Raw genomic sequence first — 144179 nt, 5'->3', positions numbered from 1 at the left:
TTGACAATTCCAGATTTAAATAAATAACAATCATCATGTGTGCACAACAAGAGCCAGTCTTTCCAGCCTTTACAGCGACAGACAGCAACCCAAGGCCACACTGGAGCAAATGGCTCACAAGACTTGAACTCCTAATGATGGCACTCGCTATCAATACACCCCGAAGAAAGAGAGCGTTACTCCTACACTCTGCTGCACCAAAAGTCGACAATCCCTTTAATACACTCAGAGACACTGGAACCGATAATGATTATGATGTTGCGATGCATTTTCTAACAAGATATTTTCAAGGAAGGGCAAATCCTCACACTGAAATTTATGTTTCAGGCAAGCAAAACAATATGGTGCGAGACTCTTGACCACTACATGATGAGACTCAGAAGGCTGAGAAAGAGGCAAATAACGTGACGACGAGATTCCCCTGAGAGACACACAGAACACAAGGACACGGAGGAAACCCAGAGAAAGGTCTGAGGCACGTCAAGGAAGACCAAGACAGAAATCACAATCACATTCAAACATCCAATCATTGCAGTGGTAAGGATCCTTATTACAAAACTTATCCTTCGAGAGGGAAGAAGTGTCAAGTCTGCAGAAAAATGGGACATTTCACTACAGTATGCTGATCGAAGCCTGCAGGAAACATTCATAGATTTAAATGCCAGAAGGAAGATTACATATTTGCAGCACGAGAGAAGATTTTTGTTGCTCGCGACCACAAGTCCCGACACGTGCCCATGTGTGATGTGTTCAGAGGCAATTCGACAATATCTGCAGTAATTGACTCGGAGCAATGATCAACATAATGGATGCTCCGACATTCTACAAGTAACAGAGAAAACAGAAACTGTAATTGAACAAGCTGATATCTAAAATCTTCTCCCTTGGATCAGATACTCCTCCACCAGTCCTAGGGATCATCCAAGTTACTTTTAAATCCTCCCAGGGGTCCACATGTTAGACTGAGTTCCATGTTGTAGAATCAAGCAAAGAAAATCTGCTCAGTTCCAAAACTATCAGCAAGTTGAAGCTGATTTCGATCAACATCACCAGAGGTCAGAACTACATTGTGAAAGAAGACAGTCTGAAGAAGGATCCACAATATATACAAAGACATCGGCAAAGTAAAATAGAAAACTTTATTTTAGTTTGTTCAGTTTGTTTCCACTGTGCCTACCCACTGTTTTTTTCATGTTTGTGATTGTGGCTGTTTAGTTTTTCAGTCCATTAACACACTATCTGCACTCATGCTTTGTCTTTCAGCACACCATTAACATATTGTTTGCCTTTTTCTGGTCAACTATTCTGTGGCCTTGTCCTATCTACACCTTCTCCTTTGTCATCTCTTGCCCCACCCCCGCTTTACTTGCTTATAATCTTTTACATTTCTAATATTTGCCAGTTCTGAAGAAGGGTCAGTGACCTGAAACGTTAACTCTGCTTCTCCCTCCACAGATGCTGCCAGACCTGCTGAGTCTTGTCAGCACTTCCAGTTTTTATTTCAGATTTCCAGCATCCGCAGTATTTTGCTTTTAAGAAATTTGATGAATCAGTTTCCTTATTTATTTCTGACAAATGATAGATTTGAGTTAGGTAAGGTACCAAGGGTTACAGAAACAAGCAGACAAATGGTGTTATATAAAGATCAGCAAATATCTAATTGAATGGTGGAACAGACTCGAAAGGCTGAATGTCCTCGTCAAGTTCCTATGTTTCTCTTCATTGTCCAAACCCCAAAAGTGAACGTCTTTGTTCTCTCCATAGACGTTGAATGAGCCATCGTGTGTTTCCAGTGTTTTGACTTGTTTAAAGGTCGGTTTTTGGGATGAGCAGATGGAATTTAAAACAGATATCCGGCTTCAAACTGCTATTAACCGAGGCCACGCCATTGTCGGATCATTTAATGACCACTCAAAATTCACATGAGACCAGTGTTAGTGTGCAGCTCTGAGAGGGGATTTCTGTACAGTCAGGGCAGGGAACAGCAGTGAGACCAATGTTAATGTGCAGCTATGAGAGGGGATTTCTGTACAGTCAGAGCAGGGAACAGCAGTGAGACCAATGTTAATGTGCAGCTATGAGAGGGGATTTCTGTACAGTCAGGGCAGGGAACAGCAGTGAGACCAATGTTAATGTGCAGCTATGAGAGGGGATTTCTGTACAGTCAGAGCAGAGAACAGCAGTGAGACCAGTGTTAATGGGCAGCTATGAGAGGGGATTTCTGTACAGTCAGAGCAGGGAACAGCAGTGAGACCAGTGTTAATGTGCAGCTATGAGAGGGGACTTCTGTCCAGTCAGAGCAGGGAACAGCAGTGAGACCAGTGTTAATGTGCAGCTATGAGAGGGGATTTCTGTACAGTCAGAGCAGGGAACAGCAGTGAGACCAGTGTTAATGTGCAGCTATGAGAGGGGATTTCTGTACCGTCAGGGAAGGGAACAGCAGTGAGACCAGTGTTAATGTGCAGCTATGAGAGGGGATTTATGTACCGTCAGGGCAGGGAACAGCAGTGAGACCAGTGTTAATGTGCAGCTATGAGAGGGGACTTTTGTACAGTCAGGGCAGGGAACAGCAGTGAGACCAGTGTTAATGTGCAGCTATGAGAGGGGATTTCTGTGCAGTCAGGGAATGGAGCAGCAGTGAGACCAGTGTTAATGTGCAGCGATGAGAGGGGATTTCTGTCCGGTCAGGGAATGAAACAGCAGTGAGACCAGTGTTAATGTGCAGTTATGAGAGGGGATTTCTGTACAGTCAGGGAATGAAACAGCAGTGAGACCAGTGTTAATGTGTAGCTATGAGAGGGGATTTCTGCACCATCAGGGCAGGGAAAAGCAGTGAGACCAGTGTTAATTTGCAGCTTTGAGAGGGGATTTCTGTACAGTCAGGGCGCGGAACAGCAGTGAGGGAGAGAAGCTGTCGGTATCTGGGCACGGTCTGAGTTTATAGAATAGTATCAAGAAAGAGCAATTATATTGGGACTGTGTTGTGTTCTCACTCACACACAGACAGTTACTCTCCCTCCCTCTGTCTTGCTCTCTCTCACAGACACATACCCAAATCTTTCTCTCTCTTGTGAACTCTGTCTCATACTCTTTCTCTCTGCCCATTTTCCAGTAGAAATAGAAAGCCTTCTACTAGTTTGGAGAATCTGGAGTTGTTCTTCTTTGGGAAGAGAAGGTTGAGATGAGATTTGATAGAGGTGTTCAAAATCATGAATGGTTTGGACAGAGTAGATAGGGAGAAACTATTCCCATTGGCAGAAGTGTCAAGAACCAGAGGGCACAGATTTAAGGTGAAAGGCCAAAGAACCAGAGGCAACATGAGGAAAAACTTTTTTATGCAGCGACTGGTTAGGATCTGGATTGCACTGCCTGACAGTGTGGTGGAGGCAGATTCAATCATGACTTTTTAAAGAGAATTTAATAATTATCTGAAGAAAAGAAAATGCAGGGTTACAGGCAAAGGCGGGGGAGTGTGACTAGCTGGCTTGTTCTTGCAGAGAGCTGGCATGGACACAAAGGGCTGAATGGCCTCCTTCTGTGCTGTAACCTGTCTATGATTCTATGACTCTTAGCCTAGAGATTACCAGTGCCTGTGAGTTCCTCAAATGTCTGCAGGTGGTGAACCAGCCCACAAACCAAGGATTGAAGCAGTAATTAAAGTTCAGAAATCCTAAGGTATCAGGATGTGGGAGGGACTATTGCTCTCAGTTTAAAGTACTGATTTCATTAATTGAATATCCTTAGTGTCCCAGCTCAGTGTAATTCTGAGCAATAATTGTCAGCAGGTTTTTGAAGTGACAATTAAATGAGGCCCTGTTGGTGGATGTTAAAGATTCCCCAGCGCTATTGAAAGAATCACAGGGAATTCTAGCACTGTCCTGACCAACATTCCTGACTCAGTAACATCACCTGAAACAGCTGAACACAAAGAACTAACTGAAGGGTCAAAGTGTAAGGGAGAAAAACCAAACCCGTGTCAACTTCACACAGGAACCCATCGACCATCAGAAAACACACTTCATGAGCCGCAATGTCTGATCATTGAGTCATAGGTATCTCCTCCTGCCTGGCTTCGTTCCGTGTGGGAATGGGAATTAGAATGTTTCAGCAACTCATGAAGGTATCCCCGGAGCAGTTGAAACAGCATTCCCTGTGTTTCAATACGAAATTCTGAGCTGAAATGAAGAAAAAACAGAAAATGCTGGTAATACTCAGCAGATCTGTCCATCACAGGACTGATACAAGCTCAATTCTCAATCCAAACAGTGAGAGATCCAAACACTGAGACAGAATAAGAACAGAGAGAGAAAAAACAGATTAACTGTGCTATGAGAGTAAAAGCAGGAAATGCTGGAAATACTCAGCAGGTCTGGCAGCATCTGTGTAGAGAGAGAAGCAGAGTTAACATTTCAAGTCAGTTACCCTTCATCACAGCTGACAAATATTATAAATGAAAAGGTTTTAAGCAAGTAAAGCTGGGGGTGGGGCAAGAGATAACAAAAGAGGTGTTGATTGGACAAGGTCACAGAGAATAACTGACCAGAAGGGCATGGAACAAAGGCGAACAGTGCTGAACAGTGCTCAATGGTGTGCTGAAAGAAAAAGCGTTAGTACAGAGAAGGTGTGAATTGACTGTAATGCACAAAGCACTCCGAGCACAAACATTAAACATTTTTTTTTTAAACAGAAACAATGGGTAGACACAGTAGAAACAAAGTAACCAAACTAAAAAAAAAACTGAAATGAAATAACCTAAGAAAAAAGAAAAAAGAAACAAAACTAAACATAAAAAAGTGTGTAGGGGGGGGGGGGGGGTGTGGGGGGTGGGGTCCGTCATGCTCTGAAATGATTGAATTTAATGTTCAGTCCGGCAGGTTGTAGCATGCCTAAGCACTGACCTGAAACGTTCACTCTGCTTCTCTCTCCACAGATGCTGCAGACCTGCTGAGTATTTCCAGCATCTGCAGTATTTTGCTTTTATGTTATGAGAGCACTTCTCCTGTTTTTGTAAACATATTTTAAATATGTAAGGTTGAATTATGGACACTGATTCATGTGGAATCTTGAGGAGATTCCTCCAGTCCTCTGGCATCATTCCCATATTCAAGGAGGATTGAAAGATTGTGGTTCGAGTCTCCGCTATTTCCAACCTTACCTCCCTCAGCAACCCAGGATGCAGCCCATTCAAACTGGGTGACATTTCTACTGTGAGCACTGCCAACCTTGTAATTGTCTCCTCTTTATCTATTTTCATTCCGTCCAATTTTCTCACTTCCTCCTCTTTTACTGTGACATTTGTAGCATTCGCTCATTTTGTGATGACAGATCAAATGTACTTAATTAGTACCTCAGCCACACCCTCTGCCTCCACAGGATCTCCTAATTGACCCACCCTTTCACTGCCTGTCCATATGTTGGTAAAAGACTTCAGTGCTCCCAGTTATGTGACCTGCTAATTTTTTCTCATACATTCTCTTGCTGATCTCATTTCCTTTTTCAGCTCTCCTCTGTACTTTCTGTATTCTGCTTGTTTCTCTACTGCATATGAATCCTCACATGATTTCGATATTAATGATTTTTGAACTATTTTGTTGAAGGATTGAGTTTTGTAAATTTCTCCCTAGCTCCCCTCATGGTCAGGCAGAAAGTTTAACTGCTGTGTTTTCAAACAGCAACAGCTTTATTTGAAAAGCCATTGGGACAGGATTCCGGGTTTTAATCCAGTCACAAATCTGGTTCTGATGTCTTGTGGCTCCAGCTGTCACATGACCTGTCAGAGGATTACCTCATAATTGACCCAGTCATGGAGCAGTGGGTTGATGTTTAAATTGCATCAAAATAATTTTCCAGAAGGTCAATTAAATTGAATCGATATATAAAAGGTAGGTTTTGTGAATTTGTGCTCCCAGTGGAAATTCCTGCAGTCTGCAGGTTATCAGATCCCAAATTCCCCACAGGAAGCTCTGTGCTCGGAGTCTGCATTCATTCTAACAACATTATACAGAATCATTTCATGGGGGACCCCAGTGTGAATTGTAGACAGGTGGGTCAGTTTTAACTTTCAAAGTAACACAGAAGCAAAATACTGCAGATACTGGAAATCTGAAATAAAAACAGAAAATGCTGGAAATACTCAGCAGGTCTGGCAGCACCTGTGGAGAGAGAAACAGAGTTAACGTTTCAGATTTGTGACCTTTCATCAGAACTGGGCTGAAATTGTTTGTGGAACAGACACGATGGGCCAAGTGGCCTCTTTCTGTGCCTTAAACTGTCTCTGACTCTGTGATTCCATGAGATTGTGGAATCAATTTCAGGGTCGATGTCATTGCACTCTGTAAGGATAGGAAGATGGAGATTATTAAGTACAGTGCAAGAATATAGATGCTTTTACATTATTTTAATCGAAATTGATTTAGATTTTGTGCTCATGAATCCTATCTTTTGATCACAATGACACTGATAACAATGGAAAAAGCAAGACTTGCATTTCACGACCACAGGACGTTGCAAAGCCTTTTACAGCCAATGAAGGACTTTCCAAGTGTAGTCACTGTAGTCATGTAGGAAACATGGTGGCCAATGTGCGCACAGCATCTCCCAGAAACAACAATGTGATAAAAACGAGATAATCTGTTTTTAAGTGATGTTGATTCAGGGTTAAACAATGACCAGCACCCCAGAAATAATTCCCCTTCTATTCTCTGAACTAGTGCCATGGTACCTTTAACATCCACCTGAGAGGGCAGAGGGATCCTCAGTTTTCTGTCTCACCTGAGAAACAGCATTTCTGATAGTGCAGCACTGCCTTAGTACTGTACTGGAGTATCAGCCATTTTTAAAGGGCTGTTAGTCCTACTGGAAAATATTTAAAGGAAGATTAAATGAAATGAAATAAATACATTGCTTTTGCCTCTCTCCCATCCCCCCAATAACAGTTAAATTAATTATTTGCCCTTCCCTCCCAAAACCTACCTTTACCATCTGACCTTCCGCCCAAAAGTGCACAAACTGTAAACTATAACCCTTCCCACCATCCCCTACACCCATGACATTAATTTGACTCCGTCCCCCCTCCCCCACACTGAGAAACTTACCTTCTCCCCCTTACCCACCAGTGTTGCACCTCATTTCCCCGGATGGGGCTCTGAAGGCACGGCAGTGCCGGCCACTGGGCTGAAGATCGCAGTGGGATATCAGGAAGTGATGGGATAATAATTAATGCAGGTTTGTGGTCCCGTTGCCGAGCGGTGGGGGTCCCCCACAAGGCCTCGCCGTCGCCGGCAATATCGAGCCAGGCCCTGCCGGCGTTGAGGTCCGTGGCGGGCCTCATCCGGGGCCATCTTCAGGCGGCCCCCACCCCCACCACAGATCTCGACGTCGAGGGCTCTATGGAATCCAGCCCATTATTCCTGTGAATCTCAACTCCACAAGGATTTGCCTGTTAATTGTAGAAAAATTAAAGCTCCATAACCTTTTGATAAAAGGAGGTTCAAATCCATTTCCAAACAAATGATAGTTCTCATTGTATCTAGAACATGTTTTCTTACATACAAACATCCCAATTAGGAGCAGGAGTAGACCACTCGGCCCCTCGAGTCTGCTCCACCATTCAATAAGATCATGATTGATCTGATTGTAACCTCAACTCCACACTCCCACCTGCCCCCGGTAACCTTTCACCCCCTTGTTTATCAAGAATCTACCTACCTCTATCTTAAAATATTTCAGAATTTCTGTCGTCCAGCAACTCTCACTTTATTTCCTGGATTTCACCTGAAAAATGTATTTCCACACTTTGGATATCCTGTACTTCATTAATGTTTTTGCTCTCTGGGGATTTCCCTTTAATTATATTCAGTGCTGGTATTTTACTGCCACACACTGACTGAAAGTGTCCCATCTTTCTTCAGGAAAAACACTCAGCTTCTTTGGCGAGGCAGTTTTCCCACTTGTGTCTCTCTCGGCCTGTTGGTTGCAGCTACCACTAGATGCTCTTGCCGTCTTTCTTGTCTTTTACCCCTAATTTTTCCTTTTGTTTTCTGAACAAATTCAATTGAGTCTGCAACTCTCGAGATCAGACTCTCCCTGTCCCCTCGAACAACGGATTGGTTAAACTTCCTAACCTCTGTTTGTCTGCTCAATTGAAACTCTTTCGTTAATGTGAGATCAGCCCTGGACTGTAGATGATCTGAAAGGGTGTTGTCTAATACCCCGAACACAATCCTGTCTCCATTCAGCTCTTCCCTTAAGTTGCGTTATTCACAATCCTCCGTGAGATTGGACAAGTCATTGATAAATGAATGAATGCTCTCCCCTTTCTGTTTTGTACGCTTATTAAATTCAAAGTGATTCCTGACAATGCAGAAGCCAGCCGACGTCATCAGAGTGCTCCAAGCTGCGCACATGCACAAACAGTCTCATGCGCTCTGAGATGCTGCGCATGCTCAGCCTACGTCTTCCAGGACGAAGTGGCGCATGCGCGGGAAAACTCTCTACCCCCCTCTCAGCCACTCACTCCAGACCGCTCACTGCCCGCTCCTCGCTACCCTGCTCCCCCGCCCTCCGGCCGCTTGCTACCCCCCACCCCTGCACTGCCCTCTCTCCGTCCACTCACGCCCCGCTTCCCCCCCCACGTCCCTCCAGACACTAGCTCTAAGCTATGCTGCCTCCCTCCTCTCGGCCTCTCGCTCCAACATTCGATCATTCTTCACCGCACCACCCGATAAAGCAAGGCGAGCCTCGAGGTGTGATGGGGCAATGTTGGATCGAGTGGCCGAGAGGAGGGAAGCTGCAGAGCCCATGGCCTGGAGTGTGAGCGGCCAGAGAGCAGGATGCAGGTGGTGGTGGGGGAAGCGGGGAGTGAGCAGTCAGAGAGTGGGATAGGGGGAAGCGTGGAATGATCGTCCGGAGAATGGGATGGCACTGTTTAGAGGGGATTTGAGGAAAAAATGTTTCACCTCGAGGGTGGTTGGAATCTGGAACACATTGCCTGAAGGAGTGGTAGAGGCAGGAACCCTCACAACATTTAAGAAGTATCTAGATGAGCACTCAAAACGCCACAGAATACAAGGCTACGGCCACGTGCTGGAAAATGGAATTAGAATAGATCGGTACTTGATGGCCGGCACGGACATGATGGCTGAAGGGCCTGTTTCTGTGCTGTTTCACTCTATGACTCTATGAAACCTCACTGAATTACAGAGGGTGTGCAGCACTGTCAGAGGTGCTGTCCTTCTGATGAGACTTCAAACAGCGCAACGTTCTCCGAGTATCAACCAAAACATGTCCATTGTGTAGATATGTGCCATATTTGCTTATGAAATGACAGTCACTGCTCCGAAAGTAATTCACTTTAGGTGAATTAAGATGACTTGGTACTATATAACTGGTGAATGCACAAGAAGGAGCGGGGGACTGTTGGGGGTGGGACGGAGGCGGCGATGGCAACCTTTGAGGGGATTTTTGGGTCGAAGTTGTTTTCTGTGATAAATTGAGTAGCTCCATCTTTCAGCCTGGCAGCTGCCTGAATGTCACAGTGACGTTTCAGTGGAAGAGGCTGCATTTGCGCATGTGCTAGTACAGCGTCAGCTGGTACTTGCGTTATCAGCAAATGCAGCGTTTTAATTTTGGCTCCACGATGACATTTTTTCCCTCAATTAAAATAGGTCTTGAGTGCCTTAATAACTTCTTCACACATAGCCTTCTGTTCTTCATGAGGATGTTGCCTGCACACTCCCTTCATTGCAGGCAATAGCGTACTGACCTGTTCCATGTCGGGCTTCTGCACGAGACCCGATGCAGTACGATACCTTGCAAACCTCTGGAACCATCTCGGCCACTCCTCGGAATGGTTCAGTCCAGTGACCTTTTCAAAGGTACAGGCAAAGATTTCTCCATCTTCGCTTTGGTTTACTGTGGCCCCCATATAATATTCTGATATCTGTCAAGGCTTAGTACAGAATTTATAAGAATCTGACGGTTAAAATAACCTGAGTTTACTCTGCACATCTTGCATTGAAGGTTTCATCTACAACTCTCCATGAGGTGCCGTACAGATTATATTACAGCACTTCCTGTGATGATGCACATAGTCTATTTATATAATCTGCCCAGGAACAACCCAATGTCCACTCTTATATTATTGTACAGATGTGAGAAAAGCTGAGGATGGGAATGGAACGTCTGAATGAAGATTTCATGATGCTGATGATGGAAATGAGGCTGATCTGTTCCCCATTCCACAATCCCTCTTTATTTCTGTGCATGTTTGTCGATGCTGTTTCAACCAAATTGAAAAAGAATCACAAATCCTCCTCTGGAGCCTCAGGTGTCCATTAAGCAAAGGCATGGTGGCCAAGTGGTAAGGCGTCAGTCTTGTAAACTGAAGATCACGGGTTCCATCCCCGTTCCTGCCTTGTGATTAGCTTCTCACTTTAAATGTGACGTTTCCAAAAAAGATGTCTGTTGCATTTGTGTCGGCCATCTGGAAATCAGTGTCATATTGCACTTTATCCTGGACACTGGGAAGGACATGAGGAGTAGCCACATGGTTCTTCGAGCCTTCTCTGCCATCAATAGAGTGAAAATAACTGAGGTCCAAGCACAGAACCTTATTACTGTGCATTTGCTTGATATTTAACAGAGCTATTCTATTAATCCCACATCCCGCACTCTCCCATTGCCCTGTTAGATTTTCCATGTCAGGTATATATCCAATTCCATTTAGAGTTACCATTGAATCTGCTTCCACTGACCTTTCAGGATTGCATTCCAGACCAGAACAACACACTGCTGAAAAAACAATCTCCTCATCACAGCTCTAATTCTTTTGTCAATTACTTTAAATGTGTTTCCTCTGGTTACTGACCCTTCTGTCACTGGCAACACTTTATCCTTCTTTACTCTATCAAAACTCTTCAGAATTCGCATTTCCTGCTGCCTTTGCCGATATAACAAGGCTGAGCACACATCACCAAAAGGAATATGATTGGCTCTGAATCACATTTATCCTTCCTGTCAATCTGATGTGGACCTTGTATTTTCCCGGAACCAAACAACCTGAGCAACAAGTGTGGGTTCCAGTGATTCCCACCGCTCTGAGAGAGAGAGGATGTGATAATGAGCCAGATAGAAGAAAGGAGTGAGATTGAGAGTAAAATAGCCCTGGTCTGTTTCTCCTAACCCCCGGCCCCCTACTTAAAATGGCATCATTTTCTCCTGCCTCTCCACATTCTAATCCATTGATTTATGCAATCCTTTCATCTGGAACATAGAACATAGAACAGTACAGCACAGTACAGGCCCGTTGGTCCACGATGTTGTGCCGAACCTTTAACCTCCTCTAAGATCAAAACTACCTACATACCCTTCATTCTACTATCATCCATGTACCTATCCAAGAGTCGCTTAAATGTCCCTAATGTATCTGCTTCTACTACCACCGCTGGCAGTGCATTACACGCACCCACCACTCTCTGTGTCAAGAACCTACCTCTGACATCTCCCCGAAACCTTCCTCCATCACCTTAAAATTATGCCACCTGGTAATAGCATTTTCCACCCTGGGAAAAAGTCCCTAGCTATCCACTCTATCTATGCCTCTCATCATCTTGTACCCCTCTATCAAGTCACCTCTCATCCTTCTTCATTCCAATGAGAAAAGCACTACCACCCTCAACCTTTCTTCGTAAAACATACCCTCCAGTCCAGGCAGCATCCTGGTAAATCTCCTCTGCACCCTCTCTAAAGCTTCCACATCCTTCCTATATTCCAAGTGTGGTCTAACCAGGGCTTTATAGAGCTGCAGCATAACCTCGCCGTTCGTAAACTCAATCCCCCTGTTAATGAAAACAACACACCATACGCCTTCTTAACAACCCTATCAACTTGGGTGGCAACTTTGAGCGATCTATGGACATGGACCCCAAGATCCCTCTGTTCCTCCACACTACCAAACATCCTGTCTTTAAGCCTGTATTCTGCATTCAAATTCGACCTTCCAAAATGAATCACTTCACACTTTTCCAGGTTGAACTCCATCTGTCCCTTTAATTCCTATTTCCTAATCCATTGATGTTTCACAATGCACTGAACAGTCCCAATCCATTGATATAACTCAGTCTATAGAATTTCCCTATCCACTGATATTTTCCAGTCCATTGACTTTCCCAATCCATTAATGGTTCCTGACCATTGACATTCCCAATCCATTTATATTGCCTGTGATTTCAAAGCAACTGTGGAATACAAATAGAATCAGTATTATCAGATACATCGAGACGAGGTGCAATAGCCAAGTGGACAGATGTTGGGTTTATAAAGAAAAAAGCACTGGCTCGATATTTGTCCAGTCGATCACTGGATCTGAACTCTCAACCTACTGTATTTCTGTGGGTCTGCTGACTTGTATATGTGAAGAACCATTGGATGTTTCTCAATCCTCTGACTTTTCTCATTCTTGTGCCATATTTGTTCCTTTGGGTTCACCAGTGAAGAAAATTATTCCCTATTACATTTGGTGAAGACTTTAATAACCTCACATCCTTGTGTCTCACCATCTCAGGTCAAACTCCCTGCAGAAACTTTAAACATTTAACTATTCTGCTGGAAACATTTTCAAGGGCGCAGCCATTCCTTCATTATGTTTCCTTCTTTGACATGTGATTGACAAATATGTGTGTAATGGAAAGAGAGAGAGTGAAAAAAAAGAGAGAGAGAGTGCGATAGAAAGTTAGAGGACCAGCTAAAGACAGATAGAGAGAGAGAGGAAGAGAGAGGTAAAGCGATAGACAGAGAGAGAGAGAGAGTGAGAAGGAGAGAGAGTCATTGAGTCATGGAGTCACGACACTACAGGAAGTCATTTTGCCCATCAAGCCCATGTAAATCAATCCATTCAGTCCCATTCCCCCGCTCTATCACCATCGCCCTGTAAGTTATCTAAACCTGTCATATTTATTATAATCTTGTACATGACTATCAAATCTCCCCTCAATCTCCTTTGCTGCAAGGAGAACAACCCCAGCTTCTCCAACCTAACCTCACAGCTAAAATCCCTCATGTCTGGAACCATTCTGATAAATCTCCTCCACCCTCTCAAGGACACTCACATCCCTCCAAAAGTGTGTTGACCAGAACTGGATGCAATTCTCTGGTTGTGGCCCAAATAGAAATTTATACAGGTTCAGCATAACTTGCCTACTTTTGTACTCAGTACCTCTATTTATGAAGCCCAAGATCCCATATGCTTTGCTAACTACTTTCTCAATGTGTCCTGCCACCTTCAAAGAACTATGCATATGAATCCCCAGGTTTTTATTCCTAAAAATATGCTTTATTCATATAAATCTGTAAAAAATGCATTATACAACAGTTCAAAACAGCACCAAGTTGACATTCCAAAAAGTGCAAAGGAAATCAGTTTTCTTCAATACAGGAGTGAGTTGCCTCACAACCCTTCCATTCCATTTTAACTTAACATGGACATTTTACAGCAAAACCATATCTGGTGTATACAGCACGAGGGGTTTCCAATGGGTCCAGCTGCCCAGTTTACTATGGCGGGGGGACCTTACACAGTGGTCTTTCCCCATTGAGCCTTTGCAGTGGCTACCCCACGCTTTAGTGCGTCCCTCAGCACGTAGTCCTGGACCTTGGAATGTGCCAGTCTGCAACACTCGGTCGTGAACAACTCTTTGCGCTGGAAGACCAGCAAGTTTAGGGCAGACCAAAGAGTGTCTATCACCAAATTGATGGTCCTCCAGCAGCAGTTGATGTTTGTCTCGGTGTGCATCCCTGGGAACAGCCCGTAGAGCACAGACTGCTGTGTTACACAGCTGCTTGGGATTAACCTCGACAAAAACCACTGCATCTCTTTCCTCACCTGCTTTGCAAAGACACATTCCAGAAGGAGGTGGGCAACTGTCTCTTCCCCACCTACTCAGCAGAGATGACATCTGTTATTGAAGCAAAAAGCAGAACCGACCTGATGTACAACATGAAACCAGCAGCCAGAACATTATATGACTTGAAATTAGCCAAGGCAATTGTGCATAAGACAGTGAGACACTGCGCAAATAAACACTGGACAAAATCACAAATGTAACAATGCTTTCAAAAGCAAATCTCCCGAGAATGCTCACACTCGTCAAGCAGAGGTGACTTTGCTGGCTCAGGCACGTTCGCAGGATGGAAGATGACACATTCCCAAGGGTATTCGGTATGCGGAGGTCGCCGGAGACAGAAGACCAGTTGGATGCCCAAAGCCCCACTTCAAGGATGCCTGCAAGCAGGACATGAAGGCCCGAAACATCGATTTTCACACATGGGAGACACTGGCCAACAACAGAGGGAAATGGTGATATTACCCCTGGACTGGTGTGTGCGTCACCATGACGATCAGTGACTACAGTAGCTTGACAGCAGGTGCCAACATGGAAAACAGCGACACCTGATAATCCCACCTCATATGTGTCACTTGTGGAAGAACCTGCCTCTCACAGATTGACCTCTTCAGCTATCGGACAAAGTGCACCATGGGAAACTATCCCATCACCAATGGATTTGCTGCAAGTCCATCATCTCACGTAGAAGGAAGGATGACGACGACGGCATCTACAACCAGGGCGGCCCATCGTGCCTGTGGCAGCTCTTTCATTTCCTTTCAACGATTTATCGAAATTCCCTTTTCAACCTTCCGATTGAGTCTCCTTCCACCATTCTCTCAGGCAATACATTCCAGACCAAAAACAACAACAACTTGTGTGTAAATTTATAGAGCACCTTTCACGTAATACAGCGTCCCATGGCACTTCACAGGAGTGTCGGAAAGCAAATTTGGACCCCAAGCCACACAAGACCGTATTAGAGCAGATGGTCAAAAGCTTGGTCACAGAAGTCGGTTTCCATGAGTGTTTTAAAGGAGGGAAGAGAGGTCGAGAGGTGGAGAGTTCAGGGAGGGAAATCTCGGGCTTCGGGCCTGGACAGCTGATGTCACAGCTGCCAGCGGTGGAGCGATAAAAATCAGCGATGCTCAAAAGAACAGAATTGGAGCAGGGCCGGAATCTCGGGGGGAGTGAACCAAATAAAATCCGGCCCTTTGTATCCCCCTCACAGCTGACATTCCCACTGAGCTTTTTATCATCAATCAATTTCGCTCTTGCAGTTCTATTTCACACCAAGAGATGTCAGTCTCATGCCATTTCACAGCAAGCTGCATCCAAGCTACTTTACTGCCAGTCGAATACTGTGTTGAGTGGACAAGGATGTGTGTGGTGTGCAGTGTGTGGTATGCAGCAAGGTTAGACTCAAACCAAAGAAGCTGCATCACTCCAAGCGGAAGGGCCGCCCGCGCATCAACACTGGCAGAATTTCTGATCCACAGCTGTTACGTAAGTTTCTAAATTCACTTGATAAATACCTTCAAAACACTCCGACAGGGGATGCAGAGACCAAGTGGGCCCACATCAGAGATGCCATTTATGACTCAGCTATGATCACCTATGGCAAACGTGTGAAGCAGAATGCAGACTGGTTTCAATCAAACTTTGAAGAGCTGGAACCTGTCATAGCCGCTAAGCGCATGGCACTGTTGAACTACAAGAAAGCCCCCAGCGAGTTAACTTCCGTAGCTCTTAAAGCAGCCAGAAGCGCTGCACAAAGAACAGCAAGGCACTGTGCAAATAACTACTGGCAACACCTATGCAGTCATATTCAGCTGGCCTCTGACACCGGAAACATCAGAGGAATGTATGTTGGCATTAAGAGGGCTTTTGGGCCAACCATCAAGAAGATCACGCCCCTCAAATCTAAATCAGGGGACATAATCACTGACCAACGGAAGTCAATGGACTGCTGGGTGGAGCACTACCTAGAACTGTACTCCAGGGAAAATGTTGTCACTGAGACCGCCCTCAATGCAGCCCAGTCTCTGCCAGTGATGGATGAGCTGGACGTGCAGCCAACAAAATCGGAACTCAGTGATGCCATTCATTCTCTAGCCAGCAGAAAAGCACCTGGGAAGCACAGAATTACCCTGAAATAATCAAGAGTACCAAGCCTGCTTTACTTCCAGCTCTCTACGGACTGCTTTGCCTGTGCTGGGACGAGGGGGCAGTACCACAGGACATGCGCGATGGCAATATCATCACCCTCTATAAGAACAAGGGTGACCGCGGTGACTGCAACAATTACCGTGGAATCTCCCTGTTCAGGATAGTGGGGAAAGTCTTCACTCGAGTCGCTTTAAACAGGCTCCAGAAGCTGGCTGAGCGTGTCTACCCTGAGGCACAGTGTAGCTCCCAAGCAGAGAGATCCAACATTGACATGCTGTTCTCCCTTTATCAGCTACAGGAGAAATGCCGTGAACAACAGATGCCCCTCTACGTTGCTTTCATTGATCTCACCAAAGCCTTTGACCTCGTCAGCAGACGTGATCTCTTCGGACTACGAGAAAAGATTGGATGTCCACCAAAGCTACTATGTATCATCACCTCATTCCATGACAATATGAAAGGCACAATTTAGCATAACGGCACCTCATCAGACCCATTTCATATCCTGAGTGGCATGAAACAGGGCTGTGTTCTCGCACCTACATTGTGTGGGGTCTTCTTCTCCCTGCTGCTCTCACATACGTTCAACCCTTCAGAAGAAGGAATTTTCCTCCACACAAGATCAGGTGGCAGGTTGCCTGTCTAAGAGCGAAGACCAAAGTACGGAAAGTCCTCATCAGGGAACTCCTCTTTGCTGACGATGCTGCATTAATATCTCACACTGAAGAGTGGCTGCAGAGTCTCATCGACAGGTTTGCGGCTGCCTGCAACGAATATGGCCTAACCATCAGCCTCAAGAAAAAGAACATCATGGGACAGGACGTCAGAAATGCTCCATCCATCAATATCGGTGACCACGCTCTGGAAGTGGTTCAAGAGTTCACCTACCTAGGCTCAACTATCACCAGTAACCTGTCTCTCGATGCAGAAATCAACAAGTGCATGGGAAAGGCTTCCACTGCTGTGTCCAGACTGGCCAAGAGAGTGTGGGAAAATGGCGCACTGACACGGAACACAAAAGTCCAAGTGTATCAAGCCTGTGACTAAGTACCTTGCTCTACGGCAGCGAGGCCTGGACAACGTATGTCAGCCAAGAGCGACGTCTCAATTCATTCCATCTTCGCAGCCTCCGGAGAATCCTTGGCATCAAGTGGCAGGACAGTATCTCCAACACATCCCCAGCATATGCACCCTACTGATCCGGTGGCACTTGAGATGGCTTGGCCATGTGAGCCACATGGAAGATGGCAGGATCCCCAAGGACACATTGTACAGCGAGCTCATCACTGGTATCAGACCCGCCGGCCGTCCATGTCTCCGCTTAAAAGACGTCTGCAAACGCGATATGAAGTCCTGTGACATTGATCACAAGTCGTGGGAGTCAGTTGCCAGTGATCGCCAGAGCTGGCGGGCAGCCATAAAGGTGGGGCTAAAGTGTGGCGAGTCAAAGAGACTTCGCAGTTGGCAGGAAAAAAGACAGAAGCGCAAGGGGAGAGCCAACTGTGTAACAGCCCTGACAACCAATTTTATCTGCAGCACCTGTGGAAGAGTCTATCACTCTAGAATTGGCCTTTATAGCCACTCCAGGCGCTGCTTCACAAACCACTGACCACCTCCAGGTGCTTCCCCATTGTCTCTCGAGACAAGGAGTCCAAAGAAGAAGATTCTTACACTTCTCTGAGATTTGCCTACATATTTTCTCCTCTATCTCTTCCTGTCTGTTTAGAGCCCTGCAGTACACTCCCAGCCAAGTGATTGTCCCCTTTTTGTTTTTAAGTTCTACCCATATGGCCTCATTTGAGGAATTTCTAAGATATCATCTCTGCCTACTGCAGTAATTGACTCCTTGATCAACAGTGCAATGCCACCTCCTCTTTTACCCCCTCACCTGTCTTGCCTGTAGATTCTGTACCCTGGAATACTGAGCTGCCAGTCCAGCCCCTCCCTCAACCATGTCTCTGTGATAGGAATAAGATCATAATCCCATGTGCTAATCATCGCTCTCAATTCATCTGCCTTGTTAGTAAGACTCCTTGCATTAAAATAGATGCAATCCAGCCTTGCATTTTTCACTTGTGCAATAACAGGTCTATATTTGCTCTGCCTTCCAGACTGACTCAATTTCTCTTTTAAATTGGACTGTGTTTAACCCCCTACTGTACCTCCACTCTGTATCCGACCCCCCTGCCAAATTAGTTTAACCCGCCCCCAACCCCCAAAACAGCACTGGCAAACCTCTCAGCAAGTATGTTGGTCCCGTTCCAGTTCAGGGACAACCCGTCCAACTTGTACAGGTAGGTCCCACATTTGCCAGTGGTCGAGGAAACTAAGGCCCTCCCTCCTGCACCATATCCTCAGCCAAGCATTCATCTGCTCTACTCTCTTCCTCCTATACTCATTAGCATGTGGCATTGGGAGTAATCCAGAGATTACAACCTTTGAGGTCCTGCTTTTTAATCTGCTGTCCAGCTCCCTAAATTCTGGTTGCAGGACCTCATCCCTCTTTCTACCTGTGTCATTGGTGCCAATGTGTACCATGACCGCTGACTGTTCACCCTCCCCCTTGTCCTGCAGCCACTCTGTGACATCCTTTACCCTAGCACCAGGGAGGCAACATACCATCCTGGAGTCACATTTGCAGCCACAGAAATGCCCATCTGTACCTCTTACGATAGAACCCCCTATCACTATAGCTCTTCTACTCCTTTTCCTCCCCTCTTGTGCAGCTGATCCACCTGTGGTGCCACAGACTTGGTTCTTGCTGCATTCCCGTGAAAAGCTATCTCCTCCAACAGTATTCAAAGTGGAAAATCTGTTAGAAAGCGAGATGGATCCAGGGGACTCCTTCACTACCTGCCCAGTTCTTCTACTCTGCCTGGTGGTCACCCATTCCCTTTCTACTTGAGCAGTCTTTACCTGCGGTGTGACCACCTCCCTATACGTGCTATCCACGATTATCTCAGCCTCGCGGATGCTCCACAGTATCTCCAGCCGCCGCTCCAGATCCGAAACGTGGATTTCGAGTTGCTGCAGCTGGAGACACTTCCTGCACACGTGTTCGCCCTGGACACTGGAAGTTTCCCTGACTTCCCACATTGCACAGGAGGATCACTCCACATTGCTGAGCTGCCCTGCCATGACTTACCCTAATTTATCCCCTTAAATTTCCCAAAAATTAAATTATTTACACTGGGGACCTTGATTCTCCCCCAAAAAGCACGACCTCCTTTATTGAAAAAACTGTAGACCTTTCCCTTTACTTTTAGTTACTTACCCAGCTATTTAGAGAAACTCCCTAACAGCAGATACTCACCAACCAATCACCTTGCAGCCTTGCTGTGACATCACTGCTCACTTTGTTTTCAAACTCCGGCGTGCCTGGGCAGCTCTCCGCTCCTCTCCCGGAAGGTGAGTGACTAGGCCGCGATCCTCAGGCTCAATTTATCGGCTGCACTCTCGATGTTCTCCCCACAGGTCCGCTCCTCTCCCGGAAGGTGAATGACTGGGCCGCGATCCTCAGGCTCAATGTATCGGCTCCACTGTCGGTGTTCTCCCCACAGGTCCAGACCTCTCCCGGAAGGTGAGTGACTGGGCCGCGATCCTTGGGCTCAATTTATTGCTTCTGCTCTCGGCGTTCTCCCCACAGGTCCACTCCTCTCTGCTCCGCTCCCGGAAGGAAAGTAAGTCTGGTATCTGTGACGGACAATGAGGAGAAACACAATATGAGGAGAGAGTGAAATACATTTTACTCTTTCGACGATATTATTTATTATTTTTCAGCTGTTTCCTGTTTCACAAATATTTTTGCGGGCTTTTCAAATTTGTGAATGGGTTTCAGCTCTGACAATTTGCCGCTGCCAATCTCCGCCCCATTTTCTCATTGCCCTTTGATGATCGGCAAAATAGCAGCTACCTGATTGGTGACATGAACCAGCCAATGAGATTCAGCAGACAGTAACCAATCAGAAGTAGCCGGACTGCATTCCTCCAGAAGGTAAAGCAGGGAAGTGCGGGAGGAATTCCTCACTCTTTGTGAAAGTATTTGTGAGATTGTGGAAATATCTGGAAGAGGAGCAGGGGAGAGACCATGATCCTGTCTCAGGTAAGTTTTTGAGTAAAATGGCTGTAACCAATTCTGTAACTTCAGGCCAGGGAGAGTGTAACACCGTTCGGGTGGCAGTGAAGGATAATGATGGAGATGCACCGGTTGATCGTACCTTCTTCATTAAGAAAATCCTTATTGATTGCTGTGGATTCCAAGCTGTAAACATCTTCTGCCTGCAGGACTTCCCCAGCTGTGGATATTTTGACGTGACGTTCAAGAACGTGGCGGATGCATCAAGTTCCTGAAGGTGTTCAAGGAGAAGGGAAACCAGGCGCCGCTGTCGATCCTCACAATGGAGCCGCTCTTCACACTGCCATCGCAACGTGACCGGGTGGTGAGAATCCACCTCTACAACCTCCATGTTCCTGTCGTGGATGTACTCACCTTCCTCACCAGGTATGTTGAGGTGGCCGGCGGCAGCACTGATGTCAAGGACCCATTTGCATTTGGACCAGCAAGCGTCAGGTCAAGGTGACCTTGAAGGTCAATGCCAACGGTGCCATTATCCATCCTCCCTCCAGCTTCACTTTCAGGGGAAGTCGAGGCTTCATGGTCTACGCGGAGCAGCCCAGAGTTTGTCGTACCTGCGGGAAATCTGGTCACGTGGCAGCTAACTGCAGCACAGTCGTTTGCAAGAACTGCAAGAAGGAAGGCCATCACACCAAGGACTGTAAACATTGTAAGTACTGCAACCTGTGAGGTGGGGCAGGCCCCCTCTACAAAACCTGCCCAAACGCTGCCTCAGATATGCTCAGGCAGCAAGGACCAAGGAAAGAGCGGGTTAAGGTACGGTGAACATGTCTGGTGCTGGGAGGGAAACAAGCAATCCTCCCCACAGCGACGAAAGTCTATCTGAGAAAGAGAAAAAAGGGGAGGCAGCTGCAACCAGAGACCCAACACCTACTCCGTGCCTGGAAACTCCTCCTCCACAGACAGAATTAATGGAGGAGGAGGCAGCAGATGGACAAACAGGTCAGTGGCAGGTGGTACAAAGGAAGACCACAAAGAAAAAACCTCCAAAAAAAGAACAGGTCACCACCCAAACCAGTGGCAAGAGGAGGCTACCGTCTGAGACAGACTACCGCAGCTCCTCCTCACTGGACGAGGAAGGGCCGGAACGATGGCACCTCCAAAAGAAGCAGCAGAACTCAAAGGAGCTGGAAGATAAAGCCCCCCAGCTCCGGGGCACTGGAAGCTGTGACACGCCCAGCGCACCCCAACCCAAAAGCATAGAACCCAAGGAGATGCTCAGTGCACCCCAGCTCCGGGAGACTGAGAGCAGCGAAGTGTCCTGCGCACTCGAGCTCCAGCTCCGGAAGTCAGGAACAGTGATGCCTTTGAGGAGGGACCGAGGGGAAAGACACCAACAGCAGAGGACAACCCAAGCCTTGCGGCCTACAAGACCCGCCCCCCACCTGCCGATGTCACCCCAGTGGAACAAAACCCTCATGAATAACCATGAGGGGTTTCTGGGCTCAACGAATGTGAAACAGCTTGCGTACACTATGGGTATGCAGGAACACACTCAAGGACTGGGACTAGCAAGGACACCTGGTGTGGTAAGCAACACCCAACTTTATAGTGGATATAAAGATTGCTTCGATTAACATGCATTGTGTTAAATCTACCACGTGATGTGTTTCAACCTTGGATGACTTTGCAAAGGTCAAAGCCGGCGTACTGTTTTGTCAGGAGTGTGGAATCCTGCACCGCAGCACTTACAGGCAATGGTCACGATGGTGATTCCATGGGACATTGATCTGGTCCAGGGGAAATGATTCCTGTTCCTCCGGCCTGGGGATTCTGCTGCGGGAAGGCAACTTAACCAACTCTGAAGTTAAGTTGCTGGTGGGCGGTCGCCTTCTCGCAGCAGATGTAATGTACAACAATGCTCCGCTCCAATTAAGCAACGTGTATGCTCGGTCCAATGCAGCGAGCAGCTGACCATCCTCCAGCAACTCCCACTGCTGCTGGCGACATCCAGGCCGGTCATTCTTGGAGGTGACTTCAACTGCATCATTGATGCAGCTGGACGATCTGGCAGTAACGACAGAAAACTGGACGCTCCGCACAGATTCTTAAAAAATGCCAAACTGCACAATGTCTTCAGCAAACCAGCAGACAGAGAGCAGCGGAGATACACCTGGTCAAGATCGGACGGGTCTGCCCGTTCCAGGATTGACTTCCTGTATGTGTCCCCTGCTTTCACGGTCAGATCCACCGATGTCAAGCCGGTGTTCTTCTCCGACCACTGCCTCTTGCTGGCTGACTGTCACTTACAGGATGACCAGCGGGTTGGCAGGGAGACATGGAAGCTGAATGCTACACTGCTAACCCAGAGAACATTGAGGAACTCAAAAGAGATTGAAAAAGTTGGAGAACAGTGAGACCCTCTTTGAGGATCTGGTGCACTGGTGGGAAGTGATCAAGGTGAAGATCAAGAGGTTCTTTATCTCCAAAAGTGTTCAGAGGGTGAGAGAGAGACAGAGGGAAATGTCCGCACTCCAGAAAAGAATGCAAAATCTGCTCCGGCTGCAGTCGATGGGGGTCGAGTTCAAGGAGGTGCTCCAAGAGGTGAAGAGCCAGCAGGCCTCGCTCTTTGCCACGGAGGCCTCCAAGATCATCTTCCGGTCCAGAGTCCGCTCCATTGAGCAGGATGAGAATTTCTCACTTTTCTTCTTCCAAAAGGTACACAGAGAGAGCTCTGTGATCAGCAGCCTGAAGGAAGAGGATGGCTCGGTCACAACTTCACACTCCGACATACTAAGGATTAGCAAATCCTTGAATGCTGGGCTGTAAGACGTGAAGTCTATGGACAGCACGTCCTCCCAGTCCTTCCTGTCATCTATCACAGAGGTCTTAGATGACAGCATGCAGGATAATCTGGACAAACCGCTAACTCTGCACAAGCTGACAAAGGCCATCAAGTCTTTTGAGACGAAGAAAACTCCCGGAAGCGACGGCTTACCAGTTGAGTTGTATTCCGCCCTGTGATACTGGGTTTGCCCAGACCTGCTGGAAGTATACGAGAGTATGCTCCTGGCCGGCAGCATGTCAGAATCCATGAGGAAAGGCATCATCACCCTCATCTACAAGCAGAAGGGGCAGAGGGCAGAAATCATAAATTGGCGGCCCATCTCACTGCTTAATGTAGACTACAAGATTCTGTCCAAAGTCATCGCCAGTCAAGTCAAGTCTGCTCTGGAGTTGGTGATTCACCCTGACCAGACCTGTACTGTACCCAGCAGGAAGATCTCTGATAGTGTCGTGCTACTCAGGGATACGATCGCCTACGTACGGGACAGGAGGGTGGACACCTGCCTCATCAGCCTGGACCAGGAGAAGGCTTTTGACAGGATATCGCACACATACATGATGGACGTTCTTTCCAAAATGGGGTTTGGGGAGGGAATCTGCAATTGGATCAAACTGCTCTACACAAACATCAGTAGTACAGTCCAAAAAATTGGGTGGTAATCAGAAAGTTTCCAATCAAATCTGGAGTCAGACAGGGCTGTCCTCTTTCCCCTGCCTTGTGTGTTTGCTGTATCGAACCCTTTGCTGAGTCTGTTAGGAAGGATGCGGGCATAAGAGGGGTGATAATCCCAGGCAGTGGAGTCACTCACGTGGATGATGTTGCTGTAGTCTGATCGGATCGGATCTGCTGTCCATTCACAGACTGATGAGCATCTGCGACCAGTTCGAACTGGATTCGGGAGCCAATGTTAACCATGGCAAGAGCGAGGCCATGTTCCTTGGGAACTGGGCTGACCGATCCTTTGTCACCTTCACTGTCAGGTCAGACTACCTGAAGGTGCTGGGGATATGGTTTGTAAGGGCCGGGACATGCACCAAAACCTGGGAGGAGCGAGTAGCCAGGGTACAACATAAACTGAGCATGTGGGAGCAGCGATCTCTCTCTATTATGGGTAAGAACCTGGTCATCAGGTGCAAGGTGCTCACGTTGTTGCTGTATGTGACGCACGTCTGGCCCATACCCCACTCCTGCGCTGTGGCGGTCACCCGAGCCATTTCCCGCTTTATCTGAAGACGCAAAATGGACAGGGACCGGAGGGACACGATGTTCAAACATCTGGATAAAGGCGAAAAAATGTACTCAACGTCGCCCTCAACCTGATGGCCACCTTAGTATGTGGCTGCATCAAGCTGTGCGGAGAGCCCCAGTATGCAAACGCCAAGTGTCACTACGTGCTGAGTTTCGATCTGACCCCGGTGTTGCGAAGCATGGATCTGGTCACATTGCCACGGAACGCTCCATCCAGTTGGATTGTGCGTTCGTGGAAATATTTGTGTGGAAAAACACCTTTGACCACCAATCCATCAGGCAGTGGTCTGCACGGAATGTCCTCAAGTATATTTTTGGAATAGAAAAGTCTGGAAGAGGAAAGACCGGCGGGAAAGCTCGGTCCAAGGCCAAGTCTCGCTCCTCCCGGGCTGGACTGCAGTTCCTGGTGGGCCGTGTACACAGGCTCCTGTGAAAGGGCAACTATGCTGAGCATGTGGGTGTCGGAGCCCCGGTCTATCTGGCTGCTGTGCTCGAGTATCTAACCGCTGAAATCCTCGAGTTGGCCAGTAACGCGGCCCAGGACAACAAGAAGACCCGCAACTACTTCAGACACCTACAACTGGCTGTCCAGAATGACGAGGAGCTCACCAAGCTGCTGGGAGGGGTGACCATCACTCAGGGCTGGGTGCTGCCTAATATCTAGGCCATGCTGCTGCCCAAGTAAACCAGCGCTCCGGGTACTAAAACCAAGTCAATCTGAAAGGATTTTATCAAATACCCAAAGGTTCTTTTCAGAGCCACCCACAGTATCATTCTTGTAAATCTCCTCTGTACTCTCTCCACAGCAATTATGTCCTTTCTGTAATGTGATGACCAGAACTGAACGCAACACTCCAGCTGTGGCCAAACCACCGTTTTAAACAGTTCTCGCATTACATCCCTGCCTTTGTCGACCAAGAAAGGAAAGCATTCCATATGCCTTCTTCACCACTCTATCTACCCGTCCTGTCACTTTCAGGGACCTGTGGACATGCACTCCAGAGTCTCTCACTTCGTCTACCCCTCTCAATATCTTCCCGTTTATTGTGTAATCCCTTGTTTTGTTTGCCCTGCCCAAATGCATCACCTCACACTTCTCCAGATTGAATTCCATTTGCCACTTTTCCGTCCACTCAACTAATCCATTCATATCATTCTGAAATCTACAGCTATCCTCCTCACTATCAATCACACGGCCAATTTTTGTGTCATCAGCAAATTTCCCAATCATAGCTCCCACATTTAATTCCAACTAATTAATATATCCCACAAACAGCAAGGGACCCAACACTGCGCCCTGTGGAATGCCACTGAAAACCGCTTTCCAATCGCAAAAACATCCGTTGACTACTATCCTTTGTTTCCTGCCACTGAGTCAATTTTGGATCCAACCTGCCACATTCCCCTGTAGCCCATGGGCTTTCATTTTACTGACCAGTCTGCCATGTGGGACCTTATCAAATGCCTTACTAAAATCAGTGTAAACCACATCCACCGCACTATCCTCATCAATGCTCCTTGTTACTTCCTCAAAAAACTCAATCAAGTTAGTCAGACATGACCGTCCCTTAACAAATCCATGCTGACTATCCCTGATTAATCAATGTCTTTCTAAGTGGTAGTTTATCCTCTCCCTCAGAATTGATTCTAATAATTTACCCACCACCGAGGTCAGACTGACCGGTCTATAATTATTTGGCCTATCCCTCACATCCTTTTTAAATAATTGTACAACGTTCGCAGACCTCCAATCCTCCGGCACCTCCCCCATATCCAGTGAGGATTTGAAGATGATCCTCAGCGCATCCACTATTTCCTCCCTGGCTTCCTTTAACAACCTCAGATGCAAACCATCTGGCCCTGGTGATTTATTCATTTTCAAGGATGTCAGACTCTCTAGTACTTCCACTCTCATTATGCTTATCGTATCTAATATTTCACACTCCTCTTCTTTTACTACAATGTCTGCATCATCCCTCTCCTTTGTGAAGGCAGAGACAAAAAACTCATTAAGAACCCCGCCCACATCTTCTGGATCCACACAGAAGTTCCCTTGTACATCTCTGATAGGCCGCACCATTTCCTTAGTTATCCTCTTGCTCTTAATGGACTGATAAAACATCTTTGGGTTTCCTTCAAGTAGTTGTATCCAGTCCACATCCACCAAATCACCTCTCAGTTTTGTAAAATTTGCCTTCCCCCAATTTCGAACTTTTACTTTTAGAGCTGCCCTGCCATTACTTAGCTTTACAAACTCATTATTGCTCGTGAAATAAGTGTAATAAGTAGAATAATTTACCAGTTACTCACCGATCAGCTTCTTCCCCTGTATCATGGAGGCTGAACAGGCAGAAAGGAAAAGAGAGACCTAAGAGCACCTCCTTCCCCTAGTCAGTGAAGTCCCTCACACATCAACTCACAGCTTTACACTCTGTCCAAACAGCACTTTCTAATTAGTAATTATTCATAAATTACACTAACTAAAACATTAGTAACCTGACCGATTAGAAGGTAGCTATTTGACGGTTTTTTTAACAAAGAGCTTTTTTCCCTATCCCAAAGGCTCTTTTCAGATCCACCCACAGTATCTGAAAGGGCTGATTACTGTCTGAAGTCTGCTGTACCCACTCCTCTGTCTATCCCTCTTCATTTAGAACAACCAGCGTCACCTTCCATTCCTTTCACCATCATGTGTTTAACTCGCTTCTCCTTTTAGACAGTCAGACATCAATGCAATAATGAAATGATCTGTGTCAGTGCTGGCCATTTCCCTGTCCTGATTTCAGACCCCACTCTCGACACTTGTTTCCCATTCCAGGACCTTCTTGTAATAATATTCAGCACCACCTGTTAGTCAGAAACTTGTCTCAATGAACCGATCCTTTTACTGAACTTCCAACTGCTGCTGTCTATTTCTCGAGGGAAAGAGCTGCTCACTGTGTAAGGATGTGAGGGGAATGTAACCCGGCTGCTGGTGAGAAGGTCCCGTCTTCTCAATCAAAAGCCTTTTAATTTACTTCAGTGATTCCCAGATTCCCAGCTGGTCTGTTGAGGATTTTGTTTTCACAGAAATATCTTGTTAAATACAAATCTGATTCCAGCACATCAGTAACAGGACAGAATGGGAATCTTTTAAAAGGATGAAGCAACTATTTCAGTGGCTTCTCACTGTCCCCCTGAAGCCTGTGTGAAGGGGAATTACCAATAGTCTGTAATTTATTACTTCCACACCGAGTTTGAGTTATTTGTCACGTGAAAGATTGCTGAACGGAGTCGTTGACTGTCAGTTACAGATGAGAAGTTGACAAAAATTGGCAAAATAAAGCTGTTCATAAAATAGCAACGTCAATTTGAGTCGGTAAAAGCAAAATTGTGTTTTAAAAGTTTATTTAAATCGCTACGGGAAAATAGATTTTTATGTACTTTTCCAGTTGATCACTTCTTTTCCATAGTGAAATTGGCGGCTTTCACAAATTCAAATATTCTGCCAGGTTGACAGGTTCAGCCAATGATTTTTTGTATTTTGTGCTTCGAGGTTCTCTGATTCAATCATTCATATGAGCTAATGGCCGTGTGGCCGAATGGATAAGGCGTCTGACTTCGATATATTTCATGATGCTATCAGGAAATTGCAGGTTCGAGTCCTACTGCAGTCATTTTGACCCAAAAGGGATAATGCAGGGCTTTGGGGATCGAGTCGGGGACTGAACAGATTGGAAACCCGACATGGATTTAATGGGGCAAATGGCCTCCTCATGTGCTGTCACTGACTTTATGAGAAGAGGGTGACCAATCAGAAGTGGGCTGGGGTGACAGCGGGTTCAACTGCAGGAATTCCAGGTCCCTGAATGACTGAGCTGAAACTGATCAGTTTCACTGCAGGGAACACCGTCTCGGGGGAAATAACATCACAAATAATTCCATTTGACTAATTATTCAATTATAAAACAATGGGCAGATGTGAAGGTGCGATGTTACTTTTCACTGTGAGGGGAGAATCCGCCATCTGGGTAAATCAGCAACTTTATATATATCGTCTGTACCTTTAGAAAAGAAACGATGAAAACTCTCCCCATAACCCTGGTGCGGTGGAAAGGCTCAATTCAGAGATTGGAATATAACGAGAGCACAACATAAATCATTAACTGATATTTCCGGCATAAAGCACACCCCAGCTCCCGTTCCCATGTCACTGCTGTCCCTATGAGGCGGTGGGTGGCTCTGAAAAGAGACTTTGTCTTGTGTTTCTGCAGGAACTGGTTCTCCAGTTTCCTCCCACAGCCAAAGACTTGCAGGTTGATCGGTAAATTGACCATTGTAAATTGCCCCTAGTGGAGATAGGTGGTAGGAGAATGGTGGGAATGTGGCAGGGAATATGGGATGAATGAAGGATTAGTATAAATGGGTGGTTGTTGGTGGGCACAGACTCGGTGGGCCGAGGGGCCTTTTTCAGTGCTGTATCTCTCTGTGACTCTAGAGCTGTGGATGCTCAATCATTGGGTATATTGAAGAGAGAGATCGATAGGTTTTTGGATACTAAGGGAATCAAGGGATCTGTGCTAGTGTGGTAAGATGGAGTTGATGTAAGAGATCAGCTGTGATCTTATTGAATGGCAGAGCTATTTCGATGGGCCGAATGGCCTACTCCTATTTTTTATGTAAAGTTCCATTCCTCTAAGGGAATATTTTATTTTCAAAAAGAGAAATACTGCCCACACTGTAAATCTGAATAATAACAGAAGATTCTGGAAACACTCAGCAGTTCCAACATTATCTGTGGAGAGAGGAAGGCAGGAGCAACGTTTCAGGTCTATAGAAGGGTCACAGAACTGGACCATTAACCCGAGCTTCTCATCTCCACAGTTGTTTCTGGACTGGCTGAGTGTTTTCAGTATTTTAGGCTTTTTCTTTCTGTATTTCATCCTTTTCCCATTTGACTATTTGCTGTGAAACTTTCAGCGTTGTGCTCAATTCTTTGTGTCGTTGTGTTTTCTTTATTTGAAGTAATGTAAATAGTATCCTGAAATGAATTTGCCAAATGGTTGGGCAAATTGTTACAACCAGTTTTTGAGCAAGTTCTCCACATACACGGTGAAGGATTCCTTCACATTTAGACATACAAGATAATCAGAGGGTTAGATAGGGTGGATAGTGAGAGTCTTTTTCCTCGGATGAGGATGGCAAACACGAGGGGACATAGCTTTAAGTTGAGGGGTGAAAGATATAGGACAGATGTCAGAGGTAGTTTCTTTACGCAGAGAGTAGTAGGGGCGTGGAACGCCCTGCCTGCAACAGTAGTAGACTCGCCAACTTTAAGGGCATTTAAGTGGTCATTGGATAGACATATGGATGTAAATGGAATAGTGTAGGTCAGATGATCGGCGCAACATCGAGGGCCGAAGGGCCTGTACTGCGCTGTAATATTCTAATTCTAATTCTAATTCTAATTCTAATTTGCGAAGACCATACAGGACTTGCATATCGATAGCAATGCCGTGTCCATGTGTTCATTTGACACTGCTCGCCTATTCACCAATGTACCGCTTCAGGAAGCCATAGATATTTGCACTGCAGAGCTATCTCATGGCGATCTAGACCCGTCACCATTGTGTGAATCCATATTCATTGAACTTATGAACTCGGCAACTTGCACAGTTGAGCTCAGTTTTATTGACACCATGTATCGCTGGTGTTGCCATGGGATCCCCTCTCAGCCCAGCTCTCATAAACATCTTTGTTGGATTCCATGACAAACCTGTTTTTAAGGGAATGACACCTAACCTCCGACCTCTTGCATATTTCCAATATGTAGTCGATACGTTTGCTATATTTGAATCCGCAGCTGCATGAAATAATTTCCTTGCACGTCTTCATGGGCTCCATCCTGCACTCAAATTCACCTTTGGAATGGATCTGTCAAATGAGCTCCCTTTCCTTGATGTACTAGTTGAGAAATCTGCTAAGGGGTTTTCTACCACGGTCTACCGCAAACCCACCTTCACTGGTCAATACACGCGTTGGAATTCTTACAGTTCCACGCGCTATAAGATTGGTTTTATCGACAACCTCATAAATAGGGCTGAGCCATTTGCTCACCATGCAAGCTTGATGCTGAAATAGGGCGTATCAAAGACATCCTGCATTACAGTGGCTCCACTGATCAGATCATTTCTCACTGTATATCACACAAACGTATAAACGGGCAGAAGGACGTCATTTTGAGCCCTGAAAAGTGCCCAGTCTCCCTCAAATTACCCTGGAAAGGTAATATATCCCCAGTATTTGAGTAACAGGTGAAGCGAGCTGTTTCCTGCTGTTACTATGCAGGAGCAACAAGTGTGGTGTTCACCACTAACAGGATGCTGCTGTCAAGCAAAAGAGACGTCCTGCCTATCACACAAATAAGTAACGTGATATATGAATTTCAATACCAGTGTGATGCTAGGTTTCTAGACCGTACATCCCAAAACTGGCGGATTGTATCAAATAACATGTCCCTTCCGCTGTTCGCAATGGGCCCTACCCAACCAACCCGTGCTTGCAAAACTCAAAACACAGTATCCAACATGAGATGTGATTCAACAATAGGACAACATTTGCGAAATAATTCTCAGTGTGCTAAGAATTACACTGACAACCAATTTTAGACTGTCAGTAGGGCTCGCAGTGAGGTGCACTGGTGTGTCCTGGAAGCTGCATATATTAATACACAGGGCCCTGTTCTTTGCAGACAGAAAGAACATGCACACATGTTGTACCAGTTTCAGCTAAACAAAATAAGTGACAGCCATTCACTGTCTCATTCCACAGGGCAATGCCTTGACCAATCAGAGTCAAGCTGCCTGGTTTAAATTTCAAACAAAGCTGGGCAGTTATCTGTCAGTTACCATAAACTGTTGCATTCTCAATGGCAATGCCTCTACCAATCAGAGTTCACTTGCCAACCAATCAGCACTCTCTTCTCATACAGAAGAAATTTGTTGTTTTCCCTTAAATTGGTATTCTTCTGGATTGCCCTGCTGAGTGCAAGACGAAAACAACTGGCTACCAAAGTTTGGACAACATGTCACTATTTTCATGAAATGATTACTTTTATTTTCAATATAAAAATATAAAGCAATATGAGTGTAACATTTACAGACGAATTTTATTACCTCACATTGCCTGATTCTTTCACACTGACAGACTATGTGAACTACTGTCCCGATTTTGCAGTTCTCACTTAGAGTTAGCAAATGTCAGCAATCTGTGATACAGTGCAGTTTACAGACCAGACCGTCAATCACAACATGCAATAATTGTTCAGCTTATGTTGGACTGGTGGGATTTAGAAATACTAGGAATTGAGATGAGCTGTTATTGCATTTAATTATTTGTTTCATGGGATGTGGACGTCGCCAGCCAGGCCAGCATTTATTGTCCATCCCTAATTGCCCATGAGAAGGTGGTGGTGAGCTTCCTTCTTGAACCACTGCAGTCCATGTGGGGTAGGTACACCCACAGTGCTATTAGGAAGGGAGTTCCAGGATTTTGACCCAGCGACAGTGAAGGAATGGCGATATAGTTCCAAGTCAGGATGATGTGTAGATTGGAGGAGAACTTTCAGGTGGTGGTGTTCCCATGCATCTGCTGTCCTTGTCCTTCTAGGCAGTAGAGGATGCAGGTTTGGAAGGTGCTGGCTGAGTAGCCTTGGTGCATTGTTGCAGTGCATCTTGTAGATGGTACACACTGCTGCCTCTGTACGTCAGTTGTGAAGGGAGTGAATGTTGTGGACGGGGTGCCAATCAAGCGTGTTGCTTTGTCCTTGATGGTGTCGAACTTCTTGAATGTTGTTGGAGCTGCACCCATCCGGGCAAGTGGATAGTATTCCATCACACTCCAGACTTGTGCCTTGTAAATGGTGGACAGGCTTGGGGAGTCAGGAGGTGAGGTACTCACCGCATGCTTCCTATCCTCTGACCAGCTCATGTAGTCACACTATTTTCAGGCTACTCCATTTCAATTTCTGGTCAATGGGAACCCCCAGGAAGTTGATAGTGGGGGATTCAGCGATCGTAATGCCGTTGAATGTCAATGGGAGATCGTTAGATTCTCTCTTGTTCGAGATGGTCATTGCCTGGCACTTGTGTGGCGCGAATGTTACTTGCCACTTATCAGCCCAAGCCTGGATATTGTCCAGGTCTTGCTGCATTTCTACATGGAGTGCTTCAGTATCTGAGGAGTCGTGAATGGTGCTAAATTTTGCAATCATCAGTGAACATCCCCACTTCTGACCTTATGATTGAAGGAAGGTCACTGATGAAGTAGTGAAGAAGGTTGGGCCGAGGATACTACCCTGAGGAACTCAAGCAGTAATGTCCTGGAGCTGAGATGATTGACCTCCAACAATCACAACCATTTTACTTTGTGCTAGGTACGATTCCAACCAGTGGAGAGTTTTCCTCTTGATTCCCATTGACTCCAGTTTTGCTCTGGCTCCTTGATGCCATACTCAGTCAAATGCTACCTTGATGTCAAGGGCAGACACTCTCACCTCACCTCTTGAGTTCAGCTCTTTTGTTCTTGTTTGAACCAAGGCTGCAATGAGGTCAGGAGCTGAATGGCCCTGGCGGAACCCAACTGAGCGTTACTGAACAGGTTATTGCAAAGCAATTGCCCCGTCAATGACATCTTCCATCATTATACTGATGATTGAGAGTAGACTGATGAGGCAGTAATTGGCTGGGTTGGATTTGTCCTGCTTTTTGTGTACAGGACATACCTGGGCAATTTTCCACATTGCCGGGTAGATGCCAGTATTGTACCTGTACTGGAACAGCTTGGCTAGGGGCGCGGCAAGTTCTGGAGCACAGGTCTTCAGTACTATTGCTGGAATATTGTCAGGGCCCGTAGCCTTTGCTGTATCCAGTGCCTTCAGTCGTTTCTTGATATCACGTTGAGTGAATCGAATTGGTTGAAGACTGGCATCTGTGATGCTGGGGACTTCAGAAGGAGGCCGAGATGGATCATCAACCCGGCACTTCTGGCTGCAGCTTGTTTCAAATTCTTCCTCCTTGTCTTTTGCACTGATGTGCTGGGCTCCCCCATCATTGAGGTTGGGGATATTTGTGGAGCCACCTCCTCCTGTTGGTTGTTTAATTGTCCACCACCATTCATCATTGGATGTGGCAGTGTGTAGATCTGATCCGTTGGTTATGGGATCACTTCGCCCTGTCTATTACATGCTGCTTCTGCTGTTTGGCATGAAAGTAGTCCTGGGCTGTAGCTTCATCAGGCTGACGCCTCACTTCAAGGTATGCCTGGTGCTGCTCCTGACATGCCCTCCTGCACTCTTCATTGAATTAGGGTTGATCCCCCAGCTTGTTGGTAATGTTAGAGTGGGGGAATATGCCGGGCCATGAGGTTATAGAATGTGGTTGACTGCAATTCTGCTGCTGCTAATGGTCCACTGCACCTCATGGATGCCCAGTTATACACTGCTACTTCTGTTCAAAATCTATTCCATTTAGCACAGTGGAAGTGGCACACAACACGATAGAGGGTATCCTCAATGTGAAGACGGGACATCATCTCCACAAGGACTGTGCAGTGGTCACTCCTACCAATACTGTCATGGACTGATGCATCTGCGGCAGGCAGATTGGTGAGGATGAGGCCAAGTATATTTTACCCTCTTGTTAGTTCCCTCACCACCTACTGCAGAACCAATCGAACAGCTATGTCCATTAGGACTCGGCCAGCATGGTCAGCAATGGTGCTACCGAGCCACTCATGGTGACGGACATTGAAATACCCCAGCCAGACTACATTCTGTATCCTTGCCACCCTCAGTGCTCCCTCCAAGTGGTGTTCATCAGTCTCTCGCTGTCTCTTGCTGGTTTGCTCAGTACCTTTCTCTGTCTGTTCCTTTCTGGGTCCTGATAATCTCTTCCTGGTTTTCTGGGTGTCTTTCACTGCCTGCCTCATTGTCGGTGCTGTTACTCTGTGTCCTTGTGTCATTGTGCTGTGAGGGTGAGTCTGTCAGCACGGCTGTTGCTGAGTCCGGGATTCTTGAGAAATCCGGCTGCAATCCTATTTTTATAAAAACATTGGGGAAATGAACATATTTCACTAATGGGCAGCTAAAATTGAAAGCAGCAGTTAGCAGAGTGGCGCAGCGGCAGCGTGTTGGGCCCATAACCCAAAGGTCAATAGATCGAAACCATTCTCTGCTACTTATGTTTGGTAATAATACAAACAATTCACTTTCAAAACATCAAGTATTTACCCAGAATAACAAGATGCTTCCAAAGGCACTCTGTTGCAATCAGCTTCTTCTTTCGAGTGAACACAACAATCATCAACAAATCACTTTTGCTCACACGAACGCAAGCTGCAAACACAGACCAGCGGAGTCTGTCCCACTTTGCCAACCCCTTCCTGCAGAGCCTCCTCTCCACCACCAGATGGTGATGTTGGCCACAATAAAACCAGGACAAATGGTCACAGTGAGGAGACGGTCAGTAACAGAAAATAAAACAATAACAGGGAAAACCTTTACACAACAACAGGGTACATCTTTACACAACAGAACACATATTTACACGCCAGGAAATACCTTTAGACAACAGGGAGAATACAATCATACAAATGCCTTGTTTCTCCATCTCAGTCTCATTGTCTCTCTCTCTGTTCCTCACTTTTGCTTCCTCACAGTCTATTGGTTTTCTGTGTGTTTTTCTCTCTGTCCCGTTGTAGATGGTGTTACTCAGCGTCCTTGTAACATTGTGTAGCCAGGCTGAGCCTCCCAACACCTGTGTTGCTGTAATAAAAACAGAAAATGCTGGAAATGCTCAGCTGGTCTGGCAGCATCTGTGCAGAGAGAAACAGTTAACAGTTCAGATCTGTTTCCTTAGCTCACATTAACTTTGTTTCTTTCTCCACAGATGCTGCCAGACCTGCTGACTATTTCAAGCATTTTCTGTTTATGTTTCAGATTTCCAGCATCCGCAGCATTTTGCTTTTGTACGTGTGTTGCTGTGTCTGGGACTGTTTGAGTGCAATGCTATTGCTTTATAAACAGCGTTGAAACAAACATTTATCTCACGAACACACAGCACTAATACACAGCTGGATATAAACAGCAGCCTGCAGCAGAGGGCGCAGTGGAAGTTTATTAACACAAATAATTCACCAACACTATATTTACTGCTATCCCCAATCACACCACGCTTCGTTTTAACACGTTTTACTCTTTATTTACATCAACTTCTTCCTTCCACTAAACACTTCAATTTGGAACACAGCTTCCAAATCACCTTTATTCACAAACCCAAACACACACCAGCCCAGACTTTCCCCTTTCTGTCAAACCATTCCTGCATCACTGCCTCTCCACCAACAGTTGTTGCTAGAATCATACAATCATAGAATGGCTACAGCACAGAAGGAGGCCATTCAGCCTGTCGAACCCGTGCTGGCTCTCTGTTAGAGCAACTCACCTCATTTCACTCCCCAGTCAGTTCAATTTTGGAGGTGGAAAAACTTCTCGAAAGACTAATTCGGGACTAAATTAATAGTCCCATGGATACATATGGGTTAACTCAAGAAAGCCAGCATGGATTTCTTAAGGGAAAATCATGTTTAACTGTCCTGCGGGAATTTTTTGATGAGGTAACAGAGAGGGATGATGAGGGCAATGCTGTTGATGTGCTGCACATGGACTTTCAAAAGGTCTGGCTGCATCTGAAAGGTCACTGACCTGAAACGTTAACTTTGCTTCTTTCTGTACAGATGCTGCCTGATCTGCTGAGTATTTCCAGCATTTCTTGTTTTAATTATGGCACAGAGTTCCCTTTTCAAACTTACAGAATTAACCACAATAATGTACTCTGAGACTCAAGTTAAATATCATCCCAATATTTACACACATTGTGAGTTTATAAGTTTCAGTATCAATTCCCATAGTGCATCCTGACATATACATTAGTTATAACATAACATAAGAACAGAAGAAATAGGAGCAGGAGTAGGCCATTCGGCCCCTCAAGCCTGCCCCGCCATTCAGTAAGATCATGGCTGATCTGCCCCAGACCTCAACTCCTCTTTCATGCCAGCTCCTCATAGCCCTCAACTCTCCAATATGTCAAAAATCTATTTGCATCCTCTTTAAATACTTTCAGTGATATCGCTTCCAATACTGTCTGGGGTAGAGAATTCCAGACATTCACTACCCTCTGAGAGAAGAAATTCCTTTGCATCTCAGTTTTAAATGAGTGTCCCGTTATTCTGTAACTATGTCGCCGAGTTTGAGATTCCCCCACTAGTGGAAACATCTTCTCAACATCTACCCTGTTAATAAAAACAAGAAATGCTGGAAATACTCAGCAGGTCTGGCAGCATCTGTGAAGAGAGAAGCAGAGTTAATGTTTCAGGTCTGAGACCCTTCTTCACCCGGTTAAGCCCCCTCAGAATCTTGTACGTTTCAAAAAGATCACCCCTCATTCTTCTAGGCATGAATGAATAACCTGTTTAGCCGTTCTTCATAAGTCAACCCCTTCCTCCCAGGAATCAGCTGAGTGAATCTCTTTTGAACTCCTCTATTGCCAGTACATCCTTTCTTAAGTCTAAATCTCAAGTGCGATATCAAATTGAGAGAATCTGAAAGATAGTATAACCTGAGATACAAACTGAGAATTCAGTTTAAAACTCACCCGGATTGTGAAACTAAAAGATACAATAACAATTCAATTTGTATTGACTGTGCTTTGGATCACATTCCAGCCCTCATACAGTATCAGACTGGAAGATACTGTAGCAATTCCATGAGTGCAGACTCAGCTCTACATTACAGAGCAGGGAACATATTTAAACAACCGGGAACACTTTTACACAAGACGGATCATATTTACACAACTGAGAAGATCTTTACCCAACAGGGAACCATTTTACACAATAACAGAGAACATCTTTACACAACAGCGAATGCAGTAACACAACAGAGAGCATATTACACAGCAGGAAATATCTTTAAAAGAACACAGGGAACATCTTTACACAACAGAGAACACAATTATATAAATCATCAGTCTTTCGCTGTCTCTTGCTGGTTTGCTAAGTACCTTTCTCTGTCTGTTCCCTTCTGAGTCCTGATAATCTCTTCCTGGTTTTCTGTGTTTCTTTCTCTGTCTGTTCCCTTCTGGGCCCTGATAATCTCTTCCTGGTTTTCTGTGTGTCTTTCTCTGTCTGTTCCCTTCTGGGTCCTGATAATCTCTTCCTGGATTGCTCAGTACCTTTCCCTGTCTGTTCCCTTCTGGGTCCTGATAATCTCTTCCTGGTTTTCTGTGTGTCTTTCTCTGCCTGCCTCATTGTCGGTGCTGTTACTCAGTGTCCTTGCGTCATTGTGCAGTGAGGGTGAGTCTGTCAGCACGTGTGTTGCTGAGTCCGGGATTCTTGAGAAATCCAACTACAATCCTATTTTTATAAAAACATTGGGGAAATGAACATATTTCACTAACGGGCAGCTGAAATTTAAAACAGCAGTTAACAGAGTGGCGCAGCGGCAGTGTGCTGGGCCCATAACCCAGAGGTAGATGGATCGAAACCATTTTCTGCTACTTATGTTTGGTAATAATACAAACAATTCACTTTCAAAACATCAAGTATTTACCTATAATAACAAGATGCTTCCAAAGGCACTCTATTGCAATCAGCTTTTTCCTTCTAGTGAACACAGCAATCATCAACAAATCACTTTTGCTCACACGAACACAAGCTGCAAACATGGACCAGCCGAGTCTCTCCCCCTTTGTCAACCCCTTCCTGCACAGCCTCCTCTCCACCACCAGATGGTGATGTTGGCCACAATAAAACCAGGACAAATGGTCACAGTGAGGAGACGGTCAGTAACAGAAAATAAAACAATAACAGGGAAAACCTTTACACAACAACAGGGTACATCTTTACACAACAGAAAACATATTTACACGCCAGGAAATACCTTTAGACAACAGGGAGAGTACAATCATACAAATGCCTTGTTTCTCCATCTCAGTCTCGTTGTCTATCTCTCTGTTCCTCACTTTTGCTTCCTCACAGTCTATTGGTTTTCGGTGTGTTTTTCTCTCTGTCCCGTTGTCGATGGTGTTACTCAGCGTCCTTGTAACATTGTGTAGCCAGGCTGAGCCTCCCAACCAACACCTGTGTTGCTGTAATAAAAACAGAAAATGCTGGAAATGCTCAGTAGGTCTGGCAGCATCGGTGCAGAGAGAAACAGTTAACAGTTCAGATCTGTTTCCTTAGCTCACATTAACTTTGTTCTCTCTCCACAGATGCTGCCAGACCTGCTGACTATTTCAAGCATTTTCTGTTTATGTTTCAGATTTCCAGCATCCGCAGTATTTTGCTTTTGTACGTGTGTTGCTGTGTCTGGGACTGTTTGAGTGCAGTGCTATTGCTTTGTAAACAGCGTTGAAACAAACATTTATCTCGCTAACAAAAAGCACTAATACACAGCTGGATATAAACAGCAGCCTGCAGCAGAGGGCGCAGTGGAAGTTTATTAACAGAAATAATTCACCAACACTATATTTACTGCTATCCCCAATCACACCACGCTTCGTTTTAACACGTTTTACTCTTTATTTACATCAACTTCTTCCTTCCACTAAACACTTCAATTTGGAACACAGCTTCCAAACCCTTTATTCACAAACTCGAACACACACCAGCCCAGACTTCCCCCTTTCTGTCAACCAATTCCTGCATCACTGCCTCTCCACCAACAGTTGTTGCTAGAATCATACAATCATAGAATGGCTACAGCACAGAAGGAGGCCATTCAGCCAGTCGAACCCGTGCTGGCTCTCTGTTAGAGCAACTCACCTCATTTCACTCCCCAGTCAGTTCAATTTTGGAGGTGGGAAAACTTCTCGAAAGAATAATTCGAGACAAAATTAATAGTCCCATGGACAAAAGTGGGTTAATTCAAGAAAGCCAGCATGGATTTCTTAAGGGAAAATCATGTTTAACTGTCCTGCGGGAGTTTTTTGATGAGGTAACAGAGAGGGTTGATGAGGGCAATGCTGTTGATGTGGTGTACAAGGACTTTCAAAAGGTCTGGCAGCATCTGAAAGGTCACTGACCTGAAACGTTAACTTTGCTTCTCTCTGTACAGATGCTGCCTGACCTGCTGAGTATTTCCAGCATTTCTTGTTTTCAGTATGGCACAGAGTTCCCTTTTCAAACTTTCAGAATTAACCACAATAATGTACTCTGAGATTCAAGTTAAATATCAGCCCAATATTTACACATATTATGAGTTGATAAGTTTCAGTATTAATTCCCATAGTGCATCCTGACATATACATTAGATATAACATAACATAAGAACAGAAGAAATAGGAGCAGGAGTAGGCCATTCGGCCCCTCAAGCCTGCCTCGCCATTCAGTAAGATCATGGCTGATCTGCCCCAGACCTCAACTCCTCTTTCATGCCAGCTCTTCATAGCCCTCAACTCTCCAATATGTCAAAAATCTATTTACATCCTCTTTAAATACTTTCAGTGATTTAGCCTCCAATACTGTCTGGGGTAGAGAATTCCAGACATTCACTACCCTCTGAGAGAAGAAATTCCTTTGCATCTCAGTTTTAAATGAGTGTCCCCTTATTCTGTAACTATGCCACCTAGTTTGAGATTCCCCCACGAGTGGAAACAGTTTCTCAGCATCTACCCTGTTAATAAAAACAAGAAATGCTGGAAATACTCAGCAGGTCTTCAGCATCTGTGAAGAGAGAAGCAGAGTTAATGTTTCAGGTCTGAGACCCTTCTTCACCCTGTTAAGCCCCCTCAGAATCTTGTAAGTTTCAAAAAGATCACCCCTCATTCTTCTGGACACGAATGAATAACCTGTTTAGCCGTTCTTCATAAGTCAACTCCTTCATCCCAGGAATCAGCTGAGTGAATCGCTTTTGAACTCCTCCAATGCCAGTACATCCTTTCTTAAGTCTAAATCTCAAGTGCGATATCAGATTTAGAGAATCTGAAAGATAGTATAACCTGAGATACAAACTGAGAATTCAGTTTAAGATTCACCCGGATTGTGAAACTAAAAGATACAATAGCAATTCAATTTGTATAGACTGTGCTTTGGATCACATTCCAGCCCTCATACAGTATCAGACTGGAAGATACTGTAGCAATTCCATTAGTGCAGACTCAGCTCTACATTACAGAGCAGGGAACATCTTTAAACAACCGGGAACACTTTTACACAAGACGGATCATATTTACACAACTGAGAAGATCTTCACCCAACAGGGAACCATTTTACACAATAACAGAGAACATCTTTACAGAACAGCGAATATAGTTACACAACAGAGAACATATTACACAGCAGGAAATATCTTTAAAAGAACACAGGGAACATCTTTACACAACAGAGAACACAATTACATCAATCATTGGTCTTTCGCTGTCTCTTGCTGGTTTGCTCAGTACCTTTCTCTGTCTGTTCCCTTCTCGGCCTGATCATCTCTTCCTGGTTTTCTGTGCGTCTTTCTCTGTCAGTTCCTTTCTGGGTCCTGATAATCTCTTCCTGTTTTTCTGTGTGTCTTTCTCTGTCTGTTCCTTTCTGAGTCCTGATAATCTCTTCCTGGTTTTCTGTGTGTCTTTCTCTGCCTGCCTCATTGTCGGTGCTGTTACTCAGTGTCCTTGTGTCATTGTGCAGTGAGGGTGAGTCCGTCAGCACGTGTGTTGCTGAGTCCGGGATTCTTGAAAAATCCGATTACAATCCTATTTTTATAAAAACATTGGGGAAATGAACATATTTCACTAACAGGCAGCTAAAATTTCGATTAGATTAGATTAGAGATACAGCACTGAAACAGGCCCTTCGGCCCACCGAGTCTGTGCCGAACATCAACCACCCATTGAAACTCATCCCACACTGATCCCATATTCCTACCAAACATCCCCACCTGTCCCTATATTTCCCCACCACCGACCTATACTAGTGACAATTTATAATGGCCAATTTACCTATCAACTTGCAAGTCTTTTGGCTTGTGGAAGGAAACCGGAGCACCCGGAGAAAACCCACGCAGACACAGGGAGAACTTGCAAACTCCACACAGGCAGTACCCGGAATCAAACCCTGGTCCCTGGAGCTGTGAGGCTGCGGTGCTAACTACTGCGCCACTGTGACACCCAACAACAGTTAGCAGAGTGGCGCAGCGGAAGCGTGCTGTGCACATAACCCAGAGGTCGATGGATCGAAACCATTTTCTGCTTTTTATGTTTGGCAAAAACACAAACAATTCACTTTCAAAACATCAAGTGTTTCCCCTTAATAACAAGATGCGCTCGATTGCAATCAGCTTATTCCTTCTCGAGAACACATCAATCAGTAACAAATCACTTTTGCTCACACGAACACAAACTGCAAACACGGACCAGCCGAGTCTCTCCCACTTTGTCAACCCCTTCCTGCAGAGCCTCCTCCCCACCACCAGATGGTGATGTTGGCCACAATAAAACCAGGACAAATGGTCACAGTGAGGAGACAGTCAGTAACAGAAAATAAAACAATAACAGGGAAAACCTTTACACAACAACAGTGTACATCTTTACACAACAGAAAACATATTTACACAACAGGAAATACCGTTACACAACAGGGAGAACACAATCATGCAAATGCCTTGTTTCTCCAACTCAGTTTCGTTGTCTGTCTTTCTCCGTTCCTCACCTTTATTTCCTCACAGTCGATTACTTTTCTGTGTGTTTTTCTCTCTGTCCCGTTGTCGATGGTGTTACTCAGCGTCCTTGTAACATTGCGTAGCCAGGCTGAGCCTCCCAAAACCTATGTTATTGAACATAGAACAGAGAACAGTACAGCACAGTGCAGGCCCTTCGGCCCACGATGTTGTGCCGAACCTTTAACATACTCTAAGATCAAAACTACCTAAATAACCTTCATTCTACTATCATCCATGTACCTATCCAAGAGACGCTTAAATGTCCCTAATGTATCTGCTTCTACTACCACCGCTGGCAGTGCATTCCACGCACCCACCACTCTCTGTGTGAAGAACCTCCCGTTGACATCTCCCCGAAACCTTCCTCCATCACCTTAAAATTATGCCCCCTGGTGATAGCCCTTTTCACCCTGGGAAAAAGTCTCTGGCTATCCACTCTATCTATGCCTCTCATCATTTTGTACCCCTCCATCAAGTCACATCTCATCCTTCTTCGTTCCAATGAGAAAAGCCCTAGCACCCTCAACCTTTCTTCGTAAGACATGCCCTCCAGTCCAGGCAGCATCCTGATAAATCTCCTCTGCACCCTCTCTAAAGCTTCCACATCCTTCCGATAATGAGACGACCAGAACTGAACACAATATCCCAAGTGTGGTCGAACCAGGGCTTTATAGAGCTGCAGCATAGCCTCTCGGCTCTTAAACTCAATCCCCCGGTTAATAAAAGCCAACACACCATACGCCTTCTTAACAACCCTATCAACTTGGGTGGCAACTTTGAGCGATCTATGGACATGGGCCACAAGATCCCTCTGTTCCTCCACACTACCAAGAATCCTGTCTTTTAGCCTGTATTCTGCATTCAAATTCAACCTTCCAAAATGAATCACTTCACACATTTCCAGGTTGAACTCCATCTGCCACTTCTCAGCCCAGCTCTGCATCCTGTCAATGTCCCGTTGCAACCTACAACAGCCTTCCACACTATCCACAACTCCAGCAACCTTCGTGTCATCGGCAAACTTGCTAACCCAGACTTCCACTTCCTCATCCAAGTCATTTAGAAAAATCACAAAGAGCAGAGGTCCCAGAACAGATCCCTGTGGAACACTACTGGTCACCGAGCTCCAGGCTGAATACTTTCCATCTACTACCACCCTCTGTCTTCTATGGGCCAGCCAATTCTGTATCCAGACAGCCAACTTTCCCTGTATCCCATGCCTCCTTACTTTCTGAATGAGCCTACCATGGGGAACCTTATCAAACGCCTTGCTGAAATCCATATACACCACATCCACTGCTCTTCCTTCATCAATGTGTTTTTTCACATCTTCAAAGAATTCAATAAGGCTTGTGAGGCATGTCCTGCCCCTCACAAAGCAATGCTGACTGTCTCTAATCAAACTATGCTTTCCCAACCAATCATAAATCCTGTCTCTCAGAATCCTCTCCAATAATATGCCCACTACCTACGTAAGACTGACTGGTCTATAATTCCCAGGGTTATCCCTATTCCCTTTCTTGAACAAGGGAATAACATTTGCCACCCTCCAAACATCTGGTACTACTCCAGTGGACAGTGAGGACGCAAAGATCATCGCCAAAGGCGCGGCAATCTCTTCCCTCGCTTCCCTTAATATCCTTGGGTATATCCCGTCTGGCCCCAGGGACTTATCTGTCCTCATGTCTTTCAAAATTTCCAGCACATCCTCCCTCTTAACATCAAACTGTTCGAGTATATCAGCCTGTTTCACTCTGTCCTCACAAATGACCAGGTCCCTCTCACTAGTGAATACTGAACCAAAGTATTCATTTAGGACCTCCCCTACCTCCTCCGACTCCAGGCACAAGTTCCCTCCACTATCGCTGATCGGCCCTATCCTCACTCTGGCCATCCTCTTGTTCCTCACATAAGTGTAGAACGCATTGGGATTTTCCTTAATCCTACCCGCCAACACTTTTTCATGTCCCCTTCTCGCTCTTCTAAGTCCATTCTTCAGTTCCTTCCTGGCTACCTTGTAACCCTCTAGAGCCCTGTCTGATCCTTGCTTCCTCAACCTTAAGTAAGCTTCCTTCTTCCTCTTGACTAGCTGTTCCACATTTCTTGTCATCCAAGGTTCCTTCACCCTACCATCCCTTCCTTGCCTCATCAGGACAAACCTATCCAGCAGTCGCAGCAAGTGCTCCCGAAACAACCTCCATATTTCTGTCGTGCATTTCCCTGAGAACATCTGTTCCTAATTTATGCACCCCAGTTCCTGCCTAATAGCATTGTAATTCCTCCTCCCCCAATTAAATATTTTCCCATCCCGTCTGCTCCTGTCCCTCTCCATGACTATACTAAAGATCCGGGAGTTGTGATCACTATCACCGAAATGTTCTCCCACCGAGAGATCTGTCACCTGGCCTGGTTCGTTGCCAAGCACCAAATCCAAGATAGCCTCCCCTCTAGTCGGCTTATCTACATATTGAGTCAGGAAACCTTCCTGGACACACCTGACAAAAACTGCTCCATCCAAACTATTTGCACGAAGGAGGTTCCAATCAATATTAGGGAAGTTGAAGTCACCCATGACAACAACCCTGTTACTTCTGCACCTTTCCAAAATCTGCCTCCCAATCTGTTCCTCCGTGTCTCTGTTGCTATTGGGGGGTCTATAGAAAACTCCCAATAAAGTGACTGCTCCTTTCCTGTTTCTGACTTCCACCCATAATGACTCAGTAGACAAACCCTCCTCGATGACCTCCCTTTCTGCAGCTGTGAAACTATCCCTGATTAACAATGCCGCTCCCCCACCTCTTATACCTCCCGCCCTATTCCTTTTGAAACATCCAAACCCGGGAACATCCAACATCCATTCCTGCCCCTGTGATATCCAAGTGTCCGTATTGGCCACAACATCGTAGCTCGAAGTACTGATCCATGCTCTAAGTTCATCACCCTTATTCCTGACACTTCTTGCATTAAAATAGACACACTTCAACCCATCATACTGGCTGCAACTTTGCCCTGTCAACTGTCTAACCTTCCACATAGACTCTCTGCACTCAGTATCTGCCTGATCAACAGCTACCCCATCCACTTATCCATAGCTCCGGTTCCCATCCCCCTGCCAAACTAGTTGAAACCCTCCCGAAGAGCTCTAGCAAACCTCCCGCCCAGGATAATGGTGCCCCTCCAGTTCAGATGCAACCCGTTCTTCTTGTGCAGGTTCCACCTTCCCCAGAAGGTATCCCAATGATCCACATAACTGAAGCCCTCTCTCCTACACCAGCTCTGTAGCCACGTGTTCAGCTGCACTCGCTCTCTGTTTCTAGCCTCACTAGCACGTGGCACCGGTATCAATCCTGAGATCACTACTCTGCTCGTCCTGCCTTTTAGCTTCCGACCTAACTCCTATATTTGCTTTTCAGGTCCTCATCCCTTTTCCTAGCTATGTCTTTGGTACCGATATGTACCACGACGTCTGGCTGCTCCCCCTCCCCGTTAAGAATCCTGTAGCCTCGATCCGAGACATCCCTGACCCTGGCACCCGGGAGGCAACATACCATCCGGGAGTCTCGTTCGCGACCACAGAATCTCCTATCTGTTCCTCTAACCATTGAATCTCCAACCACTATCGCTCTCCTATTCTCCACCCTTCCCTTCTGAGCCGCAGAGCCAGGCTCAGTGCCAGAGACCTGGCCGCTGTGGCTTTCCACAACCGTATCCAAAACGGTATACTTATTATTGAGGGGAACGGCTACAGGAGATCCCTGCACTGTGCGCCTATTCCCTTTCCCTCCCCTGACGGTCACCCAGCTACCTTTATCCTCTGACTTAGGTGTCAGTACTTCCCTATAACTGCTCTCTATCATCCCCTCTGCCTCCCGCATGACCCGAAGTTCATCCAGCTCCAGCTCCAGTTCCTTAACACGGTCTCTGAGGAGCTGGAGTTGGGTGCACTTCTCACAGGTGAAGTCAGCAGGGACACAAGTGGTGACCCTTACCTCCCACATCCTGCAAGAGGAGCATGCAACTGCCCTAGCTTCCATCCCCTCTGCTCGAAATTGACAACAGAGATTCAAAAAATATAAAGGAAAACCTTACCTTACCAAACCCTCCACACAAGAGTCCTTTTTTTTTGGTTGGAGGAGGAGGATGGGTGGGAGACACTACACGTGTAGTGTTTCGGGTTTAGCCACTGCCCGAATATATAAGTACACTTACCCAGCAGTCCCCGTGTGAGCGTCCACCGAATCGCCAGGTAAGTACTTTATAGTGAAACTTACCTTCCCGGCTGCTCCCTGGCTCGCACTATCACCGCTACTGCTGATCAAAGGTGTTACTGTAATAAAAGCAGAAAATGCTGGAAATGCTCAGTCGGTCTGGCAGCATCTGTGCAGAGAGAAACAGTTAACAGTTCAGGTCTGTTTCCTTAACTCGCATTAACTTTGTTTCTTTCTCCACAGATGCTGCCAGACCTGCTGATTATTTCAAGCATTTTCTGTTTATGTTTCAGATTTCCAGCATCTGCAGTATTTTGCTTTTGTACGTGTGTTGCTATGTCTGGGACTGTTTGAGTGCAATGCTATTGCTTTATAAACAGCGTTGAAACAAACATTTATCTAGTTAACACACAGCACTAATACACAGCTGGATATAAACAGCAGCCTGCAGCAGAGGGCGCAGTGGAAGTTTATTAACACAAATAATTCACCAACACTATATTTACTGCTATCCACAATCACACCACGCTTCATCTTAACACGTTTTATTCTTCATTGACATCAACTTCTTGCTTCCAATAAACACTTCAATTTGGAAAACAGCTTCAAAATCACCTTTATTCAAAAACCCGAACACAAGCTGCAAATTCTGCAAACACACACCAGCCCAGACTTTCCCCATTCTGTCCACCCATTCCTGCATCACTGCCTCTCCACCAACAGTTGCTGCTAGAATCATACAATCATAGAATGGCTACAGCACAGAAGGAGGCCATTCGGCCTGACGAACCCATGCTGGCTCTCTGCTAAAGCAACTCACCTCGTCTCACTCCCCAGTCAGTTCAATTTCGGTGGTGGGAAAACTTCTCGAAAGAATAATTCGGGACAAAATTAATAGTCCCATGGACAAATGTGGGTTAATACAGGAAAGACAGCATGGATTTCTTAAGGGAAAGTCATGTTTAACTGTCCTGCGGGAGTTTTTTGATGAGGTAACAGAGAGGGTTGATGAGGGCAATGCTGTTGATGTGGTGTACATGGACTTTCAAAAGGTCTGGCAGCATCTGAATGGTCACTGACCTGAAACATTAACTCTGTTTCTCTCTCCACAGATGCTGCCAGACCTGCTGAGTATTTCCAGAACGTTTTGTTTATATTTCAGATTTCTAGCATCTGCAGTATTTTGCTTTTATTGACTTTCAAAAGAAGTTTGATACAGTGCAACACAACAGACTTGTGAGCAGAGTTATAACTCATGGAATAAAAGGGACAGTAGTAACATGGATATGGAATTGGCTGAGTGACAGTAAACAAAGAGTAGTGAGCAATGGATGTTCTTCGGACTGGAGGAAGGTTTGTAGTGGAACTCCCCAGGAGTCAGTGTTGGGACCCTTGCCTTTCCTGATATATATTAATGACCAAGACCTGTGTGTACAGGGCAGAATTTCAACGTTTATGGATGATACGAAAATTGGAAGCATTGTGAACTGTAAGGATGATAGTGTAGAACTTCAAAAGGACATAGACAAGTTGGTGGAATGGGAGGACAGATGACAGGTGAAGTTCAATGCAGAGAATTGTGAATTGATTCATTTCGGTCGGAAGAACATGGAGTGACAATATAGAATAAAGGGTACAATTCGAAAGGGGGTGCAGGAGCAGAGGGACCTGGGGTTATATGTTATTGGTTGAGAGAGTGGTTAATGAAGCATACAGTATCCTCGGCTTTAGTGATAGAGGCACAGAGTACAAGAACAAGGAGGTCATGTTGAACTTATATCAGACACTAGCCTCAGCTGAAGTATTGTGTCCAGTTCTGGGTGCCACACTTTAGGAAAGATGTGAAGGTATTGGAGAGATTATGGAAAAGATTCATGAGAATGGTTCCAGGGATGAGGAACTTCAGTTATGAAGATAGATTGGAGAAGTTAGGACTGTTTCCCTTGGAGAAAAGAAGGCTAAGAGGAGATTTCATAGTGGTATTCAAAATGATGAGGGGTGTGGACAGAGTGGATAGGGAGAAACTGTTCCCACTTGTGAAAGGATCGAGAATGAGAGGGCACAGATTTAAAGTAATTGGTAAAAGAAGCAAAAGCGACATGAGGAAAAACTTTTTCACACAGCGAATGGTTAAAGTATGAACTGCCTGAGAATGTGATGGAGGCAGGTTTAATTGAAGCATTCATAGGGGAATTAGACTGTTATCTGAAAAGGAAGAATGTGCAGGATAATGGGGAGAGGACGGGGAAGTGACATGAGGTGAATTGCTCATTTGGAGAGTCAGTGCAGACACGATGGGCCAAATGGCCTCCTTCTGTGCAGTAACAATTTTGTGATTCTGTGATTCCAATATTCAAGTCATTTCTATATATGGTGGTCCTGACACTGACCCTTGTGGACATCACTGTTCACCATCTTCCATTCTGAAAAACAACCAACTTTCACAACTCGCTTTTCTTGATATTTCATCCATTTTTGAATCGAAGCAGATACTGACCCTCCTATTCCAGGAACCTCAGTTTTGTTACCCAGCCTTTCATGTGGTAGTTTGTCAAACGCTTTCTTAAATTCCACATAGACAACATCCATTGCTTTCCCTTCATCAACCTTTTCTGTTACTTCATCAAAAAAATTAGTTATGTTGGTGAAGAAGTGGAAAGGTGCTGAACCTCTCAGTTTTCGGGCGACCCAAACTAAGTTCAAACCCTGAATAATGAACCGATTGCCTAATTAGTTCTGTGAATAATACAATGATTTAATAGACAAAGTTTTGCAACATTCCTGCCCATAAATCTTGATAACAGAGTGTGTGTGGATCTCCTGACTCAGAATGTTTAATGGATACAGTCCTCAGATCCGACAAGGAACCCCTGAACATCCACAGTAAAGACAGTGTGGATGAGGAAATGTAAGAGCCGGGAGCTGAAACTCAGGGACGGCCGAGCTCTCCTGTCATTGAGCTTGTGTGTCTGCTCTGCTCGCCGCACTTCCGGCTCTACTTTGTTTCCAATGAAAAGATGAAAAGGGCCGTTCGGTTTTCCTCTCACTGACAGCGTGTTTCACTCGGGTTAATATAACCCGGGACTTTTGCTGCTGAAATGAATTCTGCAAGGTCCCAGCAAACACACCAGCTCCCTCCTTTCTCCCCTCTTCCTATCGGATTGTTTTACCAGGAGGGGCTCAATAATAACAAACCCCCTGCAGGGAATGACCGCAAATTGAGCATCTAAATGGGGCAAGTGGGCAGCTTTCTGGGTTCTAGGTTCCCCCTACCCCGCCCCTCCCTCCCTCCAGTCCAAGCCCCTCTTCATTTTCTTTGGGACTTTGATGAGGGTGAAATGGGGAAAGTTCCCATTGATGTTTGAATGCTGAATTGCTGCAAAGATCTGCGCACGCGCGACATAGCCCCGCCCCCAGTGTGACGTCACAATGAGGAGTGGAGCGCATGCGCAGTCTTGCCCCAACCCAGTCTGTGAGGCCATTCACTCAATGAGGGGAAGATGCTTTAACTCAGCTGCTAATGGAGACTTCCCGGGCCAGGGGGAAGGGAACAAACAGCATCTGCTTCCAGCAGCCACTGCTTTGGGAGCGTGTCCGCAGATGTGCTCAGAGATTAGCATTGAAGTTGAGGGGGAGTCGGGGAGTGTTTGTAACAGACACTGTGGAGCAGGAGCTGCTCCTGGAACATGGAGTGAGCCGGGGACACGGGGAAGGGAGAGTTCATTCTCGGACAGTATCTGTACAGGCTCAGGGAGACGCAATGGGAAGAAATCACTATTGAAAATCACTGACAATTTCACCACCCAAAGGAGAGGGAATTTTCCTGCTTTAGTTCCAGTCTCTCACTGTTTGTTGGATCGTGAACAGTGAGGGGAAAATAGCCGCAAAATAACGATGTGGACAGCTAGACAAAGAGCATTTATTGCAGACACCAGGTGAGAAGTGTGAAAGGCACATTTTAAATAGTGGCTGCTTGTTTTCCGTTGAAATAGAAATGTGACTGTGTAAAGGTCACTGCACGATCGGACAGTCCCAGTCATTGAGCAGTGCAGGGCTTGTGTTGTTTCTGAATGTCACAAACTTGTTGTAAATCCACTGCCCACACCTGGTAAACAGAAGCTGAATACTGCAGTACTGCAGTGGAGTCTGACACTGACACTGTTTGTGTTCCTGGTTTTCATTTTGTGATTGTTCATAATGATTATTATAGGGACGATTACATTGATCACTTTTGTATCTTCTACCTCACCAGTTCTTTCATTCCTGCAGGAAAATACATGAAGGAACCTGAATGGATGTGGTGATTCCTCGACATTCACTGATCCCAAAGTCGAGAGACACATTTTCAATCCAACAGTCAAACAGCAGCAGGAGAGACAGAACTTGTTTCCATTTCACTCCAATTCAGTTCAGCTGAAAGGTGGATACATCAATCGCAGTCCAAAAACAAACCCACTATCAGATCTGAATAAACTCTGTCACCATGGTCACATTTTAAATATAAAATCTGAAATAGAACAGACAAAATTTACATGATTGAAAGGTACAGAATGAAGGCAAAGAGGATTCAAAGGGGATTTGGACAGGGTAAGTGAATGGGCAAGAACATGGCAGATGGAATATAATGTGAATAAGTGTGAAGTTCTCCACTTTGGTAGAATAAACAGAAAGACAGAGTATTTCTTCAATGGTGAGAGGTTGGGAAGTGTTGATGTCCAAAGGGACCTGGGTGTCCTTGTTCATGAGACACTAAAAGCTAGTATGCAGGTGCAGCAATCAATTAAGAAGGCAAATGGTATGTTGGCTTCATTGAAAAGGGATTTGAGTACATGTGTAAAGATGTATTGCTTCAATTATATAAAGTCTAGCTGAGAGTGCACCTGGAGTATTCCGTACAATTTTGGTTTCCTTACCAAAGGAAGGATAGACTTGTCACAGAGGGAGTGCAACAGAGATTCACCAGACTAATCCCCGAGGATGGTGGGATTGTTGAAAGATGAGAGACTGCAGAAACTGGGCCTAAATTCTCGAGAGTTTTAAAGAATGAGAGGTGATCTCATTGAAACAGACAAAGTTCTTACAGGGTGTCACAGGGTAGATATGGATAGGATGTTTCCTCTGTCTAGTGAGTCTAGAACAAGGGGACACAGTCTCAGAATAAGGGCAGGCCATTTGAGACTGAGATGAGCAGGAATTTCTTTACTCAGAGGTTGGGAAATCTGTGGAATTCTTTATCCCCGAGGGCTGTGGAGCATCAATCATTGAACATATTCAGGATAGAAATCGATAGATTTCTAAATACTAACAAGATCAAGGGATATGGAGATAGCAGGAAAAATGGCGTAGAGGTAGATGATCAGTCACGATCTGTTTGAATATTGGAGCAGGCTCGATGGGCTGAATGGCCGAATGCCCCTATTTCCTATGATCCTATGAATCCCAATAATGTAAATCAGACGTTAGACCAAGTTATGCATTACATACCAGTTCAAAAATCCCACAGAGATTAAGACTGAAAGATACAGTATCAATTCCATTACTACAAAGTGAAGGACTTGGAGCTTGCAGACCAGCCCATGTATAAGATTGAAAGTTATATTTTCATTCACAATCGTTTTCACAGAGCTAAGTATTAAATACCAATCCACAACTTACACAGGACTACCAAATAAAACCTACAACTGTAAAATACAGTTAATCCATATTTTAAATTAAACACAAGGCAAATAAATATTGAGACATTAAGAGAGCGGGAAACAGTGAGAACAGAGTGGAGCATCAATTGCCCAGGAGACAGAGGGAGCAAGAGTTCACTCGGAGAGCAGGCAACAGTGAGAGCAGACATCAAAAAAGGCAAAGGATTACACAATTAACGGGAGAACACTGAATGGTGTAGAGGAAGAGAGGGACGTTGAAGTGAATGTCCACAGATCCCTGAAGGTAGCAGGTCTGGTCAATAAGGTGGCTCAGCAGGTATATGGAATCCTTTCCTTTATTAACTGAGGTATAGAATATAAGGGTGACCTGGTGTCCATGTCAATAAGTCACTGACAGCCCACATGCGGGTGCAGCAAGCAATTAGGAAGGCTAATAGTATGTTAGCCATTATCGCAAGAGGATTTGAGTACAGGAGTCGTGAATTCTTGCATCAATTGTTAAGAACCTTGGTTAGACTGCACTTGGAGTACTGTGTGCAGTTTCAGTCCCCTTACCTTCGGAAGGATATTATTGCCACAGAGGGAGTGCAACGAAGGTTCAACAGACTTGTTCTTGGGATGGTGGGACTGTTCTATGAAGAAAGATTGGGGAAACTGGGACGGTATTCTCTAGAGTTTTGAAGAATGAGAGGTGATAAGATGCAGCTAAGATGTTTTCCTTGGTTGGGGAGTCAAGAACCAGGGGACGCAATTTCAAAACAAGGGGGAAGCCACTGAGGACAGAGATGAGGAGAAATGTTGTTACTCAGAGGGTTGTGAATCTTTGGAATTCTGTTACCCAGAGGGCTGTGGAAGCTCAGTCATTGAGTATGTTTAGAGCAGACATTGACAGATTTCTAAATGCAAATGATAGGAGGGAATATGAGGAAAGTGTGGGGAAAAGGGCATTGAAGTGGATGATCAGCCACGATCATATTGAATGGCGGGACAGACTTGATGGGCTGAATGGCCGACTCCTGCTCCTATGTTCCTAACTCCACATGATCGGTGAGGCACAGCCTCAGGCCGACTTGGTGGGCGGTGCAAACAGATATCACTGCTTCTGATCTTCACCAGAACAGAGAGTGAGACAAATAGATTTGATTGGAATGTTGAATTTTGATTGGAATGATTAAAACAGCAGATTAAATTGGGATTCTCATCATTATATTGATCTGGGACAGAAAAGAGAAACTGATGGAAGAAAGAAGAAAAGAAAAAATGGAACTGTTCAGTTTTTTTCAGTTTTTTCACTCGCCCATCAAAGTTGGATTAAAAAAAGATGCAAATAACAGAGAATTTCACCAAAAAGGGAGATTAAATGCTTCTGAAACCTTGGATCGAAGGATGCCCCAACAGATCACATGTTTAACTGTCTCTTCACTGGGGGATTTCAATCAGTGAGCAATATTATTCTCTACTTTTATTTTGTTAAATGAAACCACTACTGTCACTTGGAGTTAATATCCCTGTATTCCGATTCCTGAATAATAAAATTGTGAGTTTCTCGATATTTTCTGGACAAAGTTCCTGCTGAAAGAGCAAAGAACTCTTATCTAATTTACACAATACTATATACACAGTCATCAAGCCTCCTAAACTAGCATCCTTGGTGCTGCTCTCTCTTCTCCCAAACCTCATCTCATGTGACTGTTACATCATCACTCTGACAGTGGGAAGGGTTGATCCCACTGTCTTCAGCATTAACCCATTACATTCTTATACTACACTGTCTGTCCAAAAAAATGGGTGGAGGGAACTTGATTTATCGAAACAGCAACAGCTGCCAGTTGAAAATCAACTCAATCCCATCAGAGATGGGATTGTTCCTGACTGACAAATATTCCAAACCTCAGATCAACCCTCCCTCTTGCGTCATTTCCCAGTCTCGGTTAAAAGCAACACATATCGACTCAAACACTCTAAAACATATAACCTGGTCACAGTTTCCTTCAGTGAGATTAATGTCGAGCTGTTTTCCAGGTTGAATGCAACGGTGAACAAATTTATGTCGAAGAAGTTGCCTTTGGAGTATCAGCACTGAATTTCTGTACAAGGACGAACAGCCATTCCAAATTCACATCCTTCACTAAGGCTGTTTTTTTCTGTGACTGAAATTCATCATGTAATTTGAATTCTGAGTTAAAGTTCACAAGACACAGATGTAAACATAGGTAAGGAAACTTCTAAAGCATGGTGCTACTGTGAATTAAGGCTCTGCTGGGAGTTGAACCCAGGATTTGTTGTTGGTTAGGCAGGTGCTTTAACCAATTAAGCTACAGAGCCAGAGCACAGATATGTGTGCAATTGAAATCAGAAGAGGGCACTATTTATTCTCATCCCATCTCTCCACAGGTCACAACATATTTTAACTTTTCCCACTTACTGAAACAGTCAATCATATACTCTATTTTTCCCAGTACTGAGAATTAATTTTTTTGGAAGAAAATACTTACATTCAATTGTTTCTGAAAGGTTACAGAACACAACATGTGAGTAATATTCCCCATGGCTTTCTCAGCACTGATGGATTGTGAAGCGGGAGACCGCCAGAAGCCCCACTGAGCTGCACTGACCCTGAGCTGAGAATGAAATGAGATAAAGTTCAATCTTTCACAGCGAGATGCTGCAGAGAGCTAAGACTCCCGAATCAAAGTGAGACTTTCTCATACTGTTGTTGAATTTCATGTCAAACACACCTTGTACTCTCTGCTAATGAAGCCTAAAAATAGGGAAAAACAGAATGGCACTCAAACTCACAACCCTGAGATTAAAAGTCTCATGTTCGACTGACTGAACTGTCACTTCTACTCTACCTCTGTTTGGATGGATGCAACTGTGTGCTCCAATGCAGGGGTGGCTTTCAAATCCTCCCATGGGTCCACATGTCAGACTGAGTTCCATGTTGTAGACTCAAGCAAAGGAAATCTGCTCACTTTCAAAACTATCAGTGAGTTGAAGCTGATTACGATCAACATCATCAGAGGTCAGAACTACCTGGTGAACGAAAATACCCTGAAGAAGGATCCACAATTATTCAAACACATCAAAAAAGTGAAAAACAAGAAAATCGATGAGTTAATCCAAACCAAACAACAGAAACACAGAAGAATTCCATTCCATACCAGATACTAGTCGTGTTGTTTTGTATCCAGCTCTCAGTTACTGCTCCACCTTCATACACATACTTGGTGATCTGTACATTTTGTTCATTTCAATTTTGTCGACAGGCTCTTTGAATCCAGTTCTCTGGTCGTCAAACAGGCTTCGTATGAAAGTCAATTCCGCTTTCTGTAAGGCTGCAACCAATCAATGACCTTCAACTAAAAACACAAATGAAAATGGGCTCGTCGGGCAGTTGAACCCGAGACCCCTCGCATGTTAGTCAATTGTACACCCAAAGCGAGAATCATGCCCCTAAACCAACAAGCCACTTACAGTATGTATTTTTTTAGCTCCTGTGGAAAAGCTGTTCTTCCATTTTTTTTCAGATCAAAGCAACATCCTGTAAATGCTGAAATCATAACAGAAAGTGTTGGAAATGTTCAGCAGCTCTGGCAGCAGCTGTGGAGAGAGAAACACAGTTAACATTTCAGGGTGTTCACCTTTTGTCTCAGCCATCCTTTCAGACTGCTTCTGTCCATCCAATCTCACTTTCTATTCTATCCACATTCGAACCATTCACTACGTAAATACATTTTTCATGAATTCCTCATTTCTTTTATGAATGACAATTTCATATTTCCAACCCTTGCTTCAGACACCAACACAAGTGGAATCATGTCTCCATCTACCCAATCAAACACCTTCACTATTTCCTCACATTGCAATGTTTCTTTAACCCTGACAGACTATGGAGTTTCAGCAGCTTGAGTGCCGTTCTTGTTTCCTGCCAGTGGATGTCACCTCACTCCAATACAGTGAAGTTTCCAAATCTGAGAGAGACACAACAGGAAATAATTGTTCACATTATAGTGAATGTGTGGGATTTAGTAACACTAGGAGTGGAGACGAGTTATTATTGCATTTTGTCAAAACAAACATAACTTATAATGTTGTGTTAAATCCGTCACTCTGTTGACTTGACTCTGCGAGTGACTTAGAGTCATCGAGTCATTGAGTCGTTTGTGGTATAGAAGGAGGCCATTCGCCCCGTCGAGTCCTGGCCGGCCCTCCAGGGAGCGATCCAGTCAGTCCCACTCGTCTGCTCGATCCCCGTAGCCCTGCAAAATTATTTCATTCAAGTGCCCATCCAAATTCCTTTTGTAATCATCGATTGTTTCCACTTCCTCCATCCTCATGGGCAGTGAGTTACAGATCATCACCAATCACTGTGTAAAAAGGTTCTTCCGCACATTCCCCCTGCATCTCTTGTCCAAAACCTTCAATCTGTGTCCCCTAGTCCTTGTACCAATAGTTAATGGAAACAATTTTTCCTTGCCAACTTATCTAAAACTGTCAGAGCCTTATACATCTCTATCAATTCTCCCCTCAATCTCCTTTGATACAGGCAGAACAACCCTAGCTTTTCCAGCCTAACCTTGAAACTATAATCCTCCATACCTGGAACCATTCTGGTAAATCTCCTCTGCATCCTCTCAAAGATCCGCACATTCTTTCTAAAGTGTGGTGAGCAGAACTGAACGCAACACTCCGATTGGGGCCGAATCAAAGCTTTATGAGTTTCAGCATAATTCCCCTGCTTTTGAACTCAATGCCTCTATTTATAAAGCCCAAGATCCTATATACTTTGCTAACCACTCTCGCAATATGTCTTGCCAACTTCAAATATTGATGGACTTGCACCCAAGTCCCTCTACTCCTGCACACTCTTCACAACTGGAGCATTGCGTATCTATTGCCTTTCCCTATCCCTTCTACTAAAATACATCACCTCACACTAGTCACTATTAAATTCCATCTGCCACCTGTCTGCCCATTATGCTAGCCTATCACTGTCCTGTTGCGAGCAGTTCATATCATCCTCACTGTTTGCCACTCATCCAGGTTTGATGTTATCGGCATATTTTGAGATTCTACTCTATATTTCAAGATCCAAGTCATTTATCTGGAGCAGAAAAAGCAGTGGTTCTCGCACTGACCCTTGGGGAGCACCACTGTCGACTGTCCTCCAGTCTGACAAAGAACCATTTACTACGACTCACTGTTTTCTATCCATAAACCAATTTTCTATCAAATTGGACACTGATCCTCCTATTCCATGAACCTCATTTTTGTTAACCACCCTTTTATGTGATACCTTATCAAATACTTTCATAAAATCCATATAAACAACATCCACTGCATTCCCTTCATCAACCTGCTCTGTTAGTTCATCAAAAAATGCAGTTAGATTAGTCAGCTATGAAACTTCCATTTATAAATTCATGCTCGCTCTCCTTAATTAACTCAAACCTCTCCAAGTGACTGTTGACTTTTTCCCTGTTTATTGTTTCTAAAACCTTACCCGCCACTACTGTTAATCTAACTGGCCTGTAGTTACCCGGACTGTGCTTACACCCTTTCTTGAATAAGGGTGCCATATTTGCCACTGTTAAATCCTCTGGCCCCTCCCCTGTTTCCAGGGAAGATTATAGCAAGCCCTTCCGTTATCTGCATCAGCATTTCCTTTTGCAATCTGGGATGTAAGACATCCGGACCAGGTGATTTACATACCCTAAACATAGCCAGACTTTTTAGTACCTCCCTCTCTCAATCTGTATCCTATCCATTGCCTCTACTCTCTCCGCTTCGACTGATAGTTTGTCAGATTCCACTTCCTTAGTGATCACTGATACAAAGTACTCATTAAGTATATTAACATTGCCCAGCACCTCTCAGCATATACTATCGTCTTTGTCCTTAATAAGGTCCCACTCCACCTCTTACTACCCACTTATTACTTATATACCGCTCAAGGACTTTTGGGTTGCCTTTCATGTTGACTGCCAGTCTCTTCTCATTGAAATAGAGGATAAGCTAAATATAGAATATATAAATATTTCACATCCTTGTGTGAGGTGGAACTTTTTATGCCGTGGGTGGTGGAAGCAGAGACAATCAATGATTTGAAAAGGAAATTGGATGGATACTTGAAGAAAAGAAACTTGCAGGAGGAAAGGGATCGAGCTGGTGAGTGGAACTGACTAGATTGCTCCGGGGAGAGCCAGCATGGACGTGATAGGCCAAACGACCACCTTCTATGCTGTGAATGACTCTGTGTTGTTTCTCAAATCCAATCCACTGGTGCTTGGTAAATAATTTCAAAGTAAATTGTGCAATTGGAAAAATCAGAACCAAAGCATGGGACGCATAAAGAACTGAAATTGCTGAAACCCGGGATCGGACAAGGGGCCTTTAGATCTTCAATCTAACACTCCCTCAACTGAGCTATTTCAGTCCCACATTGCTAATGTCTTTGTGTCCTTGTTTTGGAAGAAAATACATACATTCAATTGTTTCCGAAAGGTTACAGAACACAACATGTGAGTAATATTCCCCATTGCTTTCTCAGTACTGATGGATTGTGAAGTGGGAGACAGCCAGAAGTCCCACTGAGCTGCACTGACCCCGAGCTGAAAATGAAATGAGATAAAGTTCAATCATTCACAGCAGAGTTAAGAGTCCCGAATGAAAGTGAGACTTGCTCATACTGTTGTTGACTTTCATTTCAAACACTCCTTGTAATCTCTGCTAATGAAGCCGAAAAAAACGGAAACACTAAATAGCACTCAAACTCACAACCCTGAGATTAAACGTCCCATGATCGACAGACTGAACTGTCACTTCTACTCTACCTCTGTTTGGATGGATGCAACTGTATGCTGCAATGCAAGGGCAGCTTTCAAATCCTCCCATGGGTCCACATGTCAGATTGAATTCCATGTTATAGACTCAAGCAAAGGAAATCTGCTCAGTTCCAAAACTATCAGCGAATTGAAGCTGATTACGATCAACATCATCAGAGGTCAGAACTACCTGGTGAAAGAAGACACCCTGAAGAAGGATCCACAATTATTCAAAGGCATCGACAAAGTGAAAAACAAGAAAATCGATGAGGCAATCCAAGCCAAACAGAAACACAGAAGAATTCCATTCCAGACCAGAACACAGTACTGTTGCTTTTGGAGCTAGGTCTCAGTTAATGCTAGAACATGGCTCCCTGACTGACCCTAACCCGACGGGTCCCGATGACATGTGTCGGGTTTGGGTCGCTCCTCCGGGTTCAGCATTTGGGTTCAGCATTCGGGCTCGGGTCAGGCCGGGCTGGGTCAGACACACTCGAACACTCTAAATGCCTTGTGTTATAATTGTGTTAGTGAAACACCGGAAACCGCAGATCTTTTGAAGTGTACTTCCTACTCTGCTTGGTATTTCAACTTCCTGTGTACTATTCAATAAACAGTTTTTTGTGTACATTGTAGCAGAACTCAGCCCCAGGGACATAATTATCCAGTTAGCCCTTTCTTGCCCTTTCCTGATTCGAGGGGTGTTGAAGGTCTTTGCCATTTTAATCTTAATGAAATATTTACAATGTAATCAGTTGCTGCACTGTTGTGTAATAAGATCTTTTTAATGAGTTCTATTTTTCATTGACACAAATTTAACCTTTTTATGTTTTGGTTTATTTCTTGGTTTTCCTTCGTGCTTTGTATTCTTGGTGACAAAAGCAGTTGAACAGCTTCAATCTGCATTAATAGCAACTTCACCCTTTTCTTTAATTGCACAGTTTGCAAATGAATTGACTGCATCCCGTTAGGGGTTGGCAAGACTTCTTATGCCTGCCTCAAAACGTATTGTATTGAATAAAGATTGTAAAGTAAAGGACGCTTGTAAGGTAAATAGAGAGATTTAAAGGGGAAAGACAATCAATTATGCTCTGAATTTGGAATATATTTAATCAATTAAGTGTCAGACTTGATAAATCGCTGCTTTTAGTTAAATGTGGCCTCAGTGTTTATGGATAATTAATGAAATTAAGAGGCATTTTTATATACAAAGCTGGGCATTAGTATTTAATAGTTGATATATAATTTTGAATATATTTTAATTTCTTTATTCATTTGACACTGCTAAATACGAAGCAGTCTAAAATCAGTTAATTTTTTTTTTGGTAAAATCTGACTTACCAGATCAAAATATTAAATCAAGGGAGACATTTGAAAGATTACGGAACCAGTAATCCAGAGGCCTGGACTCAAGATCCAGTGACAGCCAGGACGTCAGGGTGGGAAACACTCTGCACTAGTCTGCAGTGAGCGATTCCATCGAAGGTAGAGCACAATCTCTTTAATATAAGAATGTATATTTTATAATAATTAATCACTCAAGACCTTACTGGTCTCTGCATCTCAGCTGCTCTCTTGATAAACTTGCAGCAAGTATTTCAACCTGTAAAGCAGGAGTCTAGGGAATGTATAATGATATTTTCTAGCCTTCGGGCAATATTTTAATCAATACAGTGTGGGACAACCTGTCTGGGCTCAACTCCATGAGTTTCTCTTTAACTAGTGACCTAACAATCACTAACTTCTATGGTAACAATCTTCAGCTCATCACCTCCGGTACGTAGCTCGAATCTTAATGTACATTGAAACAACCTTTCAAGTCCAGTTACAGTTTTTGTTGCTTATCTGCACAAGTGAAAAAGTGAAAAAGGGAAGCAGGTTTAACTGAACATTCTGGTGGTCGGTTCGGGCACCGGAAAAAAATGAAAGGACTCGGACCAGGTGGGATGTGGCGCTGTCAGGCTTGGGTCAGGTTTCATTTGCAGACCTGAGCTGGCCTTTAGTTACTGCTGCAACTTTATTTTCCCACTTGACGATTTGCATATTTTGTTCATTTCAATGTTGTCGACAAGCTCTTTGAACCCAGTTCCCCGGCCCTCAAGCAGGCTCAGTATGGAAAACGATTCCGCTTTCTGGAAGGCTGAAACCAATCGATGACTTTCAACTAAAAATAGCAACAGAGGAGAGGTCATTTAGGATTCGAACTCAGGACCTCTTACACATTAATCATTTATACACCCAAAGCAAGAATCATACCCCTAGACCAACGAGCCACTGTTGGCTAAGTTTTTATTCGCTCCTGTGGAATTTCACTGGCACGCGCAGCCGATCATCCATTTTTTCCGATCAAAGCAACATCCTGCAAAGCTGAAATAAAAACAGAAAGTGCAGGAAATGCTCAGCACCTCGGGCAGCATCTGTGGAGAGAGAAACAGAGTTAACATTTCAGGGTTTTCACCTTTTGTTTGAGCCATCTTTTCAGACTGCTTCTGTCCATCCAATCTCACTTTTTATTCTATCCACATTCAAAAGGTGGTGCAGTGGTGAGCACTGCAGTCTCACAACTCCAATGACCCAGGTTTATTTCTGAGTACTGCTTGCGTGGAGTTTGGAAGTAGTGGCACTTTATCAAACGCATTCGTAAAATCCAAATAAACAACACCCACTGCATTCCCTTCATCAACTTTCTCAGATTGTTTATCAAAACATGCAGTTAGATTTGTCAAGCATGAACTTCCATTTATAAATCCATGCCCACTCTCCTTAATTAACTCAAACCTCTCCAAATGACTTGATTTTTTTCCCTGACCTGTTGGTCTCGTGCTGACAGCAAGCTCACCATAGAGCATGTATTTGGCAATGTGACCGTCATTCATTTGACCCAGTCAATAGAGCCACCACTGACTCAAGAGGGCAAACATGCTGCGGATCCCTGCACGCTGGTGTACTTCCGCATTCGGCACTCTGTCCTGCCAGGAGATGCCCAATATCCATCTGAGGCAGTGGAGGTGGAAGCTGTTCAGCTGCTTTTCTTGGCTTGCATAAGTTGTTGATGCTTCTCTGCTATAAAGGAGGGTGCTGAGAACACAAGCCAAGGACACGTGGAGCTTTGTATTTATGGTCAGTTTGCTGTCGGTTTACACTTGTCTTCTCAACTTTGACATGACAGCTGCAGCATTGGCAATCCTGGTGCTGATTTCAGTATCAAGGGACAGATTGCTGGTGATTGTTGATCCAAGGTATGTGAAGCTGTTGACAACCTCCAAAGTGATGTTGTCGATATTGATGGAAGGTGGAGTCTCGACATCCTGGCGCATAATTTTCATCTTCCTGAGGCTGATCGTCAGTCCAAACTCCTTGCAGGCCAGGGAGAACCGATATACAAGCTGCTGTAAGTGAACTTCATTATGGGATGTCAGCACAGCGTCATCAGCAAACAGCAACTCACAAACTAGGAATTTACCCACTTTGGTCTTGGCGCACAGTCTTGCCAAGTTGAACAGCTTGTCGTCAGCTCTGATGTGCAGGTGCACACCCCCATCTGAGTACAGAAAGCGTACAATAGCAGCATGGAGAAGAATACACCAATTATAAAGGATGTGATAAGTAGACAGTTAGAAAATAATGATTTGATTGGGCAGAGTCAACATAGATTTATGAAAAGAAAAACAGGTTTGAAAAACCTGTTGAGTTTTTTGAGGATGTTACCTGTAGAACAGATAAAGGAGAACCTGTGGATGTGTGGTATTTGCATTTTCCTTTGGTAAGGTCCCACACAGGAGGTCAGTAAACAAAGTTAGGGCATGTAGGATTGGGGATAATATACTGGTATGGATTGAGAATTGGTTAACAGACCGAAAACAGAGAGCAGGAATAACGTGTCCTTCTCAGGATGGCAGGCTGTTACTATTGGGGTTTTGCAAGGATCAGTGTTGGAGCCACAGCTGTTAACAACCTATATAAATGATTTGGATGTGGGGATTAAATGTAATATTTCCAAGTTTGCAGATGACACAAAGCTCAGTGAAGTGTGAGTTGTGAGGAGGATGCAGAGAGGCTTGCAGGGGACCTGGAGCAGCTCAGTGAATGGGCAAGAACATGGAATATAATGTGAATAAGTGTGAAGTTATCCACTTTGGTGGAATAAACAGAAAGACAGAGTATTTCTTAAATGGTGAGAGGTCGGGAAGTGTTGATGTCCAAAGGGACCTGGGTGTCCTTGTTCCTGAGACACTAAAAGCTCTTGTGCAGGTGCAGCAATCAATTAGGAAGGCAAATAGTATGTTGGCCTTCACACGAGGGGTCATGAGTACAATTGTATAGAGCCTTGGTGAAACCGCGCTGGAGTATTGTGTATAGTATGGTTTCCTCATCTCAGGAAGGATATACTTGCCATAGAGGGAGTGAAACAGAGGGTCACCAGACTAATCCCTGGGATGGTTGGATTGTCTTATGGGGAAACTGGGCCTGTATTCCTTAAAGTTTCGAAGAATGAGAGGTGATCTCATTGAAACTGACACAATTCTTACAGGGTGTGACAGTGTGGATGTAGACAGGATGTTTGCCCTGGTTGGTGAGTCTAAAACCATGGGACATAGTCTCAGAATAAGGAGTAGGCCATTTAAAACTGAGGTAGGGTTGAATTTCTACACTCAGACGGTGGTGAATCATTGGAGTTCTGTACCCCAGAGAGCTGTGGCAGCTCAATCATTGAGCATGTTCAAGACAGAAATTGATAGAAATCTTGTTACTCATGACATCAAGGGATATGGAGATAGCAGGGGAAAGGGGCATTGAGGTAGAGAATCAGCCATGATCGAATTGAATGGGAGAGCAGGCTCAACGGGCTGAATGGTCTCCTTCTATGTTCCTCTGTTCCTAAGAGAGTTGGCGCCAGCGCGCAGCCCTGCTTTACCCCACTGCTGATCTTGAAAGTGTCTGATGTTGCTCCATTGTAACTGATGGAACTGTGCATGTTCTCGTGGAAAGAAGAAATGATGCCCAAGTGTTCAGGAGGGCAGGCAATGTTCCATCGCAGTTTGAAGAGTCTGTCTCTGCTAACAAGTTCAAAGGCCTTGGTGATGTCGATCAACATATGTATGCTTCTGTGGTGCAATGGCTAGCGTGTTGGATTTCTAAATACTGGTTAGAAAATATTTAAAGGTTGTGGGTTCAAATCCCACCAGAGTCAGATTTTGGACCAGAGACAGAGGAACACGACGGAACAGAGAGTTAAGAAATGCGTCAAAAGCACAGACTCTGAGACAGAGCAAGAGAGAGAGAAGCACAGCAGGAGTGACATCACAATGGAGAGTGAGAGCAGGGAAACAGAGAGCTGCTGGGGTGAGTTTACAGGATTTGGTTCTTGCTTCGGTGCAGTGGAAGGAGCTGTTTGGTGAGGATCTGGTAAGCTGTGACATCACAGGCAGGTAGTTGATTGGTTTGGAAGAAGCTACCTGTTTGATGAGTGTCTGGTAAGTGATTAAGGTCCATTTTAGTCCTAACGTTTAAAATAGTAAACAAACTAGTAGTAAGCTTAATAAAATATGCAGTAAAATAAATAATTGAATAAAATATTTAAGTAGTTAATTGAAATACGTTAAGGATGACAGGACAGGTGATGTGTCACAGCTGCAGCATGTGGGAGTTCCTGGATGCCAGTGTGATCCAGGGCAAACACGGCTTCAGTAGGTGTTTGCGGCTCAAAGAGGGAGAAAAAAGGAATGTAGTGGTAGTAGGGGACAGTATAGTAAGGTGGATTGACTCTGTTCTCTGCAGCAAAGAGCAAGCGTCCAGACGGCTGTGTTGCATGCCGGTGTTAGGTTTAAGGACATCTGCTCAGGGCTGGAGTGAAGCATACAATGGGAGGGGGATGATCCAGTCATCGTGGTCCATGTCGGTACCAACGACATAGGCAGGACAAGGATAGAGGTTCTGCAAAGTCAGTATGAGGAACTAGGCACCAAATTAAGAAGCAGAACCTCAAAGGTAATCATCTCTGGATTATTACCTGAGCCATGTGCAAATTGGCAGAGGACAAATAAGATTAGAGAAATTTATGCACAGCTCAAAGACTGGTGTGGTAGTAGTGGGTTCTGGTTCATGGGGCATTGGCACCAGTACTGGGGAAAGAGGTGGTTGTACCGTTGGGACGGTCTGCACCTGAACCGTGCTGGGACTGGTGTTCTAGCGAACCACATAACTAGGGAAATAGAGACAGTTTTAAACTGAATAGTGGGGGCAAGGAATCAAATTTGGGAAGATATGGTGAATCAAGGAGTAGAGACAAGGCAAGAGAGAAAGGTATAAATATGGGAAATGATAAAGAGACTGTGACAGGAAGGGACAGAAGGTACAAATTAAAGAGTAAATCAACAAATAAGGCGAGAGGTGACAACAATAATAAAAGGACAAAACTAAATGCTCTGTATCTGAATGCATGGAGCATTCAAAACAAAACAAATGAACTGACAGCACAAATAGAATAAATAAGTACGATCTGATAGTCATTACAGAGACATGGCTGCAGGGCGACATAGATTGGGATGTGAATATTGGAGGTTACATGGCATTTTGGAAGGACAGGAAGCTAGGAAAAGGTGGCGGGGTAGCTCTGTTAATTAATGATGGTATTAGCGCAATAGAGAGGGATGACCTGAGTTCTGGAGATCACGATGTCGAAGCAGTTTGGGCAGAGATGAGAAATCATAAAGGCAAGAAGTCACTTGTGGGAGAGGTGTACAGGCCACCTAACATTAACCACATTGTAGGATGGGGTATAAAGGAAGAAATAATGGCAGCTTGTCAGAAAGGTACAGCGATAATTATGGGGGGCTTTAATCGACATATAGACTGGAAAATTCAGATGGGCAGAGGTAGCCTACATGAGGAGTACATAGAATGTTTTTGGGATAATTTCTTGGAACAATACATTCTGGAGCCAACCAGAGACCAGGCTATACTACACCTGGCATTGTGCAACGAGATAGGATTAATTAATGATCTCATAGTTAAGGTGCCTCTAGGTAGTAGCAATCATAATATGATTGAATTTTACATTCAGTTTGAGGGAGAGAAGAGTGGGTCCCAGACTAGTATTTTAAACATAAATAAGGGCCTTTTGGCTAAGATCAAGTGTAGTATCTGTTCTTATCAGTGCTTATTTGGAAGAGAAGAAACCATGATCAGTGGCTTTTGATGCTGAGTAATCTTTGAGTAAAATGGCTATAACCAATCTTTGCGCTTCAGGCCAGGGAGTGCGGAACACCGTTCGGGTGGTGGTGAAGGACAAGGAAGGAGATGCACTGGTCGATCGCACCTTCTTCATCAAGAAAGTTCTCATCGATTGCTGTGGATTTCAAGCTTCGGACATCTTCTGCCTGCAGGATTTCCCCAGCAGTGGGTATTTCGACGTGACGTTCAAGAATGTGGCGGGATGCATCAAGTTCCTGAAGGCGTTCAAGGAGAAAGGGGACCGGGCGCCGCTGTCGATCCTCACAGTGGAGGCACTCTTCACAACGTGACCGGGTGGTGACGATTCACCTCTACAACCCCCATGTTCCGGTGGTGGATGTACTCACCTTTCTCGCCAGGTACGTCGAGGTGGCCGGCAGCAGCACTGATGTCAAGGACCCCTTTGGGATTTGGACCAGCAAGCGTCAGGTCAAGGTGACTTTGAAGGTCGATGCCAGTGGAGCCATCATCCATCCTCCCTCCAGCTTCGCTATCGGGGGAGGTCGAGGCTTCTTGGTCTACGCTGGGCAGCCCAGATTTTGCTGCACCTGTGGCAAATCTGGTCACGTGGCAGCTAACTGCAGCACGGTTGTTTGTAAGAACTGCAAGGAGGAAGGCCATCAGACCAAGGACTGTAAGCAGACTAAGTGTTGCAACTTGTGCGGTGTGGCAGGCCATCTCTACAATACCTGCCCCAAACGCTGCCTCAGTTATGCTCAGGCGGCAAGGTCCAAGGAAAGGCCGGGAGAAGATTCAACGAAGGCGTCCGGTGCTGGAAAGGAGACAAGCAACCTTCTCTGCAGTGAGGAACTTCTACCTGAGAAGGAGAAGAAAGGGGAGGCGGCTGAATCCAGCGACCCAGCACCTACCCTGCACCCGGAAACCCCTCCTCCACAGACAGAATCAATGGAGGAGGAGGCAGCAGATGGACAAACCGGTCAGTGGCAAGTGGTACAAAGGAAAACCACAAAAAAAGACCTCCGAGAGCGGAACAGGCCGCCACCCAAACCAGTGGCAAGAGGATACTACCATCTGAGACAGACTACAACAGCTCCTCTTCACTGGATGAGGAAGTGCTGGAACGACGGCCCCTTCAAAAGAAGCGGCAGAACTCCAAGGAGCTGGAAGATAAAGCCCCCCAGCCCCCGGACACAGGAGGCTGTGATGGGCCTGGCGAGCCCCAACCCCAAAGCGCCAACCAGAACGACATGGCCAGCGGATCCCAGCTCCGGGACACCGGGAGCAAAGACACGTCTGGCGCACCTCAGCTCCGGGACACCGGGAGCAGTGATGTTTTCGAGGAGGAACAAAGGGGAACAGCAGAGAACAAACCAATACTTGCTCCCTACAAGACCCTCCCCCCACCGATGTCACCCCAGCAGAACAAATGTGAAACAGCTTGCGCACACGATGGGTATGCAGGAATATCCCGAAGGACTTGGACTAGCAAGGGCAAATGGTATGGGAAGCAACAAACAACTTTTAAAAAATGGGTATAAGAATTGCTTCCATTAGCATGCACAGCATTTAATCCACTGCGCGATGTGTTTCAACCTTGGATTACCTTGCCAAGGTCAAAGCCGACCTACTGTTTCTGCACGAGTGTGGAATACCACACCTCAGCACCTACAGACAATGTCGCGATGATGGTCCCACGGGTCTTCGATCTGGTCAGGGGGTAATGATTGCCATTTCTCCGGCCTGGGTATTCTGCTGCGGGGAGGTAACTTCACCATCTCCGAAGTTAAGGAGGTGGTGGGCGGCCGCCTCCTCGTAGCAGATGTAATCTACAACAACGCTCCGCTCCGGTTGATCAACGTGTACGCCCGGTACAATGCAGCAAACAGCTGACCGTCTTCCAGCAGCGCCCCCTACTGCTGGCGACATCCATGCCGGTCATCCTAGGCGGTGACTTCAACTGCAGCATTGATGCAGCCGGACGATCGGCAGAGACGACAGCAAACTGGACGCCAAGTCCAGATTCCTAATAGAAACAGTTAAAGATGCCAAACTGCACGACGTCTTCAGCAAACCTGCAGACGGAGCACAGCATAGAAACACCTGGTCAAGATCGGACCGGTCTGCCCGTTCCAGCATTGACTTCCTGTTTGTGTCCCGCACTGTCATGGTCGGATCCACCGACGTCAAGCCGGTGTTCTTCTCCGACCACTGCCTCTTACTGGCTGACTTTCACTTACAGGATGACCAGCGGGTTGGCAGAGGGACGTGGAAGCTCAATGCTACACTGCCAACCCCAGAGAACGTTGAGGAACTCAAAAGGGATTACAAAGGTTGGAGGACCGTGAAACCCCTCCTGAGTCTCCAGTTCACTGGTGGGAAGCGATCAAGGAGTACATCAAGAGGTTCTTCATCCACAAAGGTGTTCAGAGGGTGAGAGAGAGAGGAAAATGTCCCGACTCCAGAAAAGTATGCAAAATCTGCTCCGGCTGCAGTCAATGGGGGTCGAGGTAAAGGAGGACCTCCAAGAGGTGAAGAGCCAGCAGGCCTCGCTCTTTGCCAAGGAGGCCTCCAAGATCATCTTCCGGTCCAGAGTCCGCTCCATTGAGCAGGATGAGATGTGCCCGTGTTACTTCTTCCAAAAGGTACACAGAGAGAGCTCTGTGATCAGCAGCCTGAAGGAAGAAGATGGCTCTGTGACGGCTTTGCAGTCCGACATACTAAGGATCAGCAAATCATTTTATGCTGGGCTGTATGACGGGAAGCCCACAGACAGCAGAGCCTCCCAGTCCTTCCTGTCATCGAACACAGAGGTCTTAGATAACAGCAGGAGGGAGAGACTAGACAAGCCGCAAACTCTGGACGAGCTGACAAAGGCCGTCGCGTCCTTCGAGACAAGTAAAACTCCCAGAAGCGACGGCTACCAGTTGAGTTGTATTCGGCCCTGTGGGACTGGGTCGGCCCAGACCTGCTGGAAGTATACGAGAGTATGCTCCTGGCCGGCAGCATGTCAGACTCCATGAGGAAAGGCAGCATCACCCTCATCTACAAGCGGAAGGGGGAGAGGGCAGAAATGAGAAATTGGCGGCCCATCTCACTGCTTAATGTTGACTACAAGATTCTGTACAAAGTCATAGCCAGCCGATTCAAGTCTGCTCTGGAGTTGGTGATCCACCCTGATCAGACCTGTAATGTACCCGGCAGGAAGATCTCTGATAGTCCCGCGCTACTCAGGGATACGATCGCCTATGTACGGGACAGGAGGGTGGACACCTGCCTCATCAGCCTGGACCAGGAGAAGGCTTTTGACAGGATATTGCACACATACATGATGGACGTGCTTTCCAAAATGGGGTTTGGGGAGGGAATCTGCAATTGGATCAAACTGCTCTCCACAAACATCAGTAGCGCAGTTTCAGTCAATGGGTGGGAATTGGAAAGTTTCCCGATCCAATCTGGAGTCAGACAGGGCTGTCCTCTCTCCCCGGTCTTGTTTGTTTGCTGTATTGAACCCTTTGCTGAGTCTATTAGGATGGATGCGAGCATTAGAGGGGTGACAATCCCAGGCAGTGGATGCACTCAGGTTAAAAGCTCCCTGAACATGGATGACGTCGCCGTCTTCTGCTCGGATCCGCTGTCCATGCGCAGACTGATGAGCATCTGCGACCAGTTCGAACTGGCCTCGGGAGCCAAAGTTAACCAAGGCAAGAGCGAGGCAATGTTCTTTGGGAACTGGGCTGACCGATCCTTTATCCCCTTCACCGTTAGGTCAGACTACCTGGAGGTTCTGGGGATATGGTTCGGAAGGGCCAGGGCATGCACCAAAACCAGGGAGGAGCGAGTAGCCAGGGTACAACACAAGCTGAGAATGTGGGGGCAGCAATTCTCTCCATTATGGGTAAGAACCTGGTCATCAGGTGCGAGGCACTCACGTTGTTGTTGTACGTGGCGCAGGTCTGGCCCATACCCCACTCCTGCGCTGTGGCAGTCACCAAGCCATTTTCCGCTTCATCTGGGGATCTAAAATGGACCGTGTCCGGAGGGACACGATGTTCAAACCTCTGGATAAGGGTGGGAAAAATGTACCCAACGTGGCCCTCATCCTGATGACCACCTTCGTGTGCGGCTGCATCAAGCTGTGTGTAGACCTAAAGTACGCAAACTCCAAGTGTCACTACGTGCTGAGATTCTATCTGTCCCTGGTGTTGCGAAGGATGGGCCTGGTCACACTGCCGCAGAACGCTCCATCCAGTTGGACTGTGCCCAACCACCTATCCTTCGTGGAGCAGTTTCTGCGGGATAACACCTTGGACCACCGATCCATCAGGCAGTGGCCCTCAAGGCCCTCCGGGAAAATGAGACGGTGGATCCTGTCGGATGGTTCCTCGAGCAGACTGCCAAAGTCATTTGGCGGAATGTCTCATCACCAGAACTTTCAAACAAGCACCAAGATGTAGCTTGGCTGGTGGTGAGAAGACCCCTCCCCGTCAGATCCTTCCTGCACGCCCGAAGTCTCACCCACTCCGCACAATGCCCTCACGGTGGATGTTTTGAGGAAGGGACAGTTGCCCACCTCGTCCTGGAATGTGTCTTTGCAAAGCAGGTGTGGAAAGAGATGCAGTGGTTTTTGTCGAGGTTCATCCCAAGCAGCTCTGTAACACAGGAGTCTGTGCTCTACGGACTGTGCCCAGGGACGCACACCGAGATAAACATCAACTGCTGCTTGAAGACTATCAATTCGGTGAAAGACGCCCTTTGGTCTGCCCGAAACTTGCTGGTCTTCCAGCGCAAAGAGTTGTCCACGACTGAATGTTGCAGAATGGCACATTCCAAGATCCAGGTCTACGTGCTGAGGGACGCACTAAAGCTTGGGGCAGCTGCAGCAAAGGCTCAATGGGGAAAGACCACAGTGTAAGGTCCCCCCACCATGCTGAACCGAGGGGCTAGATCCATGGGAAACCCCTTGAACTGTATCGGGAAAATGTTTTTTCCTGTAAACTGTAAAAATGTATCTGGCACGACAAATGTGAAATGGAAGGGTTGTGAGGCAACTCATGATTGTATTGAAGCAAACGGACCTCCTTTCCACTGTTTGTAATTTTTGACTTGGTGCTGTTTGAAACTGGTGATGTAGTTTTTACAGATTTTTATGAATAAAGTATATTTTGGAAATAAAAAAAAAGTTCAGAGAAGTTTCACTTCAGAGAAGGCTGATTCCTAGGATGAGGGGTTTGTCTTATGAGGAAAGGTTGAGCAGGTTGGGCCTGTACTCATTGGAGTTTAGAAGAATGAGAGGTGATCTTATTGAAACATATATGATCCTGAAGGGGCTTGACAGGGCAGATGCTGAGAGAATGTTTCCTCTCATGGGGGAATGTAGAAATAGGGGACACAGTTTCATATTCAGGTGATTCCAATTGAAGGTGGTGATGAGGAGGAATTTATTCTCTCAGAAGGTCATTAGCGTTTGGAATTCTCTTTCCCAGCGAGCAGTGGAGGCTGGGTCAATTAATATATTCAAGGCTGAGTTGGACAGATTTTTGATTGACAAGAGAACCAAGGGTTATTGGGGGGCAGGAAAGTGGAGTAAAGACCACGATAAGATCAGCCATGATTTTTTTGAATGGCGGAGCAGGCTCAAGGGGCTGAATGGCCTACTGCTGTTCCTACTTCTTATGTTCTTATACCTACACAGACAGTCCTTTTTCACAGATAATCTAAAACAAATGATATTTTAATTACTCTTGCACACAATCCTCTCCGACTGAAACATATTTCATTCACCTGACTTCATTCTCCAAACCTAGATCCAGTACCATCTCCTTCCCCATTGGATTGGAAACATACTGATTCAGAAAGTTCTCTTACACACATTCCAGGAATTCTTCTCCCTCTTTGCCCTTCACACAGTTATTTTCCCAGCCTGTATTCGGATAATTGAAATCCCCATTAGCATTACTCAGAGGTTCTTGCATCTTTCGACAATTTGCCTGCAAATTTGCTCCTCTGTCCACTTCCTACTATGTAGTGGCCTGGATATACACTGAGCAGTGGAATAACTCCTCTGTTGATGCATTATTCTAAACAAATAGATTCTACCTTTCAACCCTCAAGTACATTTTCTCTTCCTAGTGCTCTAACAGTATCTTTGATCAATACAGCTGCACCCACACAATCCTCTGCCTATTTTTCTTCTCTATCTTTCTTGAACACATCACAGTGAGGAATATTAAGTTCCCATTCCTCCCCTTGTTTGATCCATGTCTCCGTTGTTGCCACTGGATCACAATCCCATGTGGCTGCTTGTACCTGCAGCTCACCAATTCTATTTACCATGCTGCAAGTATTTACAAACATGCACTCTAAACCTATCTCAGTCTGCCTTGCATTTGTCTCTTGTTTGAGTCTTGTGTTTCTGAACTATTCTATATTCTAATGCTGTTTGTTTCTCTCAGTCCTCGGTGCACCTTGTATTTATCCTCTAATGCTTCATCCTTGTGCCCCTACCCCAGCCAAATTTGTATAAATCCTTTCACAAAGCATTAGTTAAAGTGACAGCGAGGACATTTGTCCTGTCCATTTTGTGCAGGTCACATCAACACCAGACGTGGTGACAAAGTTCCTGGAAGCTGTAGTCCTGCCTCATCCACCATTTCTCCAGCCATGCATTAACCTGTATTATCCTACTATTCCTATACTCACTAATACACATGGGAGTAATCCAAATATTATAACCTTTGTGGTCTTGCTCTTTAACTTCCTTCCCAGCTCCTAAAACTCTGATTGTAGGATCTCAATCCTTTTCTTACCTATGTCATTGGTTCCAAAATAGACCACGACTTCTGACTGTTCTTCTTCCCCATTGAACATATTTTGAAGCCTGAAAACTGATTTCAGAATCTCACACTTGGTGCCACTGCCAAGCGGCCGGTGGGGGTGGTGGGGAGGTGAGCGGGGTGGGGGGGGCGGGGAAGCTGCACCGAGGTCCCCCCACTGCTGGTAATATGTGGCGGGCCTTTCCCGAAGTCGGGGGTTGAGGCGGGCCTCTTCCCGCAGAATTTTATGGCCCCCTCCTGCCGTGACCCATGACAACGAGAGGCTGGTAAAATGCAGCCCAATATGGTCAGCAACAATGGCGGTTCTTGCTGCCCTCTTCTGGTCATTGGCTGATTTACATGCAAAGTTTCTGTAAAATGAATGTGACGTGGATATATTGCCAGGACAGGGGAGGATCACCTTGAGATGTTTTTAGGAAAAAGCAGAGCAGTTGGACTAATTGGAGAACACAGCCAAAGATACAGCACTGGCATGATGGGCCAAATGGTCTTTGTTCACTATTCTGTGACTCGATGAACATTTCCCATCCTAATTTCACATTTTCTACAACTGCAGCATTTGGCTTTGTCAAGGTCTGGTGTGTAGACTTTTCCCAGAACTGCAAATAGTACCTCGTGACAATATAAACTGTCAGTTTGTGAATGTGGGTGTCACATTTCTATACAAAATGAGAGTTGAAGTTATGACGGTGTCAGTTATAAATGTATTTTCATTATGTTTCTAATCTGTAATATGTTATACATATCTATGATTGAAACTGTGCTCCTGTAAATGGTGCGTTTTATTAATCATTCATTGGATGTGGACATCGTTTACAAGGCCAACATTTACTGCCCATCCTGACTTGCCCTTGAGATGCTGGTGCTGAACCGGCTTCCTGAACAGCTGCAGCCCGTGTGGATTTGCAGTTTTTCTTGTAGTTGTTCATTTGAAACAGATGGACGGTATGCTCGGGCATTTCAGAGAGCAGTAAAGAGTTAACTACATTGCTGTGAGTTTGAAGTCACACATGGGCCAGACCAGGTGAGGAGAACAGATTTCCTGTCCTAAGAACATTAGTGAACCAATACTCCAGTTGTTTCATTGTCACCATTACTGATACAAGCTATTTATTGCTGATTTATTTCATTAACTGAACTTATATTCTGCAACTGTGGTGATGGGATTTGAAATCACTGTCACCAGATTACTGATGGGATTTGAAATCACTGTCACCAGATTATTGCTGAAATTTGAAATCACTGTCACCAGATTACTGATGGGATTTGAAATCACTGTCACCAGATTATTGCTGGGATTTGAAATCACTGTCACCAGATTACTGATGGGATTTGAAATCACTGTCACCAGGTTATTGCTGGGATTTGAAATCACTGTCACCAGATTATTGCTGGGATTTGAAATCACTGTCACCAGATTATTGCTGGGATTTGAAATCACTGTCACCAGATTATTGCTGGGATTTGAAATCACTGTCACCAGATTACTGATGGGATTTGAAATCACTGTCACCAGATTATTGCTGGGATTTGAAATCACTGTCACCAGATTATTGCTGGGATTTGAAATCACTGTCACCAGATTACTGATGGGAGTTGAAATCACTGTCAGAAGATTATTGCTGGGATTTGAAATCACTGTCACCAGATTAGCGATGGGATTTGAAATCACTGTCAGCAGATTATTGCTGGGATTTGAAATCACTGTCACCAGATTATTAGTCCAGGCCTCTGGATTACTAGTGCAGTAAATATAACCACTATTTTACTGTAGCCAGGGGTGCATCAATGGGCTCATTATGAATAAATGTGTGTGTCTGAGTTTGTGGTTTTGGAATATATTTGTGTGTATCTTTGTGTATAAATGTACTTCGGTGTTATTAATAAATAAAACAGAAATAAATAAACAAATAATTTTTTTGAACAAGTCAATTCAACCTGAATAAATAATAGATTCGTGCAAATAAGCATGTAAGCAGTATTTAACATAAGAAATCAAAAAAGTTCGAGTTTAACATGGGTGAAAGGAAGAGCAAATGTAACAGGGCTTTAAGGTGATAAACTCATAGAATCAGTGACTGGTTACAGCACAGAAGGAGGCCATTCAGCCTATCGTGTCAATGCTAGCTCTCTGCAACAGCAACTCACCTAGTCCCACTCCCCTGCCTTTTCTACATTGCCCTGCAAATTTTTCTCCTCAGATAATTATCCAATTCTCTTTTGAAGGCCTCGATTGAACCTGCCTCCGCCGCACTCTCAGGCAGTGCATTCCAGATCCTAACCACTCGCTGCTTAAAATAGTTTTTCCTCATGTTGCCATTGATTCTTTAGCCAATCATCTTAAATCGGTGTCCTTTGGTTGTTGATCCTTCCAGCAATGGGAACAGTTTCTCCCTATCTACTCTGTACAGACACAAGAACACAAGAACATCAGTAGTATGAGAAATGGTCCATTTTCCTGCTGCTTTTTCGATTGCCTCACCTCAATAACCACAATAACAATCATCTCCTTGGGTTTCAGGGTTTATTGAATGAACTTGCAGTCCTGACACAGTGTGAATCCACAGAAGTCATCGATAAGGTCCATCTACTGCCCCGTGACATGGTGTAGCTAGCTCTATTCTGTCAATGAAAGTAATTCGCATTGGCATTACATACTATATTGCTTGCTTGCTATCTAATGCATTTTGCTGCTCTCCATTGATGTTTGTATGCTACTTTATTTATAGGGAGAAATATGTTTTAAATCAGACTGTGTTTTGAAGGCATCAGATTGGCTATACAATTTATATACAGATTAATTGCCCCCATGTCCATGGCTGAGTCAATAATTTTGTACAAATGTCCATGGTGCAACATCAACATGTCAGTGCCTATCCCTGCACAGATAAGAGGGGCTCTCTCTTCATTTAGGGCGGGGGGAGGGGGAATGGCTTTCCCAGAAGACATAAATCTCAAAGAACACATCCATTTGGAGCTTTGACTGAACTGAACTGCACAGAATGTTGTGAGATAACAATCCAGTTCCTTTTCCCACTCTCTTGGGGCTTGAGGAAAAAATGTTCTTTAAAACAAAGAAAGAAATGCACTGGACACATTCAACTGGAGAAACGGGATCAAAATTCTTTGCCGCTGTTTGTTGTTCCACCTCCCCTAAAGGTTTAATGGGTGTATGTGGCGTGGCAATGGAATGATGGAAACTCGGAAACCCCAAGGTAGATTTGCCCAGATTTGTGCTGAGCTGATGTACCACATTTAGTCTCAGTGTCCTTAGTTTAAGAATGGGAAAACGTAGCCAGGATTCCTCCTCCTAATAGCAATTCAGTGACTTGATGTCAATTACACAGGTATGGACCTGAGGCAAGGGAGAGATTAAGCTCAACTTGTGATGTGCTCCACAGTCAAGCTGCCTGTCAACAATGGCTCTCTCAGCTCACACATGAATAATGTTCTAGAGGGCTGACCGAACCCATGGATCATAATCCCAGTGAGGACTCAACAACCAGAGGAGGAGAAAAAGTTAAAAAAAAACAATGATTGGATAAAACAATTGAAATGCTGTTTGTAAAGTTATATATAATGCAATAGCTCATGCTGCAACAAAACAACATGATGTGGGTTTGAACCCGTAAGTGCCCAGCAGTAGTATTCTCCATCTACTGACTAGGAGGCTCCTCAGTGAAAGTGAAATTGGAGTATCAGCCTAGGACATGAAGGCTAGTGCCAGTTATTTTAGCAAACCAAGACACACAGGATCAACTGGTAGAAAGCAAAATTAGGACTGATGTCAGGTGTTCCGTACACAAATAGTGATCGCCATGTGGAAAAGACTTCCAGATAGGGCAGTGAAGATAAAAAAGCTTGGCAACATTGAAGAAACAGTCGGAGAGTGTGGGAGTGAGGGATGCAGTTCTTTCTGCATCAATGAGCTGGCTGCGAGGTTTGCAAGTGTCACTCGGGAGGGTTTACACTAGTGTGGCATGGGGGTGGGAACCAGAGCAGTAGGACAGCAAGTGAAATAAATGAAGAGTAACTAGTATATAAGGCCAGGAAGGCTAAGAGGAAGAGCAGGGAGGGAGATGTTGCGGAGAACAGCGGGACTGGTGGTCTGAAGTGCATTTGTTTCAATGCCAGAAGTATAACAGAAAGCAGATGAACTTAGAGCTTGGATTAGTACTTGGAACGATGATGTTGTTGCTTTTACAGAGACTTGGTTGAGGGAAGGACAGGATTGGCAGCTAAATGTTCCAGGCTTCAGAAGCTTCAGGCGGGATAGAGGGGGATGTAAAAGGGGTGGGGTAGTTGAATTACATTAAGGAGAATATCACAGCTGTACTGCGGGAGGACACCTCGGAGGGGTCATGCAGCGAGGCAATATGGGTGGAGCTCAGGAATAGGAAGGGTGCAGTCACGATGTTGGGGGTTTACGACAGGCCTCCCAAAAACCAGCAGATATGTAGACAGATTTTGGAAAGATGTAAAGGTAACAGGGTTGTCGTGGTGGGTGATTTTAACTTCCCCTATATTGACTGGGACTCACTTAGTGCTAGGGGTTTGGATGGGGCAGAATTTGTAAGGAGCATCCAGGACGGCTTCTTGAAACAATATGTAGATAGTCCAACGAGGGATGGGGCCGTACTGGACCTGGTATTGGGGAATGTGCCCGGCCAGGTGATCAAAGTTTCAGTAGGGGCGCATTTCGGGAACAGTGACCATAATTCCATAAGTTTTAAGGTACTTATGGATAAGAATAAGAGTAGTCCTCGGGTGAAGGTGCTAAATTGAGGGAAGGATAATTATAACAATATTAGGCAAGAACTGAAGAATTTAGATTGGGGGCGGCTGTTTGAGGGTAAATCAACATCTGGTATGTGGGAGTCTTTCAAACGTCAGTTGATTAGAATCCAGGACCAGCATGTTCCTGTGAGGAAGAGGATACGTTTGGCAAGTTTCGGGAACCTTGGATAACACGGGATATTGTGAGCCTCGTCAAAAAGAAAAAGGAAGCATTTGTAAGGGCTGGAAGGCAAGGAACAGACGAATCCCTTGAGGAATATAAAGACAGTAGGAAGGAACTTAAGCAAGGAGTCAGGAGGGCTAAAAGTGGTTATGAGAAGTCATTGGCAAACAGGATTAAGGAAAATCCTAAGGCTTTTTACACGTATATAAAGAGCAAGAGGGTAACCAAGGAAAGGGTTGGCCCACTCAAGGACAGAGAAGGGAATCTATGTGTGGAGCCAGAGGAAATGGGCGAGGTACTAAATGGGTACGTTGCATCAGTATTCACCAAGGAGAAGGACTTGGTGGATGATGAGCCGAGGGAAGGGAGTGTAGATAGCCTCAGTCATCTCATTATCAAAAAGGAGGAGGTGTTGGTGTCTTGCAAAGCATTAAGGTAGATAAATCCCCAGGGCCTGATGGGATCTATCCCAAAATACTGAGGGAGGCAAGGGAAGAAATTGCTGGGGCCTTGACAGAAATCTTTGCATCCTCATTGGCTACAGGTGGGGTCCCAGAGGACTGGAGAATAGCCAATGTTGTTCCTTTGTTAAGAAGGGTAGCAAGGATAATCCAGGAAATTATAGGCCGGTGAGCCTTACGTCAGTGGTAGGGAAATTATTAGAGAGGATTCTTCGGGGCAGGATTTATTCCCATTTGGAAACAAACGAACTGATTAGCGAGAGGCAGCACGGTTTTGTGAAGGGGAGGCCGTGTCTCACTAATTTGATTGAGTTTTTTGAGGAAGTGACAAAGATGATTGATGAAGGAAGGGCAGTGGATGTTATTTATATGGACTTCAGTAAAGCCTTTGACAAGGTCCCTCATGGCAGACAGATACAACAGGTGAAGTCACACGGGATCAGAGGGGAGCAGGCAAGATGGATACAGAACTGGCTCGGTCATAGAAGACAGAGGGTAGCAGTGGAAGGGTGCTTTTCTGAATGAAGGGCTGTGACTAGTGGTGTTCCGCAGGGATCAGTGCTGGGACCTTTGCTGTTTGCAGTATATATAAATAATTTGGAGGAAAATGTAGCTGGTCTGATTAGTAAGTTTGCGGACGACACAAAGATTGGTGGAGCTGCGGACAGTGATGAGGATTGTCAGAGGATACAGCAGGATATAGATCGATTGGAGACTTGGGCGGAGAAAATGCAGATGGAGTTTAATTCGGACAATTGTGAGGTAATGCATTTTGGAAGGTCTAATGCAGGAGGGAAGTATACAGTAAATGGCAGAACCCTTAGGAGTATTGACAGGCAGAGAGATCTGCGCGTACAGGTCAACAGGTCACTGAAAGTGGCAACGCAAGTGGATAAGGTAGTCAAGAAGGCATACGGCATGCTTGCCTTCATCGGTTGGGGCATAGAGTACAAAAATAGGCAAGTCATGCTGCAGCTGTGCAGAACTTTAGTTAGGCCACAGAATTCTGGTCACCACACTACCAGAAGGATGTGGAGGCTTTGGAGAGGGTACAGTAGAGGTTTATCAGGATGTTGCCTGGTCTGGAGGGAATTAGCTATGAGGAGAGGTTGGATAAACTCGGAATGTTTTCACTGGAACGACGGAGGTGGAGGGGCGACATGATAGAGGTTTACAAAGTTATAAACGACATGGACAGAGTGGATATTCAGAAGCTTTTTCCCAGGGTGGAAGAGTCAGTTACTAGGGGACATAGGTTTAAGATGAGAGGGGCAAAGTTTAGAGGGGATGTGCGAGGGTGGTGAGTGCCTGGAACTTGCTGCCAGGGGAGGTGGTGGAAGCAGGTACCATAGAGACGTTTAATAGGCATCTTGACAAATACATGAATAGGATGGGAATAGAGGGATATGGGCCCCGGAAGTGCAGAAGGTTTTAGTTTAGCCAGGCATCAAGATCGGCGCAGGCTTGGAGGGCCGAATGGCCTGTTCCTGTGCTGCACTGTTCTTTGTTCTTTGTTCCTGTGAATAGGCCAGATGGCATTCCTCAGAATCCCAATGTTTATAACCTGTAAGGCTGAATAGCTACATGTCTGGGGATAGGTTATCTGTTTGCTTTGTAGCCTGAGTGAAGTGGCTTGCATTGGCAAAACAACCAATGGAAAAGAGATAACTCACCTACATGAGACTCCCTCTCATGCAGAGTGACAAGGTTACGATAAGCACGGTGAGGACACAGAACTGCGAGCTCAAGGTACAGCTAACAGATCTCCAAAATAGATTTGTCAAACCTGTATGTATTTTACATCACCTCTTTGTAAAACCCTAGATCTTATTCACAAATGTGTTGCTGAATCTATTTCACTAATCCTCACATCAACTGGAGCCATTATGAAGTCCTTGTGGTCAAAATCCTGAAGTTCCCTCTTACATTTTGGGTGTATTTAGACTGCATTTTCGATCAGTGTGAAGTAGTTTCAGCTTTGCACTGACACTTTTATTGTGTTCATTCAGAGGTAATGTAAGATCCATCTTCGAAAAGGGTGACAGAACTAAGCCGAATAATTGCCGCCCAGTTAATTTAACATCTATGTTAGTTGAGTGAGTTTGTTCAAGACTGAGATTGGTGGAGTGTTGGACACGAATGGAAACAAGGGAAATGGGGATAGGGTGGGAAAAGGGTTGAGGTGGAAGATCAACCATGAACTTATTGGATGGTGGAGAGGCTCGAGTGGCCGTACAATCTACACCCGCTCCTATTTCTTATTTTCTAGGTCAATGTTTAGAATCTTTAATGATAAAATTACGAAATATCCAAGTGAGAAAATAATTAGAAGCAGAAACACTGGTTTCATAAAGGAAAATCGTGCTCGACAAAACCCAATAGAGTTCTTTCGAAGTGACAGATAATGGTGGCCGTGTGTACAGGGACATTCGGAATGCCTTGGAAAAGTTAGTAGAGAGGAGACCATTGGAGAAGATTAACACTTTTGGAATTAGGGGAAGGGGATGAAATGGGATTAAAAACTGGTTCTGAGGGAGGGGAGAGTAGGAGTTAAGGGCAGTTTCTCCGTGGGGATGGAAGTGGGGAGCAGTGCCCCACACGGTTCTGTTCTAGTGCTGCTAATTTGTAGTGTGTAAGGTCACTTGTGCACTTGGCGAGGAGTGAATTATGGTGCGGGGCATGGGGAAGGTGCAAAAAGGCCATCTTTAAGAAAAGGAGTCTGGCCTCAAAGGTCGGGGCAGAAACACTTGTGACACCATGCAGTCACATTGACTACCTCGTATGCATGGGTTTGGCCTGTGTTGACAGCCTGAGCAATAAGGGAATAATTTTTTTTCTGCAGAATGTAACATTTGTTTCGATTTAGGTTGAGTTGAAGAATGACGGATTTTATGCAATTGAGAAACTGCTTGTTTCTCTTATGGATTTTGTTGAACCCAGACTGAGCCAGAACACTTCAATAACCTGAAACATTCTCAGCACAGTAACTTTTTATTCATGTGATTGTATTTTTTACTCCCCAGATCTAGAAGACAGCAGCTTGACAGATGATATTGAGTCTTCAAGCACTTCACTGAGCTGCTGTGCTTCCAGCAGAGGCTCTGCAGCAAGAGCAGGCTTGCCTTCCGAAGACTGCACTACTAAACAGACCATACAACTTACCGAAGAAATCCAGAACCCACAAGTCAAACAGAACTCATCCCTGACCTTTTGTAAATGTATTCACTTTCTCTACAAGCTTGAAAAAACATGAGATAATCAAGATTAGAGCCGTCCGACAATCTGATCCATTCAAGCACGGGGAATAAGAGTTTTTGGGGAGTGGGAGATGTTTGTAAATAGTTAAGGATCTAAAGGCTAAATGTGTTGATGAGCAACATTGTGGTCGAACGCGAGGAATTTTGAGACCAGAGAAGCATTGGTTCTTAAAAACACCAGCGTTCATCTAGCATGACCTCTAATAATGCCTCATCAAAAAGATGACTATAATTCATAACCGAGTTCTTTAACTTCTGTAAACAGCTGCTTTGAAACTGTTTACAAACATAATCAATTATATTGTGGATTTTTAAAAACCCAGTGTAATAAGTTCCTCTCCTTCCCAGAGATTTAAGTTATTATAATTCTCAAATGACATTAATCGGATTGTCCCAATCAGTAGCCATTTGACCTGTCTGCTTTTGTAGACTAATTACACTCTATCCTCAAGGCTCAATGGGAACTCAGTGCATTTGTGTAAAAACCAGACAGGGAATTGTGAAAATAAACTAAATCTGTGTTTTTTAAGCTGCTGAAAACAAATTGCACGTTTTATTTTGGAAAGGCATTTTGTCAAGTTCTCCCAATGGTCTAGTGGTAAAGGCACTGCCGTTCACCTGACATTCAACCATATGAACCAGAGGATCTCAGGCTTGATTCCCACTCTTGGTTGAGTTAGCTAATTTCAACTAGAGATGCTGTCGGGGCTGCTGCAGTTACCTTAGTCACCACTTGAGCCATGTAGGTTTGGTGCTCCGAAGTCGGAGATGATAAAGGGGGTGCAGAAGGGAACGGTGGCCTCATTCCCTGTCTCTGTTCAAGTTTTGGAGCTGGGAGATCCACCAAACACCACCAGGTTTCATCAATTTCTGTCTCCGCTGGGCAAGCTAATATTGTCACTTGCTGTCCTTCCATCCTCTTCGCAACCACTCACAAGCACTCTGGTGAGCAGATTGTTGAGGTATTTGCTGTTTGCTTCTCTCATTGCAGTGTGTCAGGGGCCTGGAGAACATGACCTTTGGAGATGTTGGTTGGTTTTGGAGGGTGCTGGACTCAATCATTAACCAGTTGAGGAATAAGCAGAACAAAGAGATGCAAATGCTTGAGGTGCTGTCATACATGATTCAGTTGAGAGCAAATACTAATCCACCCTTTGTCGATACAATCCTCAGCAGAATTCAGTCACTCTTTGAGGGAAGGTGTGAGAAAGTACAGGTGGAAATGTTCCAATGTGTTGGGAAACTTGACCAAGTGGAATCTGAGGGTGAAGATCTTTCTTCTACCAACAGGTCCATTCCAAACTGGTTCACTTATTGTTGCACTTGGATGGAAAGAGTGAGGAGATCATCAGATCTTGTAGGTCAACACTGTGGATGATCTTGCCAATTACTGGATCTGCCGAGGCTTCCTCATAGATATCTAGAGGAGCCCAATGGGAGTTACATGGACTTCCTCAGATACCTATCACAGCAGTTAGTTTAAGATGCTTCGAAACCTGTGGAGCTTTTATCACTTCTCCAAGGAAGACAGTCACAGTGACTGCCTGACAGTGTTGGATCTTAAGGATGTGAGAAGCCAGCTGCTCCACAATACCAGGCAGACCGGGACCAGCATATTCCACCATTGCTCTGGCAGCAGAACAACCCCTTTGTTGAATTTTCAGAGGTTCATCATCTGTTCCCATCCTTCATTTCTTTCCATGTATTCAGCTCCGACTCTATAATTGTCTGATTCAAAGGGATCTTTAGTGTCTCCACACTATTGACACACAGCTCCCTACTTATAGATGTTTGAAATTTAGCTGTGAATTCTCTCTGCTGTGATTCACTCTCAGAAGCAAAACCATTGATCAGTGAAAGATCAATTCCTATACCATGGATTGTGAGTTATTCTTCAATAATGAGCAGGAGCAGCTCCGAGAACACGCAGTGACCTTTTCAACTTTACTCCTGCAGCAGCTGGAACGTGTCTGACCCGCCCGGTGGGTTACCTGGTGGACGAGCTGTGTAATGAACTGCTGCTGTCCCCCACCAGAATGAAACCTAAAGACACAGACCTCGATCCTCCTCCACCTCCTCCTCTTCAGAACAACAAACTGATCATTCTTTCAACATGACCTACACATTTGTAAATGTATGGATTGTAATTAAATAAATATTCTGTTGTGTTATTGTAACTATTGGTGAATCTTCAAACCCATTCAGGGAGGCAGTATTCCTGACACAGAGCAGCAGTGAGCAGGAGGAACTGGGGATAACATTGAGGAGAAATCTGTCTCTCCCCGGGGGTGACAGAAGCAGGAGGTCTCAGCTGAGGATTCCAAGAGCAAGATCTCCGAGGCCCCGGCTGGTAAAGGTCAATGATTGATGAGCATTGGTCTCACACACAGGCTGTGGAGACAGTCTCTTCTCTCCTGGTGCAGATGACGGGACAATTAGAGGAGTCCAGAACTCACACCGACAACACAATGAGGGAGGCAACACAAGAAGTGAGGAAAACCCTGGGCACTGGCCGTCCGGGAGATTAATGTAGCTGCCAACCAGAGATTAAGAGGAGGGTAGAAGAGGTCTGGTCACTTCTACAGTGACAACAGTTACTGCTTCCATAGCTGGCATTCTGACAACGTAGCATTGACTGCTCAGAAACTGCAGTTTCATCATCATTGCCATAACTCCTGGTAAATCCGTACTCCAGAATTAGCCCACTGTGTGTTCACATTTAGCCATTTCTGCCCCGTCGCTCCAGTCATTTGATTCTGATGGGTGCACTGTCACAAAATGATCAGAGTTACAGAGGCTCAGAGAGGGAAATCATGGCAGAAATCCCAGTGGTCACTTCTGGTGTGGAGTTTTGCTGTGGGGCCGTGTCCCACTTCACTTGCCAGACCAGCTCCCAGAAGTGGGTGGTTTTCGGAAGGAAATTCCAGTTGGTGATTTTGGGATATGGGTGCTGTGATAATAAGACTCGCCTGTTTGAAATCTGGTTTTCACACAACATTCTGATGACCATAATTTGAAATTGCCTGGAGGCATGCAAGCAGAAAGCTGCAGTTCATCACTCGAGTGCTGATGCGAAGCAATGTTCTTGGTGCAGTATAAGTGGGTTCCACACACACATTTCCACTGAAGGTGTGAAGTGTGCTGTCTGACACACAACAGCATGTTTCAGGATCACTCAGGCACTGAGGGAACGAAGGCACAGGTTCACAGATACAGTACTGGAGGTCTTGATGGAGGAGGTCCAAAGGAGGAGGAATGTCCTGTACTTACAGAGGGGAAGGAGTCCACCTCCCTCTCCTGTCTCTCCTGTCCTTCTCTCCTGCCGCGGCTGGTGCGGCTCAGCCTGGCCTCGTGTCCTCCTCCCATTTCTCCCGCAGACCGAGCAAGAAGTCAATGACCAAACGCTCCCTTTCTCCTGCTGATTCCTATAAAGTTTCCAATAAGGTGGAGTAACACAGCACTTACTCTTCATAGGTGAAATCCTCAGAGTATTTCCCGAATAAATGCTGACAGAGTGTTGGTGAAGTCTTGACAAAGTTTCCCAGAAAGTCTCCCAACGTGTTTCAAATGTCCTCTTCAAACCTCCAGCAGTAAGTGAACAGTAAAAGGTGATTAATCTTTAAATAGCACTTGAAATCCTCAGCGATGACTTGTTTACTTCTGTCACTGTCAGGAGACGATGTGAGTTCAAGAGCCAGCCACCAAAATGATGAACTGAGCAAGATGTCGATGACTAAAAACACTCCCTTTGTCCTGGTGACTCTGATAGGGAGGGGTCGACCCAACTCACAATCTCACTGATTTCACACAAATCATAAACTGCAGGACTGTCTGTGAAATTAACCTCCAATGTAGCATTCAAAATAAAATATGAATTCATAATTTAATAGTTTGTTTTAAAACTCCTCTGTGGTCACTGTGAAACAAAACTACTTCACTTTCTTTATGTGATGATGTGATCTTCCAAAAGGAAATTGAAACAGTCCTTGTTCAGGAGTGAGAATTCTTCTGGTCACTGGCTGCAGAGTTAAAGGTGCCAACAATAGCTTCCTCTCTTGCGGATTTCCACTGCAATCACAGTTTCATAGAACAAGGAAAGTGTTTACCAGCATATATCAGCAGTATGGAATTCTGTTGTGTATACAGGAAAGGGAGGTGGGAACAGGACAGGCACATGGGATTAGGACGACTGCTCATGTGGAGGATGATCACCAGTAATCTATCAGAGATCAGATTACACCAGAGAGACTCCAAAAGAGAAACTGGTGTTGAATTTGTAAGGCTTGCTTTGTGGAATGCTTTAGTGTTTGATGAGAATGTTGAACCAGTGAAATTTTGCAGCTGTGGGATGACAGTTACCTGAATAGATATTATAATATTTATTGCAACATTAAGGTACCATGTGAACTGAGTGTAACAACGTTAGCAGCATCCAATCATGCAGCTGTGAAATATCTGCAAATGTTGCTATTTATGTCGTGAGACAAATTGAAAAGTGTTTAATTTCTCTGCGATTTAAGTAGACATCTAGTCACTGGACCCAGAACCCTGAAGTGGAAGAAAATCATTCTCGTTCTCGAGGGACTGCCTAAGAAGAAGAAGAAGAAGAAGAAGAATGGAATAAAGTAACACCCTGACAGTTCATTAACTGTCTGTATGGAACCTTGCAGAATTTGGAAGACAGGCAGAAAAGTCAAAGTCACTGTCTTGGTCCCAAGTCCTCCACTCTTCCAATATTGCATATTTACATCTCTATAAAGGAGATGGCTTTTTGGTAAAGGAGCAGAATTCCTGCTGTGTATTTGTGTGTGGTCCTGGGTTCAAATCATACATAAGCCCTCATTTCGCCAGTAACATTAGAACTTGCAAGTGAAGTATTTAATACTTTTTCCCATGCGAATTGTGAAATTTACAATAGTCTGCTTCAAAAGAGGTTGAACCTCTATTGAAAAAGGGAGTGAAGGAAAGACCGAGTAATTACAGGCCAGTCAGACTAACCTCAGTCATGGCCCAATAACTGGAACCTATTCTGAGAGACAGAATAAACTGTCAGTTCGAAAAGCACAGGTTAATCAAGGACAGTCAGCATGGATTTTTAAGCGAAGATCTTGTTTGACCAACTTGATGGAATTTTTTGAAGATGTAACAAGGAAGATAAATGAGGGTAGTGCAGCTGACGTGTCCTACATGGATGTTAGCAAGGCATTTGGCAAGGTCCCAAATGGCAGACTGGTTAAAAAAATAAAAATCCATGGGATCCAGGGAAATGCAGTAAGGTGGATACAAAATTAGCTCTGTGGCAGGAAACAAAGGGTAATTGTTGACGGGTGTTTTAGCGACTGGAGGGCTGTTTCCAGTGGTGTTCTGCAGGGCTCAGTACAAGGTCCCCTGCTTTTTGTGGTACATATTAGCGATTTGGAAGTCAATGTAGGGGGCATGATCAAGACCTTTGCAGACGACACAAAGATTGGCCATGATGTAGATAATGAGGAGGATAGCTGTCGGCTGCAGGAAGATATTGATGGTTTACTCAGGTGGGCAGAAAAGTGGCAAATGGAATTCAACCTGGAGAAGTGTGAGGTGATGCATTTGGGGAGGTCAAACAAGGCAACAGAATACACGATACTGAGAAGTATAGAGGAAGCGAGAGATCTTGGATTGAATGTCCACAGATCCCTGAAGATGGCAGTACAGGTCGATAAAGTGGTTAAGAAGGCAGATGGACTCCTTTCCTTTGTTAGCCGAGGTATAGAATACAAGAGCAGCGAGCTTATGCTGCAACTGTATAACTCATTGGTTAGGCTACAACTTGAGTTCTGTGTGCAGTTCTGGACACCTCATTACAGAAAGGATGCAATTGCACCAGAGAAGGTACAGAGGAGATTTACAAGGATGTTGCCAGGACTGGAAAAATGCAGCTATGAGGAAAGACTGGATAGGCTGGGGCTGTTCTCCTTGGAACAGAGAAGGCTGAGAGGAGATCCGATTGAAATGTACAAAATTTTGAGCGGTCTAAATAGAGTGGAAGCGCAGGGTCTATTCACATCAGCAGAGAGGTCAGTGACGAGGGGGCATAGATTTAAAGTGATTGGTAGAAAAATTAGAGGGGAGACGAGGAAAAACCTTTTCACCCAGAGGATGGTGTGGGTGTGGAACTCACTGCCTGAAAGGGTGGTTGAGACAGAAACCCTCAACTCATCCAAAAGGAGTCTGGATAATCACCTCAAGTGCCGTAATCTGCAGGGCTACGGACCAAATGCTGGAAGGTGGGATTAGAACAGGTGGATCATTTTTCAGCCGCCACAGACATGATGGGCCAAGTGGCCTCTTTCTGTGCGCTCAACTTTCTATGATTCTGTGATTCTTAACTCACTCCAGCATCTTGCTTATTGATTTTCTTGTTTTTCTTGTTTTTCACTTTGTCGATGCCTTTGAATAATTGTGGATCCTTCTTCAGGGTGCCTTCTTTCACCAGGTAGTTCTGACCTCTGATGATGTTGATCGTAATCAGCTTCAATTCGCTGATCGTTCTGGAACTGAGCAGATTTCCTTTGCTTGAGTCGACAACATGGAACTCAGTCTGACATGTGGACCCATGGGAGGATTTGAATGCCACCCCTGCGTTGGAGTTGCATCCATCCAATAAGAGAGCGAGTAGAAATGACAGTTCTGTCAGTCGAACATGAGACTTTTAATGGCAGGGTTGTGAGTTTGAGTGCCATTCTGTTTTTCCCTTCTTTAAGGCTTCACGAGCAAAGAGTACAGGGAGTGTTTGAAAATGAGCAAGTCTCGCTTTGATTCAGGAATCTTACCTCTCTGCAGCATCTAACTATGAAAGATTGAATTTTATCTCATTTCATTCTCAGCTCGGGGTCTGTGCGGCTCAGTGGCACTTCTGGCTGTCTCCCGCTTCACAATCCATCAGTACTGACAAAGCAATGGGGAATATTACTCACATGTTGTGTTCTTTAATTTTTTGGAAAACTTGAATGTATGTATTTTCTTCCAAAACAAGGACACCAAGCCACTGTTAATGTAGGGCTGAAGTAGCTCAGTTGGGAGAGCGTTAGACTGAATATCTAAAGGTCCCTGATTCAATCCTGGGTTTCAGCAATTCCGCTTCCTTATGCGTCCCTTGCCTTGGTTCTGATTTTCCAGTTGCACAATTTACTTTGAAATTATTTACCAAGCCCCAGTGGATTGAATTTGAGAAACAACACAGAGTCATTTACAGCATAGAAGGTGGTCGTTTAGCCGATCACGTCCATCCTGGCTCTTCCCGGAGCAATCAAGTCAGTTCCACTCACCAGCTCGATCCCTTTCCTCCTTCAAGTTTCTTTCCTTCAAGTATCTATCCAATTTCCTTTTCAAATCATTGATTGTCTCTGCTTCCACCACACTCGTGGGCCCAGTCATTACCACCCACAACATAAAAAAGTTCCACCTCATCAAGGATGGGAAATACTTATATCTTCTATATTTGCTTATTCTCTATTTCCATGAGAATAGACTGGCAGTCAGCATGAAAGTGAACCCAAAAATCTTCGAGCAGCATGTAATGATAAGTGGGTAGTAAGAGGTTGAGTAGGGCCTATTCGGGACAAAAAGGATAACATAAGCTTCGAGGTGCAGGGCAATGTTAATCTACTTAATGAGTACTTTGCATCAGTGATCACTAAGGAAGTGGAATTGGACAAAATATCAGTCGAAGTGAAGAGAGTGGAGGCAATGGAGAGAGTACAAATTGAGAGAGGGAGGTACTAAAAAGGCTGGCTGTGCTTCGGGTAGATAAATCACCTGGTCCGGATGGCTGACATCCCAGGTTGCGAAAGGAAATGCGGATGCAGATAACGGAAGGGCTTGCTATAATCTTCCAATCTTCCCTGGATACGGGGGAGGTGCCAGAGGATTAAACAGTGGCAAATGTGACACCCTTATTCAAGAAAGGGTGTAAGGACAGTCTGGGTAACTACAGGCCAGTTAGATTAACAGCAGTGGTGGGTAAGGTTTTAGAAAGAATAATTAGGGTAAAAAATCAACAGTCTCTTGGAGAGGTTTGAGTTAATTAAGGAGAGTGAGCATGGATTTATAAATGGAAGTTCATGCTTGACGAATCGAACTGTATTTTTTGATGAACTAACAGAGCAGGTTGATGAAGGGAATGCAGTGGATGTTGTTACTATGGATTTTAAGGAAGCGTTTGACAAGGTACCACATGAAAGGGCGGTTAACAAAATTGAGGTTCATGCGATCGGAGGGTCAATGTCCAATTGGATGGAAAATTGGTTTAAGGACAGAAAACAGCGAGTCTTATGAAATGGTTCTTTGTCAGACTGGAGGTTAGTCGACAGTGGTGTTCCCCAAGGGTCAGTGCTAGAACCACTGCTTTTTTTGCTAAAGGTAAGTAACTGGGATCTTGGAATACAGAGTAGAATCTCAAAATATGCCGATGACACCAAACTTGGAGGAGTGGCAAACAGTGAGGATGATATGAACTGCCTGCAACAGGACAGTGATAGGCGAGCAGAATGGGCAGACAGGTGGCAGATGGAATTTAATAGTGACAAGTGTGACGTGATGTATGTTGGCAGAAGGAATAGGGAGAGGCAAAGAACAAAGAACAAAGAAAATTACAGGACAGGAACAGGCCCTTCGACCCTCCAAGCCTACGCCGATCCAAATCCTCTCTCTAGACCTGTCGCCTATTTTCGAAGGGTCTGTGTCTCTTTACTTCCTGCCCATTCATTTATCTGTCTAGATACATCTTAAAAGACGCTATCGTGCCCGCGTCTACCACCTCCGCTGGCAATGCGTTCCATGCACCCTCTGCGTAAAGAACTTTCCACGCATATCCTCCCTAAACTTTTCCCCTTTCACTTTGAACTCGTGTCCCCTTGTAATTGAATCTCACACTCTGGGAAAAAGCTTCTTGCTATCCACCCTGTCTATACCTCTCATTATTTTGTACACCTCAATCAGGTCCTCCCTCAACCTCCGTCTTTCTAATGAAAATAATACTAATCTACTCAAACTCTCTTCATAGCCAGCGCCCTCCATACCAGGCAACATCCTGGTGAACCTCCTCTGCACCCTCTCCAAAGCATCCACATCCTTGTGGTAATGTGGCGACCACAACTGCACGCAGTATTCCAAATTTGGCCGAACCAAAGTCCTATACAGCTGTAACATGACCTGCCAACTCTTGTACTCAATATCCCGTCTGATGAAGGAAAGCATGCCGTATGCCTTCTTGACCACTCTATTGACCTGCGTTGCCACATTCAGGGAACAATGGACCTGAACTCCCAAATCTCTCTGTACATCAATTTTCCCCAGGACTTTTCCATTTACTGTATTGTTCACTCTTGAATTGGATCTTCCAAAATGCATCACCTCGCATTTGCCCTGATAGAACTCCATCTGCCATTTCTCTGCCCAACTCTCCAATCTATTTATATTCTGCTGTATTCTCTGACAGTCCCCTTCACTATCTGCTACTCCACCAATCTTAGTGTCGTCTGCAAACTTGCTGATCAGACCACCGATACTTTCCTCCAAATTATTTATGTATATCACAAACAACAGTGTTCCCAGCACGGATCCCTGTGGAACACCACTGGTCAATAATCTCCATTTTGAGAAACTCCCTTCCACTGCTACTCTCTGTCTCCTGTTGCCCAGCCAGTTCTTCATCCATCTCGCTAGTACACCTTGAACCCCATGCTCCTTCACTTTCTCCATCAGCCTGCCATGGGGAACCTTATCAAACGCTTTACTGAAGTCCATGTACACGACATCTACAGCACTTCCCTCATCAATCAACTTTGTCACTTCCTCAAAGAATTCTATTAAGTTGGTAAGACAAGACCTTCCCTGCACAAAACCATGTTGCCTATCACTGATAAGCCCTTTTTCTTCCAGATGGGAATAGATCCTATCCCTCAGTATCTTCTCCAGCAGCTTCCCTACCACTGACGTCAGGCTCACCGGTCTATAATTACCTGGATTATCCCTGCTACCCTTCTTAAACAAGGGGACAACATTAGCAATTCTCCAGTCCTCTGGGACCTCACCTATGTTGAAGGATGTTGCAAAGATATCTGTTAAGGCCCCAACTATTTCCTCTCTCGCTTCCCTCAGTAACCTGGGATAGATCCCATCCGGACCTGGGGACTTGTCCACCTTAATGCGTTTCAGAATACCCAACAGTTCCTCCCTCCTCATGCCGACTTTACCTAGAGTAATCAAACATCTGTCCCTGTCCTCAACATCCGTCACGTCCCTCTCCTCGGTGAATACCGATGCAAAGTACTCATTTAGAATCTGACCCATTTTCTCTGACTCCACGCATAACTTTCCTCCTTTGTCCTTGAGTGGGTCAATCCTTTCTCTAGTTACCCTCTTGCTCCTTATATATGAATAAAAGGCTTTGGGATTTTCCTTAACCCTGTTTGCTAAAGATATTTCATGACCCCTTTTAGCCCTCTTAATTCCTCGTTTCAGATTGCGCCTACAATCCCGATATTCTTTCAAAGCTTCGTCTTTCTTCAGCCGCCTAGACCTTATGTATTCTTCCTTTTTCCTCTTAGCTAGTCTCACAATTACACCTGTCATCCATGGTTCCCTAATCTTGCCATTTCTACCCCTCATTTTCACAGGAACATGTCTCTCCTGCACGCTAATCAACCTCTCTTTAAAGGCGTCCCACATATCAAATGTGGATTTACCTTCAAACAGCTGCTCCCAATCTACATTCCCCAGCTCCTGCCGAATTTTGATATAGTTGGACTTGCCCCAATTTAGCACTCTTCCTTTAGGACCACTCTCAACTTTGTCCATGAGTATTCTAAAACTTATGGAATTGTGATCACTATTCCCAAAGTAGGCCCCTACTGAAACTTCAACCACCTGGCCAGTCTCATTCCCCAACACCAGGTCCAGTATGGTCCCTTCCCGAGTTGGACTATTTACATACTGCTCTGGAAAACCCTCCTGGATGCTCCCCACAAATTCTGCTCCATCTCGACCTCTAACACTAAGTGAATCCCAGTCAATGTTGGGAAAATTAAAATCTCCTATCACCACCACCCTGTTGTTCCTACAGCTTTCCATAATATATATACTTAATGGCACAGTTCTAAAGAGTGTGCTGGAATAGAGGGACTTGGGGTTCATGTGCATCAATCTTTGAATGTGGCAAGACATATTGCGAGAGTGGTTAGCAAAGCATATGGGAACTTCGGATTTATAAATAGAGGCATTGAGTACAAAAGCAGGGAAGTTCTGCTGAACCATTTTAAAACGCTGGTTGGGCCCCAATTGGAGTGTTGCTTCCAGTTCTGCTCAGCAGACTTTAGAAAGAATGTGAGGGTCCTTGAGAGGATGCAGAGGCAATTTACCAGAATGGATCCAGGGATGGGGGATTTTAGTTACAAGGTTAGGTTGGAAAAGCTAGGATTATTCTGCCTATATCAAAGGAGATTGAGTGGAGAATTGATAGAGGTGTATAACACCTCTGGAGAACAGGCCATCCTAGTCTGGGTACTGTGTAATGAGTAAGGATTAGTTAACAATCTTGTTGTGTGGGGTCCCTTGGGGAAGTGCGCCCATAATATGATAAAATTCTTCATTAAGATGGAGAGTGAGAGAGTTGATTCCGAGATTAGGGTCCTTAATCTAAACAAAGGAAACTATGAAGGTATGAGGCGGGAGTTGGCTATGATAGATTGGGGAACATTGCTTAAAGGGTTGACAGTGGATCGGCAATGGCTAGCATTTAAAGAGCGCTTGGATGAATTATAACAATTGTTCATTCCTGTCTGTGCAAAAGTAAAAGAGGAAGGGTGGCTCAACTGTGGCTTACAAAAGAAATTAGGGAAAGTATTAGATCCAAGGAGGAGAAATATAAAATGGCCAGAAACAGCAGCAAACCTGAAGATTGTGAGCAGTTTGGAATTTAGCAGAGGAGGACAAAAGGATTGATTAAGAAGGGGGAAATAGAGTATGAGAGTAAGCGAGCAGAGAACATAAAAATTGACTGTAAAAGCTTCTATAGATATGTGTAGAGAAAAAGATTAGTGAAGACAAATGTGGGTCCCTTACAGTCAGAAACGGGGGAATTTATAATGGGGAACAAAGAAATGGCGGACCAATTAAATACATACTTTGGTTCTGTCTTCACAAAGGAGGATACAAATTACCTCCCAGAAATGTTGGGGAACATAGGGTCTAGTGAGAAGGAGGAATTGTATGAAATCAATATTAGTAAGGAATGTTTGGGAAATTGATGGGATTAAAGGCCGATAAATCACCAGGGCCTGATAATCTACATCACAGAGTACTTAAGGAAGTGGCCCCTGAAATAGCAGATTCATTTCTGGACTTTTTTCAAAATTCTATCGACTCTGGAACAGTTCCAACGGATTGGAGGGTAGTTCATGTAACTCCACTAATTAAAAAAAGAGGCAGAAAGAAAACAGCGAATTATCTACCGGTTAGCCTGACATCAGTCGTGGGGAAAATGCTGGAGTCCATTATAAAAGATGTAATAGCAGAGTGCAATAATAACTCGTCTCCACTCCTAGTATTTCTAAATCCCACACATTCACTATAATGTGAACAATTATTTCCTGTTGTGTCTCTCTCAGATTTGTAAACTTCATTGTATTGGGGTGAGGTGACATCTACTGGCGGGAAGCGAGAACTGCAATCAGCAGCAGAAACTCCACAGTCTGTCAGGGTGAAAGAAACATTGCAATGTGAGGATACAGCGAAGTGGTTTGATTGGGTAGATGGAGACATGATTCCACTTGTGGTGGTGTCTGAAGCAAAGGCCAGAAATACAAAATTGTCAATAATAAAAGAAATGAGGAATTCATGAACAATGTAGTTACGTAGTGAATGGTGAGAACGTGGATGGAATAGAAAGTGAGATTGGATGGACAGAAGCAGTCTGAAAGGATGGCTGAAACAAAAGGTGAGTGCCCTGAAACGTTAACTGTGTTTCTCTCAGCACAGATGCTGCCAGAGCTGCTGAACAGTTCCAGCACTTTCTGTTTTTATTTCCACATTTGCAGGATGTCGCTTTGATCTGAAAAAAAATGGAACATTGGCTGGGGGGTTCCAGTGAAATTCCACAGCAGCTAATAAATCCTGAGCTGTCAGTGGCTTGTTGGTCTCTGGGTATGCTTCTCGCTTCGGGCGTATGGTTGACGAACATGCGCGAGATCCCGGGTTCAAGTCCCCGACGAGCCCTGGTCTGCTGGCATTTTCCGATTAAGGTTATCTATTGGTTTCAGCCTTGCAGAAGGTGGCATTGACTTCCATACGGAGCTGGCTTGAGGACCAGACAACTGGATTCAAAGAGCTTGTCGACAAAATTGAAATGAACTAAATGGACAGATAGCCACGTGGGAATATAAAGTTGTTGCAGTAATTGAGACCTGACTCCAAAAACAACAGGACTGGGTTCTGGACTGGAATGGAATGGAATTCTTCATTGTTTCTGTTGTTTGACTGGCATTGAATCATCGATTTTCTTGTTTTTCACTTTGTCGATGCCTTTGACTAATTGTGGATCCTTCTTCAGAGTGTCTTCTTTCACCAGGTAGTTCTGACCTCTGATGACGTTGATTGTAATCAGCTTCAATTCGCTGATAGTTTTGGAAGTGGGCAGATTTCCTTTGCTTGAGTCTACAACATGGAACTCAGTCTGACACGTGGACCCATGGGAGGATTTGAATGCCACCACTGCGTTGGAGTTGCATCCATCCAATAAGAGAGCGAGTAGAAATGACAGTTCTGTCAGTCGAACATGAGACTTTTAATGGCAGGGTTGTGAGTTTGAGTGCCATTCTGTTTTTCCCTTTTTTAAGGCTTCATGAGCAGAGAGTACAGCGAGTGTTTGAAATGAGCAAGTCTCGCTTTGATTCAGGACCCTTATCGCTCTGCAGCATCTCACAATGAAAGATTGAATTTTATCTCATTTCATTCTCAGCTCGGGGTCTGTGCGGCTCAGTGGCACTTCTGGCTGTCTCCCGCTTCACAATCCATCAGTACTGACAAAGCAATGGGGAATATTACTCACATGTTGTGTTCTTTAATTTTTTGGAAAACTTGAATGTATGTATTTTCTTCCAAAACAAGAACACCAAGACATTGTTACTGTGCGGCTAAAATAGCTCAGATGGGAGATTGTGAGACTGAAAATTTAAAGGTCCCCAGTTCAATCCTGGGTTTCAGCAATTTCGCTTCCTTATGCGTCCGTCGCCTTGGTTCTGATTTTCTAGTTGCACAATTTACTTTGAAATTATTTACCAAGAACCAGTGGATTGGATTTGAGAAACAACACAGAGTCATTTACAGCACAGAAGGTGGTCGTTTAGCCTATCACGTCCATGCTGGCTCTCCCCGGAGCAATCAAGTCAGTTCCACTCACCAGCTCGATCCCTTTCGTTCTTCAAGTTTCTTTCCTTCAAGTATCCATCCAATTTCCTTTTCAAATCATTGATTGTCTCTGTTTCCACCACACTCGTGGGCCAAGACATTACCACCCACAACATAAAAAAGTTCCACCTCATCAAGGATGGGAAATACTTATATCTTCTATATTTGCTTATTCTCTATTTCTATGAGCATAGAATGGCAGACAACATGAAAGGAAACCCAACATTCTTCGAGCAGCATGTAAATGATAAGTGGGTAGTAAGAGGTTGAGTAGGGCCTATTAGGGACAAAAAGAATAATATATGCTTCGAGGTGCAGGGCAATGTTAATCTACTGAATGAGTACTTTTTATCAGTGATCACTAAGGAAGTGGAATTGGCCAAAATATCAGTAGAAGTGAAGAGAGTAGAGGCAATGGATAGGGTACAAATTGAGAGAGGGAGGTACTAAAAAGGCTGGCTGTGCTTCGGGTAGATAAATCACCTGGTCCGGATGGCTTGCATCCCAGGTTGCGAAAGGAACTGCGGATGCAGATAATGGAAGGGTTCGGTATAATCTTCCAATCTTCCCTGGATACGGGGGAGGTCCCAGAGGAAAAATAGTGGCAAATGCGACGCCGCTACTCAGAAAGTGTGTAAGGACAGTCCGGCTAACTACAGGCCAGTTAGATTAACAGCAGTGGTGGGTAAGGTTTTTGAAAGAATAATCAGGGTAAAAAATCAACAGTCACTTGGAGAGGTTTGAGTTAATTAAGTAGAGTGAGCAGGATTTATAAATGGAAGTTCATGCTTGACTAATCTAATTGCATTTTTTGATGAACTAACAGAGCAGGTTGATGAAGGGAATGCAGTGGATGTTGTTTATATAGATTTTAAGGAAGCGTTTGACAAGGTACCACATAAAAGGGCGGTTAACAAAATTGAGGTTCGTGGTATAGGAGGGTCAATGTCCAATTGGATAGAAAATTGGTTTTAGGACAGAAAACAGCGAGTCTTATGAAATGGTTCTTTGTCAGACTGGAGGTTAGTCGACAGTGGTGTTCCCCAAGGGTCAGTGCGAGAACCACTGCTTTTTTGCCAAAGATAAATGACTTGGATCTTGGAATATTGAGTAGAATCTCAAAATCTCCCGATGACAACAAACTTGGAGGAGTGGCAAACAGTGAAGATGATATGAACTGCCTGCAACAGGACAATGATAGGCTAGCAGAATGGGCAGACAGGTGGCAGATGGGATTTAACAGTGATAAGTGTGAGGTGATGTATTTTGGCATAAGGAATAGGGAGAGGCAATATATACTTAATGGCACAGTTCAAAAGAGTGTGCTGGAATAGATGGATTTGGTGCGCATGTGCATCAATCTTTGAAGGTGGCAAGACATATTGCGAGAGTGGTTAGCAAAGCATATGGGATCTTGGGCTTTATTATTAGAGGCATTGAGTACAAAGCAGGAAAGTTATGCTGAACCATTATAAAGCTCTGGTCAGGCCCCAATTGGCGTGTTGCTTCCAGTTCTGCTCAGCAGACTTTAGAAAGAATGTGAGGGTCCTTGAGAGGATGCAGAGGAAATTCACCAGAATGGATCCAGGGATGGAGGATTTTAGTTACAAGGTTAGGTTGGAAAAGCTAGGGCTGTTCTGCCTGTATCAAATGAGAGTTAGGGGAGAATTTATAGATGTGTTTTAGGCTGTGACAGTTTTAAATAAGTTGGCAAGGAAACATTGTTCCCATTAACTATTGGTACAAGGACCAGGGGACACAGACTGAAGCTTTTGGAGAGGAGGTACAGGGGGGAATGTGCGCAAGAACTTTTTTACACTGATTGGTGATGATCTGTAACTCGCTGCCCACGAGGGCGGTGGAAATGGAGACAATCGATGATTACAAAAGGTATCTGAATGGGTACATGAAGGAAATAATTTTACAGGGCAATGGGGATCGAGCAGACAAGTAATAACTCGTCTCCACTCCTAGTATTTCTAAATCCCACACATTCAATATAATGTGAACAATTCTTTCCTGTTGTTTCTCTCTCAGATTTGTAAACTTCACTGCATTGGAGTGAAGTGACATCTACTGGCAAGAAACAAGAACTGCTGTGATGAGATCAGCCATGATTGCATTGAATGGCAGAGCAGGCTCGAGTGGCTGACTTGCCGACTCCGGCTCCTCGTTCTTATGTTCATAGAATCATACAGCACAGAAGGAGGCCATTCGGCCCCTTTGTGCCTCTGCTGACTCTCTAACAAAAAGATGCAAGTAGTCCAACCCCCTGCCTATTTCCCCATAATCCTGGAGAATTTCACTTTGAAATATTTGTCCAATTCCTTTATGAACGTTATAATTGAATCTGTTTCCACCACCCTGTCAGACAATTCATTCCAAATCCGAATCAGTTACTGGGTAAAAAGATCTCTCCTCACCTCCCCTTGACATTTTTGGCCAATTATTTTAAATCTGTGTCCTCTGGTTACTGACCCCCAGGACATTGGAAACAGTTTCTTCCTCTCTACCCTATGAAAATCCTTCATGATTCTGAAAACCTCTATTAAATCTTCCCTTAACCTTCTCTACTCTGAAGAGAACAATCCCAGCTTCACCAGCCTGTCCAGAGAACTGACACCCCGCATCTCTTGGATCATTCTAGTAAATCCCCTCTGAATTTTCTCAGAAGCTTTGATGTCCTTTCTAAAGCCTGGTGCCCAGAACTGGACACATTACTCGAGCTGAGATCGAGCCAGCGACGCCCACATCCCACCAACGAATAAAAAAACGCTTCCTAACCAGTCCCCAATTCTGAAGCAATTATGGACGCTCCCGGCCCAGTCCCCAAATCTTATTCATTTAGAGACGCTCCCTGACCAGTACCCAAATGTTATGCATTTAGAGACGCTCCCTGCCCAGTCCCTAATTCTTATCCATTTATAGACGCCGTTTCGGGAAGCCTCACCGGGAAAAGCTTCACCGCCGCCATCTGCAGGGATACAGATGGGATTGTTCCTTCTTATTGTGGTCCTGAGGCACTGCTCCAGCTGTGTGAGCCCGCAAAGGGCGCGGTCTTCTCGCACTTTGTGAATATCCCGCTCCAACTCCGAACCCGTAGCTCCAGCTGCTGACAGAGCTGTCTCTACTGCGCCTGCGCGCCCCACTTCTGTCACAGATCGGGCGGATTCTAGGCCGCTGAGCATTCTGGGTACCACACCTGTCATTAATGCTATTCTTTCAGCTGATCGGTTTTATTTCGGACATTTCATGACCTGGTATCGTCGTGAATGTTTTCGTTTATCCCTGTCAATGCCTGGGAGGATAGAGTCAGCTTCATTTTGTAGCCATGAGTTTCTGGTGTGAGAAAGTGGTGTTTAACTCAGTATATTTCAGTTTTTGGTCTGTGACTGTGGGTATTATTCAGTACCTGTTTGTTTCTGCTATTGCTATGTGAGTTTCACCACATATCTTTCAACAACTTGCTTGTGGGCATCAGCTTTTGTCTATATCTATCAGTTTCTGAGAAGTGAGAAAGCGTTTGATTCTATCCCTATCAGTTTCTGTTACATGCATGTGTCTTTAATCTGCACCTCCTCTGAGTGTGTCCTCTTCTCTGTACTTGTAGGTGAGTATGTGTTTTGCTTTGTATCTCTCAGTCCTTGAAGTTTGAGCCTGGGTTTGTACCTAATTTTCTTTGTACCTTGCAGCTGGGATATGAAAGAAAGATTTTTACACGTTACCTGCCAACTGCTGCTAAGTGACTGTGGGTTTCACACTGTATCTGTCAATTTCTGGTCTGGAAATGCGAAGTTTACTGTGCACCTGTCAGTTTCTAGTCTAGGACTGATTGGTTTTACTCTGTCCCTAGCATTCGCTGGTCTGTTAGTGTGGGGTTTACATTGTACCTGTGAGTTTCTTGTATGTGAGTGTTGATTTCACTCTGAAAAGAATCATAGATCATAGAATAGTTACAGAACAAAAGGAAGCCATTCAGCTCATTGTGCTTGTGCTGCTTCTCTGCACGAGCAACTCAGCTCATGCCACAGACTCATGTATTCGATGAAGACATGCAACTTTTTTCACTTCAGATAATTATCTTATACCATTTTGAAAGCCATGGTTGAATCAGCCTCCATCACACTCTCAAGCAGTGCATTTCAGATCTTAACCACTCGCTGTGCAAAAGATGTTTTTCCTCATGTTGCCTTTGGTTCTTTTGCCATTCACCTTAAATCGGAGTCCTCTGGTTACAGAGCCGTGAATAATATTCCCCATTGCTTTCTCAGCACTGATGGATTGTGTAGCGGGAGACAGCCAGAAGTCCCACTAAGCCGCACTGACCCCGAGCTGGGATTGAAATGAGATGAAGTTCAATCGTTCACAGCGAGATGCTGCAGAGACCCGAATCAAAGTGAGACTTTCTCATACTTTTGCTGAATATCATTTCAAACATTCCTTGTACTCTCTGCTAATGAAGCCTTAAAGAAGGGAAAAACAAAATGGCACTCCAACTCACCACCCTGAAATTAAAAGTTTAATGTTCGACTGACTGAACTGTCACTTCTACTCGGTCTCTTATTGGATGGATTCAACTGTATTCTTCAAAGCAGTGGTGGCTTTCAAAACCTCCCATGAGTCCACATGTCAGACTGAGTTCCATGTTGTAGACTCAAGCAAAGGAAATCTGCTCAGTTCCAAAACTATCAGTGAGTTGAAGCTCATTACGATCATCATCATCAGAGGTCAGAACTACCTGGTGAAAGAAAACAACCTGAAGAAGTTTCCACAATTATTCAAAGGCATCAACAAAGTGAAAAACAAGAAAATGAATGAGTTAATGCAAGCCAAACAACAGAAATGGGAAAGGTTTCCTTTCCATACCAGAACCCAGTTCTGTTGTTTTTTGGAGCCAGGCTTCAGTTAAAGTTACAACTTTATATTCCTACTTGGCTCTCTGTACATTTCATTCATTCCAATTTTGTCGACAAGCTCTTTGAATCCAGCCCTCTGGTCCTCAATCAGGCTCCATATAGAAATCAATTCCGCCTTCTGCAAGGCTGAAACCAATCGATGACCTTAAACTAAAAACGCCAACAAAGAAGGGCTTGTCCAGGATTTGAACCCAGGATCTCTCACACATTAATTAATCACTCACCCTAAGCAAGAATCATACCCCTGGATCAACATGCCACTGATATCAGAACTTCCTTTTAGCTTGTGTGTAATTTCACTGGCAGCCAAAGCCGATCATCCATTTTTTTTCAGAGCAAAGCAACATCCTGCAAATTCTGAAATAAAAACAGAATGTGCTTTAAATGTTCAGAAACTCTGGCAGCATCTGTGGAAAGAGAAACAGAGTTAACCTTTCAGGTTGTTTACCTTTTGTTTGAGCCATCCTTTCACACTGCTTCTGTCCACCCAATCTCACTTTCTATTCTGTCTAGATTGCACCCACTCACTACCTAAATTCATTTATCATGAATTCCTCATATCTTTTATTAATGACAATTTTATATTTCTGGCCTTTGCTTTGGACTCCACCACAAGTGGAATCATGTCTCCATCAACCCAATCAAACCCATTCACTATTTCCTCACATTGCAATGTTTCTTTCACCCTGACAGACTGTGGAGTATCTGCTGCTTCGTTGCAGTTCTTGCTTCCTGCCAGTAGATGTCACCTCACTCCAGTACAGTGAAGTTTACAAATCTGAGAGCCACACAACAAGAAGTAATTGTTCACGTGACAGTGAACAGGTCCCTCCATTCCTGCACGCTCTTTCGAACTGTGCCATTAAGTATATATTGCCTCTCCCTATTTCTTCTGCCAAAATGCATCACCTCACACTAGTCACTATTAAATTCCATCTGCCACCTGTCTGCCCCTTCTGCGTGCCTATCATTGTCCTGTTGCAGGTGGTTCATTTCATCCTCACTGTTTGCCACTCCTCCAAGTTTGGTTTTATCGGCATATTTTGAGATTCTGCTCTATATTCCAAGATCCAAGTCATGTATCTGTAGCAAAAAAAAGCAGTGGTTCCAACAGTGACCCTTGGGGTAGAGCACTGTATTCTGTACAATTTTGGTTTCCTTATTTTATATTTATTTAGAGATACAGCACTGAAACAGGCCCTTCAGCCCACCGAGTCTGTGCTGACCAAAAACCACCCATTTATACTAGCCCGACAGTAATCCCATATTCCCTACCACCTACCTGCAATAGGAGCAATTTACAACAGCCAATTTACCTATCACCTGCAAGTCTCTGGCTGCGGGAGGAAACCAAAGCACCCAGCAAAAACCCACATGGTCACAGGGAGAAGTTGCAAACTCTGCACAGGCAGTAGCCAGAATCAAACCTAGGTTTTTGGAGCTGTGAGGTTGCAGTGCTAACCACTGTGCCGCCCATGACAATGCCACTACGCCATCACCTCCCCTTATCTAAGGAAGGATAGACTTGTCACAGAGGGAATGCAATTGAGATTCACCAGACTAATCCCCTTATGATGAGAGACTGCAGAAACTGGGCCCAAATTCTCTGGAGTTTCAAAGAATGAGAGGTGATCTCATTGAAACTTACAAAATTGTTACAGGGTGTGACAGGGTAGATATGGATAGAATGTTCCCTCTGTCTAGTGAGTCTGGAAGAAGGGGACACAGTCTCAGAATAAGGATAGGCCATTTGAGACTGAGATGAGCAGGAATTTCTTTACTCAGAGGGTGGGAAATCTGTGGAATTCTTTATCCCCGAGGGCTGTGGAGGCTCAATCACTGAACATATTCAAGACAGAAATCAATAGATTTCTAAATACTACCGGGATCAAGGGATATGGCGATAGCAGGGAAAAATGGCAAAGAGGGATATGATCAGCCACGATCTGTTTGAATGGCAGAGCAGGCTCAATGGGCTGATTGGCCTAATGCCCCTATTTCCTATGATCCTATGAATCCCAATAATGTACATCAGACGTTAGACCGAGCTATGCATTACATACCAGTTCAAAAATCCCACAGAGATTAAGACTGAAAGATACAGTTTCAATTCCATTACTACAAAGTGAAGGACTTGGAGATTGCAGACAAGCCCATGTATAAGATTGAAAGTTACGTTTTCATTCACAATCGTTTTCACAGAGCTAAATATTGAATACCAATCCACAACTTGTACAGGACTACCAAATAAAACCTACAACTGTAAAATACAGTTAATCCATATTTTGAATTAACCACAACGCAAACAAATATTGATACATTAAGAGAGCGGGAAACAGTGAGAGCAGAGTGGAGCATAAAGAGCCCGGGGTGGGGAGAGAGAGAGAGCAAGCAAGGGTTCACTCAGAGAGCAGGAAACGGTGAAAGCGGAGTGGACAGGAGTCCAAGCATGCTGGAGTTTGGAAACAAAGTGAATAGTGACATCACAGGAAAGCTGCAAGGTGACTGGTTGTGATTAACGGCTGTTCGGGAGTAACAGTAAATAGTTAGTACACCACTGTTAGGGTGGGTGTGTAAATGGCTGGGTTATAGCATTTCAACAACAGGCAGAATAAAAAGAGTATAAATTAAGTATTAATGATAAGGGACAAGTGAATCGTTGGTGAGTTTTTTGGAGTAAGGTTTATCTTAACTAGTGAACTGTATTGATTTTTAGTGGGATTTATCAGTACTAGTAAAGTTTTATTTATAATTCGAAGGTGTTGTAGTACTGTTAAGGTTTTTTTTAGCAGTAGTAAAGGTTCAACTAATGGCAGGGGTGTTTCAACCTTGAGAGTGCACCTCCTGTGATATGTGGGAGCTCCAGGATGCTTCCACTATCTTAGAGAACCATTTGTGCCAGGAAGTGCTCTCAATTGTGGCAGCTTGAGCTCTGGGTTTTGGAACTTGAGTGGCAGCTGGTGACACTGCAGTGCATTCGTGAGAAGAGAGCTACATGGATAGCACGTTTATAGATGTGGTCACCCCACAGCTTAAGAGTATGCAGGGAGAGAGGGAATGGGTGATCACCAGGCAGTCAAAAAGAATCGAGTAGGTAGTACAGGACACCCTGACTGCATGACACTCTCCAACGGGTATTCAGTTCTGAATATGGAGGACAGTGATGCTTCCCTGGGGAGTGCAGCCAGAGCCAAGTCCATGGCACCATGGGTGACTCAGCTGCAAAGGGAGGTACAAGGAAGACTGGAAAAGCCATAGTGATAGGTGATTCAATAGTCAAGGGAACAATCAGGCATTTCTGTAGTCGCAGACATGAATCCAGGAATGGTATGTTGCCTCCCTGGTGCCAGGATCAAGGATGTCATTGAGCAGTTACAGAGCATCCTGAAAGGGGAGGGTGAGCAGTTGTGGTCCACATTGGAACCAACAACATAGGGAGAAATAAGGATGTTGTCCTGCAGTCAGAATTTGGGGAGTGAGGTAAGAAATTTGCAAACGGGACATCAAAAGTAATAATCTCCAGATTGCTCCCAGTGCCAAGCGCAAGTGAGTTCAGGAATAGAAGGATAAGACAGATGAATGTGTGGCTGGAAAGATGGTCCAGGAGGAATGGCATTAGATTCTTGGGACTGGTCGGACGGGTTGCACCTGAACAGAGCTGGGACGGAGTTCCTTGCGGGGCATTTTGCTCGTGCTTTTGGGGAGGGTTTAAACTAGTTTGCCAGGGGGGTGGGGACTGGAAGGTAGAGTCAGATGGGACAAAATCAGAAATGAAAATGGAAGGCAGAAAATTAATTGATGAGTCTGGAAGACTGAGGAAACAAAGTTTAGAAAATTAAAAATGTGTTTGGCAGTGCTCAAGTGTATCTATTTCAATGCAAGGAGTGTAGCAAATAAAGCAGATGAGCTGAGGACAGATAGACAGGTGGCAGCATGATATCATAGCTCTGAGAGAAACATGGCTTAAGGAGGGACAGGAATGGCAGCTCAACAATGTGGCAATTTTTGTCAAAGCAACAGTACGGCAGCAATAGAAAGGGATTTTAACCACCCAAACATTAACTGAGATAGTTTTAGTGTGAAAGGAATTGAGGGAGCAGAATTCTTGTGATGCATTCAGGAGAAATATTTTAGCGAATATGTAGCAAGTCCAACAAGAGAGGGTGCAGTTTTAGGAAATGAAGATGGGCAGGTGGAAGGAGTGGCAGTGGGAGAGCATTTTGGTGGTAGTAATCATAATTCAGTCAGTTTTAACATATTTATGGAAAGGACAAGGAGACAACAAGAGTTAGAGTTCTCAATTGGGGCAAGGCCAACTTTACTAAGCTGAGGAGTGATTTAGCGAAAGTGGACTGGAAACAGTTACTTGAAGGTAAATCAGTGTCAGATCAGTGGGAAGAATTCAAGGGGAGATTCCAGGGGTTCAGAGTCAACATGTTCCCTCAAAGAAAAAGGGTGGGAAGGCCAAATCTAGAGCCCCATGGATGTCAAGGAGCTTATGGGTATGATATGGCAGTAAAGGAAAGATTATGCCCGACACAGAGAACTCAATACTACAGAAGGCCAAGAGGTCTGCAGAATGGGATTAGTGTAGGATTAGTATAAATGGGTGGTTGATGGTCGGCACAGACTCGGTGGGCCGAAGGGCCTGTTTCAGTGCTGTATCTCTAATCTAATCTAATCTAATCTAATGTGGAGGGGGGAAATGAACGTTGAAATTAGGAAAACTAAGAGAGGCATGAAAGAATATTGGCAATCAAAATCAAGGTAAACACAAAGATGTTTTATCAATACATTAAAAGTAAAAGGATAACTAAGCAAAGCGCAGGGCACAGAAAAGACCATAAAGGTAACCTATATGTCGGGGCAGAAGATGTTGGTATTGTTCTTAATAAATACTTTGCATCTGTCTGCACAAAAGAGGGGGACGATGCAGATATTGTAGATAAGGAAGAGGGGTGTGAAGTATTAGATATGATCAACAGAGGGAGAGAGGACATACTAATGGAATTAGCTTATTTGAAAGTTGATAAATCACCAGGGATGGATGAAATGTACCTCAGGCTGTTAAAAGAAGCAAGAGAGGAAATAGCGGAAGGTCTGACCATCGTTTAACAGACCTCACTGGATACAGGTGTTGTGCTGGAGGATTGGAGGACTGCTAACATTGTACCTCTGTTTAAAAAGGGAGTGAGGGATAGACCGAATAATTACAGGCCAGTCGGTCGAACCTCAATAGTGGGAAAATTATTGGAATCTATTCAGAGAGACAGGATAAAATGTCACTTAGAAAGGCACAGATTAATCAAGGATAGTCAGCATGGATTTGTTAAGGGAAGATCTTGTCTGAACAACTTGATCGAAATTTTGAAGAATTAACAAGGAAAATAGATGAGGGTAGTGCAGTTTATGATGTAGTCTACATGGATGTAAATGTAGGGGGCATGATCAAGAAGTTTGCAAATGACACAAGGATTGGCTGTGTGGTAAATAGCAAGGAGGATAGCTGCAGGCTGCAGGAATATCTTGATGGTCTGGTCAGATTGGCAGAAAAATGGCAAATGGAATTCAATCCAGAGAAGTGTGAGGTCATGCATTTGGGGAGGTCAAACAAGGCAAAGGAATACATGATTAATAGGAAACTGCTGAGAGGTGTAGAGAAAGTGAGGGACCTTGGAGTAAATGTCCAAAGATCCTTGAATGTAGCAGGACAGATCGATAAGGTGGTAAAAAGGCACATGGAATCCTTTCTTTTATCAGCCGAAGTATAGAATATATGAGCAGGGAGGTTGTACTGTAACTGTATAAATCATTAGTCAGGCCACAACTTGAGTACTGTGTGCAGTTCTGATCACTTCATTACAGAAAGGATGTAATTGCCCGAGATAGGGTACAGAGGAGATTTACGAGGATGTTGCCGGGACTGGAAAAATGCAGCTCTGGGGAAAGATTGGAGAGGATGGAGCTGTTCTCCTTGGAACAGAGGAGGCTGAGGGGAGATCCGACTGAAATGTACAAAATTTTGCGGGGCCTGTATAGAGTTGAACTGAAGGGCCTGTTCACCTTAGCAGAGAGGTCAGTGACTAGGGGAATAGATTTAAAGTGATTGGCATGAAGATTACAGAGGAGATGAGGAAAAGTTTTTTTTCAGCCAGAGGGTGGAGGGGGTCTGGAACTCACTGCCTGATAGGGGAGTTGAGACAGAAACCCTCAACTCATTCAAAACGAGTCTGGATATACACCTCAAATGACGTAATCTGCAGGGTTATGCACCAAATGCTGGAAGGTGGGATTAGAATGGGTGGACCGTTTTCATCTGGCACAGACACAATGGGCCAAGTGGCCTCTTCCTGTGCCATAAACTTACTTTGATTCTATAAATTACCCAGCTGCTGCAGTGGAATTTGAACTCATGTCTCTGGTCCATTAGTGGAGACTTTTGGATTACTCGTCCTGTAAAGTAACCACAAAATCACCATACGCCTGGATGAGAGTTTTTACAGGTTTGTAATTTTATTTTCAGATACGGCACTGAAACAGGCCCTTCAACCCACCGAGTCTGTGCCAACCAGCAACCACCCATATACACTAATCCCACATCAATCCCATATTCCCTACCACATCTTCACACTCGGGGCAATTTACCTAACAACCTGCAATTCTTGGGCTGTGGGGGGAAACTGGAGCACACAACAGAAATCCACCTGGTCACAGGGAGAACTTGCAAACTCCGCACAGGAAGTACGCAGAACTGAACCCAGGTCAGTGGAGCTTTGAATCTGCAATGCTAACCACTGCGCCACTGTGCCGCCATAATGTGGAGTTCAGTCTACACAAATGGAATTGATAATCTATTTCACTCTGATCATGTACGAGATGTTTTTGGCTGGAAAATAATGCGTATCATAGACAACTGTATTTTTTATTTCCGCAGTCTGGGTGAGTTCTGTCCAGGCATCTAATTTACATCACAGTTTACACTTCATATCAGCATTGCTCAATCTGATACTGTATGTGATTTTTGGACTGGCAATGATTAGATCAATCTACACTAATGGAATTGATACTGTATGAGTTTTTGGAATAGTATGTAATGTTTAGGTCAATGTGCACTAATAAAATTGATACTGTATTTCAATTTGATATTGTATGAGTTTTTAGAATGGTATATAATGTTTAGATCAATCTACACTAATGGAATTGATACTGTATTTCAGTTTGATATTGTATGAGTTTTTTGAATGGTATATAATGTTTAGATCAATCTACACTAATGGAATTGATACTGTATTTCAGTTTGATATTGTATGAGTTTTTAGAATGGTATATAATGTTTAGATCAATCTACACTAATAGAATTGATTCTGTATCTTTCAATTTCACAGCGTGCGTGTGTTCTAAACTGGTATCTAATTTGTGTCTCAGCTTACAATATCTTTCGGCATTTTTGAAACTTTCACTGCAATGAATGTTGGACTTGTATGTAACTTGTATCTCAGGGTACATTATGGGGATGTTTAAACATCCTTTATAATGAATGGGTGCGAGCTTTGGGTATGATATTTAATTTAAATCTCAGGGTACATCATTAGCTTAGATTCTGTGCCATTCAATCAGTAGTGTGTGCCAAATCTATCTGATATTTAATTGCTAGCTAAGTCTGCATTATATTTAGATTGACACATTGCATTTCAATCTGCTAGTGGGTGTGATTTTGACCTGGGATTGATACATCTGACTGTCAGTGGGACTGAATTGGGGCGAAATGGAAACAACTTCTTTTTCTCCTGCTTTGTTTGTTTGAAAATGTGTCTCTGGAGCTTGGAATCAATGTGAGCCTGACTACTTCTGCAGTCTGAGACGAGGGAACCGATGCACTGTCTATCGCTCTGTACTCTGAGTGATAATGTACCTACTGTGTGTGAGAGGAGTTGGCTGCACTGTTCCTTGTGCCTCGAGTGCAGCAACCATCACATTCATCACCATACCTTCAAATATTTGCCTGTATGAAAAAAAAATATCTTATAACTCAAGAACAGGTGAGGGGCAAAATATCAAAGAGGTGAATTTAATTTCTCAATTAATAATCATTAAGAACACACACTAATGAAAACCAGTGTCAGTATCAGCCTCCACTCCATCACAAGTGTTTTGGGCAGATCCATCCAGACAAAACACTGCATTGGGATCGTCCCAACTGCTCTATGCTCTTCACATATTTCCAGCCATCCTGCTTCAAATGCACAAATTTTAAAAAATGAAGCCCGATATGTATATCCCTCAATTCATTCCTCCCCATACACTTGTTCATTTGTTCCACCTCCCCTCAAGTGCATCAATACTATTCACCCCAACCGCTCCCTGTGATAGCAAATTCCAGATTCTATCCATTCACTGCATAAATACATTTTTCATGAATTCCTCATTGGTTTTATGAATGTTGATTTTATATTTTTGGCTCTTATTTCAGAAACCACCACAAGAGGAAACGTGTCTCCGTGTAATCTATAAAAGCCCTTCACTATTTCCTTACTTTATTTCCTTTGTTCCTGGGACATAGGCATCGCTGGCTATACCAGCATTTATTGCCCATTACAAATTGCCCTTGACAAAGTGGTGGTGAGCTGCCTTCTTGAGCCGCTGCAGTCCTTGAGATGCAGGAATACCAACAGTGCTGTTTGGAAGGGAGTTCCAGGATTTTTACCCAACGACAATGAAGGAATGGCGATACAGTACCAAGTCAGGATGGTGTGTGGCTTGGAGAGGAACTTGCTGGTGGTAGTGCTCCCTTGCATCTGCTGCCCTTGTCCTTCTCGGTAGTAGAGGTTCAGAGTTTGGAAGGTACTGTTGAAAGAGCCTTAGTTTGTTGCTGCAGTGCATCATGTAGAGTGTACACACTGCTGCCACTGTGCATTAGTGGTGAATGGAGTGAATGTTGAAGCTGGTGGATGGGGGCAATCAAGCAGGCTACTTGAGTGTTGTTGGAGCTGCACTCATCCAGGCAAGTGGAGAGTATTCCATCAAACTCCTGACTGGTGCCTCGTAAATGGTGGAAAGATGTAAAGATGTGGGGAGACAGGAGGTAAGTTGCTCACTGCAGAATTCCTAGCCTCTGACCTGCTTTTGTAGCAAATGCATTTATGTGGCTGGTCCAGTTCAGTTTATGGTCAATGGTAACTCCCCCAATGTTGATGGTGGGGGTTTCAGTGATGGTAATGCCATTGAACATCAAGCGGAAATGATTAGATTCTCTCTTGTTTGAGATGGTCATTGCCTGGCATTTATGTGACGCAAATGTTATTAACCATTTATCAGCCCAAGCCTGGATGTTGTCCTGTTCTTGATACATCTGGACACGGGCTGCTTCAGTATCTGAGGAGTCATGAATGGTGCTGAACATTGTGCAATCATCAGTGAACATCCCCACTTTCGGCCTTGTGATCCCACTTCTGATAAGTTGTCTTTTGACTTAACTAGAGGCATTTGGGAGCAGCGACGGAGAGCAAACAGAGAGCATGAAAGAATATTGACAAGCAAAATCAAAATGCATCCAAAGATGTTTCATCAATACATTGGAGTAAGAGGCAACTGAGGAAAGAGTAGGGCCCATCAGGGTGGAAGATGTGGGTATGTTTGTTAATGTATACTTTACTGTCTTCACAAATGAGGGGGTGATGCATATATTGTAATTAAGGAGAAGGAGTGTGAAGTATTGGACATGATAAACTGAGGGAGAGAAGAAGTATAAATGGGATTAGCATCCTTGAAAGTGGATAAATCATCAGGGCCGGATGAAATGTACCACAGGCTGTTAAAAGAAGCCAGGGAGGAAGTAGTGGAAGGTCTGACCATCAGTTTCCAATCCCTCACTGGATACAGGTGTGATGCCAGAGGATGGGAGGTCTCGTAACGTTGCAATAAAAGCAAAATTCTGCAGATGCTGGAAATCTGAAATTAAAACTATTCGCGCTGGAAATACACAGCAGGTCAGGCAGCATCTGTGGAGAGAGAAGCAAAGTTAATGTTTCTGTTCTGATGAAAGGTCACTGACCTGAAATGTTAACTTTGCTTCTCTCTCCACAGATGCTGCCAGACCTGCTGTGTATGTCCAGCACTTTTTGTTTTTATTGCTAACATTGCACCATTGTTGAAAAAGGAAGTGAGGGAACAATTAAAGGCCAGTCAGCCTAACCTCAATATGGGCGAATTATTGGAATTAATTCTGAGAGACAGGATAAACCGTCACTGAGAGAGGCACAGATTAATCAAGTATCATCAGCATGGATTTGTTCAGGGAAGCTCCTGTCTGACGAACTTGATTGAATTTTTTGAAGAAGTAACAATGAGGATCGTGAGGATAGTGCAGTTGATGTGGTCTACATGGATTTCAGCAAGGCCTTTGACAAGATCCCACATGGCAAACAGGTTAAAAAAACATAAAAGCGCATGCGATCCAGGGGAATGTAGCAAGCTGGATACAAAATTGGCTCAGTGGCAGGAAACAAGAAGGAATTGGTTACAGGTGTTTTTGCAACTGGAGGACTGTTTCGAGTGGTGTTGCACAGGGCTCAGAACTTGGTCCCCTGCTTTTTGTGGCATATATTAATGATATGGACATAAATGTGGAGGGCACAATCAAGATGTTTGCAGATAACACGAAAATTGTCCGTGTTGTTGATAGGGAGGAGGATAGCTGTACACTGCAGGAAGATATCAATAGAATGGTCAGGTGGGCAGAGAAGTGGTAAATGGAATTCAAATTGGACAAGTGTGAGGTGATGCATTTGGGAGGTCAAAAAAGGCAAAGGAATACACAATTAATGGGAGAACACTGAACGGTGCAGAGGGAGTGAGGGACGTTGGAGTGAATGTCCACAGATCCCTGAAGTAGCAGTACAGGTCAATAAGGTGGTTCAGCTGGTATATGGAATCCTTTCCTTTATTAACTGAGGTATAATGTAGAAGGGTGACCTGGTATCCATGTCAATAAGTCACTGACAGCTAACATGCAGGTGCAGTAAGCAATTAGAAAGGCTAATAGTATGTTAGCCTTTATCACAAGAGGATTTGAGTACAGGAGTAGTGAAGTCTTGCTTCAATTGTATAGACCCTTCGTTAGACCGTACTTGGAGTACTGTGTGCAGTTTTGGTCTCCTTACCTTAGGACGGATATTATTGCCATGGAGGGAGTTCAACGAAGGTTCATCAGACTTGTTCCTGGGATGGTGGGACTGTTCTATCAAGAGAGATTGGGAAACTGGGGCAGTATTCTCTAGAGTTTCGAAGAATGAGAGGTGAACTCATTGAAACCAACAAAATACTTAAAGGACAGTCAGGGTAGATGCAGCTAAGATGTTTCCCCTGGTTGGGGAGTGGAGAACCAGGGGATGCATTTTCAAAATAAGGGGGAAGCCACTTAGGTCAGAGATGTGAAAAAATGTTGTTATTCAGAGGGTTGTAAATCTTTGGAATTCTGTACCCCAGAGGGCTGTGGAAGCTCAGTCATTGAGTATGTTTAAAGCAGAGATTGACAGATTTCTAAATACAAATGACATAAGGGAATATGAGGAAAGTGTGGGGAAAAGGACATTGAAGTGGATGATCAGCCATGATCATATTGAATGGCAGGGCAGGCTCGATGGGCTGAATGGCCGACTCATGTTCCTATGTTCCGAACCCCACATGATCAGCGAGGCACAGCCTCAGACCGACTTTCGGGTGGTGCAAACAGATATCACTGCTTCTGATCTTCACCAGAACAGAGAGTGAGATATAACATTGATTATCAAACAGACTGTGAGAGAATGCAACAGAATAAAACACATGGAGAGACACTGTGGAATAACAAATAGATTAGATTGGAATGTTGAATTCTGATTGGAATGGATAAAACACCAGAAACAGCAGATTAAATTGGGATTCTCATCACTATATTGATCTGAGACATAAAAGCGAAACTGATGGAAAGAAGGGAAGAAGGAAGAAAAGAAAAAATGGAACTGTTCAATTTTTTCAGTTTTTTCACTCGCCCATCAAAGCTGGATTTAAAAAAGTTGCAAATAACAGAGAATTTCACCAAAAACGGAGATTAAACGCTGCAGAAAGCTTGGATCGAAGGATGTCCCAACAGATCACCTGTTTAACTGTCTCCTCACTGGGGGATTTCAATCAGTGAGAAATATTATTCGCTACCTTTTTTTTGTTAATGAACCCAGAACTGTCACTTGGTGTTAATATCTGTGTTCCGACTCCTGAATAATAAAATTGTGAGTTTCTCGATATTTTCTGGACAAATTTCCTGCTGAAATAACTAAGAAATCTTTTCTAATTTACTCAATACTATATACACACTCAACAAGCCTCCTAAGCTGGCAACCCTGGTGCTGCTCTCTCTTCTCCCAAACCTCATCTCATGTGACGGTTACATCATCACTCTGACAGTGGGAGGGGTTGATCCCACTGTCTTCAGCATTAACCCTTTACATCCTTATACTGCACTGTCTGTCCAAACAAATCAGTGGAGGGAACTTGATTTATCGAAACACCAACAGCTGCCGGTTGAAAATCAACTCAACCCATCAGAGAGAGAGAGAGAGACTGTCAGAGAACTTCCTGCATCCAGTCCTGACCCTGTCACACTCAGCAGATGCTCACCCAGACCCCACTCTCATCTACACTGAACATTTTTACTGAGACACTTCAAATACTGCTTCTAAAAGGCAGGAAAGGTCAAAGTTCACACAGTTGTATTGAATAGAACAAAAAAAGTTTATTATCTTCTGACCTTTTCTCGGTAACCACGAGACATAGGTTTTCTTATTTGGTTACTTTGATTTTTCTTGTTCCTGACTGACAAATATTCCAAACCTCAGATAAACCCACCCAATTGCGTCATGTCCCAGTCTCGGTTAAAAGCAACACATAATGACACAAGCACTCTGCAACACAGAACGCGGTCACACGTTCCTTCAGTGAGATTAATGTCAAGCTGTTTTCCAGGTTGAATGGAACGGTGAACAAATTTCTATCAAAGAAGTTACCTTTGAAATATCAGGACTGAATTTCTGGAGAAGGAGGAACAGCCAATCCAAACTCACATCCTTCACAAAGGTTGTTCTCTCCTGTGACTGAAATTCATCATGTAACTTGAATTAAGAGTTCAAGCTCACAAGACGCAGATGTGAACTTCTAAAGCATGTTGCTAATAATGACATAAGGCTCTGTTGGGAGTTGAAACCAGGATCTTCTATTTAATAGACAGATGTTTGAGCCTACTAAGCTACAGAGCCAAACAACAAATGCTTCCACAGTTGAAATCAGAAGAGGGCACTATATTCTCATCCCATTTCTCCACTGGTCACAACATATTTTACACATTTCCCACTTACTGATACAGTCAATCCTATAATCTATTTTTCTCTGCACTGAGAATGAATGTTTTGGAAGAAAATACATACATTCAATTTTTCCGAAAGGTTACAGAACACAACATATGAGTAATATTCCCCATTGCTTTCTCAGCACTGATGGATTGTGAAGCGGGAGACAGCCAGAAGTCCCACCGAGCCGCACTGACACCGAGCTGAGAAAGAAATGAGATAAAGTTCAATCTTTTGCAGTGATATGCTGCAGAGTGAAGAGTCCCGAATCAAAGTGAGACTTGCTCATACTGTTGTTGAATTTCATTTCAAACACTCCTTGTACTCTCTGCTAATGAAGCCTCAAAAAAGGGAAAAACAGAATGGCACTCAAACTCACAACCCTGAGATTAAAAGTCTCATATTCGACTGACTGAACTGTCACTTCTACTCACTGTCTTATTGGATGGATACAACTGTCTGCTCCAATGCAGGGGTGGCTTTCAAATCCTCCCTTGGATCCACATGTCAGACTGAGTTACATCTTGCAGACTCAAGCAAAGGAAATTTGCTCAGTTCCAAAACTATCAGAAGCTTATGATGATCAACATCATCAGAGGTCAGAACTTCCTGGTGAATGGAAACACCCTGAAGAAGGATCCACAATTATTCAAACGCATCAAAAAAGAGAAAAACAAGAAAATCGATTAGTAGAGATACAGCACTGAAACAGGCCCTTCGGCCCACCAAGTCTGTGGCGACCAACAACCACCCATTTATACTAACCCTGCAGGAATCCCATATTCCCGACCACCAACCTACACTGCGGGCAATTTGCCTATCACCTGCAAGTCTTTGGAGGGGGGAGGAAACCGGAGCACCCAGCAAAAACCCACACAGACACAGGAAGAAGTTGCAAACTCCACACAGGCAGTACTCAGAATTGAGCCCAGGGCCCTGAAACTGTGAGTTTGTGGGTCCAACCACTGCGCCACTGTGCCACCCTAATCGAAACCGAACAACAGAAACACAGAAGAATTCCATTCCATATTAGCTACTGGTCGTGTTGTTTTTGTATCCAGCTCTCAGTTACTGCACCACCTTCAGACACCCAATTGGCGACCTGTACATTTTCTTCATTTCAATTTTGTCAACAGGCTCTTTGAATCCAGTTCTCTGGTCCTCAAACAGGATCTGTATGAACGTCAATTTCGCTTTCTGTAAGGCTGCAACCAATTGATGGCCTTCAACTAAAAACACAAATGAAGAAGGGCTAGTCTGTTAACCTCTTGCATATTAAGCAATCAGACACCCAAAGTGGGAATCATACCCCTGGACCAACAAGCCACTTACAGGGTGCATTGTTTTTAGTTCTATTTAGAACTGTGCTATTAAGTATATATTGTCTCTCCCAATTCCTTCTGCTATAATGCATCACCTCACACTAGTCACTATTAAATTCTATCTGCCACCTGTCTGCCCATTCTGCTAGCCTATCACTGTCCTGTTGCAGGCAGGTCATATCATCCTCACTGTTTACCACTCCTCCAGGTTTGGTGTTATCGGTATATTTTGAGATTCTACTCGATATTCCAAGATCCGAGTCATTTACATATAGCAGAAAAAGCAGTGGTTCTCGCAGTAAACACTGGAGAACACCCACTGTCGACTATCCTCCAGTCTGACAAAGAACCGTTTACTATGATTCGCTATTTTCTGTCCTAAAAGCAATTTTCTATCCAATTGGACAGTGACTCTCCTATTCCATGAACCTCAATTTTGTTAACCACCCTTTTATGTGGTACCCTATCATTCATTCTGAATCCATCCATCCATCCTTTCTTAAAATCCATATCACCAACATTCGCTGCATCATCTTCCTGTTAGTTCATCAAAAAATGCAGTTAGTGAAGCATGAACTCCCATTTATAAATCCATGCTCACTCTTCTCAATTAACTCAAATCTCTCCAAGTGACTGTTGATTTTTTCCCTAATATTGTTTCTAAAACCTTACTCACCACTGCTGTTAATCACACTGGCCTGTAGTTACCTGGATTGTCCTTACACCCTTTGTTGAAATAGGAAGTCACATTTGCCACTGTTCAGTCCTCTGGCACCACCACAGTGCTTTTTGGGAGGGTGTTCCTGGTTTTTGACCCTGCAGCAGTAAAGGAATGGCGGTATAGTGCCAAGTCAGGAGGGTGTGTGACTTGGAGGGGAACCTGAAGGTGGTGATGTTCCCATGCGTCTGCTACCTTTGTCCTTCTAGGTGGTTGCGTTTGTGGGTTGGAAGGTGCTGTTGAAGGAGGCTTGGTAAGTTGCTGCAGTACGTATTGTAAATGTGACACACTGCTGCCACTCTGCACTGGTGCTAGAGGGAATGAATGTTTAAGGTGGTGGATGGGGCGCCAATCAAGTGGGCTGCTTTGACCTGATGGTGTCAATCTCTTGAGTGTTGTTGGAGCTGCACTCATCCAGGCATGAGTATTCCATCATATTCCTGACTTGTGCCTTGTAGATGGTTGGCAGGCTTTGGTGAATCAAGAGGTGAGTTCGTCGCCGCAGAGTTCCCAGCCTCTGATCCGCTCTTGTGGTTGTAGCTGCAGCTGTAATAGTAATAGGCAACTGTCCGTCTCGGACGGCGATGGGCTACGCCTGGCGTGTAGGTCACTTCTGTATTAAACATCGTTTGTTGTGGCTGCAGAGGATGACTCGTGAGTGACAATCCCTTCCACAGCTGGTACAGATGAATATCATTGGCCCGAGGTCGACTGATAATTTTTCCTTCCTCTGAGCTCTCTTTCCCCCCAACTGGTCATTTCTTTTGTCCTCTGCTTTTCCCATGGTCTTCCTGAATGCCTTTCTCCAGGAATTCCAGTCAGCAGGAAGGACTTCCCAGGCATCGACTACACTCCCAGTCTGCTGGAGATCTCGTTTGCAGATGTCCTTGTATCACAGACGTGGGTGACCTGTTGGTCTCATGCTGATAGCAAGCTCACCAAAGAGCATTTCTTTGGCAAACCGACCGTCATCCATTCGGCACACATGACCCAGTCAACAGAGTCACTGCTGACGCAAGAGGACAAACATGCTGCGGATCCCTGCACGCTGGTGTACTTCCGCATTCGGCACTCTGTCCTGCCAGGACATGCCCAATATCCATCTGAGGCAGCGGAGGTGGAAGCTGTTCAGCTGCTTTTCCTGGCTTGCATAAGTTGTTGATGCTTCTCAACTATAAAGGAGGGTGCTGAGAACACAAGCCTGGTACACGCAGAGCTTTATATTTTTGGTCAGTTTGCTGTTGGTTCACATTGGTCTTCTCAACGTTGACATGACAGCTGCAGCATTGACAATCCTGGTGCTGATTTCAGTATCAAGGGACAGATTGCTGGTAATTGTTGATCCTCCAAAGTGAGGTTGTCGATTTTGATGGAAGGTGGAGTCTCGACGTCCTGGCCCATAACTTTCATCTTCTTGATGCTGATCATCAGTCCAAACTCCTTGCAGGCCAGGGAGAACCGATATACTAACTGCTGCAAGAGAATTTCATTATGGGATGTCAGCACAGTGTCATCAGCAAACAGCATCTCACAGACTAGGAACTGACACATTTTAGTCTTGGCGCGCAGTCTTGCCAAGATGAACAGCTTGTCATCAGCTCTGGTATGCAGGTGGACACCCCCATCTGAGTCACTGAAAGTTTACAATTGCAGCATGGAGAAGAGTATGCTAATTGTAAAGGATGTGAGCTGTGAGGAGTTAATAAGGAGGCTTCCAGGGGACTTGGATAGGATAAGTGAATGAAATGACAGATGGAACATAATATGAATAAGTGTGAAGTTATCCACTTTGGTAGAATAAACAGAAAGACAGAATATTTCTTAAATGTGAGAGTTTGGAAAGTGTTGATGTCCAAAGGGACCTGGGTGTCCTTGTTCATGAGACACTAAAAGCTCGCATGCAGGTGCAGCAATCAATTAGGAAGGCAAATGGTATGTTGGCCTTCACACAAAGGGTCTTGAGTACAGGAGTAAAGATATCTTGCTGCAAATGTATAGAGCCTTGGTGAGACTGCGCTGGAGTATTGTGTACAGTTTTGGTTTCCTTATCTAAGGAAGGATATACATGCCATAGAGGGAGTGCAATGGACGGTCACCAGACTAATCCCTGGGATGAGGAAACTGGGCTTGTATTCCTTAAAGTTTCATTTAAAAGGCCATTTGAAACTGAGATAGGGTGGAGTTTCTTCTTTCAGAGGGTGGTGAATCAATGGAATTCTCTACCCCAGGGGTCTGTGGAAGTTTAATCATTGAGCATGTTCAAGACAGAAATTGATAGAAACCTTGATACTCATGACATCAAGGGATATAGGGATAGCACGGGCAAGTGGTGTTGGGGTAGATGATCATCCATGATCTAATTGAATGGCAGAACAGGCTCGACGGGCTAAATGGCCTCCTCCTATGTTCCTCTGTTTCTAAGAGAGCTGTCACCAGGACACAGCCCTGCTTTACCCCACTGCTGATCTTGAAAGCATCTGATGTTGCTCCATGGTAACTGATGGAACTGTGCATGTTCTCGTGGAAAGAAGAGATGATGCCCAAGAGTTCAGGAGGGCAGCCTATGTTCCATCGCAGTTTGAAGAGTCCGTCTCTGCTGACCAGATCAAAGGCCTTGATGATGTCTATAAAGACAATGTAGAGTGGTCTGTACTGTTCACAGTACTTCTCCTGTAACTGCCGAAGTGAGACAATCATGTCGACTGTCGATCTACCAGCTCTGAAGCTGCACTGAGACTCAGGATAGATGTGTGATGCCAGTGTCTGCAATCTGGTCAGAGCAACGTGAGCAAAGACCTTCCCCACAATACTTCGCAAGGAGATGCCTCAGTAATTTCTGCAGTCACTGTGATCCCCTATATTTTTGTACAAGGTGACAATGTTTGCATCACGCATGTTTCGAGGCGCAGATCTCGCCTTCCACAGAGACACAGAAGTTCATGGAGATGCTGCAGCTGTGCTGCTTTTCCACTTTTGATGATTCCAGGTGGAATACCATCATTTCCCGGGGCTTTATCACTGGCAAGACGGTCAATGGCGTTGTTGAGCTCTTTGGTGGTGTCGCTGTCCAGTTCCTGCTTGACAGCGAAGTCTGGAATGGTGCTGAGAGCTACTTCAGTGACAATGTTCTCCGTTATGTCGAGTTCAAGGTAATGCTCCACTCACCTTTCCATCTGCTTGTTCGGTTCAGTGATGCGGCACAGTGGCACAGTGGTTAGCACTGCAGCCTCACAGCTCCAGCGACCCGGGTTCAATTCTGGGTGATGCCTGTGTGGAGTTTGCAGGTTCTCTCTGTGTCTGCGTGGGTTTCCTCCGGGTGCTCCGGTTTCCTCCCACAAGCCAAAAGACTTGCAGGTTGGTAGGCAAATTGGCCATTATAAATTGCCCCTCGTATAGGTAGGTGGTAGGGAAATGTAGGGACAGGTGAGGATGTGGTCGGAATATGGGATTAGTGCAGGATGAGTATAAATGGTGGTTGATGGTCGGTACAGACTCGGTGGGCCGAAGGGCCAGTTTCAGTGCTGTATCTCTAAACTAAACATGATCGCCCCTGTCTTTGTCTTCAAAGGTGCTGATTTAGTTACTGCTGGGCCCATTGCTTTCTTAATTTTTTTTTAATTCATTCATGTGATGTGGTCATCACTGGCGAAGCCAGCATTTATTGCCCATCCCTCATTTCCCATGAGAAGGTGGTGGTGAGCTGCCTTCTTGAACCGCTGCAGTCTGTGTGAAGTAGGTACACCCACAGTGCTGTTAGGAAGGGAGTTGCAGGATTTTGACCCAGCGACAGTGAAGGAAAGGCGATATAGTTCCAATTCACGATAGTGTGTGGCTTGGAGTGGAACTTGCAGGTGGTGATGTTCCCATGAACTTGCTGCCCTTGTCCTTCTAGTTGGTAAAGGTTGCAGGTATGGAAGGTGCTGTCTAAGGAACCTTGGTGTGTTGAATTCCTTCATATGTCCCTCGAGCATTCCCCAGATTCAGTGGCAGATTGAATACTGTTGCAGTGTTTTAACCAGTATTGATTGGTGCAGTGCCGCGCATTCTGCAGAGACTTGTTTCTGGCAGTTCTGAGAGCGTCTAGAGTTTGTTTGCTGGGGACTGGTTTGTAGTTCATGAGGCCTCTCTTCTTAGTTACAGTAACTGACTCCATTTCAGTCCAATAAGCCTCAAACCAGTCAGCATTCCTCTTATCTCTTTTCCCGTGCAGAGTTACAGATGGTGGCGTGCAGATGATTCCACTTTGACACCGCACTGAGGCCTTGGGTGTTTTCTGAAAGAGCCTGATCAAGGATGTTGAGCAACTCCTGGTTCCTTTCTGGATCCGTGGTTTGGCAAGTGTTGATCCGAGAACGACCTTTCTTCATGGATGGGTGAAGCTTCCTTGGCTGAAGCCTGAGCTTGCTACACACCAGGGAGTGGTCAGTGTCACAGTCAGCACTATGATTGCTGCGTGTGATGAGGACAATGCTGAGGGTGGTACGTCTGGTGATGATAAGGTCTAGCTGGTGCCAGTGGCGTGATCTCGGATGGCTCCAGGGCACCTTGTGGCGCAGCTTGAACTGGAAGTAGCTGTTTGTGACACAGAGTCCATGGTGACAGCATAGCTCCAGAAACCTCTGCCCATTTTTGTTCATCTTCCCAATCCCCTGGTGCCCTATGCTCATTGGCCAAGCTGTAGTCAGTACCCACACTTGCGTTGAAATCCCCTAGAAGATACAGTCCCTCGGTGCTGGGAATTCTACTGATGGCAGCGTCAAGTGTTTCATAGAATTGATCCTTGACATCTGGGGTGGAGGTGAGTGTCGGGACATAGATGCACATGAGATTAACTGGGCCTGCGCTTGTTGACAAGTGAAGAGTAAGACGTCTATCTGAGCCAACTGTGGGTGGTTCACTCATCGCAAGTAGCGTGTATTTTTCTGTGAAACCCACTCCATGCTCACGAGTTGCCTCTTGGGCTTTCCCCTGCCAGAAGAAGGTGCAGCGTTTCTCTTTGAGGGATCCACTTTGATCGAGTCTAGTTTCTTGCAGCACAGCAATGTCCACATTGAGCCTTGTGAGTTCTTTGTCCATCACAGCTGTCTTGTGTGTGTCATCAACCTGCAGAAGGTTGTCAGTAAGGCCAGGACACATGGTCCTCACATTCCAGCTTGTGATGCGAAGGACTGATGTCTTCTTTGTTAAGTTTGTCTTGCCTGGTGCATAGATTATCGATCCACCTGTTGAGAGATATCTCTCTAAGCTCCAAGTACCCATTGAAGCAAGTAGGTCGTGGCAGGACAGCAGTTAACTGAGTGGGTGGTCGCTATCCAATGAGACATGAAGATCTCTCCCACTGCCAGAAGTAACTCCTGGCGATCATACTCTACACCAATTGAGTGAGAGCTTACAATCGGTAACTGTTTATTCCCGTGTTGTGCTAATGTTTAAGCACAAAGCTGGAGTGTCCTCTCCAGGGCACAGGACTGGGCAAATAGTATGGAGACCCTGAGCATCAGGACCCCCCTCTCAGCATTGCTAGTATTGTCCAAAGGAAAGGAAAAAAACAGTCCTGTTTGGTACCTGCTCTGCTACAGGAGCTGCTGGAAAACTACCTGATAAGTAACAGGTAACCGCCTATGGGACTCCATTCCGGATTTACTGTCCAGGTTTACTCCCTAACCCTGCTTTTCTCTCAAGACACCCACAGGGAAGTGAGACTTTTTGCCCATAGATGGGGCTCTGTTTCTTGGCATCAGGATGGAACCACAAGCCAGTGGGCCTGCATGACATGCACAAGGAGATCACACTCTGCCCCATCCCTGTGACAGCTCAGAGAGATACCCTGACGATAATGCACACCACAGGAACATCACAAACAGCCCCCACCCTCGGACAGCTCAGGGTCAGACACTGCACACACTGCAACAACAGTGACATTACTGTATTAGTTCCTCCATTCTGAAAAAACAAGCATTCATCCTACTTTATTCTTTCTGTCCCTCAGCCAATTTTGTGTCTATGCTGCCACTGCCCCTTTAATCCCATCTGCTCGAATTTTGTTAACAAGTCTATTTTATGGTACTTTTTCAAACGCAATTTTGAAGTCCAGACACACACCATCAACCTCACCACCCTGGTCAACTCTCTGTGAGACTTCATCAAAGAAATTAATTAATTATTTCAGACACAATCTTCTGTTAACCAATCTGTACTGGCTGTCATTTATTCGGCCATGTTCTACCAAGTGACAGTTAATTTCCTCCTGGATATTTGTCTCTAAATGTTTCCCCACCACCGACATTAGACTAACTGGTCTTTAGTTCCTGGGTTTATCTCTCTTTTTAAACAGGGCTGTAAAATTAGCAGTCCTTGCAGACTTATCTTTTAGTTCTGGAAAGTCTATTGTGGACAATCTCTTTGGGCATGACTTTAAGCAATTAAAGCAACAGGATATTTGATTAATATGTCCAGAACTTTTATTGAGAGTAAAATAGTGCTAAATAATTGAAAGTAAAATTATCTTTAACAAACTTGGGGAATGTAACTTTACAGCTCTAGCAGGTTTGTGGACTGGTCGAGCTTGGTCTCAGAGTGTCACGGTCCTCTTTGTCCAGTCTAGATCCCTCGTCCGGTGGAGAACTTGGTTTTTATCAGGGGTCCTAGAAAGGTCCATTGTTTCTATACATTTAGCTGAAACTGCCCTTTCCCACACAGACACAGAAACTCAAAGTAATTAGATTGAACAAACTTTAAATGAAAACCCATTCTCTCTAAAATTATTATTGATTCATTAATTATAACTCAATCAGGGTTCATTACCTTTACAATCCTCTGTTTCATGATGGGTAGCTACTCATTAATTATACAGGATATAAACATTAGTACTGAACACAAAATGGCTCCTTTGGTCATGTGTGAATTATAAAATGGCTTCCTTGACCTTATTAGTTATTACAATGGATACATTATAAAAATGGTCAAGTTAAACTGAGATCGAACTGTGTCAGCTTCCCTCCATCCTCCAGTCCTTTGGCATCATTCCCATATTAGAATTAGAATTAGAATTAGAATTAGAATATTACAGCGCAGTACAGGCCCTTCGGCCCTCGATGTTGCGCCGATCATCTGACCTACACTATTCCATTTACATCCATATGTCTATCCAATGACCACTTAAATGCCCTTAAAGTTGGCGAGTCTACTACTGTTGCAGGCAGGGAGTTCCACGCCCCTACTACTCTCTGCGTAAAGAAACTACCTCTGACATCTGTCCTATATCTTTCACCCCTCAACTTAAAGCTATGTCCCCTCGTGTTTGCCATCCTCATCCGAGGAAAAAGACTCTCACTATCCACCCGCTCTAACCCTCTGATTATCTTGTATGTCTCTATTAAGTCACCTCTCCTCCTCCTTCTCTCTAACGAAAACAACCCCAAGTCCCTCAGCCTTTCCTCGTAAGACCTTCCTTCCATACCAGGCAACATCCTAGTAAATCTCCTCTGCACCCTCTCCAAAGCCTCGACATCCTTCCTATAATGCGGTGACCAGAACTGCACGCAATACTCCAGGTGCGGCCTCACCAGAGTTTTGTACAGCTGCATCATGACCCCGTGGCTCTGAAACTCGATCCCCCTACTAATAAAGGCTAACACACCATATGCCTTCTTAACAGCCCTATTAACCTGGGTAGCAACTTTCAGGGATTTATGTACCTGGATACCAAGATCTCTCTGCTCATCTACACTACCAAGAATCTTCCCATTAGCCCAGTACTCTGCATTGCTGTTACTCCTTCCAAAGTGAATCACCTCACACTTCTCCGCATTAAACTCCATTTGCCATCTCTCAGCCCAGCTCTGCAGCCTATCTATGTCCCTCTGTACCCTACAACACCCTTCGACACTATCCACAACTCCACCGACCTTCGTGTCATCCGCAAATTTACTAACCCACCCTTCTGCACCCTCATCCAGGTCGTTTATAAAAATGACAAACAGCAGTGGCCCCAAAACAGAACCTTGCGGTACACCACTAGTAACTAAACTCCAGGATGAACATTTGCCATCAACCACCACCCTCTGTCTTCTTTCAGCTAGCCAATTTCTGATCCAAAGCTCTAAATCACCTTTAGCCCCATACTTGCGTATTTTCTGCAATAGCCTACCGTGGGGAACCTTATCAAACGCCTTACTGAAATCCATATGCACCACATCCACGGCTTTACCCTCATCCACCTGTTTGGTCACATTCTCGAAAAACTCAATAAGGTTTGTGAGGCTCGACCTACCTTTCACAAAACCGTGCTGACTATCGCAAATGAACTTATTCTTTTCAAGATGATTATAAATCCTGTCTCTTATAACCTTTTCCAACATTTTACCCACAACCGAAGTAAGGCTCACAGGTCTATAATTACCAGGGCTGTCTCTACTCCCCTTCTTGAACAAGGGGACAACATTTGCTATCCTCCAGTCCTCCGGCACTACTCCTGTCGACAATGACGACTTGAAGATCAACAACAACGGCTCTGCAATCTCCTCCCTGGCTTCCCAGAGAATCCTAGGATAAATCCCATCTGGCCCAGGGGACTTATCTATTTTCACTCTTTCCAAAATTGCTAACACCTCCTCCTTGTGAATCTCAATCCCATCTAGCCTAGTAGGCTGTATCTCAGTAATCTCCTCGGCAACATTTTCTTTCTCTACGGTAAATACTGACGAAAAATATTCATTTAACGCTTCCCCTATCTCCTCTGATTCCGCACACAACTTCCCACTACTATCCTTGATTGGCCCTGTTCTAACTCTTATCATTCGTTTATTCCTGATATACCTATAGAAAGCCTTAGGGTTTTCTTTGATCCTATCCGCCAATGACTTCTCGTGTCCTCTCCTTGCTCTTCTTAGCCCTCCCTTTAGATCCTTCCTGGCTAGCTTGTAACTCTCAAGCGCCCTAACTGAGCCTTCACGTCTCATCCTAACATAAGCCGCCCTCTTCCTCTTGACAAGCGCTTCAACTTCTTGAGTAAACCACGGCTCCCTTGCTCGACAACTTCCTCCCTGCCTGACAGGTACATACTTATCAAGGACACGCATTAGCTGCTCCTTGAATAAGCTCCACATTTCGTTTGTGCCCATCCCCTGCAGTTTCCTTCCCCATCCTACACATCCTAAATCTTGCCTAATCGCGTCATAATTTCCTTTCCCCCAGCTATAATTCTTGCCCTGCGGTATATACCTGTCCCTGCCCATCGCTAAGGTAAACCTAACCGAATTGTGATCACTATCGCCAAAGTGCTCACCTACATCTAAATCGAACACCTGGCCGGGTTCATTACCCAGTACCAAATCCAATGTGGCATCGCCCCTGGTTGGCCTGTCCACATACTGTGTCAGAAAACCCTCCTGCACACACTGGACAAAAACAGACCCATCTAAAGTACTCGAACTATAGTATTTCCAGTCAATATTTGGAAAGTTAAAGTCCCCCATAACCACTACCCTGTTACTCTCGCTCCTGTCGAGAATCATCTTCGCTATCCTTTCCTCTACATCTCTGGAACTATTCGGAGGTCTATAGAAAACTCCCAACAGGGTGACCTCTCCTCTCCTGTTTCTAACCTTGGCCCATACTACCTCAGTAGACGAGTCCTCAAACGTCCTTTCTGCCGCTGTAATACTTTCCTTGATTAACAATGCCACACCCCCCCCTCTTTTACCCTCTTCTCTGTTCTTTCTGAAACATCTAAATCCCGGAACCTGCAACATCCATTCCTGCCCCTGCTCTACCCATGTCTCCGAAATGGCCACAACATCAGGATCCCAGGTACCAACCCATGCTGCAAGCTCACCCACCTTATTCCGGATGCTCCTGGCGTTGACGTAGACACACTTTAAACCAAGTTCTTGCTTGCCAGTGCCCTCTTGCGTCCCTGTAACCTTATCCCCTACCTCACTACTCTCAACAGCCTGTACACTGGCACTGCAATTTAGGTTCCCATTCCCCTGCTGATTTAGTTTAAACCCCCCCGAAGAGCACTAACAAATCTCCCCCCCAGGATATTGGTACCCCTCTGGTTCAGGTGAAGACCATCCTGTTTGTAGAGGTCCCACCTACCCCAGAAAGAGCCCCAATTATCCAGGAAACCAAAACCCTCCCTCCTACACCATCCCTGCAGCCACGTGTTCAACTCCTCTCTCTCCCTATTCCTCTCTTCGCTAGCACGTGGCACAGGCAACAACCCAGAGATAACAACTCTGGTTGTTCTCGCTCTAAGCTTCCACCCTAGCTCCCTGAATTTCTGCCTTAAATCCCCATCTCTCTTCCTACCTATGTCGTTGGTGCCTATGTGGACCACGACTTGGGGGTGCTCCCCCTCCCCATTAAGGATCCCAAAAACACGATCGGAGACATCACGTACCCTGGCACCTGGGAGGCAACACACCAACCGTGAGTCTCTCTCGTTCCCACAGAACCTCCTATCTGTTCCCCTAACTATGGAGTCCCCAATGACTAATGCTCTGCTCCTCTTCCCTTTTCCCTTCTGAGCAACAGGGACAGACTCTGTGCCAGAGACCTGCACCCCATTGCTTACCCCTGGTAAGTCGTCCCCCCCAACAGTATCCAAAACGGTATACCTGTTGTTGAGGGAAACGGCCACAGGGGATCCCTGCACTGCCTGCTGGTTCCCTTTCCTTCCCCTGACGGTAACCCATCTACCTACTTCTTTTACCTGAGGTGTGACTGCCTCCCTATAACTCCTGTCAATAATCCCCTCCGCCTCCCGAATGATCCGAAGTTCATCCAGCTCCAGCTCCAGTTCCCTAACACGGTCTGCGAGGAGCTTGAGTTGGGTGCACTTCCCGCAGATGCAGTCAGCAGGGACACTCTTGGCGACCCCTACCTCCCACATTCTGCAGGAGGAACATACAACTGCCTTTACCTCCATTCCCACTATTCTAGATTCCCAATAAATCTACTGAAAAACCAAACGAAAAAAAAAAAAGTCAAAACTTGTTCGCTTAGCAATCCGACGGACTGAAGTTTTAAATAAAAAGCTTACCTTATCAACACCCTAGAGTCCTTTTTTTTTGGTTAGAGGAGGAGGGTGGTTGGGAGACACTACACGTGTAGTGTCTCGGGTACTGCCACTGCCCAAATAAATAGTTTTCCCCTACCCAGCAGTCCCCGGTCCTCCGAAACAAAAAAGGGATTAACTTGTAACTCACTGAAATTGACCGCTCAGCTGAAAGTCCGCTCCGCACCCCGTTCTATCAAGGCTGCTCCTCGCAAAAGACAAAAATTTTAAAACTGCCCAAATAAATAGTTTTCCCCTACCCAGCAGTCCCCGGTCCTCCGAAACAAAAAAGGGATTAACTTGTAACTTACTGAAATTGACCGCTCAGCTGAAAGTCCGCTCCGCACCCCGTTCTATCAAGGCTGCTCCTCGCAAAAGACAAAGATTTTAAAGATATTCAAGGAGGATTGAAGATTGTGGATCAAGTCTCCGCTATTTCCACCCTTACTTCCCTCAGCAACCCAGGATGCAGCCCATCCAGACCGGGTGACTTTTCTACTGTGAGCACTACTAACCTTGTAATTATCTCCTCTTAATCTATTTTCATCCCCTCCAATTTCTCCACAACCTCCTCCTTTACTGTGACATTTGCACAATCTGCTTGTTTTGTGATAGATGCAATGTACTTAATTAGTACCTCAGCCACGCCCTCTGCCTCCACAGAATCTCCTAATTGATCCCCCCTTTCATTGACTGTCCATATGTTGGTAAAAGACTTCAGTGTTCGCAGTTATGTGACCCACTAATCTTTTCTCACACACTCTCTTGCTGATCTAATTTCCCTTTTCTGCTGTCCTCTGTACTTTCTGTATTTTGCTTGTTTCTCCTGAATATGAATCCTCACATGATTTCTATATTAATGGTTTTCGAACTATTTTGTTGAAGGATTGAGTTTTCTAAATTTCTCCCCAGCTCCGCAAAGCCTGTCCACTATCTGCAAGGCACAAGTCAGGAGTATGATGCAATACTCTCCACTTGCCTGGATAGGAGCAGCTCCAACAACACTTAAGAAGCTCGATGCCATCTAGGACAAAGCAGCCCACTTGATTGGCTCTCCATCACCGATGCACTGTGGTAGCAGTGTGCACCATCCACAAGATGCACTGCAGCAAGCCTCCTTCGACAGCACCTTCCAAACCCGTGACTTCTACTACCTAGAAGGACAAGGGCAGCAGATGCATGGGAACACCACCACCTGCAAGTTCCCCTCTAAGCCAGACAACATCCTGAATTGGAAATATATCACTGTTCCCTTACTGTTGCTGGGTCAAAATCCTGGAACTCCCTTCCTAACAGCACCACATCGACTGCAGTGGTTCAAGAAGGCAGCTCGCCACCACCTTCTCGAGGGAATTAGGGATGGGCAATAAATGCAATAAATAAAAATAAAATCAACAAAAAATGACAATATCCTCTAATCCCCAAAAGTAGAAAATACATATGAAAATGAAAACATAATAAAGCACAGTCAGCATGGATTTCACAAAGAAAGACTAGATTAACCTTAACTTTGAAGAATCAACAGCAAGAGTAATACAGCAGATGTAGAAGAGTTTAAGTTAATAAAGCCTCATCCTTTTATGTGCTTAAACCAACAAATTGTGGGTTAACAAACAAGCACACTAACTGACAGAGCTGGGTGTTGTTCTTTCTAGATTGCCCGAAAGCAGGGTGTCAATGAGTTTAATCTTTAGGTTGCTGCAACCAGAATAGCCATTGTCCACTATCAGTTTTACTGTTGCAGATAAAAGGTGGAACATTCATTGTGAATCTATAGAAACAGTCTGGTCCTGCACACTGCAGACACATTCACGTCATCACCAACTTGCTCTCCGATAATTGATGCAGTTATTTGACTTTTCCCCATTAGCTCCATGGAATTACTTTTAAAAGATTTAAATTCTAAGAAGTTTTGTTAATATTCAGCCCTTGAGAAGAAATCATTCCCTGGCCAAAGTGGAGAGAGCATTGAATATAAAACAGTAGACTACCAGGTAACACAGAGAGAGCTGATCAGCTAATCTACAATTGCTTAGTTTTCTTACTTTTGCTCTTGCTATTCGTTTTTCATCCGTTTCAGCTCCTGACTGTGGATATTGTTGTGATTAAATGTGAAACGATGCACTGTGTCTCAGCCCCGGTATATTGGCTCTTTCTCTGTGCAGTGCTGGATACACTCAGATACTGACAGCGTCTCTCCCTCCCTCAACTTTCCAGCCCTGACGGTGCAGAAAGCGCTGCTCAAAGTTTCACATTCTGACTGTTTGCAGTTGATTAGTGAGATATTATTAACGTATCCTTCTGCAGCGCTGCCTCGGTTAATAACAGCAGATCTAAGTCACATTTCAGATACAGAAACAGATGCATCAATTATTCACTCTTTCCCAGAGTGAGTGAGGCCGGGACAAGCAGCAACATTCCAGCCCCACGCTCTGAAATTACCCAGCACCAGCGGAAAGCAGTGAAAACAGATTCTATCAGTGGGTTAATGTCCATTACAGGGATGCAAGATTCCACGGCCCAGGACAAACATCCCCATACACCGAGAACAAGCTCAGGAAAACCCGGGGGAGTTAATATCCCAATCACTAAGCATTCCAGCAACATTGAACAAGTTCCTGAACTGAGTGAACCTTTCAAAGTACAGAAGTGATGACGAGGTCAAAAAGGTCTGAACAGTTGAGGTGACTGAGCGGTTTCAGCTTCTCTGTTCAGGTTGCAGCTTTCACTGGAGGCATGTGTTTAAATCCCACTTCTGACAACTTGATTTTCAGTTACTTTGCAGAGATTCCTTGAAGGTTTGAGGTAGAGTAAATACTGAGGAACTGTTTCTAACTGCTGAACGGTCAATAACCGAAGGTTACAGATTTAAGGTGACTCACAAAACCAGAAGGAACTTGAGGAAAAATTCCTTTCAGTTAGGATTTCAGTTATGTGGATAGATTGGAGAAGCTGGGGTTGTTCTCCTTAGAGAGGAGATTTGATAGAGGTGTTCACAATCATGAGGGGTAGTGACAGACCCGATAGAGAGAAACTGTTGGTAGAAGGATTGAGACTCAGGTAAAAGATGTAGCTCAGTTGGTCACACTCACCTCGAAATCACAAGCTTCTGGGTTCAGATTTCACAGCTGACACTCCAGTGCAGCACTGAGGGTGTTGAAGGTGCTGCCTTTCAGGTGTGATAGTTTAGTTTAGAGATACAGCACTGAAACAGGCCCTTCGGCCCACCGAGTCTGTGCCGACCATCAACCACCCATTTATACTAATCCGACACGAATCCCATATTCCTACCACATCCCCACCTGTCCCTATATTTTCCCAACCACCTCCCTATACTAGGGGCAATGTCTAATGTCCAATTTACCTATCAACCTGCAAGTCTTTGGCATGTGGGAGGAAACCGGAGCACCCGGAGAAAACCCACGCAGACACAGGGAGAACTTGCAAACTCCACACAGGCAGTCCCCAGAATTGAACCTGGGTCGCTGGAGCTGTGAGGCTGCGGTGCCAACCACTGCACCACTGTGCCATTAAACCAAGACCCGGTCTGCATGTTTGGGTGAATGTAAAAGATCCCATGCTGCAATTTCAAACAAGTGAAGAGCAATTTTCCCTGGTGTTGTGATCAATATTTGCCCCTCAATCAGATCAGTTAGACATTATCACATTGCTGTTCGTGGGTATTAGCTGCTGCATTTCTGACATTGCAACAGTGATTGCACTTCAAAAGTATTTCATTGTCTACAAAGTGCTTTGATATGTCCAGTGGTCTTGAAAGGTGCTCTATAAATGCAAGTCTTTTCTTTCTTTATCACATCACATCGCTGTGTAAAAAATGGTTCCTCATGTCACCTCTGGTTCTTCTGCCAATCACCTGATATCTGTGTCCTCTTCTTACTGGCCCTTTTACCACTGGAAACAGTTTATCCTTATTTAAACTATTGAAAACCTTCATGATTTTGAACAAATGTGTCAAATCTCTTCTGAACTTTCTCTGCTGCAAGGAGAACAACCCCAGCTTCTCCAATCTCTCCACATAACTGAAGTCCCACACCCTGCTACCATTGCGGCAAATCTCTTTTTTATTCTTTCATGGGATGTGGGCATTGCTGGCAAAGCCAGCATTTATTGCACATCCCTAATTGCCATTGGGAAGGTGGTGAGCCGCCTTTTTGAGCCGTTGTAATATGTGCTGTTAGGAAGGGAGTTCCAGGATGTTGATCCAGTGACAGTGAAGGAACCATGATATAGTTCCAAGTCAGGATGGTGTGTAGCTTGGAGGGGAACTTGCAGATGGTGGTGTTGCCATTCATCCAATGTCCTTCTAGGTGGTCGAGGTGGTGGTCAATAAAGTGCTGATCAAGTGAGCTGCTTTGTCCTTTAGTTTAGTTTTTTAGTTTAGTTTAGAGATACAGCACTGAAACAGGCCCTTCGGCCCACCGAGTCTGTGCCGACCATCAACCACCCATTTCTACTAATCCTACACTAATCCCATATTCCTACCACATCCCCACCTGACCCTATATTTCCCTACCACCTACCTATACTAGGGACAATTTATAATGGCCAATTTACCTAACAACCTGCAAGTCTTTTGGCTTGTGGGAGGAAACCGGAGCACCCGGAGAAAACCCACGCAGACACAGGGAGAACTTGCAAACTCCACACAGGCAGTACCCAGAATTGAACCCGGGTCACTGGAGCTGTGAGGCTGCGGTGCTAACCACTGTGCCACTGTGCCGCCCTGGATGGTGTTGAGCTTCTTTGGTGTTGTTGGAGCTGCACTCATCCAGGCAAGTGAGGAGCCTTTCATCACACTCCTGACTTGTGCCTTGGAGATGGTGGACAGGAGGTGAGTGATTCACAGTGGAATTCCCAGCCTCTGACCTGCTCTTGAAGCTATGGTATTTATATGGCTGTTCCAATTCAGTTTCTGCTCATTGGTAACCCCCAGGATGTTGATAGTGAGGGATTCAGCAATGACAATGCCATTGAATGTCAAGGGGAGATAGTTAGATTCTCTCTTGTTGGAGATGATAATTTTGGGAATTGATAGGAAGCTGCTTCATGGTTGGTGGAACAAACGCCCGCCCTTGGGGTGGAGCCAACAGCTGCATCCGTCCAATAACAGACAGAGTAGAAGTACTGTATCAGGCCTTGTTAGCTCAGTTGGTAGAGCAGGAGACTTTTAATCTCAGGGTCTTGGATTTGAGACCCATGTTGTGTGGTTGTTCTTCCCTTTTTCAGACTTCGTCAGCAGAGAGTTCAAGGAGTGTGTCTGGTCCATTTCCCACACATCTGCCCTCCCCTCTTCCCCTCCCTCCCAGAAACGCCACAGGTTTCCCCTTGTCCTTCCTTTCCACCCCACCTGTCTCCACATCCAAAGGATTATCCTCCGCCATTTCCACCACCTCCAGCGTGATGCCACCACCAAATGCATCTTCCCCTCACCTGTCAGCATTCCAAAAGGATCGTTCCCTCCGCAACACTCTGGTCCACTCCTCCATTATCCCCAATACCTCTTCCCACGGCACCTTCCAATTCAATCGCAGGAAGTGTAATAGGTTCCCTTTTACCTCCTCTGTCCTCACTATCCAATGCCCCAAACACCCCTTTCAGGTGAAGCAGTGATTTACTTGTACTTCTTTCAATTTAGCGGACTGTATTTTCTGTTCACAATGCGGTCTTCTCTAAACTGGGGAGACCAAACGCAGATTTGCTGACCGCTTTGTAGAACACCTCCACTCAGTCCGAAATCATGGCCCTGAGATTCTGGTTGCTTGCCATTTCAACATTCCCCCCTGCTCTCATGTCAACATTTCTGCCTTTGGCCTGCTCCAGTGTTCCAGTGAACATCAACGCAAGCTCGAGGAACAGCACCTGATCTTTCCATTCGGCACTCTACAGCCTTGTGGACTTAACCTTGAGTTCAATAACTTCAGAACATGACTGGTGTCAGGCAAACCCCCCCACCCCACCTGCCAAGACTGAGGCACACATGAATTTTGCCACATGAACATTAAAACTTAAAATTGCAAGCGCCTGACTGGAAAGAAATTCGCATAGTAGCAAACACCATTGAAACAAAGGGACGCAGTCTTTTGCTTCCCCAATACACAGCAGAAGTGGTCAGACCAGTTTTAGTCACATGACTAATTGGCTGTTGGTTTTTTGAACTTGCCACAGATTTGAACTCAGAACACCGTGTGCTCCCGGATGGGGCAGACCCTCTCCAGTCCTGCCTGCCTCCATCTCTTTCCCACAGAACTGAACCTTGTGAAAACATGTGAATCTCAAATAGACAAAAATCTCCAACATGTACAAAGTTTAAGTAGAATACTGGGCCCCACGAAATGCAAGAATTACCTACAAAAGTGCTATACCGTGAGCTCGAAGCACAGGAACAAGATATTGCCTCAAACTGTTCCACTTTATCTTTTCTTCTTTTTTCTGTCCCTAGCTGCATCTGTATATCACGTGTGCATGCTAGCATGGGTGCATTGTATATCTGTAGGCATGAACCGTATTAAAGTTTAAGCAAGTTTCATAAGTTTCCCTTTTCTTCTTTAAACCAAAGAAAGCCTGTTTCTGTTCATTTCTTTGCATTATAATTGGAAAGCTGTGAACAAGGATTCGCAAAAGGGGGAGCACAAAACACAGTGTGTTTGAAACCATGTGCCTGTTTTTCATGTCGTCGGAGCTGCTCATTATTCTGCTATTAACACTCTCTCTGGACAAATGCTTTGTCTTTGACCACAAGCATTAACGGACTCTTTGCCTTTGTCCCAGGACAACTTTGTTATTTAATCTTTCCTGCCCTCTGCCCCATCAAACACCTTCTCCTTTGTTCTCTCCCACACGCCCCTCTCCTTCACTTGTTTAAAACCTAATTCTTTTCTAACCTTTGCCAGTTCTGATGAAAGGTCACAGACTTGAAACGTTAACTCTGTTTCTCTCTCCACAGATGCTGCCAGACCTGCTGAATATTTCCAGCACCTTTGTTTTTATTTCAGATTTCCAGCATATGCAGTATTTTGCTTTTACTATATCAGAAAGTCTCTCCTTGATTCAGGACTCTTCCGTCTCTCCAGCGTCTCACTGCTAAAGATTGAACTTTATCTCATTTCACTCACAACTCGGGGTCAGTGCAGCTCAGTGGGACTCCTGGCTGTCTCCCGCTTCACAATCCATCAGTGCTGAGAAAACAATGGGAAATATCACTCATGTTGTGTTCTGTAAATTTTGACAAACACTTGAATGTAAACATTGTCTTCCAAAGCAATGAGCGAAGGCTGGTTTTGGTGTGTGGCTGAAATAGTTCAGCTGGATTTGCATAGTACTAAAAATCACAGTTCTTGGTTCAATCCCAGGTTTTGGCACTTTCAACCTCTCCTGTGTCTTTTTCTTTGGCTCCAATTGTCAAGCTGCATGATTTACTCTGAAATTAGCACCAGAGAACCAAGGCACCAGCGAGCATGAGGAGCTGAAATTAGCACAGATCGAAACCACTTAATATTTCTGACTGAAGATGGTTGCAAATGATTCAGTTTTGCCTTTTGCACTGACGTGCTCGGCTCCACCATCATTGAGGTTGGGGATGTTTTTGGAGCCTCCTCATCTTGTTAGTTATTAAATTATCCACCACCAGTCACGACTGGATGTGGCAGGACTGTGGAGCTGTGATCTCATCCTGAGGGAGATATCCGTGCGTGGAGTGGCGGGATGTATGGACAGTGATCTTGAAGAGGGTGTCTGAGCCTGGAGTGGAAGCTTTCCGTGGAGGTGCAGGAGTAGGCCATTCAACCCCAGTGTTTTATAAAGGTTTAGTATAAGTTATTTGCTTTTACTCTATGTCTCTAGTAACAAAGCCAAGTGTCCTGTTTGCTTTTAGCAACATTTTCAAACCTTCTAAGATTCATGCACATTGTCTCATTCTTCCTCCCAAACCTTATCACTTTACACTTCTCTGTGGAAAATGTTATCTGCCATGTGAAAGCCCATTTTGACAGTTTTTTAATCTTCTCCTGAAGTGTGTTACTGTCACTGGCATAAGACGAAATTCCCCAGCATTCTTTGATGCTATCTCCATGGAAAGAGCAATCTTACACGCTAGCTGAAATGTAGGATTTTGCGTGTTTAGTATCTTTTCTCATCCACCAATAAAAGCACAAATCTGTCTCATAATGCACGGTCTAAGAATGTGCCAAAGTTGCAATGTAGTAATAAATTCTTCAGTGCCATAATGTACTCACCAACTGTTTCACTACTTTTCTGCTTTCTGGTTCCAAATCTCTCGCTTTCTCCGATCTCTAGTGGCTTCGGGTTGAAATGTTCCTACAACTTGGTGATGATTGTTTTGAATTCACATCTTTTGCCTTGATGGGAGCAGGAAGATTTGTTAGCATGTCATACACTTCCAGGATAATTTCCATTCGCAAAATTACTTTCTTGCCCTCAAGAATTGCCTTATTCTGAGTCTCGACCTCTTCACTTTGACCTTCAAGTTCCAAAAAGTTATTATCTCTGAAAAACATGTCCATTCTTTCAATATATGAACTGAATGGGTCTCGCGCCCTCTCATATGTTCCTCGCCTTCCAATGTATCCCTTGGGTGCAGCCATATTGTCCCAAATAATCACTTTCAATCAGATGCACACTAAGACCATGTGGTAAAGGCCTGCTCATTTATGAAATTGAAACCCAACCCGGCCCGACCTGACCACATCCAACGTGAACTCAACCCGGGCCCGAGTCCTTTGATTTTTTTCCCGCACCCGACCCGACCCGACCCGACCCGACTACCATAATAAAGTTAATTATATCAAACATACCTTGTCCAAATGTTGTGATCCTCCATTCCGAAAGTTGGCTATTCCTGCGGAATCATGCAGAAGTTCCCTCCCTGAGCAAGGCAGCACTGTGTCCGCCTCCAGCCTGACCCATCACGAACCCGAATGCCGGACATGGAAGAGAGACCCGACCCGAACCTGACATGTCATCGGGTCTGGTCGGAGTCGGGTCGGGTAGCCATGCTTTACCCTAGGGCATCTCATTCAACTGAGGAGACAGTCTGTAGTAAAGGCTTCACACAATCCACCCAAAATCTCCACCATCCGAGCAGGTAGGTCACCAGGAGCTGGCTGTTCTTGTTCACTGCAGTCGCTGCTGCTGTTTGCTGCCTATATTTACAGACTTTTATCTCATCCTCATCACCATTTTCTCCAATATATTCAGGGGGCATCAGCAGAGAAAATGGAGACCAAATGTGACAAGTGCAAGGAAATGTTTATTTGCAATATTACATCATAAACGTAATATACAAAAACATTACATGTGTGAATCATGTCCTGATCAAGATGTATCTGAATAAATGGATCCCCAAACACTGTAACCTTTCAATGTTCAGTGGACGAGTGTGAGGGCCAGATGTGTGTGATTCCCACAGTAATGTGTTTGTTCAAAGTTCAGGAAATGATGGAGATATGAATAATTTACAGGGAAATCTTTGAAGCATATCTCCATGTCTCTCACTCACAAAGGTCTGCAAACTTATGGATTCAGAAAGAACCCAGAGACAGATAGTCCTGCAATAACCTGTAACTCCAGCAAAGGATGTGTTTGAGGTTTTGCCCTGTAGCTTAGTTGGTTAAAGCCTCTGTCTAATAAACAGAAAAACCTAACTTCAAACCCCAACAAAGCCTTACTGCAGTAAAGAAACGGAAAGTTATGATTGAAAGATTACTCTGTCAATCATTCACATCTCTGTCTTCCCCTGAACTTCGAGTTTAAATTTGTTTGTGAAGTTGAGGGACACGTTAAGACAGCACAGTCTTTGTCTTTGTGAAAGAAGTGATTCGGGAATGGCTGTTTGAAACTGTCCCTCCTTGCACAGAAATTCAGTGCAAATACTCAAATCACCCACAATTTCCACGAGAGAAATTTGTTCACAATTGCATTTGACGTGAAACTGCCTCAACATTAATCTCACTGAAGCAGAGTGTGACCATGTTGTATGTTTCAGAGTGTTGGTGCCATTATGTGTCGCCTTTAACCGAGACTGGGACACAGGGCAATGTTGATCCGAGGTTTAGAATATATTATCAATCAGGAGCAAGAAAAATCAAAAGGAACCAAATAAGAAAACCCAGTCCCCAGAATTGAGAATCTGTAGATCCGCTTTGGGAAAGTGAATCACAGCAGAATGAGGGGTGAACTGTCCGACTGCCCAGAAGAGATGAAGACACAACTCAGTCAGCACGTTCCCCTGGTTTATGATGCTGGAACATTCCTCACACAGAAATTATTCAACCCAATGACAAACATTCTTACAGCCGATAATTTATGCTAACGATTGAAGGACTTTCTCGTGTGGTTCCGAGTGGTGAGAAGATATTAAACTTAGTTTCAATCAATCCAGCTGCGATGAACTTTGAATTTTTCTGCCTTTTATAAACATTATTTGAAGGGTCTCAGTGACAATGTTCAATATTGATGAGAGTGGGGTCTGGGTGAGCAACTGCTGAGCGTGACAGGGTCAGGACTGGATGCAGGAAGTTCTCTGACACTCTCTCTCTCTCTCTGATGGTTTTGAGTTGGTTGACAACTGGCAGCTGTTTGGTGTTTCGATAAATGAAGGAAGTTCCCTCTAACCATTTTTTATGATTAACAGTGTAGTATAAGGATGTAAAGGGTTAATGCTGAAGACAGTGGGATCAACCTCTCCCACTGTCATAGTGATGATGTAACAGTCACATGGGATGAGGTTTGGGAGAAGAGAGAGCAGCACCAAGGATGCCAGCTTAGGAGGCGTGATGAGTGTGCATGTCGTACTGTGTAAATTCGAAAAGAGTTCTTAGTTCTTTCAGCAGGAAATGTGTCCAGATAATATCTAGAAACTCACAATTTTATTATTCAGGATTCGGAACACAGATATTAACTCCAAGTGACAGTTCTGGGTTCATTCAACAAAAAAAATAGAGAATAATATTGCTTACTGATTGAAATCCCCCATTGAGGAGACAGTTAAACAGTTGGGACATCCTTCGATCCAAGGTTTTGGCAGCATTTGCAATTTTTGCAACTTTTTTTTTCTCCAGCTTTGATGGACGAGTGAAAAAACTGAAAAAACTGAACAGTTCCATTCTTCCTTCTTCCCTTCTTTCTATCAGTTTCTCTTTTCTGTCCCAGATCAATATCATGATGAGAATCCCAATTTAATCTGCTGTTTCTGGTGTTTTATCGATTCCAATCAAAATTCAACATTCCAATCAAATCTATTTGTTATTCCACAGTGTCTCTCCATGTGTTTTATTCTGTTGTATTCTCTCACAGTCTGTTTGATGATCGATGTTACATCTCACTCTCTGTTCTGGTGAAGATCAGAAGCAGTAATATTTGTTTCCACCAGCTGACAAGTCGGCTGAGGCTGTGCCTCGCTGATCACGTGGAGTTGAAGCAATTCTTCCAGTCAGTTTTCTCAGTTGTCATTTCATGAGAAATTCGAAGTCACCATGACTTCGTCAGTGACCTAATGGTTCTGGTGTCTGAGTGATGTTAATCATGATGTGATCAAATGATTGTATGTTCCAGTGTTTCCGTGGTGGATTTTCACACTGAGTCGAAACGTGTTGGACATGGTCTGGAAATGTTTCACACCGCTCCATTCCCAACAGGCCATGACCTGATGTGATGGAAATTTCATTTACTTACAGAAGCCACATTTCCATCATTGCACATCTGGCTGCACAGCCAGGATCTGAGCTGAAGGTGATGATTGTGCTTTACTTGTTTGCTGGGTGGCGAAAGGCTGAGAGGTTAAGACAATGGATTATTAATCTATCGTGATGTGCACGCGTGGGTTCGAATCCCATCCTTGTCGTTAGTTTATCAGCTGCCTGTTGCATTCTTGTTTACAGCTTCGATGTGTAGTCGGCCTGGAAACCTGTTCTTGTCAGTATCTTGACTGTGATTCCAGAGTTGTTTATACTATATTAAAATTGAGACAGACAATTGGAATTCTTCACCCAAATTGGACTGGAATGAAGATCAAATAGGGATCACGAAATGGAGCAAGATTTTCCCTCCCTCCCTTCCTTCCATCTATACTTTCTCTGGATTTACACCAAGTGAAAGACTAACGGGAAAAGCAAACGGCGAGGGAGCAGAAGCAGAACATTATCCTTTGGCAAGAAATTTATTTTCAAATCTTCTTGATAGATTAAGTGAGTGAGCAATGTTTTGGCAGATGGAGTTTAAAATGAGGGGTCATCTGGTACCTAAGAAAGATAGAGCAGAGTGTTTTTTGTTAAGTGGTGAGATGATAGAAACTGCGGAGGTGCAGAGACCCGAGTACTGAATCACTAAAAGCGAGTGGACTGGTAGAAAATAATGTGAAAAGTGAACGGAATATGAAGATTGGAACTCATGTTGCAGTTATATAAAGCTCTGTGCTCCTGAAGTAAATGTCCAAGCCCAGATTGTGGGAATCTGTGGAGAGTGATTTGGTTTTTATTCATTAATGGGCGCGAGTATCGCTGATAAGGCTGGCATTTATTACCCATCCTTAATTGCCCTTGAGAATATGGTGCTGAGCTGCCTTCTTGAACTGCTGCAGTCAATGTGGTGCAGGAACACGCAGAGTGCTATTGGGGAGGGAGTTCCAGGATTGTGACCCAACAACAGTGAAGAAATGGCGATACAGTTCCATGTCAGGATGGTGAGTGACTTGGAGGGGAACCTGCAGGTAGTGAGTTCCCATGCATCTGCTGCCCTTGTCCTTCGAGGTGGTAGTGGTCACGGATTTGGAAGGTGCTGTTGAAGGATACTTGGCGAATTGCTGCAGTGCTTATGGAGATGGTACACACTGCAGCCACTGTGTACTGGTGGTGGAGGAAGTGAATGTTTAAGGTGGTGGGTTAGGTGACGATCAAGTGGGCTGCTTTCTCCTGGATGGTGTTGAGCTTCTTGAGTGTTGTTGAGTGGGATGTATTCCATCCCACTCCTGACTTGTGCCTTGTACATGGTGGACAGGATTTGAGGTGGCAGGAGGCGAGATACTTGCTGCAGAATTCCTAATCTCTGACCTGCACTTATAGCTGCAGCATAGATGTGACTGGTCCAGTTTAGTTTCTGGTCAATGGTAACACCCAAGATGTTGATGGTGGGGGATTCAGCGATGATTATGCTGATGAATATCAAAAGGTAGATGGTTTGATTCTCTCTCAATGGAGATGTTCACTTCTTCGTACTTGTGTGGCCAGAAAGTTGCTTGTCACTTATCAGCTCAAGCCTGAAGTTTGTACAGGTCTCGCAGCTTGTGGGCACAGACTGCTTCAGTATCTGAAGAGTTGTGAGTCATCAGCGAACATTCCCATTTCTGACTTATGTTGAAGGGAAAGTGATCAATGAAACAGCTGAGGATGTTTGGGCCGAGGACACTTCCCTGAGAAACTCCTGAGGCAATGTCCTGGGCTGAGATGATTGGCCTCCACTAACCACAACATCTTGCTTTGTGCGAAGTATGACTCCACCAAGTGGAGAGTGTTCCCCCTGATTCCCATTGACTTCAATTTTGCTCGGGATCCTTGATGCTACACTCTCTCAAGGGCAATCACTCTCACCTCTCCTCTAGAACTCCACTCTTTTGTGTCTGTTTGAACCAAGCTGCAATAAAAAATAAGAAAAGAAGAAATATTAGCAGGAGCAGGCCATTTGGCCCCTCGAGCCTGCTCCACCATTCAATAGGATCATGGCTGACCTGATCATGGCCTCAACCCCACTTTCTTGCCTGCCACCCATAACCCTTGACTTCCTTGTAGATAAAATTCTGTCAAACTCAGTCTTGAAGACATTCAATGACCCAGCCTCCACTCCTCTCTGTGGAAGATAATTCCAAAGATTAATGACACTCTGAGAGAAGAAATTCCTCCTCATTTCCTTCTTAAATGGAAGACCATTATTCTGAAACTGTGTCCCCTAGTTCTAAATTCCACCATGAGGGGAAACATCCTCTCAGCATCCTCCCTGTCAAGCCCCCTTAACATCTTAAATGTCTCAGTACGATCACCTATCATTTTACTTAACTCCAATGAGTATAGGTCCAACCTGATCAACTCTCCACATAAGACAACCACTTCATCACAGGAATCAATCCAGTGAACCTTCTCTGAACTGCCTCCAATGCAAGCATATCCCTCCTTAAATAAGGAGACCAAAACTGTACACTGTACTCCAGGTGTGGTTTCACCAATACCCTGTACATTTGCAGCAAGACTTCTCTTCTTTTATACTCCATCCCCCTTGAAATAAAGGGCAATATTCCATTTACCTTCCTAATTATTTGCCCTACCTGCATGGTAACTTTTTGTGATTCATGTACGAGGACACCCGGATGCTTCTATACCGCAGCATTCTGTAATCTCTCACAATTTAAATAATGTTTTGCTTTTCCATTCTTCTTACCAAAGTGGATAACCTCACATTTTCCCACATTATACTCTACCTGCCAAGTATTTGCCTGGAGTCGAGGAACCCTGGCAGAACCTAAACTGAGCATCGATGAGCAGATTATTGCTAAGTGTCTGGTGCTTGATAGCACTGTTGATGACATCTTCCATCACTTTGCTGATGATTGATAGTTGACTGATGGGGCGGTAATTGGTCAGATTGGATTTGTCCTGCTTTTTTTAATGGAGTGGGCACACTTGGGTAATTTTCCACATTGTCGGGTAGATGCCAGTGTTGCAGCTCTACTGGAACAGTGTGGCTGAGGGCGCAGCTAGTTCTGGAGCACAAGTCTTCAGTACTAGAGCCGGGATGTTGTTGGGGCGTATTGTCGTTGTTGTATCGAGTGACTTCAGTTGTTTCTTGCGATCATGTGGAGTGAATCGAATTGGCTGAAGACTGGAAACTGTGATGCTGGGGACCTCAGGAGGCCGAGATGAATCATCCACTGAGCAATTTCTGATGGAAGATGGTTGTAAATGATTCAGCTTTGGCTCCACCATCATTGAGGATGGGGATTGTTTGGAGCCTCTTCATCTGGTTAGTTATTTAATTGTTCACCATCATTCATGACTGGATGTGGCAGGACTAAGGACCGATGATCTGATCATGAGGGAGATATCCATGCGTGGAGTGGTGGGATCTATGGAAAGTGATCCTGAAGAGGGTGTCCGAGCCTGGAGTGGCGGGATCTGTGGAGAGTGATCCTGACGAGTGTGTGCAAACCTGGAATGGAAGCTTTATGTGGAGGTACAGGAGTAGGCCATTCAGACCCAGTATTTTATAAAGGTTTATCATAACTTATTTGCTTTTACTATATGTCTCTATTAATAAAGCCAAGTGTCGTGTTTGCTCTTTGAAGCCTTTTCAAACACTCTAAGATGGGTGCACATTGTATCTCTGTTCCGGTACCCACTTTAGAATTGTAACATTTCATTTATATGGCCTCTCCTTATTCTTCCTCCCAAATTGTACCTCTTCACAATTCTCTATGTAAATTTTATCTGCCATGAGAAAGCGCATTTTACCAGTTGTTTTAAGCTCCCCTGAAGTGTGTTACAATCACTGGCACAGGCTGAAATTCTCGAGCATTCTTTGATGCAATCTCCATGGAAAGAGCAATCTTACATGCGAGCTCGAATGTGAGATTTTGTGTGTTTGGTAACTTTTCTCATCCACCAATAGAAGCACAAATCTGTCTCCTAATGCACGGTCTAAGAATATGCCAAAGTTGCAATGTAGTGAAAAATTCTTCATGCCACAATGTACTCACCAACTGTTTCACTACTTTTCTGATTTCTGCTTCCAAATTTCTAGCTTGCCGTGATCTCTAGTGGCTTCGGGTTGAAATGTTCCTCCAACTTGGTCATGATTGTTTTGAATGGCACATCTTTTGCCTTGATGGGAGCAGGAAGCTTTGTTAGCTGGTCATACACTTCCAGGCTAATTCCAATTGGCAAAATTGCTTTCTTGCCCTCAAGAATTGCCTTATTCTGAGTCTTGACCTCTGCACTTTCACCTTCAAATTCCAAAATGTTATTAGCTCTGAAAAACATGTCCATTCTTTCAATATATGAACTGAATGGTTCTCAAGCCCTCTCATAAGTTCCTCACCTTCTGATGTATCCCATATGTGTGCAGCCATATTGTCCCAAATAAGCAATTTGAATCAGATGCACAGGAAGACCCTGAGGAATCTCATTCAACTGAAGAGACATTCTGTGGCCCAGGCTTCACACAATCCACCTAAAATCTCTACCATCCGAGTAGGTAGGTCGCCAGGAGCTAGCTGATCCTGTACACTGCTGTCCCTGCTGCTGTTTGCTGCCTATATTTACAGACGTTTATCTCATCCTCATCACCATTTTCTCAAATATATTCAGGGGGCATCAGCAGAGAAAATATACACCAAGCGTGGCAAGTGCAAGGAATTGTTTATTTGCGTCATTATGTCATGCACATAATATACAAATACATTACATGTGTGAATCATTTCTTGAGCACTTTTATACCAGATGTGTCTGAATAAATGGAACCCCGTCACAATAAACACTGTCACCTTTCAATGTTTAACGGAGAGGTTTGACGGCCTGTTGTATGTGATTCCCACATTAATGTGTTTCTACAAAGTTCGGAGAAAGATGGAGATATGAATAATTTGCAGGGAAATCTTTAAGCATATCTCTATGTTTCTCACTGACAAAGTTCTGCAAACACATGGATTCAGAAAGAACCTGAGTGCAAAATCAACAAAAATAAACACAGCCAGGGAGACTTGCAATAACCTGTAGCTCAGGGAATGTACATGATGTAATGGAAGTGATTTTGAATTTTTTTTTTGTGAAATTTTTTTTGAGGAATTCATCGTCAAACTTAATAAATGTCAGACCAGTTCTTTTTCAAGAGGGTACTGAAAGTACTAATTTGGCAGCTATGTTTACTGGTTGTCACATGACTCAAGTTAAATGTAGAACAGAA

At 44.6% G+C, this 144179-nt stretch overlaps 1 non-coding gene across 1 annotated transcript; it reads left to right on the top strand.

The window, feature by feature from the left end:
- The first annotated feature begins 10343 nt into the window (after nt 1-10343).
- On the top strand, nt 10344-10415 carry trnat-ugu (transfer RNA threonine (anticodon UGU)). The gene has a single exon. It is a non-coding gene; the product is annotated as a tRNA-Thr (tRNA).
- The last annotated feature ends 133764 nt before the right edge of the window (nt 10416-144179 follow it).

The sequence above is a fragment of the Heterodontus francisci genome, unplaced genomic scaffold (assembly GCF_036365525.1).
Source record: "Heterodontus francisci isolate sHetFra1 unplaced genomic scaffold, sHetFra1.hap1 HAP1_SCAFFOLD_146, whole genome shotgun sequence".
In the NCBI taxonomy this organism is placed as follows: Eukaryota; Metazoa; Chordata; class Chondrichthyes; order Heterodontiformes; family Heterodontidae; genus Heterodontus; species Heterodontus francisci.
This window is presented reverse-complemented; position numbering and strand designations above follow the sequence as displayed.